The sequence below is a fragment of the Chiloscyllium plagiosum genome, unplaced genomic scaffold, assembly GCF_037043375.1.
Source record: "Chiloscyllium plagiosum isolate Xiang-an unplaced genomic scaffold, Cpla_swu_hap1 HiC_scaffold_14, whole genome shotgun sequence".
In the NCBI taxonomy this organism is placed as follows: Eukaryota; Metazoa; Chordata; class Chondrichthyes; order Orectolobiformes; family Hemiscylliidae; genus Chiloscyllium; species Chiloscyllium plagiosum.
The window spans coordinates 103,880,825-104,025,003 of record NW_028270152.1 but is presented as its reverse complement, the minus strand read 5'-3'; the positions used below and the strand labels follow the sequence as shown (position 1 = coordinate 104,025,003).

The window sequence follows — 144,179 nt, the reverse complement described above, 5'->3', positions numbered from 1 at the left end:
GGTTGTGAGAGAGCGGTTTGATGGGCGAGTTAGGAAGTGCGGGCAGAGGGGGCACAGAGTATAGAAGAACGGGGAAGTGACAGAGTATGTGTGAGAGAAAGATTGGAAGAGAGATTGGAGAGAGGGAACAATTGGAAGAGAGATTGCAGGTATGAGAGAGAGAAGGTGTGAGATAGAGAGAGGGTGGGTGGGAGAGAGTGATTGGGGCAGACAGAGTGGTATGACAGACAGAAAGAGAGTGGTGTGGTCAGAGAGAGTGGGCGGGAGAGGGGAGAGAGATAGTGTGTGTGTGGAGAGTCTGCGTGGGGCAAAGTGAGAGAATGAGTGAATAATTGCACCGGTGAGTGAGAGTGTGACTCATTCTGGATGGGCGAGAGCAAGCGAACGAGTGAGACGGGAAGGAAGGCATCGAGCAAGATGGGGTGGGAGCCAGCACGTGAACGAGTGAGACCGGGCTGGCGGGAGCAAGCAGAGCCTGGGTGAGAGAGAGAGCGAGCAAGCAAGTGAGATCAGGAAGAAGGACGTGACTTAGATGGGCGGTAGTTAGCAAGCAAAAGACTAAGACCAGGATGGAGTGAACGAGGCAGCCTGGGTGGGATGGAGGCAGTGAAAGAGCGAGACAAGGAGTGAAGGAGTGAGCCTTGGTTCAATAGAGTGAGCGAGGTCAGGCATAAGGGAGTGAGTGAGCCTGGGTGGGAGAGAGTGATCAAATCAGTGAGATCTGAAGGGAGGGACTGGGGGAGGCTGGGAGGGAGAGTGTACTGGATGGGTGACGTCAGGAAGGAGGGAATAAGTCACTGAACGAGCGTGACAGGGCGGTAGGTTTGGACCGACCCTGCATGGGACTGAGTAAGTGAATTAATGATATGTGGACAGAGGCATCGAGCAATCCTGGGTGGGAGAAAACAAGCAACCAAGTGGGACTGTGAGGAACGGGGTGAATGGCCTGACTGCGAAAGAGAGCGCGAACGAGTTATATCTGGAAGGAGGGAGCAAGCGAGCGAGCAAGTGTGCCCGTGGGAGGGAGAGAAAGAGCCTGGTTTGGAGAGCACGAGTGATGCGTGGGACCGAGAGGGAGGGAGAAAGTGAGCCTTGGTGGGAGAGAGTGAGTGAACAAGTTCGACCGCGACGGAGGGAGTATGGAATTCTGGTGGGAAATTGAGAGTGAAAGAGCAAGACATGAGAGGAGAGAGTAAGTGAATCTGGATGGAAGAGTGCGAGTGAATAAGCGAGACATGGAGGGAGGGAGGGTGCATGGAGCAAAAGGGCCTAGATGGGAGAGATCGATCAAACAATTGAGGCCTGAAAGTTAGGAGCAGGCTGGCCTTGGTGGGAGAGCTGGGTGGAGCATATGCGACCAGGAGGGAGGAACCATGCAAGCCTTGCTGGGAGAATGGGAGCGAACGACTGAGACTAGGCGGGAGGAACAACTGAGTCTGGGTGGGAGACAGCACGTCATGGAGGGGCACGGGGTGGGAGTGACCGTGCGAAAAAGAGAGACTGGGAGGCATGGAGCAAGTAAGCCTGAGTGGGGGACAGCAAGTGAATAAGTGAGACTGGGACGAAGGCTGTAAGTGAGGCTGGCTTGGGAGAGAATGTGCAAATCCTTGAGACAGGGAGGGAGGTAATGGGTGATCCTGGATGGGAGAGAGCTAGCGAACGAGGGAGACCGGAAAGTAAGGAGCAAGCAAGCCGAAGTGTAAAGAATAAGATCGAGAAGGAGGAAACGATCCTTGGTGAGAGAAAGCGAGTGAGACCAGGTGGGAGGGGGCGAGTGAGACTGGGTGTGACCGAGCGTACGAACTAACGAGATCTGGAAGGAGGAAGCAAGCTATCCTGGGTGGGATAGAGCAAGCGAATTAATCAGACAATGAGACAGGAAATCAGCAATCCTGGGTGAGAGAGAGGGAGTGAACGAGAGAGATGAGGAGGGACGAAGTGAGACTTTCTGGGGCAGGGCGAGCAAACGAGCGAGACTAGTGGAATGGAATGAGTGAGCATGCGTTGGAGGCAGCGAGTGAAAGAGTGAGACGAAGAGAGAGGAAGCAATCCTTGGTGGGAGAGAGCGAGCGAGATCAGGCGGGAGGGGATGAGTCAGTTTGGATGGTACCAAGCGTGCAAACGAGCGAGACCTGGAGGGAGGAAGCAAGGGAGTCTGTGTAGGAGAGTGTGAGCAGACGAGTTAGATCTGGAGGGAGGGAGCAATCGATCCGGTTCAGGAGTGAATGAGCAAATGAGTGAGACAGGAGGGAAGGGAATGGGAGAACGGTTGAGAGTGTGAGAGAGGCAGTGAGCGAGCAAATGAGCTTGGGAAGGAGGGCGTGATTAACCGGCAGAGGAGAGAGTGTGAAACTGGGCATGACACCACGAGCGAATGACTGAGATTGGCAGGGAGCAGTGAGTGAGCGAGGCTGAGTGGAAGACTTCGAGCGAACGTGTGAGACAGGGAGGAAGAGAGCAATTGAGCTAGTGTTGGAGAGACAAGCGAGCGAGAGAGACCTGGAGGGCTGGAGCGAGCAAGCCTGATTGGGAGAGAGTGTGCAAATGAGTGAGATCAGGAGGGAGGGGACGCGTGAAAAACTGAGACCGGCAGAGTGGCAGCGAGTGAGCCTTGTTGGGAGAGAACGAGTGAACGAAAGTGACCAGGAGGGAGCGAGTGCGCGAGCTTTCGTGAGAGACAGCAAGTGAACGAGTGATAATAGGAGGGAGGAAGCGACCAAAACAGGGTGGGAGCAGGCGAGAGACCGAGTGGCACTGTGATGGAACGAGTCCGGTTGGGAGGGAGCGAGTGAAAGAGAGAGACTGGGAGGGAGGATGCGAGCGAGCTTGTGTCGGAGAGTGCGAGCGAATGAGTGCGCATAGGAGGGAGGGTACGAGCCATCTGGATGAGAGATAGCGAGTGAACCAATGACACCAGGAGGGAGCGAGTGAATGAAACCATGTGGGAGTGAGGGAGAGAACGAGTGATATCGGGAAGTGAGGGAGTGAGTGAGTGTGGGTGGGAGAGAGCAAGAAAATGATTGAGACAGGATATGAGGCAGGGAGTGAGTCTGGGTGGGAGAGAACAACAAAATGATTGAGACCGGATGTGAGGTAGGGAGTGAGTCTGGGTGGGAGAGAGCATCAAAATTATTGAGACGAGATGTAAGGTCGGGAGTGAGCCTGGATAGGAGAATGCGAGTCAACAGTGACATCAGGAGAGAAGGAGCGAGCAAAACTTGGTGGGAGAGATCGAGCGAGTGAGAAAGACCTGGAGGGAGGGAGTAATTGAGCCAGATTGGGAAAGAGAGAAAAATTAAGTGAGACCAAGATGGATGGAACAATGAGCTTATATGGGACAGAGCAAGCGAACGAGTGTGAATGGGAGGGTTGAAGCGAGCGAGCCTGGGTTTGGAGAAAGCGAGAGGAACAGCAAAACGTGGAGGGAGGGGAGTGAGTGAGCCTGATTGGGGGACAGCTAGCGAACGAGCAAGAATGGGAGGCAAAGAGTGAGCAAGTCAAGGTGGGAGAGAGCGAGAGAACAAATGTGCCTGAGTGGGTAAAAATAGAAACCAAAAAAGGATCAGGAGGTGGAAATACTGAAACGTTTCAGTAAAGAGAGTGAGGAACTGAAGGTAGCTTGTCAGACACCTGTGGTGACGAGGAAAGCTGCAAAAGAACAAGCTGAGTAGTTACGGGAAACAGGAAAGCAGAAATAAGCTCCCCCTCTATACCCCGATGTGGAGGAGTTGCAGAGACCTCATCCCTAATCGAATGAAAAGGCATTAAAGCAGTGTCCAGTAATAAAGGGAACAGTAGAAATAGAGAGACAGTTAGAATGGGATGAAAGTGTGGAAGACAAAAATAAACTGAGGGAAAGAAGAGAAAGAGAGAAAAGTGACAGGCAGGAGCAAATAGGAGCTATACGACGAGAGCTAGAAAAGATGAAGCATGGGATTACTGTGCGGCGTGGGCTAAGGGAACAAAAGCCAATTGAAAAATACTCATGGCGATGTGAAAGAAGGGCTGAAAAGAAAAGCAATGAAAGTGAAGGACAGCAAGCAAAAGGATGATGAGAGACAAGAAAAGAAAAACGCCCCAGTACCAAAAGAATTGGGTTAATTAGAAATAGCATCTGATTCAGAGCCCTGGGATTGGAGCGGGGGGGGAGGGGGGGGGCGGGTAAAGAGAAGTACTGTCAATAAAGCGAAAAAGTGCCAACAGTGGAGGCGGCTACCACTCATTTTTAAAGAGGGGAGAAAGCCACAATACATTCCTTGGGGAACTCATAATCTGGAAGAGATGAAGAATGTGCTGCCCAGTTTACACGAGGGAGCGGGAAAGTGGATCAGGGATTTTGAAGATGAAAGCACAGCGCGATTCCTAGATATAGGATACTTGACGGCACTGCTAGCGAGTTTGGAAGGACTCCCGAAATTAAAAGAAATAATGGTCCATCCCGTTTGAAAAGTGCGGCAGACAATCCAATGATTGATGGAGTCGGGTTTGATCGAGTGAGACAGAATGTATGGCAGGCCTTAACAGACTGTTATCCTCCCAAAATGGACCCCCAGGGTCTGAGAGGGGATCCACTGGGAGAAAGTGAAAACCCGGCTGCCGACTTGGAGAAACAGTTAAGGAAGTGGAGACTGGAAACAGAACAAGGCATAGAGACACAGTTGCTGACCACAAGGTTCTGAAATTCCATCATTGAGGCAATGTCCTCTCAAGTCAGGTCAGGACCGGAGGAGATGGTGCGTCTGACATCATCAATGAACCACCAGACACTTACAGATCATGTAGATCATGCAGTTGAAAGGCTTCAAAAAGATAAAGAAAAACTAAACAGCAGGAGGAGGTGCAAAGGAAGCTGGCGCAAATGCAGCTCGAAGAGCTTAAAAAGAAAGAAAAAGAGAAGGCGAGAACGGTGTTTCCAGTAAAAACCGACGCAGTAATCGACACTGGCGTGAACCAAGTGTCGCCGCAAGGTGGGCTCCTATCCCATAGCCAGACAGGCCGCAGAAAGTCCCATTCCAGCAATGGAGGTATTTAGAGAAACTTTCCAGCAGGTTACATATTCGGGGCTGGGCAGATTTAAGCAACAGCTTAAACAGAACTGCAGTCCCCAAGGGTTAACATAGAACATAGAACATAGAACAATACACCACAGAACAGGCCCTTCGGCCCACGATGTTGTGCCAAACATTTGTCCTAGCTTCAGCACCCATCCATGTACCTATCCAATTGCCGCTTAAAGGTCACCACAGATTCTGACTCTACCACTCCCACAGGCAGCGCATTCCATGACCACACCGCTGTCTGGGTAAAGAACCCACCCCTGACATCTCCCCTATACCTTCCACCATTCACCTAAAAAAATTACTCTGTTGTACCCGGGGAAAAAGTTTCTGCCTGTCTACTCTATCTATTCCTCTGATCATCTTATAAACCTCTATCAAGTCACCCCTCATCCTTCGCCGCTCCAACGAGAAAAGGCCTAGCACTCTCAACCTATCCTCGTACGACCTATTCTCCATTCCAGGCAACGTCCTGGTAAATCTTCTCTGCATTCTCTCCGAAGCTTCCACATCTTTCCTAAAGTGAGGCGACCAGAACTGCACACAGTACTCCAAATGTGGCCTAACCAAAGTCCTGTACAGTTGCAACATCACTTCACGACTCTTGAATTCAATCCCTCTGCTAATGGACGCTAATACACCATAGGCCTTCTTACAAGCTCTATCCACCTGAGTGGCAACTTTCAAAGATCTATGAACATAGAACACAAGATCCCTCTGTTCCTCCACCTCACTAAGAACCCTACCGTTCACCCTGTATTCCGCATTCTTATTTGTCTTTCCAAAATGGACAACCTCACACTTGGCAGGGTTGAACTCCATCTGCCACTCCTCAGCCCAGCTCTGCATCATATCTAAGTCCCTTTGCAGCCGACAGCAGCCCTCATTATTCACAACTCCACCAATCTTCGTATCATCTGCAAAATTACTGACCCACCCTTCGACTCCCTCATCCAAGTCATTAATAAAAATTACAAACAGCAGAGGACCCAGAGCTGATCGCTGCGGAACTCCACTTATAACTGGGCTCCAGGCTGACTATTTACCATCTACCACCACTCTCTGACTTCGACCGGTTAGCCAGTTTACTATCCAATTGGCCAAATTTCCCTCTATCCCATGCCTCCTGACTTTCCGCATAAGCCTACCATGGGGAACCTTATCAAATGCCTGACTAAAATCCATGTATACTACAACCACTGATCTACCCTCATCCACATGCTTGGTCACCTCCTCAAAGAATTCAATAAGACTTGTCAGGCAAGAACTACCCTTCACAAATCCGTGCTGGCTGTCCCTAATCAAGCAGTGTCTTTCCAGATACTCATAATCCTATCCCTCAATCCCCTTTCCATTACTTTGCCTACCACCGAAGTAAGACTAACTGGCCTGTAATTCCCGGGGTTATCCAGCAACCAGGCCACTTTTTGTGGAATTGCCCTTATTGGACCGGGCCCTCTCTGCCCTACAGCAGGCCTAGACTGCGGGAATCCCCAGTGGTCAATTCACAGACATCTACCGGCCCAGCAGGAGCTGCTTACCCGTCGGGATGTGTTGGGGATGTCCTGAGAACCTGGTTAAGAAGGGGCCCGACTCTGTATAGCATGGGATGCTGTTCAAAAATCAGTAATACAAGTTAATATAGTAGGGCGGCAGTCACTGGTGATGGACACTGGAGCGACATACTCTTGTTAACAGTCGCGGTATGCCTCTCAACTTCCTGCATCATGGAAATTTGTTAAAACTGTAGGGTCTCAGGGAAATCACAGATAACACGAATTACAGCCCTAGTAAGATTAGAAATAGAATTTAGGGAGATAGATCTGCCGATATTAGTGTCTAAAGAAACGCCAATTAACTTGTTAGATAGGGATGCTTTAGTACAGTTAGACATAAGTTTGAACTGCACACAGCAGGGCTTGGTCATAGAAAAGGCCAATTCACAATTAGTGGTGCAAGAAGTTAAAGATGTTAATGTTTATTTGACAGGGGATGTAGCAAGTAATATTCAAGATATTTGGCGGACGTGGGACGCAGAAGTGTTTACGATGTTAACTTAAGCAAGATAGCCGAAGTGTGATCCGTACTGTAGAGTGATATTTGATGAGAATCAGTATGAGGTATTGGAGAGGCAGTGGCAACAGAAGTCACTGCTCCACAACACTTGAGAAGTGAAGCAATAGTATAAGGGGAGCAGGGAGTGATCCTGCAAATAGATAGAAATGCGTTCCAGGAAAAGTGGCATAGATTACCAGCTGCTGCACCACATGTAATGTTACTGGTAAATAAAGGAAATCATTCTAAAGACTTCTGACATATGGCGAGGCATGTAGAAACCTCACGAATGGCATTTCCTCACCAAAGGGTTTTGGGAATCTAGGGATTGGAGCTATATTAGAACCCTAGATGCAGCACCTTGACAGGGAATCGAGAAGGAAGTCAAGGTAACACCCCAGCGGAGCATGCCAGTGAGAGTGGAGGAAGGTGATCAATATGGTAATGAGCGACTGGATGCATTATCAACCACATTGTGGTCACAACATGTTACAGATGTGGGGAGTGTGAAATCAGCTAACCGAGTAGAAATAAGGTTGAAAGCAAGAGCTGGGACAGTAGAGATATTTCGGACGAATGAAGTTATCCTAAGGTTTGGTAAACCGTCGGAAGTTAGTTTAGACAATGAGTCTGCCTTCAGTCAGAAAGTAGTTAATTTAGTGCTGCAGTCTTTGAGAATCAACCACAGGTTTGGGTGTGTGTGTTATCCCTAGTCAAAGGGTATGGTGGAAAGGATTAATGGGGCAATGAAAACAAAATTAAACATGATCTGCACAAACAGCAAACTAAATTTGGCGCTAATGAGATATTTCATGCTGACTAATCGCATGACCAACGTAATACTGCATGAGATGCTCACAGGTGGACCTATGCGAGTGCCCAGGCGGAGAGGCCCATACGAAGGGCCTAACTTGAAGCGGTTAAGCTTCGAATTTAAGCAAGAAATGCAGCAGCTAACTGACACATGAGACTATCCACCTGGAGGTGACACAAAGGGAATCGGCACCTGTTAGCGAGAAAGGACCAAATAAACGTGGGGATTGGGTATACGTGCGAGTTTACAAAGGCGCTGGAATGAGCAGAGCAAAGGTAGAGACCTTTCGTAGAGACTGAGGCATCACCTACTGCCATCGAGGTTGAAGGAGTACACATATGATACAACCTTTATCTTGGACTGAAGCTCTCCCACAAGCACATACTGACTTTAACACTGAGGTAGTTGGAGCTGACGCCGAGGTACTTGGACACGGGCAGGGAAAACTGGAGGCTTGTACTACTCAGTAGGGTTCCGAACAAGGGACAGGTCAAGTTCTTGGGGATACTGATCATTATAGAAATGATTGTAATGGAGATGTGAAGCGCAGTTCTCCTGGCAGCGGGGATGAGGAAGACATGATAACCCCCACTCTGATGCCAGGCGTGCATACTCAGATTAGAGACCATTAATTTGGCAGACCAGGACTGGTAATGCCAGGATCACTTATGCTGGGACGCAAAGACGTATTAGCAGTGCAGACCTTGCTACCCTAACATGGTTATGCACCCGTGACAATCACTTGTATCTATGGGCAAACGATACGGCCATAATGATGGCTAGACAGGGTTGTTTCTTGTGTACAAAGGCAACCCCTTCACACTATATTGTCCCTATCTCTTATAACTCGAGCACCTGTACTCAATGGCGTTTGCAGCACTCTCGCCGAGCTCTAAACCTCGATGATTTATCAACTCAGAGGCAATCCTATTGCCCGTTTTGGTGTCTCCTACATCAGGCCTCTACGTTCTATCAGAAGGATGATGTGGGCAGGCAGCAACTACAACGATGGTGTGACCACCAGTAAGACGAATTACACGTTCCTTGTGGTTGCTATCAGGATACGGGAAGGGTTGAGTTTTGAATGCTTAAAGCGAAATGGGTATTTTCAGGGTATTTGCGGGAATCCGAATGAATTAGAGATGGACACCACATTTGGGCTGTTTTAAATTCTGAACCAGTCCCACTGGCAGATAGTTGGTGGCTGTTTGGTAAGAATTGAGGGTTGCACCCGACGCTGCCCGCTGACTGGAGTGGCAACTGTGTAATGCTCCTACACGAGGTCGTTATATCGGCACAGGCGCAGTTTGATGCTACGTCACAGTCAGCTTTGCGCCAAACTAAGCGACGGTATGTTCCTGATTCGACGATTCGACTGATAGCAAACGAAAGCCAAGAGGTATTTTTAATGAGTTTAAGGCTCGGAATGAGATTGCCCCGGGCTCGAAAGCTCTCATCCCCGTGATAGGGGTTAGCAAGAATACTGACTGGATTAACTACATTTATTACAAACAGCAGAGATTTATCAATTATACTGATGATGCAGTTGTGGTCTTGGGAGAACAATTTGGAAACTACTACCAAAATGATATGGCAAAACAGACAGGACTTAGATTGGATACTGGCAGAAAAAGGCGGAGTTTGTGTGATATGTGGGGAACATCGCTGCACCTTTATACCCAACAACATTCGCCCAGCGGGATCTTTTACTAAAGCAATGGGAAAAAAAAAGAATCTAAGACAGGAAGTAAAAGACCATGTGGGGTTTGGTCATCAGGTTTTTGAGTGGCTAAATAATATATTAGTCTTGGGGAGCATGGTTTGTCAGGATTGGTCTTATTGCAGCTGCGGCTTTGCTTGTTGTTGTCTTGATTCTTTGTTGTGCTTTACCTTTTATTAAGTCCTTTTTAGTTCGCGTCACCAGACGGCAACTTGTGGTCATTTCAGCTACTCCAGGAAGTGCTTACTTCTCTGATGGAACATCACCGCTCTATTATTGTGATCTAACCACCGCCACAGTGCAAGGAATATGTTCACGTGGGGATGTCGATGATATTTCAGAAGAATGCACGGGTCCTAGATTGTAAGGGATCTTGAGTCTTTCTCCTGTTCTGGTTATTGGAGGACATGTTTTGGCCCAAGGGACACCAAGAATGGAGGAAGAACCCTTTAAGTTTCAAACTTCGAAAATTATTTAGTACGTGTTGCGACGTATTTTTTTTTTTCATTGGAAACAAGAGAGGCTGAGCATATTATCTTCTTTCTCTGGGTGAGACCAGTAGGTCTCAAAGGGGGGAATATGGAAAATAATGAACACGAAAGCTTGGGAATTGTTAAAGCATGAAGACCACTGGTAATCGGTCTACTGTGGAAGGCAGGATGGGGTAACCATCGTGGAGCATTCTTACACCAATTAGCAGATGATTGTTAAGGCTGAAAGGTCACTATGGCGAGATGAGATATCACACGTCATAAAGCAGGTTTCTCTGTTAAGTATTATTTTGACAGGATTTGGGACAATAAATATTTGGGACACGACACCAAAATATCTACTTTATAGTTAGTAGAGTTAGCTTGAGACAGGAGACTATTGTAATAGATGGAATAGCTAAATATCTATCATGACAGGTTCGTCTGGAATTGAAGACCACTGGAGCACTGTTAACAATACATATCTAACCGTGACATTCGAATAACATTAAGTAGAATGTACAACAAAGAGATAATGGGAACTAAAATCACTGTTTTGTTGTGTAGCTAGAGTGAAGGACTTTGATTAATATAGTTGGACATTATTTTTCAGATCAGATTACTTTCAGTGTGGAAACAGGCCCTTTGGCCCAACATGTCCACACCGACCCGCCGAAGCACAACCCACCCAGACCCAATCCCCTACATTTACCCCTTCACCTAACACTACGGGCAATTTAGCACAGCCAATTCATCTAACCTGCACATTTTTGGACTGTGGGAGGAAACCGGAGCACCCGGAGAAAACCCAAGAATTCACTGGGAGAATGTGCAAACTCCACACAATCAGTCGCCTCAGCCGGGAATTAAACCCGGGTCTCTGGCGCTGTGAGGCAGCAGTGCCATCCTGCCGCCCACATGCTGACAAGCTAACAAAATCATGATAAAAAAAAATAAAGATCCACCCATCCTGAGCTTCGTGGGCAGTCGAGAATCAGCTTTCTCAGTGTCGAGGATTTTCGTTTGCAAATAAAAGACCTACTATTTGAAGAACTCTGCGTCTCCTGGTAGGTCTCTATATGTTTCTCCTCTACAGGAGCGAGCGAGCGTGCGAGGTAGAGACCCAGAAAAAGACTGAGACTGGGAGGTGCAGAGGAACAATGGATGGAGAGAGCAAGCGAACTCGTGAGACATGGCGGAGGGAGCGATTGAGCCTGACTGGGAGAGCGCGATCAAACAAATGAGACCTGGAGGGATTGCGGAATAGAGAGAGTTACACAGGCAGAGAGGGAGTGAGTGGGAGACAGCGAACAAATAGGGAGACTGGCACAGAAGGTACAAGCGAAACTGTGTGAGAGAGCGCGAGCAATCGACTGAGACCAAGATGGAGGGCGTGACCAAGACGGGCTGGTAAATTGTAAGCAGAAGAGTGAGACCGGGATAGAGGAAAGGAGGCAGCCTCGGTGGGAGTGAGTGAATGAAGGAGCGAGCCTTGTTAAGAGAGAGCGAGCAAGACCAAGCAGGATGGAGCGAGTGATCCTGGTGGGAGAGAGCGAGCGAACGTGTGAGACCTGGAGGCAGTTTGGCGAAATTATATCAGAAGAAATATTCATTGAAGCAAAACTGTATCCTTGCTGCTGGTGGTAAGGACTTGGCGCTTTCACCGCCACAGTCTGGCTTCGATTCCCGATAAGGAAATCAGGCTTTAGTGTTCCTAATAATGACAACAGCAGAAACAGAGCAGTTCTGATAGGAAACCTTTCAATATCTCCGAGCAGTTAATTTCTACAAGAACATTGGAATCAGTGTCCCCTTGTCTTATGGAAAAAAAAGTTGTCTTGGCAGTACCTGCTCAGTCGCAAAGTTCTCCCTTCATTCCCCTCTGATTCCGCTTCCCAAAGAGTTTGTAAAGTTACAGAAAGCTGGAGCTTGTATTTTGGGTTTTTTTTCGTTCCTGTTCCCAGGAGGGCAGTACTTCGGTCAGTGTGTTTGGGAAATGGAAAGGTGATTATGAGTAGCATATGGGACTAATTCAGCTTCCTCTCCTCTGAGAGCACTGGGAGATTCACTCTGATGTTCCCAGTGACATTTATTGATGTGAGACAGTGAAAGGATTGTCGTTCTTGCAGATGCGGAATGTTGGCCTCAACCCTGGTTTAGGGCAATGAGAAAGATTAATTGTGATGTACAAACAATCCAGATATGAACCCACAACGTGTGACTTTTCAATCGGATGTGTTCTTCATTGTGCTACTCCATTCGGAGCTGGGAAAAGTGAATCAGTTTTGTTTGGAACAAGAACATTAATGTCCTAATGACCCAAATGCAGTAATACAGTTTGACACTTGGTTTGTCATTATGTTTGCAAGAATTTTGTTGTAAGTTGTCTGTGCGCATCTGTGTTGGAATCTACCCCATACCCCCAACGCAGAGCCAAATCATCTCTATCTGTCTCGTTGTGTCTGAAGGAGAGTCGAGAATATTTCCCGCATCCTCCCTGTGACATGCAGACTGGAGTCAATCACCTCAGTTCAGAGCAGGATGGATAAACGAGAAAGATAGAACATGAGAAGAGCGAGTCTCAAAGAATGACGTGGAGAAGGCCAGCATGACGGACTCAAAGGGAATGATAACCAAGTGGAAAGAGGAAGGAGAGGATTGAAGCCAGCCAGAGAGCGCATACAGAAGAGAGACAGAAAGTGCGCGGCTTTTCAAACTCCTTTGTTGGCAATATTTTCTCATTGTGGTCCGATCACTTCCCTTTAGCCTGCACAACAGTGCTCCGTTGGCTGCGGGCTTGCGGTTGAATGAGAATGTGTCTCTCTGCAAGTCTGGAATCTTTGTGATCAAGCCGTGACAGGATTATGGTGTTAGGCAGCAGTGTACACTCGGAGTTTTCATCATGTTAGAGCTCACTGTCTGGGGATACTGACTGTTCAGTAGCTTTCAGGTATATATGTCGCTTTTCTGTCAAGTCTCTATTGAAACAATGCTGCAGGGATATAGTGTGCCCAAAAACAAACTACTCGATATGGGCTTTAAACACAGAACCGTATCCTTCTGGGCTGCTGTTTCATTTACGTTTCAATCGAACAGGAGATCCACCTCTTCCTCGCAAAGCAGCTGACTTTTGGTTGAAAAAATAAATGTTTAGAACCAACAACAATCCATTTCCTCTCACAGACAGAATGAACTTTATTCAACAGCAGGAGAGGAAACTGCAGACTCACGACCCATCTTCACATTAACAGTAAGGCTAAAGATATAAATCGTGTCAGTAAAATACCATGGTGGACAAACCTGAAAATCGCCCGATGTTTGAATCCCAGAAACAGGTCGTCAAACTGAATGAAAGCTTTCTGAAAACATTTGTCTTCCGAATACAATGAAGATCTCCTCTATGTCTGTGTTGCGTCTTGCCCGGCTTTCATCTCAAAATGTCTTCAGACTTCCCCGAGTTTCGTTCAAACACAAGAGACTGGAGACGCTGGGAATGCGAGCTCCTTCAAAAAAACCATCTCAGAAAACACAACACACCGTGCCGCATCTGAAGAGAAAATACATAAAGTTCAGGTTTCAGCTTTATGATATTTCATCAGAGCTGAAATTGCTGCTGACCTGCTGATCATTTCCAGAACGTTTTGTTTGTCTTCCCTCAGCTTCACAGTGGTGATGAGAAACATTCGCGGAGCAGTCTGCATGAGGAAATGTCAAGGTTGCAGTTCCAGAGGAAAGTGCAGGTCGCTCTTTGACAGTTACTGAGGGAATTGATGAAATGTCTGCAGAACAAAGAAAGTATATACTCCAGGATTGACATTGCCACCGTTTAGCGTTTTCTGTCGCCTTCGCTGTTATTGGGGACACAATTCCCAATCTCATCAGAAGAAAACTTCGAAGCACAAGATGGAGAAGCATTAGGAGGCTGTTCTGCCCATCGCCTCTGCTGATGGTAAATGAGAGTATATAACTGGGATGTTGCTCAAGTGTTCGGACTGGTTTGTGTGCTTGAGTCAGCCTCTCGTGACTGTGGCCTATGTGGTGAAAAAAGGTGAACAGAATAACCACGGCATATCTGTAGTAATCCAAAAGACAATTGTGGCAGAGACTGACTGGTTAAGAGATATAATGTAGGCATAGTGCGATTGGTTACGCTAATGTAATGGGGATAGGGCTGGCTCTTAGATAAACAGAACAAAAGCATTAGATTACTCTCGCTGTTCGGTAACTTCCAGGGAGAACTTCTCTGATGACCATAACTTCTGTTTGCAAATAAAGTATTTTCATCCTGACGAATTATCTGTGTTTCCTGATTATTCTGATTGGCACATTCAACCACGACGACATTGGCATCGTCGGCACGATCGGGAAGAAACCGACCCGAAAGTGGCAGCGACCTGAGGGCGAATCCCGATCGATCGGGGACACTCCTAAGCCCGACGTTATAAATGTGGCTATCCGCTAAAAAGGTCAGTGTTTCGCTGTTAATTCGAAAAACATCTGCTGAGTGATGGAGTCCGCGGGAACGCAGGGGTGTAGGAAAACTGGTGGTGTTTCTCTCAAATCCAACTGTCCAAAAATATTGATCATAAATTGAGATTTGACGAGAATCAAAGGATTGATCGAGATGACTGTGCATTGGGTTTAGTGGGAATGGAAAGTAGAAGTTTGCTGGAATTAAATTTCACGTGGTGTTAGAAATTCCCCATGTATATAGCCTCACAGGTGACAAGGGGCTGGACAGGCAAGGCAAAGGAAGTCACTGTGTATAACGCATCGCTGGTGGCGAGGGTTGAACGGACAGTGCAGGAAAAAAGTCCTCGCATGTTCTGAGGGTAAAGTCCGAGAAGAGTAAGGGTCCATATGGGAAGAGCGAACGAGGACAGGTTGCATCTTATTCATGAGGTAGAACCAAGGAAGTTTAGGACTGAAGATCGATAAAGGATGATTATAAGTTGTGCATTTAGCGAATACTAATAATAATAATTCGCACTGCATTACTGGACAGGTGAGACACTGGGGAGTGAAATGTGAGAATAGAGACAAGAGATTAGATTCAGTGAAATGCATGTCAGGATGACTAAATGAGGCATAGTTGTAATATTGTGTAAAATATTCCCAGTCTCAAAACATGACATTGTGATGATCTCCAAGAAATAGAAAAAAAACTAAGAACTGCAAACCAATTGGCCAATAGAAGCTATAAATATGTGTGCTGAAATGGGTGGATTAATTAAAAATCATAAATCAAAGGTGATTCTAAAAAGTAAAACCTGGAAAGGGAACAGGAGTTAGAAACAATAAAAAATTTCAGACGGGGTGCGAAAACTAAAACTGTTAAGAGCATAACAGGCGTCTTTTGGGAGCACGCAAGCTGCAAAAGAACAACAGAACGGCCTGTGGAAACTGAAGGTAAGGAAGACAAGTCTCCTTTGTATCCACAGTTGCAGAAGATAGACAAACCGCTTCTTTAATCTAACACAGAAAACACAAAGCAATGTCCTTTTATAAAGGGAACTGTGGAAATAGGAGGAGAGATTAAATGGGTTGATGACGAGGAAAGGAAAGCTGAACCGAAGATGAGAAAGGAGGAATTGAAGGGGTTAATCTCGGAAAGGCAGCACGAGAGAGAATTATTACAAGATGCAGTGGAAAACAACAAAACCAGAAACGGAGAATTTGTAGGAAGAACTGCTGTGGAGAAATTGTGGAGAATCACCAGGAGACAGAGAGTTCTTCAAGAAATTGCTATTTTGTTTGCATGTCAGGATGACTAAATGAGGCATAGTTGTAATATTGTGACATTCAGAAAGCAGATGCTCTAATGCCCACGAACCTCAGGGTCCGTGTTTCTTTTCATATCATTTTTTAATCCTGTTTCTCTTGGATTATCAGCATGTCCAACCAAGTTAATCGAAAATACCTAACTCCAGCTACACAATAAATCAGTGTTGCTAGTTCCCATTCACACTTTAGTTGTGACCAAATAGAATTTCCGATATTCCACTTAATGTTATTATAACGTTAAAATTGTTTATTTATTATCACCTCTGCTGCAGCAATCTTCCATTCTAGACTAAAATTCCATCATTAGATATTTAGCTCCTCCATGTATTGCAATAGTTTTCTGTCTCAAGCTGACTGCACTACTTACTAATTACTAACTTTACTAACTGTGTTATCTCATCTCGCCATGGTGTCCGTTCAGCCTCAACCTTACACTGCTAACTGATGGCAAAGCATTCCACTATTCTTATCACATCCTTCATTCCACAGACCCCTTGCAACAAATCGCCTTCTGATGCTTTCATGCTCTTTATTTTCCAATAATACCCCCTTTGAGACGTTCCGGTCTCGCCTAGAGAAGGAAGACAATAAACGCAGCATAATATAAACAACGCAGGTTCCAACACGCACTAAATAATTTTTGGAGTCTGATGCTTTATGTGTTCTTCTTCTGTTCTTGGTCCCTTGGGCCAAAAACCTTTTCTCCAGTAAAGAGACCACGAAAAAAGACACAAGAACCCTCACAGTCTAGGCCTCACGCGTTCTTCAGAAGTATTATCGATGTCCCCACGTGGAAATAATCCTTGCACCGTGGCAGTTGGCACATCATAATAGGAGAGCAGTGGGTATCCGTCAGAATAGGAACCAAATCTGGGAGTAGCTGAAATGATGACAAGTTGCCGTGTACTTCCGAGAACTGAAAAAAATAATAAATCTAAAGCACAATAAAAGACGAAGGCGACAGCAAGTAAAACCGAACCTACAATAAGACCAGTCTTGACAAACGATGCTCCCCAAGACCCTAATAGAGAACATTTTACACAGAAGATAGAAAATTACAGTGCAGTACAGGCCCTTCGGTCCTCGATGTTGCGCCAACCTGTCATATCAATCCGAAAACCATCTACCATACACTATTCCATGTATGTCCATATGCTTGTCCAATAATGACTTAACTGTACTTAAAGTTGGCGAATCTTCTACCGTTGCAGAAGATTCCATACCCTTACTACTCTCTGAGTGAAGAAAACTCTGACATCTGTCCTATATCTATTACCACTCAATTTAATGCTATGCCCACTCGTGCTCGCTGTCACCATTCTTGGAAGAAGGTTCTCCCTGTCCACCCTAACTAAACATCTGATTATCATATATGTCTCTATTAAGTCACCTCTCAACCTTCTTCTCTCGAACGAAAACAGCCTCAAGTCCCTCATCGTAAGAACTCGCTCTGGGCGGCACTGTGGCACAGTGGTTAGCACTGCTGCCTCACAGCGCTTGAGACCCGGGTTCAATTCCCGCCTCAGGCGACTGACTGTGTTGAGTTTGCACGTTCTTCCCGTGACTGCGTGGGTTTCCTCCGGGTGCGCAGGTTTCTGCCCACAGTCCAAAAGATGTGTTAGGTAAGGGGTAAGTGTGGGAGCATTGGTGGGTCGGTGTGGACTTGTTGGGCCGAAGGGCCCGTTTCCACGCTGTAATGTTATCCAAACTTTCCTCCATACCATGCTACATCCTAGTTAATCTCCTCTGCACCCTTTCCAAAGCTTCCACATCCTTCTCATAATGCAGTGATCAGAACTGTACGCAATAATCCATGTGCGGCCACACTCGCATTTCGTACAGCTGTAGCATAACCTGATTCTTCTGGAACTCGATCCCTCTATTAATAAAAGTTAAAACACTGCATGCCTTCTTAACAACCCTGTCAACCGAGGTGGCAAATTTCAAGGATCTGTGTATCTGGCCACCGAGATCTCTCTGCAATATACACTACCAAGAATCATACCATTACCCCAGTAATTTGTATTCTGGTTACTCCGTCCAAACTGACTCACCACACACTTGTCCTCGTTAAACTCCATTTGCCACCTCTCAGCCCAGCTCTGCAGCTTCTCTGTGTCTCTCTGTAGCCTACAATATCCTTCGTCACTATCCACAACTCCACCGACCTTAGTGTCGTCTGCAAATTTACTAACCCATCCTTCTGTGCCCTTATCCAGGTCCGTTTTGAAAATGACGTCCAGCAATGGACCCAACACCGACCCTTGCGGTACACCACTGGTAACGGGACTCCAGGATGTACACCACCCTCTGTCTTCTTTTAGCAAGCCAATTACTGATGCAAACTGCTATACCTCCCACAATCCCATTCCTCCGCATTTTGTACAATAGCCTACTGTGGGAAACCTTCAGCCTTGCTGAAATCCATATATTTCACAACAACCTGTTTACTCTCATCTACCAATGTGGTCACCTTCTCAAAGAAATCAATAAAGTGTGTGAGGCACGACTTATTCTCCACAAAACCGTGCTGACTATCCCTAATCAAATTATTCTTTTCTAGATGATTATAAATCCTATATCTTATAACCTTTTCCAATACTTTTCCAACAAGTAATTTAAGGCTCACTAGTCTACAATTACCAGGATTGTTTCTAGCCTACTCCTTGACCTCACTTGCCCATTAACACTGTTCATTCTGTTATGTTCTTAGATAACGTTCTTAACTCTCCATTTTAACATCAATTTCAAAATCATTCACAAACTTGCTAACTACGCCTCCTATATTTTCATCCAAATTACTTTTAAAATGATGCACAACCGTGGAAAACTGTTGGTCACAGGCCTGCCGTTTGAGCAGCAACACGTTATGAACCTATTTTGAATCCAGTTGTTGAATGGACCCTGATCCTGTGTGATGAAAGCTTATAAGACAATCTGAAATCCAGACTCTCGACAAAGGCCTTGTTAAATTCATGAATACAACGTCTACTGATTCGCCTTGATCTATCACCGTACTATCACCTCGAAACATCAACCAGTTCCTTGTGGTATCATTTTCCACGCACAATGCCATGATGACTATCGCTTATCAGTACATGCCTTTCCAATTGCATGATGATCCTGTCTCTCAGAATCTCATCAAACAACGTACCTACCCCAAAATATAAAATCTAACAGATTTAAAAAACAATCGCCTTTTCCAAACTATGTGCATCCCATTGTTAAAAAAAGGCCCACTCATTGTATAATACCATATCTTTCAGAATACATTCCTGCATGTTCCTGCTTTCTGGTCGGGCTAACGGGGTTTGGGTTCAGACTGGCAGTACAAAGTGCTTTGGAAGTCATTATGTCTCAAACTGGAAAAGCAAGACCAAATGCTTATTACAAAGGGAATGTAGTCTAAAAATAGGAAGATCTTGTTCTTGTTGCAAAGTATGAATCAGACCTCACCTCAAATATTATGAACTGTCTGAGTACCTAAAAAGAAAGATTGTCTTGCAGAGAAGGTTCACTCAGAACATGAGAATGGAAAACATGAAATCTAATCACACTGGATTGAGAAGTTTGAGCTGGAATCCATTGGATTTCAAATGAGTGAGAGACAAATTGAATGAAACATCCAAGACTCTGCAGCGATTTGACAGGATAGTTGCCGGAAGTTCGAAAAGAGTGCAGTTCAACACAGTAAAGAAACCTTCAGCCCAACTTGACTGTGCCATCCTGAAATTATTCGAAACTGATACCATCATATGTGACCCATATGCCTCCATTCTCTGCCTCCTCATATTTCTGTCTAAATGCCAGTTTAAAAATTTACACATACCCGCTCTTACCACCTACTGACAAGCTTCTGCCCTCTGTGCATGTAAAACTTGTCTCATTCATCTCATTTTAAATTTATCATTCTCACATTAAACAAAGGCTCCCTCGTATTTGACATTTCCACTTTAGAAAAAGAGAGTCTGACTATCTATACAACCTGCAACTCTCCTAATGGTATAATCTGAACTAGGTCCCCCCTCAGAATCCGACTTTCAAGCAAAGCTGTGTGCAAAATACCATTATAGTTAACATGTTGGTCAACGTCTTTTGCGTCTTTCCAAAACCTCCACATCCTTCCTGCAGTTTGCCAATGAGAACTGCACACAACATTCCAAACGTAGCGCTTCTGCAGTTTTATTCGGTGACAACATTAGATGCAAACGTCTGAACTCAATCCTGCGACTGATGAGGGTAAGTATGCCATACTTCTTCTTTTCAGTGCATCCTGGTCTGGTTTTAGTTTCAGGGAGCTATGGATTTGCACACAAGATCCCGCATATCAATTTTCCTAAGAGTCTGATCATTGCAGTGTACTTTTGTCTTGCATGTGACTTCTCAAAATGCATCGTCTCACAATTGCCCCGATGAAATGCAATTTTCCATTTCTCTGCCCAGCGTTCCGGCTACCTATATGCTGCTGCTTCCTTTAACCTCGTTCCTCATGATCCACAATGGTCCCAACAAACCTTCATTAGTACGTGCCCTTCTCAACGTCGTCTGAAAAATTACTAATCAGACCACTGAAATTTTCATCTTAATCACTGAATTGAATTACAAACATAAATCGCAGCGCTCGTCATTGCAAAACACCATTGTCCACAGACTTCCAAACAGAACAACACCACTTTGCATTTGTCTGTCTACTATGACCAAGTGAATTTCGTAGCCAAATTATCAACCATTATGTATTTCATGGCACCTGGGACAAAACAAGCATCGACAGATAACTTACGAAAGTCTATGTTCGAAATTCCTTCGCCTTACCCTGAATAATTGTCTTTGCCACTTGCTTTAGTTTTCATTATGTGAGGATCTGTAACCAGACGGCATCGAAACCTATCAAGGCCTCCCTCTTTCAAGACGGAGATTAAGAGGAATTTATTCACTCAGAGGGTACCGAATCTGTGGGATTCATTAATGCAGAGGGCTGTCAAGGTTGGGCCATGAACGATATGTACAGAAGAGATTGTCAGAGTTTAAATAATCAGGTAAACGAGGATTACCTGAAAAATGTTAGGAAAGTAGAATTTGGAATTATCGCAGCAGCCAAAAATCTTTAAATGGCAGAACATACGCGATGGGTAAATTGTCTCATTCACTCCGTCTCGTGGACTGTTTTGAACTCAAAAATTCTATAACATTCTGCTTCGATGACCACAAAGATGGATTACATTACAATTATTAGATAATTCGCATTACACATCATTTAATCTACAATCGCTCATTCTTTTGATGGCTCCTTGACATGCTGTTACAGAAAGCCATCTCGTACATAATCCAGAATTCCATCCATTACATAACTGATGCACATTAGGTATCCAGTCGGAATGTAGACTACTGTCACACACAGTTACGGCACTACCCTTGGAGAAAGTACATTCAATTGCCTAAATGTAACCATATTTATTGTGCCATCACTGCTTGGTGCCAATAAAGAAATTCCTGACGATGGTTAATGTCTGTGTTATTTCTCACTTCAACGGAAAATAACAACACAGCTTGATTCCCACCTTAATTGGCTGTCTGGTTAAAGCAGTTCCCGCATCCATTCTTCAAAACACAATTTGACCTTATTTAGGTTTTTTGCTGATACCACTGAAATCCAGACAACTGTTCAATATTCGCTTCCCAGCGATGGTCGTTGTGCAGTCACTTCTCCAGTATGACAATTCGACCATATGTGCTCACTTCAGTAAATTATGTCATTGCATCTGCCTTGCTGCAAATACAGGGAGTGTTTCAGTGTTAGTGAGGCTTTGCGGAATGAAGAGTGATTATCGATTTTGCGAGGTGTTCGGGCGTGGATGATGCGACGGATAGAAGGATGGTTAAAAGCTCTAGAGAATGTTCACAGGAGAAATAGTTCTGTTTCTTGGGGGATTTTACAGAGATAGAGGGGCCGATATTAGATTCTAGGGATATCGATGCATGTCGGGTTGTGGAGCGTTACAGGCGTTACATTGTTTCCATACCCTACTCATTCGGAGGAAAATAGCAAATGGTACGTTTAACAACAGCTGTGGTGTCTGGGCGCGATTATATGGATAGGAACTGTATAATGTTCTGGAGATGTTACAGGAATAGGATTGGTGGCGAAGTCTGGAGAATATTACAGGAATAAGGAGTTACGATGGATTGGGGAATGTTACACGCAAAAGGGACAATGATGTGTATTGGAGAATTTTACAAATTCGGGAGGGCAGAATGGACTGGAGTATGTTAGAGAGAAATATGATTTTATTATCTGGAAGATATTTCAGAGAGAGTGAGCGTTGTGCATGCTGGAAGATGTGACGTGATGGGGAGGCTTGTTGAGACTGAAGGAGGTCACAGTTATAGATAGGGTTGTTAGAGATGACAGTCGCTGATAAAAATCGGATGGGATTTAGGGAAAGTAGCTGTTAACAAACAAATGGAGGTTTCAAAATATTCTCGGCGATAGGGAGGTCAAAAGCAACTGAAGGAGTTCACACAGGCAGGGAGGCTGTTTGCATTTTAAAGAGGGTACAGAAGTCGGGAGTATTGTAGGGACTGGATTAAATTATACTGATAGGGATGATTTTAGAGACTGAACAATGGTAAGAAAAAAAGAGGGTTGTTATGTTGAGTGTCAGGTTTCAGCACGTAAGAGGATCTGGGAATGAAGGAGGTTTCACAGATAGCGATTTCTGTAAGGGCAACACAATAAAGGGGCTTGTATGTTTGGTCTACGGTAAATTCTCGAAGCTGAAATCACGGAAAACGATTCTGCGGATACAGTGGTCGCCATGTGGAAACAAGGAATCTGCACTCTGGTTCGTTTTTGCTTGCTAGTGTGTGCATTTGCCATATTTGCACAAATAGGGAGAGTGTTAGTTGTAGGTAGAATTTGCAGAGATGGAGAGGATGGTAGAGGTTGCAGAACACTACGGAATGAAGAGGCTTATATCAACTTGATGGGATACACAGGCAAAAACAATTCTGCGAATGGTAGCAGCTGGACATGATAGGCCGGGTCATAGAGTCTGATGATGTTTGAAGAATTGCGGAGGTTTGAAATCACTGCAGGGAGTCAGAAAAAGTGAGAGAGTTGTACGGTCTAGTAGAGGTTGCACAGATCGGCACAGTAGTAGGAATCTGATAACATGGGACATGAAATTAGTGTTGGTGGGACTGAAGCTGGGAAAAGAGACAGACAGAACTGTCGGGGAATCTAGAGATACGGAGGGTTGTGGTGTCTGGTGGAGGTTCCAAGGAGAGGGATGGTTGTAGGAGCTTAAAGATCGACCAGATATAAGGAGGTTCTGACAATGACAGGGAGTGTTGAGAGGCTGGATGCGGTCACGGTCACAGAAAATGTTTTAAGGCTCGATGTGATGACAGTGAGACGTCGGATTGTGAGACTGGATGACAAGGCAGTGACAGAGAGGGTTGAGAGGCTGGATGAGAAGAAAGTGATAGGGAGCTTTTTGAGTCTTGATGACCTGACAGCGAAAGAGTGTGTTGTGACGCTGGATGAGATGACAGTGACTGCGTGTATTGACAGGCTGAATGAGATGACAGTGACAAGGACGGTTGTGAGGCTGAATGAGATGTCAGTGACAGGGATGGTTGTGAGGATAGATGAGATGGCAGTGATAGAGAGGTTTGTGAGGCTGGTGAGATGACAGTGATAGAGAGGGTTGTGAGGCTGGTTAAGGTGACAGTGACAGGGAAGGTTGTGTGGATGACTCGAAAGTGACAAAGAACGTTGTGAGTCTGAATGAGATGGCAATGAGAGGAGGCTGTGTGAGGTTGAATTTGACGATTTTCACAGGAAGGTAGTGTGGATAAGATGAAAGTGACAGATGTGGTTGTGAGTCTGGATGAGCTGACAGTGAAAGGGAAGATTATGTTTTGAGATGATAGCGCTAATAAGGGCTTTGAGGCAGGATAAGTTGACAATGATAGACTGGGTTTTTAGACTGCATGAGGTGAGTGTCAGGGAGAGTAGTGGGGCTGGATGTGATTACATTGATGGGAATTTGTAAGGCTGGATATGGTGACAGTGACAGGGAGAGGCGTGATGCTGGATGTGGTGTCAGTGACAGAGAACGTTATCAGGCTGGTTGAGATAACTGTGACAGGGAGGTTTGTGAGACTATATGAGCTGACATCGATAGAAAGGGTTGGAACTGTGATCGTTAGTTTTGTGAGGCTGGATGAGGTAACAGTGAGAAGGTGGGATGTGAGTCTGGATGACGTGACAACGACAGGAAAGTTTGAAAGGCTGGATGAGCTGACAGTGACAAGGAGGACTATGAGGTTGGATGACGTTATAGTATTGGGCAGAATTGTGAGGCAGAATGAGGTGACTGTGCTATGAAGAGATGTGAGGCTGAATGAGATGTCAGTGACTGGGAAGGTTGTGAGATTGAATGAAGTTACAGTAATACGGTGGGTTGTGTGGCTGGCTGAGATGATAGTGATAGGGAGGGATAAGAGTCTGGCTGAGATGAAAATGACAGGCAGGTTGTGTGGATGAGGTGACAGTTACAGATACGGAAGTGTTGCTGGATCACATAACAGTGATAAGGAGGTTTGTGAGGATGGATGAGATGACAGTACATAGAGGGTTGTGCAGGTGAGATGACAGTGACTGGGAGTGTTGTTAGGTTGGATGAGATGACAGTGAGAGGGAGTTCATGTGGATGAGATGACAATGACAGATACAGTTGTGGGGCTGGATGGGATAACAGTGACAACGAGCGTGATGAGGCTGAATCAGGTGACAGTGATAGGGAATGTCATGAGTCTGGATCGTTTGACAGTCATTGGGAGGGTTGGGTGGTTGGTGTGACATTGAGAGCCGGTTTATGAGGTTGGCTGCGATAATAGTAACAGGATGGTTTGTGAGGCTCGATAAGATGATAGTGATAGTGAGGGGCATGAGGCAGGACGGGATGAGAGTGACAGGGAGGGGAGTCAGCCTGGATGACATGAAAGTGGCAGGGTGGACTGTGAGGCTGGATGAGATGACAGTGACAGGGCCTTAGTGTGGATGAGGTGACAGAGACAGATGCGTTTGTGAGGCTGGAAGAGATGAGAATGACAGGGAGGGTGTGTGGATGACCTGACAGTAACATATGCATTTGTGAGGTTGGATGACAGGAGAGTGATGGGGAGGGTCCTGAGTCTGGGTGAATTTACAGTGAGATGGAGGTTTGTGTTGATGAGGTTACATGGTCGGAAGGATTTTGAGGTTGCATAAGTTTACATTGTTAGGGATAGATGTGAGGCTGAAAGAGGTTTCTGGGAGAGTTGTGAGGCTAGATGTGGTGACAGTGACAGGGAGGCTTGTGAAGCTGGGTGAGATGACAGTCACAGGGAGGTTGTGAGGCTGCTTGTGGTATAGCGATAGCGAGTCTCGTGAGGCTCGATGAGGTCACAGTGACAGGGAGAGTTGTGAAGCTGAATGAGGTGGCAGTGACAGGGAGAGTCGTGCGGCTGGATGTGGTGAAAGTGACAGGGAGAGTTGCGAGGCTGGTTGAGATAACTGTGACAGGAGGTTTGTGAGGCTAGAAGTGCTGACATCGATAGAAATGTTTCTGACTGTGATTGGGAAATGTGTGAGACCTGATGGTCTAACCACTCCATAATGCCCATAAATTCAACTAATCCCGCCCGAATCGCCTGTGTTTGGTCAAAGTCCCTCAATCGTTTCTGATTCATGCACCTGTCCAAATATATTTAAACATTGTAACTCCCACATCTACCACTTCCACTGGAGATTCAGTCCATACACGATCCACCATCTGTGTAAAAGTAAAACAATGGTCCCAATATATTTTTCGAAACTTTCTCGTCTTACCTTATAATAAGTCTTCAGTTTCTACACACTCGCGAAATGAATCTACAGCCAACAACTTTGCCTTATGACAGGAGCACACTGTCTCTAGACTCTCCTGATCTCAATTTTGCAGACTTATGGAGACAATGGCAGATGATTGCACAGAAACAATCATTATCTGTAAAGAAGGAGTGTTGGGAAAGCTAACAGCCTAAAGGTAGACAGGTCTCCTGGCCCGGATGGAATGCATCCAAGGGTTGTAAAAGATGTAGCGAGGTAAATAGCAAATGCTTTTGTGATAATTCATTAAATTTTGCTGGACTGTGGGACAGTTCTAACAGATTCTCTCTCTGCAAATGTGATACCACTATTTTAGTCTCAGGATATCAGGAAGGCAATGTAAAGATTTCAGGTAGCTTTGGCAAATTGGGTCAAGGATAATCCAAATATAGTCTGAGAAAACACAAAAGTAGATAAATTCCAGAACATGCTATAATGTATCTGAATGCATTGTGGGATATCAGGGTAGAAATCGCAGGGCTCCTTGCAAAGATATTTGTGTAATTTATAACTATGGGTGAAGTGCCTGATGAGTGCGAAGTGGCATGTGTTTTATTTTTGTTTAAGAAGCGATCTAAATTAGAAGCTTGGGAATTATAGATCTGTGATTCGATGTTGAGCAAGTCTTTTGAGGTGATTCTGAAGGATAGGATTTGCATGCATTTGGAAAGGCATGGAATGATTGTGGATAGTCAGCATGGTTTTGTAAGAGGGTGTCTCACAGATTTGTTTGAGTTTTGTTTGATGGGGTAACCAAGAAGCTTGAGGAGGGCACAGTGGACTACATTGTTTATTTGCAACTTAGTAAAGCGTTTGACCAAATTCCGCATCGTAGACAAATGAGTAATCTTTAGGCACATGGGACTCAGGGTGAGCTTGTCAATTTGCATACAGCCAGCAATGGATGAGGGTTGTTTTTCAGACTGAAGGTCTATAAACAGAAGCTCAGGTAATTGTCCTTGGAGCTGAGAAGGTTGAGCAGTGTTATCGATTCTGTGTAAATTTGAATCCAATATATTTAATTTTCAGAGAGAGATAAATTATTCACATGTATAAATTTTGTATTAACCCCTCTCAGTTAATTAGCAAATAATGCAGTTGTGAAAATGTGAAGATTATGTTACTCTGTAAGTTGTGAGCATTTTGCCCAGTCTGAACAGCAGCTGGGTGCAGATTCAGCAGTTATTCTCAAAAAAGATTTGAATGTTAAATTTTTAAGGAAACATTTTAGGGGTTTGGAAAATGCAGGGGAGTTGGGACAGATTTGCAGCATCTCCAGAGGGAACGAGTAGAGCCCCAATGTACAGAATAGCCCCATCATCTTTGATCTGTGATACTGCCCCATTCACTGTGAACGATGAAGACCAGCCCAGGGCAGAGAGAGGGAGGGTCTGGACACTCAACTCACAATAGCACCCGACTGATTGACGGCTGCGGTCAAGATTAGAGTGGTGCTGGAAAAGCACAGCTAGTCGGGCAGCATGCGAGGAGTAGGAAAATTCAGGCAGGGGCCCTTTATCAGGAATGAGGCTAGGAGCCCCCGGGGTGGAGAGTTAAATGGGAGTGGAGTGGGGCTGGGGACAAGGTAGCTGAGAGTGGAAAAGATGGATGGAGGTGTGGATGAAGATGATAGTTCGGAAAGGAGAGTCGAGCAGATAGGTGGGATGGAAGATTGACATGTCGGGCAGGTCATGGAGATGGTGCTGAGCTGGCAGTTTGGAACACGTTGAAGGTGGGGGTTGTGGGGTAATGAGAAAATGGGGAAGTCTACATTGATGCCCTGGGGTTGAAGTGTTCCAAGATCATAAATGAGGCGTTCTTCCTCCAGGCGTCGGGAAGAAAGTGAGTGTCGGTGGAGGAGGCACAGGACCTGCATGTCCTTGGCAGAATTGGAGAGGGAGTTCAAATGTTCGGCATCTCGACGGTGGGTTGATCAGTGCGTGTGTCCCAGAGATGTTCTCTAAAGCGTTCTGCGGGCACATGGACCGTCTCCCCAGTGTGAAGGAGACCGCATTGGAAGCAATGGATACAATAAATGACATTTGTGGACGTGCAGGTGAAACTTTGATAGGTGAGGAAGAATCCTTTGGGGCTTTGGATGTTGGTGAGGAGGGAGATGTGGGCGCAGGTATTTCAATGACTGTGATAGCAGGAGAAGATGCCAGGAGGATAAGGTGCATTGTTGGGGGGCGTGGACCTGACCACGTAGTCATGGACAGAATAGTCTTTGCAGAAAACGGATAGGATTGGGGAGGGAAATGTAACTCCGGTGTTGTGGTCCATGTCTATGTGGCGGAAATGTCAACGGATGATATGGTTTATGCGGAATTTGGTAGGGGTGTGGATGTTGACGACCTGCAGATTCTATCCTTGTTGCAGTTGGAGGGCTTGGGTTTGAGGGCAGAGGTGCGTGACGTGGACGAGATGCGTTGGAGGGCATATTCAAACGTGGGAGTGAAAAGTAGTCAAACTATGCCTCAACTGAGAGCTACCCTCTGTCAGAACTGCAAAGGCCCCGTTCTGTACTGTACCCTAAGATGAATTCATAGTCTCATCAAACAGTATTTCTCAACCAACTCAAACATCAAACACTGTAAGTACAACAAACCTTTATATACCCAGCTCCAATACCAACGCTCCTTAAACAATTCCAGAGTGTTTCCTCATGCTGGGGAACTGCTCGGAAACCATTAACCACGAGGCTGATACAGCCACTATGCTCAGAGCGATCAGTAACGTCCCTTCCATCCCCAATTCGGTCGCGTACTCAGCCACTAATAATTTCACATGCACCACGCATGACATCAATTCCGCCCCTCACGGCATTGCTGATGTCATGCGTGCTGTGACTTGCCCCCTCCCATCGTCGCCAGTAACTCAGCTCCCACGAACGCCACTCACCTCTATACTGCTGACACACTCCCCGACAGATCCCACTGTCACCATCTCCGCCTCTCAAGAACGTTGAGGGGAACATCACCTCTTCTAATGACTCGACCCTTATTCCCCCAACCGCCACTCCAACCCCAGATACAGGCTCTTCGTACGCTAAGAATCCTAAACCAGGTCCTAGCTCCCACCCCTGCTCAGTTTTCACTATCTCTCAGACCTCCTCCTCACTGAAGACAAATGGACAGTCCCCAGAAAAGGTCTTATCTTCATCCCCTTCCATCCACATATCAACGAATTCAATACGTTCGTGTCATCGAACACTTCTCCCAGCTCTGCCTCCGAGCTTACTTTTTCAATTAAGACTCCCGCCCACCTTCCGAGGACCCCTTCACCCGCCTCCAACAGACTCCATCCACGTGGACACCATGCGCTGTATTATTACCCCCCTCGATCTCTACATTTCCAACTGTCTAACCTGTCTACTCCTTCCCCCACTCCAACCTCTCACCCTTACAACACACAGCCCTCCACTCCCTCGGCTCCAATTCCAACCTCGCTGGAAAAAGGGGATGAAGTGGTAGTATGGCGCACTGACCTCTACACCGCGGATGCAAGGCGCCAACTCGAAGACACATCGTCATATTGCTTCCTCGACCATGATCTCATCCCCATTACCTAACCATTAATTCCAAGACCATACATAACCTCGTATTTTGGAAAATCTCCACCGCCCCATTCTACCTCCGTTCCAAGATTCACAAGCCCATCTAATCCGACGGACTCATTGTCTCATCCTGCTCCTGCCCCACTGAAATCATCCCCACCTACCTCGATACTGTCGAATCTCCTTCGTCGCCGAACTCCCCACATATGCTCGAGACACAACCCATGCCCTTTACCTCGTTCTAGACTTCCGTTTCCCCAGGATCCAATGCCTCATCTTCACCATGGATACCCAATACCTCTACACCTCCATCCACCATGACTAGGTCCTCCAAGTCCACCGTTTCATCCTCTCCTGACGTCCCCACCAGTACCCTTCCACTGATAGTCTTATTCGTTTGGCAGCACTCGTCCTCACCCTTAACAAATCCTCTTCGAAAACTCCTCCTTCCTCCATATGAAAGGGGCAGCCATGGGCACCTGTATGGGCCCCATGTATGCCTGCCTTTTTGTTGGCTATGTAGAACGTTCCATTTTCCGTAGTTACACCGGCACCTCTTCCCACCTCTTCTTCCGCTATATTGATGAATGCAGTGGCGAGACCCCATGATCCCCCGAGGAGGTTGAGCAGTTGATCAACTTCACCAACAGATTTCAGCCAGATCTTATATTCAGCTGAATCATATCTGACACTGCCCTCCCCTTCCTGGGCCATTCCACCTCCATCAACGATGATCTACTCAACATCGACAATTTTTCAAACACATCAACTCCCACAGATACCTGGATTGCACCTACTCCCACCCGAGCTCCTGCAGAAATGCTATCTCGTATTCCAATTCCTCCAGCTCTGCCGTATCTGTTCCGAGGCGAACTAGTTCCAGCACAGAACACACCAAATATACTCTTTCTTTAAAGATTGTAGTTACCCCTCTCACGTCGTTGAAGATGCACTCCAATGCATCTAATCGATTTCACGCACCTCCGCCCTAAAAGCCCACCCCTCCAACAGCAACAAGGAAGAATCCGATGGTCCTCACCTTCCACCACACCAAAATCCGCGTAGAGGATCCCAGGTTATAGGAGAGATCTGGAACTCAAAGTATTGAATTCGGCATTGAGCCCAAAGAGCTGCATTATCCCAAAGTGGAAAATGAGGTGGTGAAAAATGAGGTACAACTTGTGTCAAAGTTTTGCGCTGGAAAAGCAGATCAGGTCAGGCAGCATCCGAGGTGCAGGAGAATTGCTATTTTGTGTATAGGCTCTTCTTCAGGAATATCGGATATGAGGAAGAGGGCTGAGAGTTAAATAGGAGGGGTGCGTGTATCTGTGGGGAAGGTAGCTAGGGAGGTGATTCGTAGATGCTGGTGTAGGGACAATGGTGATAGGTCGGACAGGTTGGTGGACCGAATACGTGGGAAGGAAATTGGACTGGGACGGCAGTTCAAGAGGGCGGTGCCGAGTATCAGATTTGGATCTGGGATAAGACTGGGGGTAGGGGTGGTGATAAGGAAAGTTGAGAAATTGACGTTGACGTCGTGTGGTCAGAATGTCCCAAGGCGGAAAATATGGTGATCTTCCTCCTGGCTCCGGGGGGCTTAGACGTGGCGGTGGAGGAGGCCCAGGACTAGCACGTCTTTGGCGAAGTGAGAGGGTGAGTTTAACTGATCAGCCACAGGGAGTGGAGTTTGTTTGGTTCATGTGCCCTCGAGATGATATCTGAAATATTCCAGGAGTTGGTGTCCCATCTCCCCAATGTAGAGAAGAACACATTCAGAGCAAATGACATAATATTTTTTGGTTTAGCAGATGTGATATGACCCTTTGGGACCTTGGATGGATATGTGGGTGGAAGTGTGGGCACATGTTTCACATCTCTTGCGGCAGAAAGAGAATGTGCTGTGAATGGAGTTTGGATTGGTGGAGGTTGTGGGCCGAACGATGGAGTCATGGAGGGAATGTTCTCTGCGGAATGCTCAAAGGGGTGGGCAGGAAAATATATTTTTGGTGATGGGGTCTGATTTTAGGTGGTTGAAATGGCGCTGGTCGATACATTACATCGAGAGGTTGACGTGGTGGAAGATGAGGAAGAGGGGGCTTAATTTGATTACTTACGGTATGAAACAGATCCTTCAGTCCAACAAGTCCGCACGGACACTCTGCAGAGTAACCCGCCCAGACGCATTCTTCTACATTTACCCCTGACTAACGCACCTACCACGATGGGCAATTTATCATGGCCAATTCATCTTACCTGCACATAATGAGACTGTGGGAGGAAACCGGAGCACCCGGAGGAAACCTAAACAGACACTGGGAGATTATGCAAACTGCACCCAGTCACCCCAGGTGGGAATTGAAGCCAGGTCCCGGGCGCTGTGAGGCAGCAGTGGTAACCATTGAGCGACTATGCCGCCCCTTGCATTAAAACTGTTGTGGTTGGACGGGTGGGTTTCAAGGGTGAAGTGCGGAAAATGGAGGAGATGCACTCGAGGGCATTGTTGACCACATGGGAGGGGAAATTGCGGTTCTTGAAACAGGAGACTCTTTGGTATGTTCAGGAGTGTTCTGTAAGCTTGCCTCGAGCTTCAATGTAACACTGCAGTAATCATGAGACAGAGATGCTGTCCAGTAAACAGACTCGTGGCAGGCAACGTGAAGCTCAGTCTGTTTTGCAGGCCTAACGTAGATCATCAGTTGCCATTTCCGCCACCTTCACTGAGATATTGGCAGATGTCGGTTCCTGTCGCCTCCATTAACAGTTATTCACCCTCCCAGCCAGATCGTTATGCACTCCCTTGTCCGTCTAAATATCCCGGTCTTTCTGTGCGTTCTGTCCCAATCTATTGTTTGCTCTTTATCTCCTGTCTCCTGCAGTTTAAAGATCTGCAGGTCAAGTGAATTGGCAATGGTAATTTGTGCATAGTGTTCAGGGATATGAAGGTGAGGTGAATTCGTCAGGGGAAATGCAGAGTAACGGGGAAGTGGGATATTAGTCGGAGAGTCAGTGTGGAGTTACTGAGCCAAAAGGCGTTTTTCCACGTTGTAGGGATACTATAGCGATTCTATTTTTCCCAGCTGCCATCATTTCTAAGGGAGGGTCACTGGATCTGAAATATCAACTCTGATTTCTTCCCAGATGTTCAGACCTGCTCAGCTTTCCCAGAAACTTCAGCTTGTTGTTCCTGATTGTCACCATCTGCACACCTTCCGGATTTACGTCAGACAGAGGGAGAATCCCGCCACTGACTTCACAATTAGACCCAGGTAATTGATGGCAGCTTTGGGTCATGAGGAGGAGGAGGTGTGGCTGCCAACCAAGCTGAAGCGGCGAGTCCTACAACCAATGGGAGTGCAAGGCGGGCGTGGATAGCGACACAACACCTGCGCAGTGTCTTGTGACTGGAGACCACAGTGAGTGCGGTGGCAGGAGACGGGTAAGGGGGTCTGACAGTGGAAAGCAGAGAAAATGGAGTCAATTTGGACTGGTAGATTTTAAATGCAACTGGAATAGTTCACTAGTCCGGTATTAGAAACTCTCAGTCCCATGGTTTCAGGAAATGGGAAAAGGCCGTAGGCCTCCTGTAGTGCGAGGCCCGGGTAATGTCTGCAATCTTTGTGGGGAGAAGTTACCACGAGGCACATGCGCATGTGCACTTCCAGGCTGGTGGCGGGCATTTTGAGGAGGAACATTTACGCAGCAAACTGAGATCAAGAGAAATATTTGTCTTTAGTAATCATCGTGCAGTGACTGCATCTTTTTTTGTGAACTCATTCTACATGATATTAATTGTGAACAGTTGAGGCCGGGATCTCAAGAATGTGTTTTTACAATCAGCAGAATCATCAAGATCCGAATATCATTGGCGTTTAACTGTGGAAGAGAAAGTTTGGTATGGTCGGTGTGTGGAAAATATCTCCAATACTTTTGAAAAGTGAAAAGAAGAAAGATGTTCAAATTATATTTTAGATCACCCTTTTAGTATGTCCTCAGTTGTGGGTCCTGCAGCTGAGGAAGGAGACACTGGTCTGAGAGGGAACACAGATTCGTACAAATTCCACCTCGTCTATTTGTCCGAACTGTCATATTTACTCGCAATCATCCTGTTCATCTTTTATGCAATGAACTCGTCATTCTAAATTACTTGCAAACTTCCTTTTAAACTTCCTTATTGCCTCGATTACAGCACATGTTCAGGAATTATGAAGTCCATATTGACTCTCGGGTTATAAACGGCTGAATTGAAAGACGAGATGCTGTTCCCTGAGCTCCCATTGAGATGCATTGGAAGAGTACAGGAGGCTGAGGTCAGTATCGGAGTTGGAATCCAAAGGGGATAAGCAGGAGGCTGGAAGAACACAACAAGCCAGGCAGCATCTGGAAGTTGGAGAAAGCAGTCCTGAATAAGGTTTCCAATGGAAATGTCGACTTCTCCACCTCCTGGTGCTGCCAGGCTTTCTGTGTTCTTCCAACATCCTGCCTGTCTACATCAGTGTAGGTGTGAGCAGAGAATTAAGTGATACTGTGTGTTGCTTGGGTCAATGAGAGTGCTGTGGATATTGGCTGAAAACACAAATTGAGTAGAGACAGGAGAAGGTGAAATTGAAACTCAATTTTATTTCGGGATTTTCAAAAAGTCAGACTGTCCCAATGGAAACCGCCAATTTATGACTGATACTTGTACATTATTTTTAACAGTTTTTGCAGAATAATATATCAGCTGAAGTAAAGATCGGGGCTTTTGATGAACATAGAAATTTTTCAAGTGAAGGAAGATAGCGGGCACATTTAAATTCTATTAATGCAATTAACTAGGTCGATTTAGAGAGAAGACATGACAGGAGACCTCTGATTTGTGGTGTGCTCCTTTTCCACAATGTGTCCCTGACAGCTATGTGTGCAGGAAGTGTGTCCATCTGAAGCTATTGGGGCACTGTTTTTTGCATCCGTAGGTGTGGATTCATAGTGAAGCATACGCAATACCGAGAATGTTATGGGCTGTATTTTTACGAGTTGGTCACAGTAGAGGTGAGGGTTACACAGGCAGAAAGTTCATGGCTGACCATCAGACCAAGTAAATAGCTCAGGAAGGATCATCCCCTTCTCAAACAGATATCTCACTTTGGATTCTGGTTGGAAGGGAAATGGGTGGGGTGGCCTCTCAGGCAAAATCAATAACAGCCAGATTCATGACATTACTGGTAGCTCTGCTGCCCAGAACGGGAGGACTTGGTGTGGCAAGTTAATAGTGACAGAGGATTCAGTAGTCAGGAGGACAGACAGGCCCTTCTGTGGCCTCGATGCTATGTTAACTCCTTGGTACCAGGGTCCGGGATATCATGGAGCAGCTTCAGGACATTCTGGAGCTGGTGAGTAAACAGCCAGTGGTTGTGGAACACGTCGGTATCAACGACATCGCTAAATAAAGGGACGGGGGGCCTGAAAGTTGAATATATGGAGATCAGAGATACATTATAACTTAGCTCTAAAATGTAATAATGTCAGGATAGATCAGTTGGATGTGTGGCTGGAAAAATTGTATACCACAGATGGGTTTAGATACAACAAACATTGGAACCGTTTGTGGGTTGGACGGGACCTGTGCAATACTGACTCGTTGCCCCTGGGCAGAGCTGGGGCAGTTAATCTTTTATCGGCTTTTGCCAGTTCCATTTGTGATGTGTTAAACTAGTCTGGTGGGGGGTGGGGACCAAAGAATAGGCTTAAACGAGTCAGATTCAGGTAAGGAAATGGGATATAGTCAGCGGTTGAGAAAGCCAAAAAAAAAAGATGGTTTAAACAAGGATTAAGTCTTTTTTGCATGCATCAGACCTGACATCCCAGGAATCAGAGTCAAGGAATATGGAGTTGGAAAACAACAGCAGGTCAGACAGCATCGGAAGAGTAGGGAAGGTGACGTTTCAGGTCTGGACACAATGTCAGTCCTGATGAACAGTCCTGACCTGAAATGCCTGACATGCTGCACCTTTCCAACTCCACATTTTGTCAATTCTGAATTTCAGCATCTGTCGCCCTGAACTATCTTCAGATCTCAGGACTCAGTGACCCTCTTTTACACACTCTCAATAACTAGGGTAACCTTACTTCGGAAAGGAAAACAAAAGTCCACAAAGTACACCCATTGTCTTCTCGCCAACACCCTTCGAGAAAGATATCCATGCTCCTGCATTTGAATCTTCTCGCTAGGGAGGCTACATATCATTTGCATTCTCCAATGCTTGCTGCTCCTGCCTGCTTCCTAAAAGAGGTAATCACAGACTAACACAGAATAATTAGGGGTTAGAGTGTTGGATATAAAATTGGTGCACAATATATCCCCATTTTATCCATGCTGGATATCAAACACCTGTAGTCCCATTTTCCGACACTTAGTGTGCAAGCTATATTATAGTGTGAACCTGGTAAAACACAGCTGATCAGGCATCACCGAGAAGGGGGATATTGAATGTTTAGGGCATAAGGTAGGGAGCTAGAAGCAAAATGGCAGCGAGGCAGGGATGGGGAAAGGTTGCCGAGAGTGTGAGATATCGATTCAGGTGGGGATGATCGAGATAGGACAGAGCAGAGGGTGGTGCCAATCTATGGGAAGGAAGATGGAGAGGTGTGACAGTTCAAGAGGGCAGTGCCAAGTTGGATGCTTGGATCTGCATCAGGAGGGGTGTGGATTTCATCAATTTCATCATCTTTCTTCTCCCGACGTCCCTCTTGAACTGTCTCACCTGACAATCGTCCTTCCCACCTTATAGCTTCCACCCAAAACGTCGATTCTCCTGCTCCTCGGATGCTACCTGACTTGCTGTGATTTTTGAGCGCCACACTTTTCGAATCTGATCTCCAGCTCGTGGAGGCCTCAGTGTCTCGTATATGATAGTGCCTTGTGTGATCATCTAAACGCTTGTTCAAATCTACAATGTTTCCTGCGTCTGTCACCATTTCAGAAGCTGCCATGACCAGCTGATTTCCACCATTTTGCTGAAGCAATCCGAGTGATCGAGTTGTACAACAAAGAAACAGACCCTTCAGTCCAACTCAGCCATGTCGACGAGATATCCTAAGCTGATCCAGTCCTATCTCTGAGCAGTTAGCTTTTATCACTCTGAACACTTTCTACTGATGTACTCAGTCAGACGCCTTTTAAATGCTGCAATTTTACCTGCATTCATCACTCCTCTGGAAGCTCATTCCAGACAGACATCAACCTCTGATTGAAAAAAAATGTCCCTCAGGTTACGTTTAAATCTATTCGCTCTCACCTTTAAACTAATGCCTTCTAGTTTTGAACTCGGCACACGGTGGGTGTGTGGGGAATAAAAGGCCCTAACCATTCACTCTATCTGAGCTCATCTGTAAGGTAATCCCTCAGACGCTGACACTCCAGGGAAAAATGCTCAGCATATTCAGCCTATCCCATTAACAAAAACTCTGCAAACTTAGCATTAACTTTGGAGATATTTTCTAAAGCCTTTCAAGTATGGCTACACATTCACAGAGATGTGCTGAATGGAAACAGACTCTTCGGTCCGATTTGGTCGTGCTGACCAGCTTATTCTGTACACACATCAACATCTGCATACGGAATGTTGTCCCTTTGGTCCTCTTTCAGTCTTTCCCCTCTCATGTTAAAATTGTGCCCTCTAGTTTCGAACTCCCCAACCCCGGGAAAAAGAAAACATTATCTTTACCCTCTCCATTGCTCCTCATGATTTTACAAACTACTACAAGTTCACCCCACAGGGAAAATTGCTCCAGGGAAAATTGCTCGGCCAATTCAGACTCAACCTGTGATTCAAATGCTCTAACACTGGTAACACTCTTATAAATCTTTTCTGATCACTTTCAAGTTTTCCAATATCTTTCATATCGCAGGGAGACTAGAACTGATGGCAGTGTGGGCGTGTCAAAACTGGTCGAACTAATATTCTGTACAACTGAAATATGATCTCCCACTTCCTACACTCAATGCACGGCCCAGTAACAGTTCTGTGCCAAACGCCACTTTCACTGAATTTCCCATCTGCAAACCCACTTTCAAGGGACGATGAAACGACATTTTATTGTCTATTTGCTCAGCAACACTTCCCAGGAGCTTAACATTATGAGGATGTGTCCTACCCTGGTAACGTCTTCCCTAAATCAGTGAGACTAGAATTGACCTCACCAATATCCTGTACAGCCACAACGTGACCACCCAACTCCGATATAGAACACAGCATACTAAAGGCCATTCGTCCCACGACGTTGTGCCGAGCATTTATCTTTATCTAAGATCAACCTAACCTCCACACACCTCAACTTACTGCCGTCCACGTGCTTGTCCAGCAGTCGCTTAAATTTCCCAAATGTCTCTGACTCTGCGACCACCGTGGTACACGCACCCACCGCACTTTGCATATACTCAGGGATAGAATCCCTACAGTGTCCAATCTGGCCGTTCGTCTCACGAGACCACACCAATAATCTGTACAGAATCCCACCCAATCTCTGTAACCCGACATTTCCCATAGCTAATCCAACTAAACTGCGAGTCTTTGGAATATGGGAGGAATTCAGAGCAACCAGAGGAAACCTGAGCAGACACGGGGGAAAGCGCAAACTCTACACAAACTGAGAACTAACCCACATTCCTTTCTTGTTTCCTGCACTGACCAAAAAAGGCAAACATGCCAAATGCCTCCTTCCGCACCTGATCTCTCTGAAACTCTACTTTTCAGGAACTATGCAGTTGTTTACTGAGCTCTTCGGAGGAATTGAAAGAGATAGGGATAAAACAGGAACAGGATTGAGTTGTAAATCGATAAAATGCCTCTGCTCATATCTGTCTCTCCTACATCTATCCCTTTCTGTCGTTTTTTGCAATCTGTGACTGATTCACTTCCCTGAAAGATATTTAAGTACCAGTTCAATTTTAAGTTGATAATCCAGTTTTTTTTTTTAAATCGCACCTCGCCAAGTGATCAGATGAATTTACCGATTCATCAGTTCCGGATGTGGGAAGGGATTTACCCACGCATCCATTGTGCAGATACACCAGCGAGGTCACACTGAGAAGAAGCCTTTACTCAGTCAACTCACCCGCTGATACAACAGCATGTTGGAAGTGATTCATTCTGTCATCGAAACAGTTCACACAGCAAGGAAATGACACATGGTGGATCCTGTTCACCTCCTCTCTTCTTGAAAAAAGATTGGCAGTTTGCAAACACACCAGCAAATTCATGATGTATCAAAGGTGAAGGATTTTACTTTTATTTGCACCAGGGAATGAACTTTGGGCATTGGGCTATTTGTATTGATGTTATGAAATGCTGCTTTATTAAAGATGCCGATATTGTAGAGTAAATGTTGCTACAGTTAGGTAGCTGTATGCTGTGAGTTGGAAATGATCATAATGTCGCTACATGTCAACACATTCACACTGTCTAAAGACTGAGAGTGAAGTCTGAGGATGCTGGGGAGTCAGAGTCGAAAACTGTTGCACTCGAAAAGCATAGGAGGTCAGGCAGTATCTGAAGAGGAGGAGAGTCGCATTGTTAGATATTTCTGGCATCAGTCCTTCTTCAGGAAAAAAAACTGTCCACCTGCATATTGTTAAAAATCACACACCACCAGATTATAATCCAACTGTTTATTTGGAAGTACAAGCTTTGACTGAAAACCTATGATTTGTGTGCTTTTTGAACACAATGGAATATACCTGCAAATGCAAATCTGCAAATGCGAATTGACCCCATAGACTTATATGTATGTGTTCCTGTGAGAGTGCATCTGTGTGTGCTTGAAGCATTGTGCGCGCGAGTGAGAAAGAGTATTTGCCCGCAAGAGGGTGTGAAAGTGGGTCTGTCTGTGTCTGAGAGAGAGCATGTGCATGAGAGAGAGACTGTGTGAGTATCATCATACGTCAGATTATACATGTGTATATTATTTGCAAATTGATTTTGCGGTTCTTCAGGTCTTCTTAAACAGTAATGAGTCCCTTAGTAACTATCAGAGTTAGATTTTGATGTTGTTGTTGTCTATATCCAAAACATATTTTCTGAACCTGTTTCTGATGTTTGTAAACACCACAGGTTCGGTGACTTATTTGGAAGAAAAATAATGCAAATGAGCTTTTCACTAAAACTGCATGCCATCAAGTTTGTCTCATTCTGAGTGCCTGAGAGATAAGGTAATCGTGTGTTCCCCTCATATGGCATCTGCGAGAAGCCATATCCAGTGTAAGGTATAGCCTTTATTGCTGGAAGTTGACTTACAAATGCTGTTGGGCCGTGTGTAAAGTAATTTGGCAAAGGAATGTGATTCTTGGCCAGTTAGGTTACAAGAAGAAAGTGAGGACTGCAGATGCTGGAGATCAGAGCTGAAAATGTGTTGCTGGAAAAGCGCATCAGGTCAGGCAGCATCCAAGGAGCAGGAGAATTGAAATGTCGGTTAGAGCCCTTCTTCAGGACTTGTTTTTTCTGTTGTAGGGTATTGAAGGCGTGGGTTTGCGGTTGAGCAATTCAAAGCGAACTTCATGTTCAGACCTGATAGTGACTTCATCTGTGATTATGTGAATAACATTGACCGTTTCATGTGGAAGGAAAGATGTGCATTTCGTCTGTGGATAAATATTTGGAATATCAGTGTGACTGGAAAAAGTACTGAGACACAAGTACTGAGTATGTGTTAGCGCGATGACTGTGGAAATACATTTCATTGCTTTTAAAAGTCTGAAACATATAACACATTTCCCAAGAGCAATTGAAACATAGATTTGTTTTGTTTGAGGACAAGTTTTCAATTGACCATTCAACCAGAAAGACACAAGGATAACCTCACCATGAAAACCTCACCATATCCTCCTTTGTTGTAAAGGAGTTACTTATCGATTATGGTTTGGAATTCATTGCTGTTGTCAAACTGGTTCCAGCGCTGTTGTGAAATGCTAGATTTGTGATGACTGCAATGTTCATTTCAATTGTCCATCATAACTGGAAATCCATTTTTCCGATCCTGTTTGCAATATCACAGTAGAGGAGATGTAGGACGAATTAGAATGAATGACGATTGATATATCTCCTGGTCCTCACCAAACGGATCCAAGAAAACTGGAAAAGGCTGGATAAAAATTTGCGGGGACTCTGATCTTAGCCACAGATGATGTCCACGAAGACTGGGGGGTAATTAATGCTGTGACACTATTTAAGAAGAACTGCAAAGAAAAAACTGGGAACTATAAACCAGTAAGCCGAACATCTGTATTGGTAAGTTGCATGATAAGATTCTGCGAGTTAATATGTACATGCATTTGGAAAGGCAAGGTTTGAACAGGAGTAGTCAGCATGGTTTTGTGCGTGGGAGATCATGGCTGGCAAATTTGTTGGAAATCGTTGATGAAATGACCAGGAAGGTTGACGAAAGCAGGGCAGTAGACGTGGTCTATATGGAGTTCAGTAACGCCTTTGATAAGATTTTACATTATAGGCTACTCTAGTAGGTTAAATTCCATGGAATCCCGGGGAAACAGGCAAATTGGATGCATAATTGGCTTGATTGTAAAAGCAGAGTGTATTGGGAAGGATGCTTGTCAGTTTGGAGGCCTGTGACTAGTGGAATGCAGCAGAGGTCGGTACTGGGCCGATCGCTATCGACCTCAATAATTTGGATGCAAATGTACAAGGCATGATAAGAAATTTTGTGATTACACTAAAATAGGAGGTTGCATGGCTAGTCAGGAATGTTGTCAGAGACGCTAGCAGGATCTTGATCAACCGGAGAAGTTGGCCAAAAAAATGGGAAAACAAGTCTAGTATAGATAATTGAAACTTTATTGCTGGAACAGCACAGCAGGTCAGGCAGCATCCAGGGAACAGGAGATTCAACGTTTCTGGCACAGGCCCTTCTTCAGGAATGTCATTCCTGAAGAAGGGCCTGTGCCCGAAACGTTGAATCTCCTGTTCCCTGGATGCTGCCTGACCTGCTGTGCTGTTCCAGCAATAAAGTTTCAACTTTGATCTCCAGCATCTGCAGACCTCACTTTCTCCTAGTATAGATAATTGTAAGTTCTTGCATTTTGGAAAGTCAAATCAAGGTATGAGTTTCATCGGGAAAGGTACATCCTTAAGGAGTGTAGTGGAACCTTGCAGGTCAGACGCACACATGTTGAAAAGTGGAGTCACAAATAGACATGGCAGTGAACAAAGGTTTAGGCACACTGGCATTCATCATCAATTATGACTTTGGGAAAATAGAAATTGGGATGTGATGTTGCAGATATACATGACGTGGGTGAGGCCGCACACAAAGTATTAGATATAAGTTTTGGTTGCCTTGCTATTGAATAACGTTATTAAACTTGAAAGATTGCAGAAGACATTTGCAAGGATGTTGTCATGACTTACGATCTGAGTATAGAGAGAGGTTGAACAAGTGAGAACGACTTTTCTTTAGAGCAGAGGAGGGTGAGGGGGTATCTTTTGATGAAGTGTCGTAGATCACGGGAGGCATGGATAATGAGAATGCACTATGTATTTTTTTCCCACTGGATCAAGGGACTAGAGGGTATCAGTTTAAGGTTAGATGAGAAAGAAGGAAAGCCAACCTGACGGACAAATGATTTACACACAGGGTGGCAGGCACATGGAATGAGCTGCCAGTGAATGAATTTGAGGCGGGAATATTAGCAAAATTTAAAGGGCATTTGGAAAAAACATGCATAGGAATGTTTCAGAAACATATGGGCTTTGTGCAGATTGGATGGACATGTTGGTCATTATGCACCAGTTCGCGCCTTTGGGGCTATCTCTGCTTTGGACTTTGACTCATAATGCATTTGCTTTTTCTCCTAATACATCTTTCTTACCCTGGGATATATTACATCATGGCCAGAAGACTTGTCTGCCTTTAGCTCCATTAGCTTAGCCAGCATTACCTCTTTCGTGATAATGGCTGTTTCCTGGTCCTCACCTCCCTTCGTCTCCTTCTCAGTTACTAGCATGTTATTCATATCTTTCACTGTGAAGACCGACTGCTGTAAATTCTTTTTCCTGAACACTGCTGGATAGGAAAAACGAGGCACAGAACTCTGTTTGGTCTTCTTTGAGTCTTTATTGATGAGACATGGCAGTTACCGGCATAGTGCACAACAAAAACCTCTAACGCGATATCAGGTAACTGCCCGCCTGAACTCCCACTCGGAAACATTGTGGTTTGTGGCTTTGAACGGAGGCTGTCCATCAGTATTACCTTCATGATAATTGTACTTAAGAAGTCGACTCCCGTTCAGCACTTTGCGGTAAACTCTCTTCCCATGGTTCACTACTCCTGATGCACGGCTCTTGCATAAAACGTCGACTTTCCTGCACTTCGGATGATGCCTGACTGCAGAGATTTTCCTTCAATGTATTGTTGACTCACTCAACGACCTGACAAGTGCTTCAATTTCAGTGGGGCTGTCAGTCAGGATTATCTCTATGGTGATGGTACCAGAACGACTTGTACAGTTAAGTGCTTCAAACATTAAAGATGTCATGTGCCCTTTCATGCAATCGGTTCCCCTCTCGTAATGGAAACTGCTCGTCTGGCCCTCTGATTATCTATAAATCGCTTCCACCCCCACCCCCCCGATCCCACCAGACTCCATTGTTATTCCTTTGATTAATTCAATCAAACTTGTTCTTTTATTGCCGTTTTCTTTACATTCACTGACATCTTCTCCAACACAAAATACCTGTTAAATACCTCGGCCATTTCCTCATATCGCGTGACTAAATTCCACTTCTCAAACTCTAAAGGACTAACATTTAGACACTTTCGCCACTCCTTTTCATTTTATATGTTAAAACAAACTTTTGCTGTCTTAAATTCCGAGCTTGTTTACTCCCGCAATCTGTCTTTCTTTCTGCCTTTCATTGTTGCTTTCTGTTCATCTTGAAAGATTTTCCCATTCTCTAAGTTTATCTCTGGTCTTTGCCATTTTGTTCGCATTCTATTTCAAGTTGATAGCCTCCTTTACTTTCTCAGACACCCATGGCAGATTAACCCTTTTCCTATAGTCCTGCCTTTTCAGTGATTAATAATTTTGCTGAGCACTTTGAAAAATTGCTTTGACATGCTGCCACTGTTCGTCATCTGTCGCACCGTGGGTATTTGCTTACAGTCTATATTAGTCAACTTCTCATCCTAATGTAGTTTCCTTTGTTTAAGCACAGGATCTGGAGACTGGATTTAATGTTCTCGCTTTCCATCTATGTTGTAAACTCAACCTTACTTGTACCAGCTCTTTTATCAAATTATGAGGTGAGACGATGTTTCTTAAGTGTTTTGGTTTCAATATCAGGGACGAGGGTTTTGTAATAAACTGTAGGCTCAATATTCCGAACACATAATTCTCGATGTTGTGAATGTACTCCACATTCTAAACGTACAAATCGTTGTCGCCCCTCAGTCTACGATGCAAAATCATTATTTCCTATACAGTTCCTCAATATCTAAGTTTCGAATGATAATCTAGCTGACTACAATGCGTTTTCCGAAAATCTCCGTCTTTGAACGTGGTGATTCTCAGATTCAGCTTTACATTTATTTAACGTAAGAAGATAAGCACTGAGAACAGGAGAGGCAATTCAGATCCTTCAGGCTGTTCCACCATTTAATATGATGAAGATTGCCACCTCTACTTCAACTGGTTTTTACCGCCTGCTCTCTCACCCTTCAACTCATTGCAAATTAATCATCTGTATCTGTTCATCAACTTTGCTCATAGAACATCGGACATAGAACTTTACAGCGTAGTACAGGCACTTCGGCCGTCGACGTTGCGACGAACTGTGAAAATAATCTGATGCCCATCTAACCTACACCATTCCATTATTATCTGCAGGCCAATTTAAATGCCCTTAAGGTCAGCGAGGCTACTACTCTTGTAGGCCGGCCGTTCCACGTCCCTACCACTCTCTGATTGATGAAATTACCTCTAACATCTGTACTAAATCTATTACCCGCTTGTCCCCTCATGTTAGCATTTACCATTTGAGGAAAATGTCTCTCCCTGTCCACCATATCTAACCCTCTGATTATCTTATACGTCTCAATTACAGCCTCAGTTCCCTCAACCTTTCCTCGTAAGACCTTCCTTCCATACCGGGCACCATCCCAGTAAATCTCCTTCGAACCCTTTTCAAAGCTTCCACATATTTCCTAAAATGCAGCGACCACAATACTCCAGGTGCGGCCTTACCAATGTCTTGTACAGATGAAGCTTGACGTCGTGGCTCGTAAACTCAATCCCCCTTCCAATCAAGGCCAACACACCACATGGCTTTTTAGAAACCCTGTTAACATGGGAGTCAACGTTCAGAGATTTATGCACCAGGACACCGAGATCTATATGTTCGTCTGTACTGTCAAGAAGTTGACCATTCACAAAGTACTTTGCATCCCTATTCCATCAGAAGTGATCCACATGTGGCGTGGATCACTTCTGAAGTGATCCACGTCACACGTTTCCAAATTAAACGCTATTTTCCATCTCTCAGCCAAGCTCTGCATCTTTTCTATGACTGAAAAATGTGTTGCTGGAAAAGCGCAGCAGGTCAGGCAGCATCGAAGGAGCAGGAGAATCGACGTTTCGGGCATAAGCCCTTCTTCAGGAAACGTCTGCTCGAAACGTCGATTCTCCTGCTCCTTGGATGCTGCCTGACCTTCTGCACTTTTCCAGCAACACATTTTTCAGCTCTGATCTCCAGCATCTGCAGCCCTCACTTTCTCCTAGCTGATCTTATCTATGACCTTCTATAACCCACAACATCCTTTGGCACTATCCGTAACGCTGCCTACTTTAGTGTCAGCCGAAAACATTACTAACCTATCCTTCTTAGCACACATCCATCTCATTCTTAAAAAAGTAACCAAAAGCAGTGGCACCAAAAGAGATCCTTACGATACACCACTGGTAACTGTGCTCCAGGATGAATATTTCCCATCAACCACTAACCTGTGTCTGCTTTCAGCTTCTCAACTTTCCATCTGAACCGATAAATCACCTTCAGTCCCTTAACTCCGTATTTTGTGCAGTAGCCTATAACGCAGAAGCTTATCAAACCCTTGGTGAAGTCCATATACATCACATCAACCACTTCACCTTCATCGACCTGTTTGTAGCCTTCTCGAAGAACTCTATAAGCTTAGTGAGGCACGACCTACCCTTTCCAAGATCGTATTGACTATCCCTAATCAAATTATTCCTTTCCAGATAATTAGAAACACGATCTTTTATAACCTTGTCCAAGACAGTACCCACAAACAAGTAATGCACACTGGCCAGTAATTAACAATGTTCTCCCTACTCCCTTCTTCAACAAGGAAACAACATTTGTTATCCTCTCGACGTTTGGCATTACTCCTGTCGACAATGATGACATAAAGACCAAAGCCAAAGGCTCTGCAACTCATCCCTGCCTCGTAGAGAATACGATGATAAATCCCGTCCGGCTCAGGGAATTATCTATAATCAGATCTGCCAAAATTGTTGAACTCCTCCCTGTCAACTTCAATCTCATCTCATCTTGTAACCTTTGTCTCTGTATTGTCACTAACATTGCCCTTTTCCAATGTGAATACCGACGAAAAATATTCATTAAGCACTTTCCCAATATCCTCAGATGCCAAACACAACTTCCCACGACAATCTTTGATTAGCCCTAATCTTACTCCCGTCATTCTTTTATTCCTAATATACCTATAGAAGGCCTTAAGATTTCCTTTGATCCCATCCACCAACAAATTCGCATGTCCACTCCTGGCACTTCTTAGCACTCTCATTGTCCTTGCATTGAATAGTGAATTGCACAGATGCACAACACATTAAGACAGGTACAGTCTTCCTCATGAGAATAAAAGAGAATCCCAAGCGTGCAGAAACAGGCTATTCATCCAAAGAGTGCACAACAACCCTCTGAAGGTCATCCCATGCAGACCCACCCATTGCCTGTGTCCTTGCATTTTCTATAGCTAATGGCCTGACCTGCACAAGCATGGACACTGTGGACATTGTTAGCATTGACAATCCACCTAATCTGCTCATTCTTGGACTGTGGGAGGAAACGGGAGCGCCACATGAATGCCACGCAGACACGGGGAGAATGTGTACACTCCACGCAGGCAGTCGTCCAAAGCCGGAATCAAAGCCGGGTCCCTGATGCTGTGAGGAAGCAGTGCTAACCACTGAGATAGCTCTGCTTAAAATATGCTAGCCGTTATTTATCTCCAATCTCAATTAAGCGGATGTCTTTGGAAAATACAATAACAGCCTGTGTCCTGTGTGTCTGAAGGGGTCCCCAACACCCAATATGCCCACACTTTTCAGTGGCTTCACTAAATATTACAACTCCCACAATTCCTTGGCCAGAAACCATACTTGTGCCGGCAATCTGGCACTGTGCATGTCCAGAATGGGGACGGAGTTTGGTGTTTGTGTGAGGCGGAGCTGGGGCGGATTACACTCCACACTCTAATTAGCTGTAGGGGAAAGTCATCCACTACTTCCATTGTTCTGTCCCGGAGGCAATGTGTCACCAACACCTCGTGAAATAAAGTTCCATCCCCAAATCATCATTATACTGTGATTTGAACAACGGAAAGCAAAGAAGGACCTGACTTTATTTCTTTTGTTTCATTCTGATGTTACATTGCTAACTTGGAGCAAATTAAGGGCAGAGAATTGAAAGCAGAACTGGTACAGAGTCTAACCAGGACGGTAGGTAGAGGGATGTTTCTGTATATTAGCAACTCCATGAGAATGGCGATGGTATACGTTGGGGAGCAGCACAGTTAGAATGGTGGGATAGAGTGAGTGGAGTGAAGCATTACGGGTTTGGGAAAAGCAGTGAAATAAGTTATTCCAGACAAACTGGAATTGTCTGTTCTGAATTTCTAATCTTTACTTGTTCATTGTTACAACATGCGAAATTTTGAAGATTTGCAGACTGATATCTCAAACTTATATGTAGATTGTGAATAAATTAACCAGGATTTGAAGAATCATAGATAGAGATTGGCTGGGTCAAAATGCGGAATCTCTTTCCCTCACAACATTCTAAGCATATATATGTCAAATTGACAGCAAATGGTTCAAAATGGCAGCTCGTCATCATCTTCTCAAAAACATCTAGAGATGAGGAACAAATACTAGCTGAGACAGTAATGCCAATGTCCTGTTAATTACTTGGTTTATTTTTAAAAATAAGTAGGTTTCTATCTCTACTTCCTCAAAGCTTATTAATGTCACAGCAGGATGATGAGTGACGCTGAGTGCATCCTCCAGGAGGCCGAAATATTTCATCACCCCTGCTCACACCAACTCAGTAGCACAGAAATATCACTGGAACATAAGGCGTGAGGCCAAATGAGGGGTAAGATGTAGTCCTTAGAGTTAAAGGCATCAAAGTGTGTTGGAACAAAGTGGGAGCAGGGTATTGAGCTCGGTGGTTAGCCAGAAGAACATTGAATGATGGTGGGTGTGGGGGAGCTGTAGATAAATGATGCGGCAGGAAAAGGTTGGTGAACTGGGGAATAAGTGAAAGCAGGCACAGCATATGATGTGTTTGATTGATGGGAGTAATCAATCCGGTTGGTGGCAGGGAGCGGGGCAATGAGGGATAGAGGCTGGGAAAGGATGGAGGGGATGTGGAGGGATGTCATTTCAAGTGAATGGTCTGTGGGGTGCCCAGACATTGTTCCTTCAATAGGAGTTGCGGTTTGTTTTGGAAATGGCAGTGAACAATGATAATCATGTCAAACACGGACTGATTGGAGGAATTGGAATGGGTGCCTAATGGGAGGTCCGGTCGGACCCAACGGTTCTGGCTGTGATGCTTACTTACCAAATCCTTAAGTATATGTTCAGGGTCCCGTTGCAGAGAAGATCACATCGGGAGCACCGGATGTATTAAGCTGTTTTGGAAGAGAGGCAGGTGAACCTCTGTCTAACTTGGAAGGTGCGTTAGATGGAGGTGTGGGGTGGTGGTATACTGGCAGACTTAGTTTTTCTTTTCTGGTTGCATGAGAAGGTACCTGGGGCTTCGGTACCAGCGTGGCATGAACTAAGGACTGTCAGAGTGAATTGTCCTTGCAGACATCAGAGGGTGTGAGGAGGGGAAGATGTTCTTTTTGGTGGGATCTATTTGGAGTTCGTGGAAGTGTTTGACAATGATGCATTGGATGCAAAGACTAATGAGATGGTAGGTGAAGACAAGTGGATCTCTATGCTTGTTGGGTTGGGAGGGAGTTTAGAGGTGTGAACTGGGGAATGGAGTTGCTGCAGCTGAGGGCGGTGTGGATAATGGAATGAGGAAAAGCATGTTAGTCTAAAGAGGTGGACATCAGGGCTGCTGGCAACTGTTAACTGTCAACATCAGAGCATGCGCAGAGGCAGAACAATTGCAAGAGTCCACCAGCTCAATAAAGAGTTTTTAAGTTTCATATCGAATATCAAAAATCAGAAGTTCACAAAACTCAGCTCTTCTCACCTCCAGTGGGATAATTTGTTTGCTGTTTGAATTTCGTTCCTTGGTTCCAGAAACATCCAGACCCCGCCCAACACGCTGCTACCACCGGCATCACTCACGTGGAGACTCCCTCTCGCTGCAGACTTCTCCAGACGAAAGCGACTTCTGGATTTGACAGCTCTTCCGGTTCCTGATTGACACCTGTTTGTTTCGGACGTTTCACTCAGATTTCAGCAGCATGGTGGCTTTGCTAACAAATTAACTAAAGAAGAATGCAAACGTTTAGTGGACAGAACAATGCCAGGAGGCATTTGAGAACTTAAAATCAGTATTAACCATTGCACAAGTTCAGGCTGCATCAATGTTTTTGAAAATACTCAAATTTACAATTGATGCTCGCGATCTAAGAGTTTGAGCTCTGCTGCTATCGGAAGATGATGATGGAATTGAACGCCCAGTCGCCTACTTTGCAAAGGAATCCAGCACTACCAGAGAAAGTACTCTAGCATTAGAGAATAAAGATATTGAGTTTGGTTCAGGCGTTACAACATTTTCTGTGTCGGATAGGGACAAAAAAACCTGCAGATGCTGGAATCGAAAGTAGACAAGCAGGAGGCTGGAATAACACAGCAGGGAGGCAGATTGAGAAGGTATAGAAGTCAAAGTTTCGGGTGTAACCTTTCTTCACGATTGAGGCAGTAGAGTGGAGATAATCAAAGGCAATGAGAGCACTGACAATGTCTTGGGTTTAGGTATGATATTTCATGGTGGGGTTCTGGGCAAAGGGGAAGTAAGGTGTGGACTCAGATAGTTGGCGTTCCACCTCTGCGCTACAGAGGTGCATTCCACAGACTACCACTGTCTCACATTTTCAGCGAGCATGATGGTGAGCCGAAGGATGTTACAGAGCGAGTGGAGTGCTTCACTTTCGGAAGGGGAGAGTTTGGATTGTGTGGTGGTTGGTGAAGTTTTGGCGGCCATTGTTACGTCGTCAGTTTGCAGTGACGAGCTATAAGGTGGGTACAATGCCGAATGAGGGGACAATGACGAGGAGGAAGGTTGAAGGTTGCAGAAGGTGTCCTTTGCGGGAGATTTGACGTTTTCTGCTCCAGAACAAGGCACGACGACAAAGGCAGCGGAAGGAAAGCTCCGCAATGTGGTAGATCCAGAATTCATTTAGTTGCGGGTGGAGGAGATAAAACGTGAGCCGGTTCCTTACGGTAGACCGTCTGGTCGCAGAGAGTTCGAGGTTGGATGCCCAGTAAATGTGTGGCAAGGATACGTGGTGGAATTTTGGGCGAGTCTCGTGGTGGGTGATGAACGCAGGGAGGAACGGTGATGGCATGTGGTGCGTGAGGATTGGATGTGGTGTGGTGGGGGAGTGGGTGTGGAAATAAATGGTGATTGGGAGTGAAGTGGGTTGGGGAGTGGGGTGGGGATCTGAGAAAGGGTGCAATGGGGTGAGGGGAAGCGGGTACGTGGATGGGTGCGATGAATTGTGGGGTGGATGTATGAGGAGAGAAAGTTGGTGTGTGGTTTGGATACAGATCGGAGTAGGTCCCATGACTGATGTTATGTTCAAGGAACATCACCTCTGCCCTCACAAATTCTGTTTTCTTTTAGGTTATTAGCCGTTTTGCTTCTTGTTATCGTTCAAAGAGCTCTGCCTACTGTACCATATGATATTTCCAAGACACGCTAAAGATCATTGCATCACCCAGATAAACTGCGCAATTTGTTTGTCGGGCCACAACTTTGTACGTGAGTCTTTAGAATGTAACTAGTTTGATCTTCATTCTTAAAGGCATCCCCTTGAATTGATATTGGCCGTTTGGTGTAACAAATACAGAAATTTATTTTGCATTCGAAAATATATGTACCTTCAATAATCAGGCAGAAAATATGATGGAAGTAGCTTGTCGAAACTTCTCCACACAGTCTTGGTCCTGGGTATAAGTCCAATTTTGTTAAGGCGATGACTTTCTGATCGTCCACAAAAATCCATGAGTGCCATCAGTTTTGCGAACTAGCATGATCGGTGAATTCCACTGATGCTGATCAGGTTCGATGAGACCTTCATTGTGCATCACATTCAAATCCTTCTAGACCTGCGTGGCTTTGAGGGGAATAAGTATATAGTGGTGTTGTTTTATCGCAACAGCGTTCCCCCTTTCCACATTATTCCCCCACAAATAGTCCTTTCCACCTTATTCCTGCATTTGTTTTCATACTGCTGGAACAAACCTCTCAGCTGGTTTATTTGCTCATGGTTCAGATAGTTCAATAAATTATCTCAGTCCTCAAGGAATTCCTCATTATTTAATCTATATCTCGGCATATTAAACTTCATGAGACCTTTATTAAAATAATTCGTATAATACTGACAGGATGGTCGAAAATTGGCATGAAGGGTCTGATGTTCCCCTTCTAAGGCTCCCTCCATTTCAGGATGATGCGCACTGTATCCCTTAGCTATTAATAACTTGTTTAACAGTCTAACAGAATCTCTCGGGGGAGCCCATACCGCCTGCAGAAAGCTGCAAACTTCTCTCCCCTGCCTTTTGCCTTAATGCTTCGTTATAGAATTGCTCCCAAAAGGGTGGTAGATACATCCATTATGTTTCGTAAGTACTGGTTCAACCTTTTAATTTTAGCAGAAGATGAACGCAATCAATCATAACCCATGTGAAAGGTTCTTCGAATGCGGGAACTGGCAACAAAGGTGCCTGATGCTTACCCACCCTTTGGGACGTACGACATGAACAGCAATATTTAACCACAACTTTGTTAAATATATATGCTTTTGTATTTTGGCTGAATCTTCCTCGCACCTCGGTGACCTGCAACTGTTAATTCATGAGATACTCATAACATCTGTCTGGATGTTACTTGTAACACAATCTAACTTATGTCTACCCTTTCCTCCTCTGCACATGATCCCAGTTTTCGTCTTATGGAGTTCAATGTAGGTAGGTAGTTAAGTGTGAGGCGATTCACTTTGGTAAGAGTAACAAAAAGATGGGGTACTGGGCTAATGGTCGGATACTTGCTAGTGTGGATGAGCAGAGGGATCTTGGTGTCCATGTACACAGATCTCTGAAAGTTGCCACCCAGGTAAATAGTGCGGTGAAGAAGGCATATGAAGTACTGGCTTTTATTGGTAGAGGAATTGAGTTCCGGAGCCCTGAGGTCATGTTGCAGTTGTATAAGACTCTGCTGCGGCCGCATCTGGAGTATTGTGTGCAGTTTTGGTCGCCATACTATAGGAAGGATGTGGAGGCACTGGAACGGGTGCAGAGGAGTTTACCAGGATGTTGCCTGGTATGGTAGGAAGATCGTATGAGGAAAGGCTGAGGCACTTGGGACTGTTTTCATTGGAGAAAAGAAGGTTTAGGGGTTACTTGTTAGAGGTGTACAAGATGATTAGGGGTTTAGATAGGGTTGACCATGAGAACCTTTTTCCACGTATGGAGTCAGCTATTACGAGGGGGCATAGCTTTAAATTAAGGGGTGGTAGGTATAGGACAGATGTTCGGGGTAGATTATTTACTCAGCGAGTCGTGAGTTCATGGAATGCCCTGCCAGTAGCAGTGGTGGACTCTCCCTCTTTATGGGCATTTAAGCGGGCATTGGATAGGCATATGGAGGATAGTGGGCTAGTGTAGGTTAGGTGGGCTCGGATCGGCGCAACATCGAGGGCCAAAGGGCCTGTACTGCGCTGTATGTTTCTATGTTATATGTTCTATGTTCTATTCCTTCTTTAAGATACAGCCCTCAGAAATGCATTCTGGTTCCTTTTCTGAGTTTGCATCAACATGGAGACCTATCATCGTCTTCTATTTATTTTGCAATTCCCTTTGCCGTTCAGGACCAAAAACGTGTGTTTGACCCTCGGCCTGTTCAGGTTTATCGTGCAACATTATGTGAAACATGACTCCCGTTAACTGAATCTCAATTCCTTCGTCTTTCTCTTTTTTAGATTATTGCTGTGACTTAAAATAGTGGGATCTGGTTGCTGCACATTACGGAAAACTTCCATGGACTTGTTCGGTAAACTTCTCAGTTTCTTGATCTTTCTTTGCCTTCTCCACAATAAGGGGAGTCATTCCCGCATTGGATCCTGATATATCATTCACAGGAGTAATTATAACTTCTTTCTCTTCCCCTAATGTTTTTTCTTCATGAAGATACTTTGCACACAGAGGCCAATTCTTTATAGATATCGGGCTCTACCTCAGTACCCATCCCCCGCCTAGCCTGTCCAGTCGCCTGCATCTCCATCTAATTTCTTGTGGATTCCTTTATTACTTTCAACAGCGCCACTGGCTTAGTTGTAAACCCTCATCTTTTCCCACAGTGCCTTTCTTCAATGACCAGCACTGTGACTTTACGTGTCCGACCTTTTGTCAGTGAATCTCCCTTTTTCCTGAGCCCCTCTTAAATCACCCGACTCCAACTCCATTACAGTGAGAACACCTAAGGCCTTTCACCTCCTTTCCACACTCTTGGGCTTCTTTTTGAACGTGTGGTAAACTATTATCTGTGTGCTCTGCTCTTTTTTTAGTCGTGCAGGATCTCCCCTTCTCCCAATTTTAATCGCTCACAGGATGAAATTCTTGTTGGAGCTAATCTGGGCCTTCGGCACCAATGCATATTCATCTGCCCTCTCTGCTGCGCTTCTCATTTCATACCATTTCTGTTCGTCTATATGAATTCTTTACATCTCTGGAAGTGAATTTTTAAACAACACCCAGCAGAATAAAATCTCTTAAAGCGTCAAAAGTCTCATCTATTTTTAAGACCATCTTACAAAATCACAACGTTTAAATCTTTCGAACACAACATAAATCTGATTTGGTTCCTTAATGATGTTTCTGAATAGCTGTCTATCCGCTTCTGGTACCATTTCATAAGCGCTCAAAATAGTCTGTTTGACATTTGCATAAACTCTTCACTCTTCGTTTGATAGCGCTGAAACCGCCTCACTAGCTCTGCCTACCAGCTTATTCTGAACTCGCATTACCCACAAGTTATCTGACCACTCCATCTGCCAAGTTAATTTGTCCAATTAAATAAAGAAGGCTTCAACATTTGTTCATCATATTGCTGCAATTTTAAAAACATATTTGTATACATCACTGCCATCGCTCTTCATCTCTATCCTGTTAAATTGATTTCCCAAATTCGCCACTTTTGCATTTCAAGTTCACTCTCCCTTTCTTTTTCTCTTTCTCTAATTTCTACTCTCTCTTTGCTCAGCTAAAAGCCTTCTCTCCCTTCCTGTTTGCTCTCTCTCTTTCTCTCTCTAACTCTCTTCTTTCTCTCATGGTTTTCCTTATGTTCTAACTTCATTTACCTCAATTGCAACTGAATTTTTCGAGCTCTACCCGATTTGTCTGTTTCTCTGATATACCGAAGTCCTGACAAACTACATCACAATTTCAGCTTTCCTTTCGTCCTTGATTAAAACCAATTCGAGCCCGTTTGCTAATTATAAAAATATATTCTTTGTCTCTCTTTCTTAGCTTTCTTGGCAAATTTGAGAAGTATCTTGAAACCTTAAAACATTTTTAGCAATATTGGGAGCAATTTCCTTCACTTTTGTTTAAACCAACCACAAGTATTCAAAACTAAAAAAATTTTCTCAACGACACTTTGTTGAAAGGACACTAATCGGCAAATGTTTAAAGCTGCTTGGACATTTCATCCCAAAATCTGTTCAAATCTGTCCAAATCTCAAAATGAATATTTCTAACCTGCCCCAGTCAAATAGCGGTGAATCCTGCTGTTCATTAAACCAAACAGTCAGACAAGCTCAGCTCGCCTCGTAATCTGTTATAAAATGAGTGACAAAGAACCTTCAAATCACACTATTCAAAGAAAATGACTTCAATTTGTTTTAACTCTAAAAGTATTAATCAATTATTCATAACTCTTAGTATCCCTTTCTCTTAACTTCTTACTATGTACCTTCAACTTCATAACAATACGGTGTTCCCATAAGACATTTATTAAAATTTCGTCAGCTTAATGTCAGAAGTACACAGCAACTGTGGCCTGCAGTGTCTTTCGTCTTCCAGCCGAACGCACCCTGGGTCACCATCTTTCTTCTTACAGGTAATATGTTTCATATGAAAAGGTACCTTTGATAGAAACTGTGTCCGAATTTATTGGATTTGTGTTGATGGCAGAGGCTTTTTCCGTAATTTTTAAAATGCCTGCATTTTAAATTTCCCAACGTCGGATTGTCTCATTGGTTAGATTTTGGCAAAATAATAAATTCAAACTCGATTGTGTTTTAGTATCCTGGAGCACAATTTAAATTGATCGTAAAATTCATAATGCAATCAAAACAGCAACCAACTCAAGTATTCGCTTCACAGTGAAATGTCAGATATTTCAATTTTACAGTACACTCTGGGACTGGCATCTCATCGTATCTCACAGGTGCTTGTAAGCCCTCCGTTCAGAACAGTATTCACTCCCTCTTCAAGTTACTTCACACACTTTCAACTTCAAAATACTTGTTACTTATAAAGTGTATACAGGGGTCTCCATTTCATTTAAATATCATTTTGCAGACAGACTGACGGCATGTCGTTCGTGATTTGAACTGACTGGCGTCTCCTATCTGGGCTTTAGACAGGATTGGATGGCTCAAGCCTGGAATTTGGACGGATGTAAACAGACGTAGAAATTATTACCATAAATCTTTAAATATATCTGTGAAGTGGAAAATCCGATGAATTTCAGTTACTTGTGATTGGTTAAATTGAAAATGAGGGAAATGGTTCTGAACATTGCTAAATAGGTTGTGAGATTTGAAGATGCTTCACAAGTTTGCCACAAGAGTTTCGAACGACAGAGGAAGGGTCCGAATAATTTCAGAATTATCAAACAGTTTACAATTGAATTTTACTCAGGATAATAAGAAAACTGAAATTTTACAGAGTTGGACAAGCACTTCTGCTTCTCAGAAAAACATGCAAGTGCGGTGGAGTTAAAAATAAGCGAAATTGCAAATGAGACAACTGGAGTTGGAAGATAAAGGTGGAGAGATAAGAATGTTTTGTCTTGTAAAAGGCAAAACTGGAGGAAAGAGAGGGATAAAAATAGAGAGCTTGAACATCCTGAGTTGCAGATTGAATACAAAACTCAACTTAAACGAATAGAGTTGAAGGCAACAGAAATGTTCAGTGAGGAGGAAAGTGATAATAATTAAATCTATGATAGCCAAAGTTCGGGTAGGGAGAGATACAAATATTTCATTACATTAGCGAACTTCGATTAAAAAGATGTCAAAGGCTTTTTTTCCACTTCTTTTGAGAAATTCGCGAGGCAGATGGACAGACCAGAGACTGTGTGGGTCATGTTAATTCAGACTAAGTTGTCGGCAGTACCATTGAGTGGCTTGCTGCGCTGTCAGATGAAATGTCAAGAGATGAAGAAGATGTTAAGCAGGTTATGTTGAGCCCCTACAAGTCGTTACCAGAAGCATATGGACAACGGTTCAGAAATGGGAAGAAGGAACTAAGTTTGAATCATGTCGAGATTGAAATTATTAAATGTCGCAACTTCGGTAAATAGTTGAGGGCATTAAAGATAGAAAAGACATACGAGTCTATTAGAGAGATTATTTTGCTTGTGGGATTAAATATTCACTTCCAGAAATGCCAAGAACTCATATAAAGGAATGGAAAATTAAAACAGTGAGAACAGCTGCAGATATGCATGGTGAATATGCATTAGTGAGTAAAACATAATTCGCTTCAAACAGGAAATTCAGTCCGTGGGTATAGAAATTTTGAAAGGCGGAGATCCTTCTGAGAAAAGCAACGATTGGATCACACTGGGAATAGTTTACCACAGGTGAAAGAAAGAAACCTAAGAGGGTAAAAAGGAATTGAAAGACCTCGGTGTTTTTCACTGCAATAATGTGGGACAAACAAAGTCACAGTGTTCGTCGTTGAAGAAAGGCACTGAGAAAAAGTATTTTGAAGAAGAAGTTAAACCAAAGAGATTAAAGGTAATGAAGGAAATCTCAAAGCAAGTCAAATAACTGCAGGGGAGTCTACAGCCGAGGCATGGGTTAGGTATTGAGTTCTTGCCTGATCTTTATAAAGACTTCACTGCTCTCAGTAAAGTTTACTCAGGAAGAACGGGGAAGATGGTAAATAAATTAAAATAGTGAGAGACGCAGGATTTAATTAATCTCTTATAGTAAGGAATGGATGTATTAAAACTCTTTTTAGTGATACCAGAGAGAGAGTCGTTGTCTGTGGGATAGATTGAAAGAGACTTAACGTTCCCACTTTGCAAGATCAGGTTGTAATTTCTACACAGGATGAGGAAAAGACCGTGACAATAATTGAAAGAGAGGCAATCCCGGGAATACAGTTGGTTCTTGTGGAAAACAAAAACTCTCAGAAACTCCGTGTAGTGGAGAAGCCAAAGGAAAATCAGGGGAATGACGAACGTGAAGAAAGGTAAAGTGGAATGTTTCCGGACAGTGTGGTCAGAAGAACCCACAGCCATATGTTGAGGCAATAAGGAAAACTAACGTGAGACCCAAAACCTAAACATAGAACAGTACAGCACAGTAGGGGCCTTATGGGCTTCGATTTTGCGCCGACCTGAGAAACTAATCTGAAGCCAATCGAACCTCCACCAGTCAAGGAGTAGAAGTTGAGATTCACTTAGCTGACAACTTATTTAACGAAATGATAAGGAAAGAGCCTGAACAAGGAGAGGGCAATGCAGTGGTGTTTAGTTCTGAACGATTACATGAGTTATAAGGAAAAGATGAGCCATTGCAAGATTTGCATAATAAATCCAATTTGGAAAAGAAATCTGAATTTGTTCCCAAGTGTTATAATGTCACAGATAGAATCCTAACTTAAAAGTGGAGACAACGGCAGTTTAGGGCAGAAGAGAAAGGAGTTGAAGTACATCAGATTGCCATGCCGGTAACATACAGATGTAAAGATTTATAGGAGCACAGGAATGAATATTAGGAAGTCATCTCGGAGTGAGTAGATATAGGCTAAGATAAATAAAACACTTCTATTGGTCTGTATTGCACAAAGATGCAGTTGAATTTATACAGACATGTCATATATGTCAGATCGAAACACCACATACACTAAAATAGCCATCGCCTTTAAAAATGAAACCGGACTGATACTCCTGGCTGACGCCTACATCCGAAGGTCCACAGATTGATGCTGCTGCCCGATGTCTATAATCTGGATACTCGTGGACTGGTGCTGCTGCCTTCGACCTCATATCGGGAACACCGCACACTTGTACTACTGCCTGAGGCCTACAAATGTGCACTACGTAGACTGAACTACTGACTGAAGTCTGCAATCCAGAACCTAGCAGACTGTTGCTGCAGTCTGACACTTATTATCTGGAACCCCACGGACTGTTCCTACTATAAAGTTTCTGTGAAGATCTACCATCTGTGTTTGGAATTGTTGGTCGGTTCACTAATCGGATTGGTTATTTTGCAAATGTTTCATCTCCCAATTGAACCTTCATTGCTGTGTTGCCTCTGGATGAAACATTGTTGTAGTGATCTGCCCTGAATTGATACAGTTCTGTCTGCTTTGGCAGTGGTTGTATTTCCAGTTTTGTACTGTTGTGGTCTGCAGATGGGGTTGAGGTTAATGATTTTGTTTATGGAAGGGAAACAAAGCATTTAAAATCCTTTTCTCCGGAGTCTGCAGCCTGAAATTTAATTTCAGGGAGGGCAGACAGGACCAAGACCAGGGGCTGCTGGGAATGTAATCAAACCGTTATAAATGCTGATACATTCGTTCAGCGGCTGAACCTGCCTTCCTCCTCGAATCAAAAAAAGGACTCTGGTATAATGCAGGGAATTTGGTAATTTAAGGTAAGTTGGCGAAAGAAAATCCTTTTTCGTTACTTTACTCTCAATTTAAACAAAGTTTAAGATGAGAAATAGCAGGAAATATCAGAGACGCATTATGCTCCTCTTGCTCAATGTGGAAGCTCAGGGACACAGCTGGGCTCATTTGTACATCTTGTTGGCCTTCATGACGGCTCTGGAACTGCGGATGAACTCACTATGAAGCATACACGATGATGTAGGGGTAAAGAATAGCACGTTTAGTGAATTGTTCACACCATAGACGAGGATTACTGAGGGAGACAGGGAACAGATGACCAAAAAGTAGAGAGAGAACAGGACGTCAGTACAGGTGTCTTCTGCGGCCATCTCCCTTTTAAACAGGTATACCGTTTGTACACTGTAGGGGGGAATGCTTTACCAGGGGAAGGTAGCATCAGCCAAATTAATAGCATCGTGGCAGTCTGCTATACGGAAGGGAGGGAGAAAAGAATGAAAAGACTATAGTCAGAGGGATTCCAATTATCAGGGGGTTTGATAGGCTTTTCTGTCGTCAAATTCGAGACTTCTGAATAACATGTTGACTCCCAGGTGCGAGCGTCAGGGATGTTTTGAATCGACTGCAGAAATTTCTCAAGGGTGAGAGTGAAATTCGAGTTGACTTGGTACATGTTGGCACCAACGATATCGGTAAAAACGGGAATGAGGTCCTTCACTCAGAATTTAGGGATTTAGGAGCCAAGATGAGAAGTCGGACCTCAGAGGTAGTAATCTCAGCTTGGCAAACCAGTGCTCCGTGTGAGTCAGTGCAGGAATATTCGCATATTTAGGATGAGTTCGTGGTTTGAGAGATGGGACAGGAGGCAGGGTTTCAGACGTATTGGACAATGTGAACAGTTCTGTGGGATGTGGGGCTATTACAAATTGGACAGTCGACAGCTCGGCCGGACTGAAACTAATGCCATTGGGGCGTTTTTGCTAATGTTGTTGGGAAGGGTTTAAATTAATATGGCAGCGGGCTGGGGACTGAATGAGAAGGTTAGTGAACAATAAGATGGTAGTAATTAAAGCTTGTAAGGCACTGGAAAATGAAGTCAGAGTGACTTAAGGGAAGAGTACGCAGGAAGCGATCAAAGAATGCAGAGTGACTGGTGGTCGGAGGTGCATTTGTTTTGATGCAAAAAGTACAGAAGATGAGACAGATGAACTCAGGGTTGAGATTAATGCTTGGGAGTAAGATATTTTTGCTATTACTAATACATTTTTGAGGAAAGGGCATGATTGGCAACTAAATATCCGAGGATATCGATGCTTCAGGCAGGATTGAGATGGAGACAAATGGGATGGAGGAGTCTCACTCCTGGTCAAAGAAGATATCAAAGCTGTGCTGAAGGAGGGCATTATGGAGGACTCGAGCATAAGACAATATGGGCAGAGCTGACAAATTTGAAGGGTGCCGTTCCAGTCTTGGTGCTGTACTACAGGTCTCCCCACAGCGAGCATGAGATGGAGGTACAAACATGTAATCGGATTATGGAAAGGTGTAGGAGCATCAGGGCGGTGATGAAAAGAGATTTTCAATTTCCAAACATTGAATGGGATTCACTTAGTGTTCGAGGATTAGACGGTGCAGAATTTGGAAGGATCATTCAGCAAGGGTTTTCTCGGGTAGTATGGAACTGGTCCAAATCGTGAAGGGGCCATGCTGTACCTGGTGTTAGGAAACGGAACCAGCCAGATGGTTGACGTTTCAATGGGGAACTATTTTGGGAAGAGTGATCACAATTCCATATGTTTTTGGATACTCATGGACAAAGGAGAGATTGTTCCGAAATGAAGTGTGCTAAATTGGGGGAATGCCAACTACAATAACATTCTGCAGCAACTGGGAAATGTAGATTGGGAGAAGCTATTTGCAGGGAAGTACACATTCGATATGTGGGAGGCTTTTAAAGCGAGGTTGATTAGAGTTCAGGAGAGGTATGTTCCTGCGAAAATGAGAAATAGCAATGGCAAGGTTAGGGAACCACTGATGACAGGCGAAATTGTGAGACTCGCCAGAGGAAAAAGGATGAGTGCATAAGTCCTAAGCGACTGAAGTCGGAAGAAGCTTTGGATGAATATTGTGAATGTAGGACCAATCTAAAATAAGGAATTAAGAGGACTAAAAGGAGTCATGAGATCTCCTAAGCGAACAGCGTTAAGGAAAACCCGAAAGCATTTTATTTATAGAAAAGGACCGAGTGGGTGATGAAGGAAAACGTTGGTCCTTTCAAGGACAAAGGAGAAAAGATACGCGTGAAGTCAGGGAAAATGGGTGAGATTCTTAATTAGTACTTTCCATTGGTATTCACCGAGGAGAGGAACATGGTGGATGTTGAGGTTAAGGATAGATCTTCGATTTCTCTTCGGCATAAGAAAGGACGACGTATTGTGTTTTCTGAAAGGCACTAATGTGAACTAATGAACAGGACGGAATGGGTCTATCCCAGGTTACTAAGCGAAGTGCGAGATTAAATATTTGGGGCTATGACAGATATCTTTGCTGCTTCATTGAAAACGAGGGAGGACTCAAAAGACAGGAAAACTATTGATGTTGCCCCTTGTTTAAGAGAGTTAGCACGGATTATCAAGTTAAGAACAGAACTGTGAGCATGAAGTCAGGTTTAGGGCAGCGTCTGTAGAAAATATTAAGGGATATGATATATATATTATATATATGTGTGTGTGCATACACACACACACATACATGCATACTTAGACACATTTGGAAGAAAAACGCTTATGAGTGATAGGCACCATGGTTTTGTGCGGTGAATGTCATGCCTAACAAGTCCAATAGAATTCTTTGCAGGGGTTGCAAAGTTGATTGGTGAGGGAAGGGATGTAGATGTCATATGCATGGACTTTAGTCGGGCATTTGACAAGGTTCCCCATGGTAGCCTGACGAAGGAGGTGAAGTCACATTGCGTCCAGTGTATTCAAACTGGATGGATAGAGATCTGTTTGTGCAACAGGAGAAACAGAGTAGCAGCAGCTTCTCAAAAGGTAGACCTGTATATAGTGGTGTCTCACATGGATCCGTGCTGGGACATCTGTTGTTTTGTAGGAAAGTGGCAATTGCCTGATTAGCAAATTTGCAGATGACACTAAGATTGGTGGAGTAGCAGACAGTGAAAGGGAATGTTAGAGAATACAGAAGAATATAGATAAATTGGAGTGTTGGGTAGAGAAAGGGCAGATGCAGTTCAATGCAGGTCAGTAGAGAGGTCAAGAAGGATACCGCGTGCTTTCATTCATCGGACGGGGAATTGAGTACAAGATTTGGCAGGTCATGTTACCATTTCATAAGACTTTGCCTCGACCACATTTGGAATACTGCGTCTAGTTCTAGTCGCCACATTACCACAAGGACGTGGGTGCTTTGGAGAGGGTGCAGAGAATGTTCACTAGGGTGTTGCGTGGAAGGGACGGTGCCAGCTATGAGGGGAGGTTGAGTAGATTAGGATTAATTTCAATGGAAAGAAGGCGGTTGAGGGAGGACCTTATTGAGTCCAACAAAATCATGGCAGGTGTAGTAAGGGTGGATAGCAAGAAACGTTTTCTCCCAGTGTCAAGGACTCAAAAACAGGGGTCACAATTTCAAAGTAAGGGTGAAAGGTTTAAGGGAGTAATGCGTGGCAAGTTCTTCATGCAGAGAGTGGGGTGTTCCTGGAACGCGTTTCCAGCGGAGGTGATAAGGGTGGGAACTATAGCGTTATTTAACACTTGTCAAGACAGATATGTGAATGAACAGGGAGCAAACGAATACAGATCCTTGAACGTAGATGGCGGATTTAGATAGCGGATATGGATCGCTGCAGTCTTGCAGTGCCAAATGACCTATTCCTGCGCTGTGACGTTTTGTGTTCTTTGTATCAGTGGAGAAAACCAGGCCGCACGGAGTTCCAACAATTGCCTCTGTTTAGCCTGTCCTAGTATTGTAACATTGCCCCAGTTGAACTAGTATCCTTCATTGTCAGCGGATCATGTCTTGTTGCCACAAGGTGATGCTTATGTATTCTGGTGGGAAGTTTCCTGTCTGTTTTTACCAATGTCAATTTGTTTTCGCTGTTGCTGCACGGAACTTTGTATAACACATGTTGTGGGTGTGGTGTTTTTCGTCTTAGACACTAGTTGGCAAAGTTTCGCTGTTGGTTTCTGGGCTATCATTATTCCCAGTGGACGTAAAAGTCTTGATGTCACTTCTCATACATTTCTAATGTAGGTTTCCGGTGCACAGTGACTTCATGTTCTTGGATGAAGCTCTTTGGGTGTCCCTTATTAGTAAAGACTTCAGGTAGGGTTTCCCATCCATCATCATCCTCTAACCAAAACAAAGTGTCTATGCGCTGGTTTCAGTAAGATTGTTAGTTTTATTTTCAATATTCGCTATGGGAATTTAGAACAGTGAGAATGGAAGTTCGGCCATCTGAATGCTCCTCCTGTGGTATGTGCGTCGTAAGAGTCACAACTCGTGTCCCAACGATCTTCCTCTGCAGGAATTTCACCCAACTCCAGCACCTTGAAAACGGCATTAAGGAATTGGAGCTGGAACTGGATGAACTTCGGAACATTAGGGAGGCTGACGTGTAATTGAGAGCAGTTACCAGAGGTTTGACAATTCAGGTACCGGTAAATGGGAGATGGGTTACAGCCAGACAACAGAAAGGATGTGGCATCCAGTGCGGGGAAACCCGGTGACCATTCACCTCAATACCAAATTTGCCGTTTGGGATATTGTTTGGGGGGCGTAATTACCATGGGAAGGCCATGGGGCACAGGCCTCTGGCAATGTGTCGGTCCTGTCGATCAGAAGGGAAGGAGTAGAGGAGCAGAGCATTAGAAATTGGGGACTCCATAGTTAGCCGGAAAGATAGAAGGTTCTATGGGAATGAGATAGACTCATGTTTGATGTGTTGCCTTACACATGCCAGGGTTTGTTACGTATGGGAATGTCTTTTAGGGATCATTAAGGGAGGAGGTTGCAGCCCAAATCGTTGACCACATAGATTGCAACGACTTAGGTAGGTAAAGGTATGCGATGTAAGGCAAAAATTCAAGGAGCTCGTGCGAAACCTTAGTGATACAAAAAAAAGAGTTATTTTTCTGGTTTATTACCCATGCAGCATGCTCGCGAAGAGAGGAGCAGGGAAAGAGGAAGGTTGAAAACATGGCTACAGGGATGGTGCAGAAGGGATGGAATTGGACATCTGATTAATGAGGGCTCATTTTGAGGGAGGTGGGACCTCGTCAAATGGGGTGGTATACACCTGAACCAGAGGAGAGCCAATATCTTTTGGGGGAATTTGCTTATGCTTTTTGGGAGGGTCTAAACTAATTCACCATCGATATGTGAACCTAAATTGTCGCTCCAGTGTCCACAATGTTGAGAGTCGTGAGTACATAAATGAGTTTTCAAGGGTGCAAGAGTGCATTTGCATGTAGGAATTTGGTTTTAAGTGTGTTCACTTCAACACCAGGTGTTTCCAGAATCAGGTGTGTGAACTTGCAGCATGGGTTTGTACCTGGGACATCGAAGTTGTGGTCATTTTAAAAACGCACGTAGAGCCGGACAGGAAACATTGTTGCAGCTTCCAGCATTTAGGTGTTTTAGTAAGAAAAGGAAAGTTGTGAAAAGATGGAGGTGTGTGGCATTGTTCGTCAAGGACAGTATTACGTTGGCAGAAAGGACGTTTGAGGACTCATCCACTGACTTAGTATGGGCTGATGTTCGAAACAGGAAAGTAAAGGTCAATCTGGAAGACATTTTTCGTTGGTCTCCGAACATTTCCAAAGATGTACAAAGAAGGATAGCAAAGATGATTCTGGATAGAAGTAAAGGTAACAGGCTGGTTGTGGTGTGGGACCGTTACTTTCCAAATATTGACTAGAATCTCGATAGTTCGAGTACTTCAGGTGCGTCATTTGCTTTGCCCAATGTGTTCATACGTGTTTCTGAAACAGTATGTGGAAAGCCAACAAAGGGCGAGACCACATTACGTTCGGTACTGGACCATGAACCTGGCCAAATGTTATATTTGGGTTCATGTGAGCACGTAGGCGATAGTGACCACTATACAGTTATGTTTACTTTCGCGATAGAAAGGGATAGGTATGTAGCAAAGGAAAGCAGTTCGAGCTGTAGGAAAGAAACTATGCTGCGATTAGGCAAGTTTGAAGGAAAATAGTCATCCTTCAATTCAATTACATGTGATGTACGGCAAGGGTCTGTTTTGGGGCTACTGCGGATTGCCATTTTGGTTATGACCTAGATGAGGGCATACAGGATGTGTTAGTAAATTTGCGGATGACACTAAGGTCGGTGGAGTTGTTGACATTGCCTTAGGAGTGCTAGGCTAAGAGGTGGCAAATGGCGTTTAAGCAGAAAAATGTAATGTGGTTCACCATGGAAATAGATTCTTAGCAGTGTCGATGTCCATGTATATAGATCCTTGAAAGTTGGCACCAGGTTGAAGTGTTCTGAAGCACGCATGTGGTGTGTTAGCTTTTATTGTTTGAGGAATTCAGTGTGAGAGTCATGAGGTCATGTTGCAACTGTACAAAACTCTGGTGCTGCCGTACTTGGAGTATAGTGTACAGTTCTGGTCACGGCGTTGTAGGAACTAAGCGGAAGCATTGGAAAGTGTACAGAGGAGATTGAAAAGGTATGTCTGGAATGGACGGAAGGCTTATGAGGAAAGGCTGAAGGACTCGAGGCTGTTTGAGTTAGAGAGAAGAAGGTTAAGAAGTTAAGTAATAGAGACATAAAAGATTATCAGAGGATTGGATCGCATGGGCAGTGAGAGCTTTTTTGCTTGGGTGGTAATGGCTAGCAGGAGGGGACACAGTTTTAAATTGAGGGGTGTTTTTTATGTATGAAAGATGTCAAATTTGCTTTCTTTACTCAGAGAGTCTGAAGGGCGAGGAAGACTCTGCCTGCAGCAATCGTAGACCCGCCACAATTAAAGGCATTTAAATGTCATTGTTTACACATATGGAAGAATATGGGATATTGTAGGTTAGATGGGTTTCATCATTGGTTTCATAGCTCAGGGCAACATCGGGGTCGAAGGTCCTGTACTACGCTATAATGTTCTATTGTCATGTTCCATATTCTATGTGGTTGTTCGTCTTCTGTTTCGTGGAGCTCTGGCGTGTTGCAGTGTCTTATTGCTCGTTTACATGTTGCATTATCACAGTTTTGTTTGTGGTCTTTGGGGTGGTTACTGTTGTAATTGAGGGTCCTGTCTGTATGTGTGTCCTTTCTTGATACTCTAGTTATGAATTAATTAGTGTACTTGGCCTGCAAAGCCCTCTGCGTCAATGAGTTCCATAGGTTTTCCACCCTCCGGCTGAAGAAAATCACTCACATTTCATTTCTAATAGATTGTCCGTTCCCTCTGAGTCTTTGCTTGCATCAAGTTTCTCCTAATAGTGAAAGCATCTTACCTACAGCGGCGGGTTAAAGGCCTCTCAGTATTACGTATATTTCAAACAGACCTTCCCCGTATCCTTCCAAAATCCATAAAGTACAAACGGGTTTTGAATCGTTCCTCAATTCCAAGGCATTTACTATTCTTATAAATACCCTCTGGCGATCCTTCAAGACCAGTACATCTTTTCTCAGGCAAGGGGACCAAATTGTTTCACGATATTCCATCTGCAGTCTCACTATGGTCTTTATGCAGCCTCAGCAGTACATCGCTGCTCTGGTATTTTCGCCCTCTTGGTGCGAAATTTGGATTTATCTTCCGAACTTCCAGTTGATAACGATAAGAGAATCTTAATTAGAATACTCGCACTTCGCACTACCAAAGCCTTTCCCATTTTGAAAACCATCTGCATCTCCATCCTTCTCATCAAAGTTGCTATCTCACACTTTCTTCCATTGCATTCAATTTGCATCTTCTTTGGGTAACATGTCTTCAAATTTCAAGACTTTCTGCAGCCTCCCTGCTTCCTCATCACGAAATGTCTGTCCACCTATCATTCTGTCAATTGCCAACTCAGAAAAAATGTCATCAGTTCATTTATCCATATTGTTAATATTTTACGTGAACAGTTGTGGTCCCAACACTGAATCCTGTGGAACTCCACTAATCACCATCTGCCTTCCTTGAAAAAGTCTTCTTTGTCCCTCCTCGCTGCCTTCTGCCGGTAAGCCAATGCTCTTTCCATGCTGGTTCCTAGCCCCAGATTCCGAAAGCTCTTATCTTATTTCAGAGCCTCCTGTGTGGTAGCTGGTCAAATGATACGTTAGTATTGGTAACGAGATAATTTTGAAAAATAACTGAATGTTTGAAAATCTGGCAGACATAACGCGAAATCATACAGAGTGGAAGCTGATACACTGGAGAACAATTAGGTTGATAACATCAGGATGATGATCGAGAAATACACCGATTCAGTAAGGTAGCAAAAATTATAAAATAATGAGAGTGCATTCATATCAAAACCCAAAAGACTGGCGACAATTTAAAATTAGATTCACGAAACAAAGAACAGGTCTCTCTCTTTGTGTTTTTTTCAAAAGCAAAACAGATAGGCATGTGTGAATAGCATGTGACTAAGCTGATTCACGGGACTGTCTCTTCATATAAAGGGGTTGGCTTGTCAGAAACTTGTAAACGTATTAGGCCTACATTCTTGATAGTTCAGGTGAATGGATACCTGGAAATACATGGTAAACTGTCGCCTTCACTGAACATTCCATCTGTGGAGCAGTTCTTGCAGATTCGTAAATGTCATTTCACTATTTGGCATGAAAGGGAGAGGAAAATAAAAGCTGAAGGACAGACCAATTAACACAAACGCAGAGAAAACTGTGAGGGTAGACAATCGGAGATGTGCTTGCAAAACAGTTGGAAAAGTCTGTTGAAAATGGATAACATTTTACAGAATTGGCGAGACTACATGGAAAGGGAATGCTTTCTGTTTGTGGGTTCCAGAAACAAGTTTTTAATATTATAGAAGATGAGAAAGGATTTTTATCATTGAGAAGAAAAAAAACCGAGACATTAAATGTATTAAATAACGAAATAGCTTTTTGGAGGTACTTGCATTGATCAAAGGGAATCGAAAGAAAGCAAGATACGATGTTGCCATAAAGCATCACCAATGACCATATTGAATAGTGGAGCTAGCTCAAAATCATTATGGGCTGGATTTTTCCACCTCGTCTCGATGATTCTGTATTCAATTCGAAGGGGGTCACTGATTCATTTCTTGTGCCACTACTCCATCAGTCACTCCAATTTTAAACATATCCAGGTTGGTGACATTGGAAAAATTACAGGTCTCAGACAAATCTGGTTAAGCGCAAACAAATATGTCATGCTGATTTATTTATTCATAACTGCAAGACTATTACTTAGCCAAGACTTCATAACCAAAGATACAGGAACTGCTCTCCAGAAGGAATGTTGAATGAAGGCGACAATTCACCAATTTAAATGATAGTCCAGGTATCCATTCACCTGAACTATCAAGAATGTAGGCCAAATGCGTTTCGCAGTTTATGACAAGCCAACCCCTTAATATTAGTAGACAGTGCCACAATTCATTTTGTCACATGCTGTTCCCATATGCCTATCGTTTTGTTTTTGAACAGCAAAATCTCTTTATTGTTAACTTGGAAATAGTTCGACGAGTGAGAGTTACAGTCATGTCAAAGACGAGGTAACAGATTGCACCAGGTGGTGTTATGATGAAGGTTTGCTCACACAAGATGCAGGCGCTGCATGGTCATCAATGAGCAGTTGTATTTGGCTGAAATACTTGTGCTCCAGCTGGTGGGCTTGATTTTAAAGCGTACTCCACAGAAATGCGTCAAGAGTGATAAAGATTACTTTGGGATTCTCTGATTATCCATGTTGCTGGAAAGAAAGAGTGGGCTAAGAGGCAGGAAAATAATTCTCCCTCTCTGAGTTCCAACATCTAAGAATTATCCCACAACACCATACTAAGTCATATGAACTGCCTCGGAAATTTCCCAGAACAATATATACTCCCTTTATGGAAGTGCTACTCATTCTTACGTGGGTCAAGAAGTTTTGATGTGATTCATGTTTTATAACATTTGTATGAAAATGCTATTTTCTCTGGGTTTGGGCCACTGAACAAGAAGAACTAACCATTCTGACTATCCAATCTCCTCAAGGTCAGTATGGTTCAATCAGATCACTTCTCACTTTCAGGCCAAACGAACTATACTGCGATAATATAAGCGCTTTATTCCAGGAATGAGTGCAGATAAAGTACACGGTGCAGATTCTAAAGCCATTATGTCTTTATGTTTCACTCAAGGAGATGAAATTGCACAGTCTCACAAGTGCCCTCCACAATGCAGTAGAACATGACTGTGTTTATAGCACTTCGGAAACTACAACACGACAGTACCTTCGGCCCTCGATGTTGTGCAGATAATTTATCCTATCTAAGGTCTAGTTAACTTACACACCTTTCATTGTAGGATTGTCCATGTGCCTAGCCAAAATTCGCTTATGTGTCCCAAAATATCTGATTCTAGCACCACAACTGACAGTGCATTCCATACAATAACCATTCTCTGTGTAAATAACCCTCTGACACGTCCCGTAAACCTTCCACCAAACAACTTAAAATTAGATCCCCTCATGATAGCCATTTCCACCATGGGAAAAAGTCTCCATCTGTCCACTCGATCTATGCCGCTCATCATCTTTTACACGTCTAGCAAGTCACCACTCACCTTTCTCCACTCCAATAAGAAAACACCCTCGCTCCCTCAACTTTTCTTCATAAGACATGCCCTCCAGTCCAGGCAGCTTCCTAGTAAATCTACTCTTCACTTTCTCTAAAGCTTCCACATCCTTCCGATAATGAGGCAAACAGAACTCAACACAATATTCCAAACTTGATGTAACCAGGACTCTGTACACCTGCAGCATGAAAGCACAACCCTAAAACTCAATTCCCCTGTTAATTAAAGCCAATACACCATATACCGTCTTAAAAACTCAGGTGGTAACTTAGAGGGAACTATGGACGTGCATTCCAAGATCTCTGTTATCCTCCACACTGCCAAGAATCCTGCCTTTAACTCTGTAATAATAAATCAAATTCGCACTTGCAAAATGAAGTACTTCACACTTTTCCACATTGCATTCCATCTGCCGCTTCTCAGCCCAGCTCTACATCCTTTCACTGTCCCGATTGGAAAATGTTATAAGAACAACCATGTTCTCTTATTACACTCTTTTCTGTTTTTTTTTCCTAATCAATATCCTGTTCAGATTCCCATTCACATTTAATCAATGACATTCTGTTTCCTAAACAAATACAATTAAATGACAATCGATCACATTTAGTTCTGATTCACCGATAATCATTAAGTTATCCAACTCAAAAACAGGTCCTGCAGCTCCCTACGTCAAAGGACTGACTGGAATTCAAAAGATACACTCTTCTATTTCCGGTCCAGTTTGCTTTACTTTCTTTAAAACTACCGATGCTTTCTGAGCAACAACATATTTTTCCAGATGCTGTTCCCCGAAAATTCCCAAAATAATTTGATGATGATCCATAATGATCAAGGTTAGCTAGATTATGGACGTTCGCTCTGCTACGTCCCCCAATATTTCCTTCAGTGACCGCAGTGCATTCCACTCAAACTGCGTGAATAACATGTTTTACTGTAATAGAACAGGTGTTAGTTTGAGGGGGGTTAACTGGAGCTGTTTACTCAATGACTTTAATTAATCTCAATTTCTAACAGTGTCACTGGAGAGTTTCTCTCTTGTATTAATAAGCGACTCAGTTTAATGTGTTATTCCATAATGATAGGAGACCATCACCTTCGGTACTCACCAGGATCAACAGAGAGCGGGAGAGGAGAGATTGTAATCAGAGAACAATAGTCTTGAACGAAATAACAATGGGCCGGAGTTTATCCTTGGGTCTTTACTGGCTTTCACAAGAGTGGGCCTGGTTAGATTTGCGGATTCGAGCTGTACTTTGGGTGATTCAAGCTGGTTACTATCCCACCCTCGCTGTCGTTGGTGTTCCTGGTAAGATTATCTGAGCATTAACCTTATGAACTATGTTGCATAGGAATAGCATTCTAATTAGTTAAATTATGAAAGGTTTGAAGCAACTTCTGTAGTTTCCATCAATAAACTCTAAGTTTTTGTCAGGTAGGTAAAAACAATGCCTGCAGATGCTGGAAACCAGATTCTGGATTCGTGGTGCTGGAAGACCACAGTAATACAGGATTCCTTATGAAGGGCTTTTGACCGAAACTTCGATTTTACTGCTCCTCGGATGCTGCCTGAACTGCTGTGCTCTTCCAGCACCACTAATCCAGAAACTATGTTTTTGTCAACCAACTTTAAAACCTATATCTAAGAATGAAACAAACTGATATACAATCGCCAGGCGTGAACTTGCCTTGAGTCTATTTTTGTCTCCACACTACGAGCACTGCACTCTATCAACTATACAATACCCCTCGTCTTCACCTCAGTCTGACTGTCGATACTGAATATGTACGCTTCTTAAATTCAGATTTCGGTATTCCAATTCTCTTCCACCTACAATTCTTAATTGCAAATAATTCAATCAGAAATATTTCTTGCTCTAAGGTCGACACATGTTGATATCCTGGGGAGACATGAGACTGCCACAGTGTTGATGCAGTTGAAACCCACACCTCCAGGCTCATACCGTGGGGACACGAGTGGAATTCCATCCCATCCCCTTTCAGCTGCTGTAATTTACAACAAATACCTGCTCATCAATACCAATATTTTAGTGATTTTACTTTCCTCATCCTGCTACATTTATGTTCGTTTGGTGCAGGATATTTCTTTCCTTGCTGAGTCTGTTCTTTACGCGACTTCACATCAATACAAATAACAGTGGCTCTGTACTGTCCTCGAGAAAGGCCGAGCAAACCACGCAATTCAGGGAAAATCAGGATAGATCACAAAATCTGGTTTTACCTGTATTACATATGTTACAAAAGATTTCTTCAAAAAAGATGAATCCCTTTCCTCTGTAATCACAATTTTTTTCCTGAAAATCCTTTTTCATTTACATATGTGCCTAATTCGTTTCTTAAAGTGTATTCCATTTTCTATGTTTCTCCAACTGACTGTGGCGTTTACCTGCACAAAACCATTTGTAGTGATTGTGACCGTCAGAAAATGGTATGAATTCCACTATCAACTATTTTATTGGAGAGATGAAGTGTCCAGTCTTGCAGGTTGCTGAGATTAATTGGACATCTGAAAGAGCTATGTTAGAATGGTGAAGAATCGGAATGCACCAAAGACAGGAAAGAGGAGTGTTCTGATCAACACCGAGTAGGAAATCTGTGTATTTGTGGAATGTGATGTGGTGACTTGTTGGAAAGTTGGTGCAGGTATTGTTAAATTTTCCTCTCAGTTGTGCTGGAGATTCAGTGAGGATCTGCAAAGTCACTGACAAAGTGAGGGAAGACCGCTGGTACGGAGAAGCTCTGTGAGGAGGAAGGAAGATGAGGTTGGGGTAGGTCAGGGAGCTGAGGCAGTTTGTACTTGTCTGACAAATCTTGAATTTTCGAGGAAGACTTTCCCAACAAATTCGTAAACCAAGAACACAGAGTGAGGCAAGCCTGGTTCAATGATGAGGCGGTGTCAACATTTTCTGCCTCACGTTTAACAAACATTGGATGTCACATCAGGATGAGAACTATGCTCACATTGGCCAGGTAGGTCATAGTTTTGTTCAATTTCTACGACCAAGAACATTCCAAGCAGGTTTGGGTGACATTTCCGTTAAATGTCATGATGCTGTCAATCGCTGTGCTCATTAGATAGTAGAGGTCACCACTTCTGGGCGAGGGACGCATATTGTTTCTGTCTTCATGGGCGGGTGACAGGAAGTCTTGCAGAAATGCCATTGAACTGAATAAATTACATCGAGTTGCAGATATCCATGGGATTTTGGTGTCTTTGTCTTGGCCAGAATTTGTTGTCCATTCCAAGTAGACTGGAGGAGATGCTAGTCGGTTGCTTTGTTGATCTACTACAGTCTGGTTGGTGTAGGTGGAACCTGAATACCGTTCAGCGGGAGATTATGAATTTTGATTCTGCAAACCTGAAGGACGGCGATATCTATTTCAAATCAGGTTGACAAGTGGTTTGGAGGGGAACTTGTATGTGACTGTGTTCCCAAGTGTCTGCTGCCCTTGGACTTATTTGTAGATTGAGAAGGTGCTATCGAAAGGACTTCAGTGCCGTTCTGCAGTGAACATTACAAATTCTATAACAAGTATTTATGGGGAATTGCATGAAGGTAATATTGATGAAAATGAGGTCGTCCAGATAGCAGTTGTACAGGAAAATGCATAGCGACTGGGAACTGAAGTGGTCCATTCGGCCTTTCCAGTTCTGACATTCGACAAAATCATGACTAACCAATTCTGATTTGTGATCAGCTTCTCCTTCACCCTCAAATACGGTTTACAGCCTTTTTAACAGGAATATATACACATTCCCCTTTATTGCTTATGAATACTTCACCTCGACCATCTTTCGTGTGGTTCACTCACCTGACCCATGGTAACGATGGGTCAGGTGAGTGAACCACAATGCGGGCAAATGAATAAATAAGGGTTAATGCAAAATAGCCCATTAGCCGAAATAATTATTAAAAAGTTTCATTTATCAAAATTACGAGAGATGACAGAGTATAAGTTACAGATGGATCAGGGCGTCCTCATGTATGGAATGCAGAATAATTGAGTCAAGAGTAATGGGGAAAGTTCATAGGACTGAATGGTAGCGCCTGCAACACAGTATGTTCTAACTATTATCGAGCTAAGAAACTGTGAGTTGACTCGTAATAGTAATAAATGATAATGCTCATTCATTTACCACAACTAATATTATTCTAATAAAATAAACTCCAAACTAACAGATTACACTATAAACCGGATCAACTACCTTGTGCTTGGTCTTAACTCTGGATGCTCCAATACCACCACATGAGATCTTGGCCTTGATCCATGTGATTATGATCGTCTAGTCTTCGTCCCGTGCTCCTAGGCATGCCTTACCTTCACGGTGGTTGACCGAGAGTTGCTGCTCCTGAAGGTGGGGTTACAGTGATTCTTGTTTGTAAACTTGTTTGCGCCTATTTGGGAGGGTTGTCGCTATCCTCCAATCCATAGATCAGAGCTCGGTGACCTTGATTAAATGGACCCAAACAGGAGTTGACATGTCGATGGCAGGGTGGTCCTTGAGCACCCATTCCTGGAAGTTTTAGTTGCACAGAGGGGAACCCTCTGCAAATAAGCGTGTGATGTGCAGCTGTGCCTGGTAAGCAACTCCATATTGTGATTGATCAGGGCATGGCATTCAGGTCAATTTCATCAATTGGAATTCAAATGAATATTGTGTGACCTGCAGCGGTTTCGTCAGTTACATGCTGTCAGTCTGTTGCTGCAGGTTCTGTTGGTTGCACAGCTTGTTTATTAAAACGATCACTTAAGGCAACGCTCGGCTCAGTTTCCCAGCATGCCTCACCTTTTGCCGATTTTTGTAAATCCACCAATTGAGTGCCGTCTGCCCACAGAATTTAGAAGTTCGGGGTAATTTTTCAGTGATGCCAAGCACTTGGTGTCGGTTACTTCAGTTGGTTAGAGGCGTTTTTAAAAGCAGAATAATGGCAATAGCATGGGTAATCCTCGCCGTGGGTGTGTGAGTTTACAGTTTAAATGATGGAAGTATCTCCGCAGGGAATATTTGATCGTGGGCAGAGAAGCTTTTAGAAACTTTTTTTTTCCGATGACGACCTGAAACTAGTGAGGTGTCACAGGGATCAGTTCTGGCGACGCAATTAATTCCAGCACAATGACTTGAGTAATAAAAGTGAATGCACGAACTCCATATTTGTAAGTGATACAGACCGAAGGGGAAGGTAAATGGTGAAGATGATGCAAGCAGTTTATCATGGGATGAAATAGCTGAAGGGATTATGCAAAAAATTGGCGTCTGTCATATAAAAATTAAATGTTTGTGATGACGCACTGTTTTCAATAAAAACGGAGCAGCTGATTATGATTTATTTGAGAATGATTTGAGAAAGCCATAGCACACAAGAACTTCAGTTTCTGTATTGACCAATAGAAAACTTCTCGCAGGTTACAGGAATACAAATTTACCAATGGCAACTATTTCAAACATGGTGATGTCTAAACACCCACAACTTTCCTTGCAGAACGCGCCTGCAATAATATGAACGGTTTTCCAACCCTTTTCTTCGGATATGACAGATGCATTGGAAGCGGGTGAGAGAAGGTTCACAAAACAAATCCCGACAATTACTCTCTGTAATAATTAATTGGAGGAGGAGGTAAAACACAATCTATCGACAGTTGATGATGACATAAAATAGTTTAGAGTGCATGGAATGAAATTAATAACAAAAATGTTCAAAAAGCGAAATAGGTAGATGGTGTTCATTGTAGCAAAATAATGAGTTCGGGATAAAAACACCAAAAAAAGCCTATATTTTTCACATGCAGAGAGATTCTCAATAAAAGAGCAGAACAGAAAATCTGGGTTTTGCTGTGCATGGAAGTTAAAATGTTAACATACAGGTGCATCAAGAATCTAGATCAATTTAGTCGGCTGATCATTGCGTTAAAGAAGTTGACTGACAGTTAGAGTCATAGACGATGTTCTCTGTGACCACAATCGATAGTCCCGAAGATCGTGTTCGGGCTATCTTACCTAGTTTCTAGAGGAAATTTGTGTGGGAGCGAAAAGATCCAGCGGTCGTGGCGCACATCGGTACAAATAACACAGATAAAATGAGGGCAGAGGCCTTGACAAGGTGGGGCGGGGGGAGGGGGGGCGAAAAGCTCGAAGATAAACTAAGAAATACAAAACCAAGAAGGTATTGTTCTCTGGCTTACTACATAAGCCACGCGCTAATTGCCACAGGCTCACGAAAATTAAGTAAATAAATTCTTGAATCAAAGATTGGTGAGGGCTAAATGGATATGAATTCTTGGGACATTGGCACCAGTGCTGGGGAAGAAGGGAATGTTGCGATGGGATGATCTTCACTTGAACCATGCTGTGACCAGTGTTCTGGCAAATCACATAACTCGGGCTTTGGACAGGGTTTCAAAATAAAAAGTGGTGATATGGTTCATTTCTGGGGGAAATTAGAAATCCCGAATTAAAGGCAGACGTAAGCGTGCCGGACTCCGAAGAGGTTATTTAAATCTCCAGCACAGACAGAGATTGCATGGAAAGGGTGAGCAAACAAACTTCGAGAATAGTGAATAAAGAAATGACAATGAAAAGTGAAGTCCGGTTCATGCAGGACTGAAGTTGTCGTACCTGAATGCACGCAGTTTTAGCAGTATGATAAATGAGCTTGTGGCGCAGATCGAAATTGGCAGGTAAGACGTGGTCGGTATCAGAGAGACGTGGCAGCAAGGGGATTACAAATGGAAGCTGAAAATTCAAGGATAAACGTCTTTTCGAAAAAAATAGGCAAGTGGACAGTGGGGTGGGGTTGCCTTATGAGTGAGAAATGAAATGAAATTAATGTTCAGAAACGAAATCGTGTCAGACGTTGTAGAATATATGTGTGTAGAATTGAGGGACCACAAAGGTTAAAAAGAGCACAGTTGGAGTCATGTACATTCCGTGTTCCACCGTCAGGGGGTGGGGTGCACGGCACATCTGTATACAGAAAAGATATGTGGGAAATGCAAACGTGCAGTGATCATGGGGTATTTCAATTTGCATGTGGATTTGAAAAATCAGCTTGGTATTTAATTGAAAAAAAGTAATTTGTAAAATGCCTAAGAGACGGATTTTCGAGCAGCTTGTCGTGCAATTTTAATCTGCAACTTGAGAGGGAGACGATAGAATCAGAGGTAACGGTATGACAGCTGAATAAAGGCGACAACAGATGCATGAGGAACGAGCTGTTTAGAATTAACGGGGAGAAGAGCCCAGCAGAAAAGACAGTGGGCAAGCAATGATAGGTTCGATCGCATGGGATGCAAGGGAAGCCAGCAATTGGTTCACAATTGGCTTGATGGTAGGGAGGAGAGGGTAATAGCGGAAGGATGCACTCAGATTGGAGACTTGTGACTAGTGGAGTGCATCAAGGGTCAGTGCGAAGCCCATTGCTTTTTTTATTTATCGATCCCAATGACTTGGATGTGAATTTGCAAGCATGACCAGAAAGATCGCAGATGAGGAAGCTTGTCATAAATTTCCGCAGGAGCTTAATGAGCCAGGAAAGTAGACCGAGAAAGAGCAAATCAAGTTTAATATAGTGTGACATCTTTTATTTCGGAAAAACAGACCAGAGTAAGGGTTTTATGGTTGATGGTCAGGCATAAAGTGGTGTCGTGTAACAGAGAGATCTTGGAATTCAGGTTCAAAGTTCTCCCAAAGTGGAGTCACATGGAAACAGATCAGTGAGGAACTTATTTGGCACACTGGCCTTCATTAGTCAGGGCATTGAGTATAGAAGATGGGACATTATCAGACAGTTATACACGTGATAATGCCACACGTAGAATATTGTGTTCGGTTTTAGTCACCTTATGATAGTAAAGACGTTCGTAACGTTTAAGAGTGCAGAATAGGTTGCCAAGAATTTTGCAAGGATTCAACGGTCTGAGTTACAGGGAGAGATTGGACAAGCTGTGACTTTTTTTTCTTAAAGTATCGGAGACTGAGGGGGCATCATATGGAGTGCATAAAATCGTGAGAGGTATGGATGGGGTCATTGTATTCAGTCGTTTTCCGAGGGCCATGGAAACGAGAATTAGAGAGCATCAGTTTAAGATTAGAAGGGAAACAATGAAAAGGGAACATGAGGGGTAAAGTTCTTTTTGACAAGTGAGTTTACCTATATGAATAACCTTTCAGCAGAAGTGATTAAGGAGTTCATTAACAACTTTAAAAAAGCATTTGGACAAATACATGTAGAAGAAAGCATGAGAAGGCTACGGGCCAAGTGCTGAGAAATGCAAAACAATCGTGGAGGTTCACTTTGGTCGCTATGTTAGCCCAAAGGGCTCCATGTTAGAGGATTGTACATATCTATGGCAGGGGTTTCTGAAAGGAATTCAGGAGACACAGCAGACATTCTTTCCAAGGAAAATGAAAAGTGGAAAAGAAGGATGAGACAACCATGGCCGACGAGGGAAGTCAGGGATAGCAGGAAAGCAAAGGAGAAAGCAGATAATGCGATGACGGGCAGTGGGAAACCAGAGGTTTGGGAAGTTTGCAAAGACCAACAAAGGGCAACAAAAGAGGAAGTAAGAAGGGAGAAGATTAAATATGAGGGTAAGCTAACCAGTCGACTAGGGGCAGCACGGTGGCTCAGTGGAGTGCATGGTTGACTCAGTGTCAGGGACCCAGGTTCAATTTCCACTTTGGGCAACTGAATATGTAGGGTTTGCACATCCCCACCCCCCCCCCGCCCCCCCCCCAACCCCGCGTCTTTGTTAGTTTCATCCGGGTATTCTGGTTTCCTCCCACGTTCCAAAGATGTGCAGGTTAGGAGAATTGACCATGAAAAATTGCCCATAATGTTAAGTGCATTAGTCGGGGCAAATGTAGGTGAATGGGTCCGTGTGAGTTACTCTTTGGAGAGTCGGTGTGGACTTGTTGGGCCAAATCGTCTCTGTCCACACTGTAGATAAGCTAATCTAAGAGTGTGTTTCGATTCACAAACGGAAATAGTGGGCATTTGTCGTTCCGCTGGACAATTGCACTGGAGGGACAGCAGTGGGGGACATGGGCATGGCTGAGGAAGTGTACAATTATTTTTTTCTTCAGTTCTTCTGCTGGACGACATGAGCGATATCCTGAAAATTCAAGAGAGTGAGAGGCAGAACTGGCTATGGTGGCCATCAACAAGGAGAAGCTATGACAAGCACTGAATGGCCTGAAATTGCATAAATCTTCTGCACCATAGGATTACACGCCAGAGTTCTAAGGTAGTGAAGAGGTAGTGGATTCATTAATGGTTCTCTTTCAAGAATCATTAGATGAAGGGAGTAAGGTAAAAGCTAAACGTGGGGAAATTATAGACCAATTAGCCATACCTCGGTTGTGGGTCAGATCCTACAATACAATGTGCGAGATGAGATTTCCGAATACTTGGAAGTGTATGGTAAAGTATGGCATAGTCAACATGGTTTCATCAACGGGAGGTCATGCCAGATAGATCTGCTGGAAGTATTTGAGAAAGGAACGATCAGATTAGACCAAGAAAACACAATGATTATTATCTCCCTGGACTTCAATAGAGGCTTTGACAATGTGCCGACAGGAGGCCACTAAATAAGATAAGGTCCATGGTATCAGAGGCAAAGTGCTCGCTTTGTTGTCTGGCAGAAATCAGAGAATGAGGATAAAGAGTTCTCTCTCAGAATGGCAGCCTGTGGCAAGTTGTGTTCGGCATGGCTGTGTTAGGACAACAACTTTTCACTTTACAAATTAATGACCTGGAAAAGGAATTGAGAATATTCTTGCGAAGTTTTAAAATGACACAGAGATAGATAGAAGAACACGTGGCATTGAGAAGGTGGGGAAAGCTGAAGAAGGATTTGGACAGATTAGGAGAGTGGGCAAAGAAAGGACAGGTGGAGTACAACATGGCAAAGTCAGAAGTCATTCATTTTGGTAAGAAGAAAAGAGGCATGGACTATTTTTCAAATGGGTAGAACGTTCAGAAGTCTGAAGTGCAAAGAGAAAACTCTCATCCAGAAATCCCTCAAGGAAAACTTGAAGGTGAAGTCAGAATTTCGGAAGGAAAATGCAAAAATGGCGTTTATGTCGAAATGACTTGAATATAAAATCAAGGACGTACTTCCGAGGCTCTACAAGTCTCTCGCCAGACAACATTTGGAACATTCTGCGCCGCTTTTGGCGTCATATCTCAGAAATCATATCTTGGCCTTGGAGCATGTTCAGACGAGGTTCACAAGAATTATCTTCAGTGAAAATTTTAACATATGAGGAACATTTGAGGACTGCTCGTCTGTATTCGTTGGAGTTTTAAGAACGATGGGGGGAATCTGATTGCAACATACAGAATACTGAATGGCCTGCACAGAATAGATGTTAGGTCGATGTTTCCATTTGTAGTAGAGACTGGCACCAAGGGCACCGTTTTCGAGTCGAGGGAAAACCTTTTATATTGGAGATAAGAAGAATCCTCGTCAACCAGCGAGTGATGAATCTATGGAATTCACAGCAACAGAAGGCTGTGGTGCCCATTTCATTGATCGTATTTAAGAGTTAGATAGATAGGTTTTTGAGTATCAAGGGGATCAGGTGTAACGGGCAGAAACAGGGAGAATTGGGTTTGGAAACTTATCAGATTTGATTGAATTGAGGAGCAGATGCGACAGGATGAATGACCTGATTTTTGCTCCGCGATCTTATAGTCTTATGGTCTTACCAACAAGGTAGTTCTTTAGGAGCTACCGGTATTGGACTGGTGTGGACAAAGTTAAAAATCATATAACACCCAGTTATTGTCCAACAAGCTTATTTCGAGTTCTCCTCCATCAGGCAGTCACAAGCCACAGAATTATAGGACACATAATTTATAGTAAAATACCCTTACTGTAAATGTCGTACTCTATGATCCTGCCCCACTAGAAACCTGATGAAGGAGCAGTGCTCCAAAAGCTGGTGCTTCCAAAAACACCTGTGGAATATAAGTTGGTGGTGTGAGAATTTTAATTTTATAGTTTGTGGTAGAAAGGAATGAAGGATCATATTGTTAAAATCCGTGAGATTCAAAGGGTGCATGACTGAGGAATGTTGAGTAGATGTTTCCAAACTGAGGGAAGTCTGGAACGAGGGGCGACTTATTTACTGATCTAGGGATACTCGTTTCAAAATGGGATGCAGAGGAATATCTTCTCTCAGAAGACAGCGAGCCTGTAATCTCTTGAACCAAGAGACTTCTGGAGTCTCAATCACTGAAAATATTTTCAAAAGCAAGTCGATTGACGTTTTGTCCTACTTGAGTTGAGCAATACAAGGACTGGCATGAAATTCGATTTGATGATTGGAGTATGTCAGGTGTGAATGAAGGGTTGAAACTCTGGATTACATAATCTTGTTCCTATTCCTTATGGTCCTCTGTACTGATATTGAATAATCAGTGTTTTGCTCTTCGAAGTTGTGTTGTGAAATGCTGTATTCAGGCGGACCAGATGACCAGTTGATTCAAGTCTGGGCGAAGTTTTGGGCTGCATTCACAGTCAATCTAGTTAGAACATGAAACGTAGAATAGTACAGTACAGGAATGGGTCATTCGTCCCACAATGTTTTGCCGACCATGACGCAAAATTAAAATACGCCCTTCTGCCTGCCGTTGTTACATAACTCTCCACTCTTTTCATATTCATATGCCTTTCAAGACGTTTCTTACACGTCCCTTTCACCTCTGTCATCACTACCACCACCCCTAGCAGTGCGTTTCAGCCTCCTGCCAATCTCTTTTGATCTTCCCCACAATCATAAATGCATGCCCAATAGTTTTTGATATTTCATCACTGTGAGAGAAATTCTGACTGCCAACTTTCTTTAGGTATCTCATAATTTGCAAGAATTATATGAAGTCCTTCCTCAGCCTCTGTACTCCAGAGAAAGCAGCTCGAGTTTTTATACTCTCCTCAAAAATCATAACATTGAATCCAAACAGTGTCTTGGTTAACCTCTTCGTCACCCGATCCAAAACCTTTTCATGCTTCCTGTCATGTAGCGGCCATATTTGAACGCAATGTTCTTCGTGTAGCCGACGCAACGCTCATATGAAGCTGCAAGATAACATTCCGAGCCTTGTACTCAATTCCCCGATCAAAGAAAGCAGGCATGTCATATGCCTTCTTTACTACCCTCTATAATTGTTTGATCACTTAAAGGGAGTTGTGTACTTGAGTTGTGTACTCTTCAGGGTTTTATCACTAACCGTGGACTTTTTCTCAACATTTGACATCCCAAAGTGCAGTACCTCACATTTACCCAATTAAAACTCAATATGCCATTTCCCCGCCCATACCTCCAACTGATATATATCCCACTATATCATTCAAACTTATTCTAAAGTATTCTCCTTTGAGCAAACCAATTATGAATCCACGCACCCACTAGCCGTAAATTCCATGCATTTTAACATTCTGGAAGAGCCTTAAATAGAGAGTTGCAGTGGTCGGGAAGGTACTGCCAGGGGTGATGTTGGTGATGGTAGATCCGATCAGTATGGTTAGGAAACATTTCGATATGCACATGAAATCGAAGGAACGGAGGGTTATCGGGCAACGGCAGGCAGAAGAGATTAATTTTATTCGGCGTCATGTTCAATATAACTTTTCAAAAGCCTTATTGAAATCCGTGCCGACAACATCCACTATTCTACCCCCATCAATCATCTCCGTCACCTCTTCAAAAAAATGAAACTAGTTAGTAAACATGATGTGCCCAATAGAACGCCAGGCTAACAGTCCTCAGTTAGGCACTGTGTTTCGAAATAATCGTAACTCCTATTCCTTAGAATTCTCTCCAAAAACTTCCCAAGCACTGATGTGAGATTCATCAGCCGAGAGTTTCCGATATTATGCCTGTTTCCCTTCTTGAAAAAAAAAGACAAAAGAAAAAAAAGATGGTGGCACAGTGGTTAGCACTGCTGCCTCACAGCGCCAGAGACCTGGGTTCAATTCCCGCCTCAGTCAACTGACTGTGTGGGGTTTGCACATTCTCCCCGTGTCTGCGTGGGTTTCCTCCGGGTTCCTCCCACAGTCCAAAAATGTGCAGGTTAGGTGAATTGGCCACGCTAAATTGCCGTAGTGTTAGGTGTAGGGGAATAGGCCTGGGTGGGTGCGCTTCGGCGGGTCGGTGTGGACTTGTTGGGCCGAAAGGCCTGTTTCCACACTCTAAGTAATCTAATCTAAAAAAATAGCTGTGCATCAATCTTTCGGAACTGTGTTTTTCATTGGATGGAGTATTGAATAAAAAAGTTATCTTCGAGAAGAAAGTGAGGACTGCAGATGCTGGAGATCAGAGCTGAAAATGTGTTGTTGGAAAAGCGCAGCAGATCAGGCAGCATCAAAGGAACAGGAGAATCGACGTTTCGGGCATAAGCCCGAAGAAGGGCTGATGCCCGAAACGTCGATTCTCCTGTTCCTTGGATGCTGCCTGACCTGCTGCGTTTTTCCAGCAACACATTTTCAGCTACAAAAGTTATCTGGTCATATTACCATTGGATAAGTCTTTGGCCGGCCACATTTGGAACATTACATTCAGTTCTGGTCGCCGCAATACCAAAACGATGTGGATGCTTTGGAGAGGTTGCAGAGGTCATTCACTAGATTGTTTCCTGGTGTGGAAGGCACTCGCTGTGAAAAGATGTCGAGTAGATTAGGATTACTTTAATTAGAAAGACAGAGGTTGGCGGGAACCTGATTGAGGTCTCCAAAACCATGAGACGTATGGACAAGGTGGATCACAAGAAACAGTTGTTCCCATAGTGGGGGAATCAATTACTTGTGGTAACGAGTTCAAAGTGAGAGGGAAAAAAAAGGACGATATGCGTGGAAAGTTCTGTGCGTAGAGGTTGGTGGGTGCCTGCAATCTGTTGCCAGCAGAGCTGCTAGCGACGGGTGCGGTAGCGCCATTTAATATGATAAAGGCAGATCCGTGAATGGGTGGGGAGAAAGGGGTCACAGACGATTATGAAATATGCGACAGGTTCAGATAGAGAATCTGGGTCAGCACAGGATGGGAGGACCGAAGTGCTTGCTCCTGTGGTGAAAATTTCTTTGTTCTTTGTGCTTTGATGCATGCCCTGTATTTCTGGACTTCTCTTTCGACCCCAGATACTACACTGAGTACGTGATGAGGTCAGACCAGGTTCGGTGGGTCCGGTGGTGTGTTCTCCTGTGGGAAGAGAATTGTCTGCCTCTGTGCTGAACCATCCACCAGGACCTCTGTGTCTCTATCGACAAATCATTGCGTGATTGTCTCATATATGCCTTGCTCAGGGTAAACTGTGCAGGCAGCGCTCAACTGAGAATGTTCAATCCTTGGCCTTTGAAGGTTGGCATCAGTTCCAGGGATCACAGAAAATTCAGAGACATCTCAGGGATGGTGAGTACCTCCAGCCATGACGGGCGGGAGAATCGGGCTGGCACATAATGAGTGGGACACCATGGTGTGAGGAGGGTAGCTAATGTGCTGAGTTCTCTCAGATAGCTCCAGGAAACTAGCTCGGCCTCGTGGAGATAAATCCTCTGTCACACACAGTGAAAATGGCACTGGGGCACATTATTCTGAAATCTAGCCCAATGAGCCGACTATTCTGATTACTACATTTCCAGTTAGAAAGCTGCAGAACAAATGCCCATTCAAGACTCTCCAGCATCTAACCACACGCCAACACCTCATTCACACGTCCTTCCGAGAATCACTGGCGGATGTTGCAGGATACTATCGAAGTGTCTTTATTTCCTCATTCTAACACCCGTGAACATGTCCTGCCACTGACATTGTCTGTCAATCTCTCGTTGTCTGTCTATTTCCCACAGCCCTCCCATATGTTGGCATTTCAACGAGTTTCCTGCCATCTCTCTCTGGCAGTGATTTTCACACCCACAACACCCCTTGTCATGGCACAACGGATATATCGAGATCTACATGGATGGGAGCTGCACACCCTGTCACTTCCACTATCGGCTGTAAGTTTCCCCACGCTGACCTGTGATGGAACACACTGTTACCCAACAACGCACTGGTGGTGGAATTCACTGCTCTACATGCTGAGAGGATAACTGATCCTTGTTATTAGATTAAGTGACTGGCGTTCATTGCACAGCTGTATTCGTTGGAGAGATAGCTCATCTGTGTTTTTAGATCTGTACACTGGTGAGGTCAGCACAGCTCCCAGTGCTGGACAGATTATCTGAAAAAGGTTTATAGATCAATGTGTTTGACATCTACACAGATCCAAATACTCGACAGATAACTAGTCCAAGTTTATAGGTTAATGCACGAAAATCCTTACTTGCTCTGGCCTACTTCTGATTCCCGACGCAGACTCTTAACTTCGTGGGCGGCACGGTGGCACAGTGGCTAGCACTGCTGCCTCACAGCGCCAGAGACCCGGGTTCAATTCCCGCCTCAGGCGACTGACTGTGTGGAGTTTGCACGTTCTCCCCGTGTCTGCGTGGGTTTCCTCCGGGTGCGCCGGTTTCCTCCCACAGTCCAAAGATGTGCAGTGTCAGGTGAATTGGCCATACTAAATTGCCCGTAGTGTTAGGTAAGGGGTAAATTTAGGGGTATGGGTGGGTTGCGCTTCGGCGGGTCGGTGTGGACTTGTTGGGCCGAAGGGCCTGTTTCCACACTGTAATCTAATCTAAATCTAAAATCTAAAAACTGCCTCTCAGAGATGAACAATGAACGCTGGTCCAGCCAGTGATGCCCACTTCGTGTGAGTGAATTCAAAAAGACGTGTCTGCGCAGGTTCTGTGTGGTGGATTGATAATGTGATATTGATGGAATGGTTGATTGATTTAGTGTCATGTGAAACCAAACTGCAGTGAAAATGTTTACTTATGAGCAGTGCAGACTGGTCATACCAAGCAAGTATAGAGAGATCAGAAGTACTTAGACTGAGGTACAGTGGTTAACATGTACAGGTAGTGGAATAGGCAAGAACAATGTTAGGAAGATCAGCAACATTTGAGGTGAGAATTGCATTCATTTGTCTAATAACAGCCTGGGAGAAATTGTTCTTAAACCACTTCGTTAATGTGCTCAGGATTCTGTGTCTTTTTCCTGATGGGGTGTGCACAACCCTGACCATCACGGAAGCCAACCTGCCATCCATGAACACCATTAGCACTCCTTATTTCCATGTGAAGTCCGACAACATGATCAAGTACCACGCCCAAACTAGCTTCTGTACTTTCTTATGGTCCTGTGCTCAGCAGTTGCCATACCAGAGGCTTTATGTTCCGGATAGTCTGCACCCACAGACCCTTCCTGCACTCGCAGCCCATCTGTGATTGTGCTGGAATTTTTTAAATGAATGTCATCTACAAATTCGCTGACACCAGCACCACAGTGTACTTCCAATAGTGCATAAGTTGTTGAGAGTCTTATGGTCCCGCCGATTTTGCTGAGGCGCCTGAGGAAGAAGAGACGTTGTTGAGCCTTCTTGACCGTTGCATCTACGTGGGAGTTCCAGGACACATTGTCGGTTATCATCATTCTGAGGAACTTAACGCTATTCACCCTTTCAACCTCAGTTCCATTGATTTGTATGAGGCCGTGTCCTGCTCGTTTCTTTCGGCAGTCAAAGATTAGTTCTTTAGTTTTGCTGACGTTGAGAGCGAGGATTTTCTCATTGCATCACGTCAACAAGCTCGCGACCTTTTCTTCTGCATTCTGCTTCGTCTTTTTCATTTATCCTTCCTACTATGGTGTTGCTGTCAGCAAACTTGTCGATAGCATTCCATTGGAAATTGTCAACACAATCACGGTTGTACAGGACGTGCAGGCGGGGGCTGAGGGTCCATCCTGCAGGAGCCGCAGTGTTGAGCGTTATCATGAAGGAGGTGCAGTTACAGATTCTCACTGACTGCGGTCTGTGAGTCGGGAACTGAGGATCCATTTGCAGTGAGCGGAGACGAGGCCAAGGTCACGCAGTTTTGAGACCAGTGTGGAGGGGATAATGGTCTTGATCTAACTAACCATATCAGCTGATTAGGCAATATATTTGTTCTGTATGCACATCCCTGTGATTGGGCCTCCATGTTTCACTCTATTAATGTTGCAGTATGACCATGCACAGTACATCACACTGGTGAATTCTCACTCTCTTGGCAGCAGCCGTTGCTTCTTCATTCAGAAGCAGTTAGCCCTTCCCATCCTCTTCGAGTCTCCACGTGGAAAGAAAGGGTGGCCTCTCGTAAAAAGACCATCCACTTGATAAACCTCTCAAAGCACTCGCCCCCTCAGGACTCCCCACTGCCAATCAACCACATCAAAATGTCCCGTGTGTACTCAGTGCAATGGGGCCACTAGGGACCTCAGGGAGCAGACCATCAGGGAGATGGAGCAACACTTCCCATGTCTGAATGGGTCAGGGTGAACCCTCCAGTACACACTGTATCACGAAGTCCAGTAATCTCTCCGCATTCATATAATATACATCCTTTTCATTCTTATGGAAGATTTACATGTTCAGAGCTACTCGCTTATATTCCATCTGTTAAACAATTATCCATGCTTATCCATTCACAGACTTTTTACCTCCACTGGATTAATTAGTTCCCTGTCTACCTTCGTGTCATGAAAATTTAATTCGAACTCGTTTGCTCCATGTAACTGTACCATTGATATAGATTGCAAATAATAAACGACCCAGCACTGTTCACTGAGTTACTGCAGTCATGACGTTCTGTAAAACTGAAAAACACTACGTTTTGCCAGTGGACAGTATCTTCAATATGAGACCGAGACGTTCCCTCCACCAGGACTGTGTGCTGGGTGCTTCTACAGATACTAGTAAGGACATATCCATCTGTGCAAGTGGCTTGTGAGAATGGTTTCCTCTTGCTGATTCGCCCATTACCACCCACAGTCTGGCTACTGTATATCTGCGCCGTGTCCCTGCTCAATCAGTGGTGGCCCCGTGGAGTCACTCTCGGTGATGGACATTGAACTCCCACACACAGATTACGTCATGTGCTATTGTCAACTTAGTGTTTTCTTTGATTTATTTTAAGATCAAGGGGAACTGAATTATCACAGAAGGCATTAGAGGTTCATCATCAACTGTCACCTGTTACCATGAGATTTCCCGACTTCTGGAATCAATGTTGGATAATTCCACAGTAATATCTTCCCTGTCTGCATCCCGCGATGCCCCCACCACTGATGGGTCTTTCCTGCCGGTCGGACAGCATCTTCCCAGGAATAGTGATGGGCTTCAACTAACATTACCCATCGGGTCTGATTCTGTGATACGAGTGTGTCAGACTGTTTTCTCACTAATAAAAATAAGGAATAAACGGAAACATGAAGCAGGGAACAACGGCATGATAACGGCTTAAAATGAAAGGCACTCTATCGGAATGGGTGTCTTATTTTTAAAGAAGTATGTGAAATTTCAACGCATACGTTGACGGAAATGAATATGGTTTAAAGGCATTAGAGAGGCAGAGCTGCCTGGTATCTGATATGGGGCACAGAATATCCAGAACACTTTACACGTAGGAGTGCTATACAAAAGTGTAAAAAGGAGGTAAAGGAGATCTCTGAATAAGGACGATATGATATTCAAGCACGATCGTACATGTAACGCTCGTGGTATTGGCTTAATCTTATCGGTTTTGTCTGCAAAGAGTGAGTTTACTCGAGTTTGGGAGGAGATTCGAACCTTGAAGCTGAGTAGATCTCACCAATCGTAATGGGCAGAAGACCTTTGTGACATGCATTTTTATGACTCTCTCACAGTTTAAAACTGACATTTCCCGGAACGTTCTATCCATGACATGATTTGTGAACGGACGAACGTCAGGATATTGAAGAAAAGAGAAGATCCCGAGGGAATAGATCCCGTTCCAGGGAGAAGGTGACACTGTTCTGAAGTCCCGTCAGGCAGTTAAAGGGGTGAATGTGTTTTCCCCGAGTTTTCATTTCTTCAAGACAGAGGTTCGCCCACAAGTTAAACTAAAAGACATAAATTTCCCAACTCCGTTTGTCTCAAAGGAACAGAGAGAGAATCTTTTAGGACAGCAACGTTTTCACCCACCAAATTAGGAACTGGAAAGAAGTGGCCTTTGTCTGCTCTTGGGTGATCGAGTGTGTGGGAATGCCCTCGAAACGTTCTTATGGATGTATTGTTGTTTGCTTGGGTAGACAGGATTTCTTATGGATTACCTCACATTTCTGTGAATGATTCAGAAGTTATCATTTGTTCTTTCAGCTCTCATTATTTCAAAAACATATCTGAATACAGTGACTCATTTGAAAATCGCTCTCTATTCTCATTCAAACGGATAATTCTGTTTCCGGGCTGATGTATAATGTGTTTGTTTTCCTTCCTCACAGTTAACGTAGTGACGATCTACGTCCTGCTTTGTAAAGATTGTGGATTGTCTCCATGTATCAGACGTTATCTGGGGGCCATGTCAGTGGCAGACCTACTGGTCATTATCATCGACCTGATATTGAGACACATTCCCATCGTTTATTATAAACAGTTTTATTTCTTGAAGTCGATCCCCGTGTGTAATATCCACGCCGTCCTGCTTTATGCAGCCACTGACTGTTCTGTCTGGTTCACCGTCACTTTCACCTTTGATCGGTTTGTGGCCATTTGTTGTCAGAAGCTAAAACGTAAATATTGCAACGAGAAAACGGCGGCTATGGTTCTGGGAACAGTGACTTTGCTGAGCTGCTTAAAAAACATTTTCTGGTATTTTATGCTCACAGCTTGGTATTGCTTATCAAACTTCCCCTGGTTTTGTAAAGAAAGGAGCGATTCTCGTGGCTCTCCTGTCTGGTTCACAATCGAGTTCCTCCATCATATTCTAACTCCGGCTCTTCCATTTCTCCTGATTGTGCTGCTCAATGCCTTCACCGTCAGACATATTTTAGTGACCAGCAGAGCCCACAGAAGGGTCCGGGCTCACACTAATGGGGACGGTATAGGTGACACAGGAATGCAAAATCGAAAAAAGTCCATGATTTTGCTGTTTGTGATCTCGGCTAATTTCATCCTGTTATGGTCAATGTTAATGTTATATTCTATATGGAAACGGATGTGGTTTATTGGGGATGACTCAATATATCTGGATTATTTTGTGCTGGAATTAGGCTTCATGCTGCAGCTCCTCAGTTGCTGCTCAAACACCGCGATTTATGCCGTGACCCAGACTGCATTCAGACAGCAGCTGAAGAATGTGCTGCAATATCCCTTCACCCAAATTCCTCAATCAATCAAATTCATTCATTAATCACTTCACCCAGGATTATCTCTTTTCTGTTCAATTGTATGAGCAATTTATAGGCCAGTAAAACTAACATGGGTGGTGGGGAAAATTCTCGGATACTTTATGAAGGACTTTATAGTGGAGCATTTAGAAAGCAAAGTCAGAATCAGACAGAGACAGCTTGGATTTTGACAGGGAAATTATGCTTTACAAATCTGTTGGAATTCTATGAAGATGTACACAGCACAGTTGACAAGTCGGAGTATCTGGTATATTTGGACTTCGGAAGTGTTTGACAAAGCCCCGCAGAAGAGATTATTGTGCAAGATTAAAGCGCATGGGATTGGGCTGGACGTATGGAGTTGGATAGAAAACTGTTAGTTTCAGGCTCTGGTGAAACCCAAGACGCAACACGCATGATACCTCACGCCCACTGTCCTCCTCTTTCCAAAGAAAGAAAGACTGTGTGTAAAGGTTCGGCAAGGTCACTTTTTTTTCATTTTCTTTCATTTCAACAATGTCTGTTGGAAATTCAGAGCAGAGAGTATGGAAGCCAGTGCAGTTGCATTCGCCTGTTGCAGGATGTCGAATGTAAAGATTATACTGCTTTACCTGTTGACTACACCCGCAACAGGTGTACCAAAATTCACCTCCTTACAGGCAACGTGGGGGAACGAGTGGAGACAGGATTTATGATTACTTCAAAAACCACCGTTTAATTAGAGATAAATGTTGTTGAATACTTTCAGGATGTGACAAAACACATTGATGAAGATAGATCAGTGGTTGTGGTGTGCATGGATTTTGGCATGACATTTGATACGTTTCCCAATGGTAGGCTCACTCAAAAAGTAAGGCAACACAGGAATGAGGAAATCCTCTCTGTCTAGATACAGAATTGGCTGGCCCAAAGACGACAAAGGGTGGTAATTGATGGAAAGTATCCAGACAGGAGCTCGATGACCATTGCAGTTCAAAAGGTTTCAGTTCTGGGACGTCTGATCTTTTCTAAGCGTATTGGGTTAGGAACTGGAAGGGTGGGTTAGTAATTTTGCCGATGACACAAGGGTGGGTGCATTTCTGGATAGTGTGGAGGGCTTTGGATGTTGCAATGCGACGTTTACTGGATGCAAAACCGGGCTGATATGTGGTAGATGGAGTTCAACCTGTATAATTGTGAAGAATTTCGCTTTCAAATCAGAACATAGAGTTAACAGCAGGATGCATGGTAGTGTGGAGGATCAGAGTGATCTTGGCATCCATGTCCATACATCCCTCAAAGTTGCCACCCAAGTTGATAGGTTTGTTCAGAAGTTGGATGGTGCGGTGCATTCATTAGTTGTGGTACTGATTTTAAGAGCCGCAATGTAATGTACTACAGCACGGTGGCGAACCCTTCTGCCAATTATCCCGAACACACAGAAAACCCCAGTTCACCTCGTAACCTGTTGAAGTATGAGTGACAGAGAACGACCAATATTCCACTATTTAAATAAAAAAGTAACAATATTATTCTTTAACTCCAAAAGACAACATTAAACAACTATTTACAACTCTAAGCCACCTTTCAGTGAAAGGTTTGTTTACTATCTTCTACTATATAACAATATACTGATTGAACAACGCCATTCTTAAATTTACAGCAAAATCAATTTTCAAAACCAGACCACACCTGTCCTCTGCGAAGAGAGACCTCTCTGCCGATAAGTGTCCCTGGGGCGTCTTCAGTCTCCAGCTGTAAATATGTTTCATATGAACAAGGTAACTTTAACATAGAGAGTTTGCACGGGGTTTGTCTGACCATGGCAGGTGGTGCTCTTACGCTGGCTAACTGGCTAAACCTCCGGCGTAATTATACCACAAGTCATCGGGTTTTCTCACATGGTTCAATGTCTTCAAAACACTAAAATCCAAATTCGATTGATTTTCAGTATCTTGGGGTGTAATTTGAACTGATTGGTTAAATTCGAACTGCTGCAAAAACATCACAACCAAGCTCAGGTACTGTTTCAAAGCCAAACATTACACACATTTAATTTTCCAATACATGCTGAGATTGCTGGCAATCATGTGACAGGTGCCTTCATTCACCCTCTCTTAAAGGTACAGTGAACGTCTTCAGCTTCGTATCACCTCTGTCTTCGGAAAATAATGGATCATCATCATGTAAAGATAGCTTCTTTTGTTCTAATTCTTAATTCTATTTCGATGAAATATATAGGACGTTAATATCTGTTCACATTAACTTCTGCATACACGTATACATAACATTTAGAATCTGTTCCATCTTATCTATCCTTTATCTGTTGAATCCGTGATACCGCAAATTCTATCACATTCTTACGATCTGCAATATGTCCAATTTGTAAATTAAAAGTCTGTAACATACACCTCCAAATAAATAGGCTCATATTCTTGTCTTTAAAGAATTCCAAATACATAAGAAGATTGGGATCTATATGCACAACCATCTCCGAAACTTTGTTCATGACATAACCATTAAAATGTTGGAAGGCCAGTACCAACTGAATAGTTATTTTTCGAATGTGCCGTATTTTCTCTGCTGCGTATTAAAGCGTCTTTGAAAAGTACGAACTGACAGTTCAATTTCATCAGCATCTTCCTCTTCCAGTACATTTCGAATTCCTATGTTGCCACTATCGATTGCAATTTTGATGTGTTTCGAATCGTTTTGTGTATCTAAAATTGGTGCAATGGTTCGTACTGCTTTTAATTCTCAAATATCTCCTAGCATCGTTCTGTCCAAAAAGAAACGGTGTTCTTCTTCACCAAATCTCTTAATGGTGCCACTATGCTGCTGAAGTTTGGAACAAACTTCCAATAGAATCTTCTTCCTCCCAAAAGTAGGAGCACCTCTCGTAGATGGCCTTCGTCTTCGTTTTCCTTGAATTCAACGTTCCATGGCCAAAGATATTTCCCAAGAACGTCACCTGTGTGTTTGCGAATTCTGTTTTCCATAATTTTGGTACAGGTTTTGCTTCCCTTAATCGCTCAAACAGCACTACCAACTGTATCTGGTGATCTTTCCAGGACTCACTAACTATCACTATAATGTCCAAATGGACGGCACAGTTTGTTAACTGAGCCACAACTCTCTTCATGAGTCTTTGGAATGTGGGCCGGTGGGGTGGGGGAGACAAGTTCTTCATTCGAATGGGTACCACGTTGAATTGATGTAGCCCGTTAGGTGTAAACAATGCAGAAATTCCTTTTGCTTTCTCTGGTAAAGTTGCCGAACAATAACCACCCAATAAATCCAACTTTGAATTGTCACTGGCTTTTTCAACGTTCTCTGAACAGTCCTCCAATCTCGGTATTGTGAATGAGTTCAATTACAGCATTAATATTCCAACAGTTCACGCAAAATCATTGAGGTCCGTCAGGTTTGGGAACGAACACGATCGTCAAAATCCACTCACTCAATCTCGGTTCGATGATATCATTGTTGAGCATTGCCTTCATTTCTTCTAGACCAATCCAGCTTTAAAAGGATTGAGTCTGTAGTGGTATGGTTTTATCGAAACAGTAATCTCATGCCCAAGGGAATTAGTCTTCCCCATCCTCTTCCTGCATATGTCCTAATACTGCTGCAACAATCCTTTCAAAAAGTTAACGTTCTAAATTAGAGAAAGGCCAATTTTGAAGGCATTAGGCAAGAACTTTCAAAAGTTGATTTGCGAGGGAATTTTACAGGTAAAGGGAAGGCTGGAAAATGGAAAGCCTTTACAAGGAAAGCCCACTGGCAGGCACATGTTGGGGAGAGAAGCACCAATGTGCTCTTCCTCTCCCTGTGAACCAGAGGCTTGTGCAGGGGTTGCGGTAGTGGTGGGAGTGAGACGGTGGGAAAATGTGGAATGGTGAGCAAAAGGGGGATTGTGGCAAACACTGCAACTAAAATTCCGTTAAGTAAATCGTCCAAATTACTCCCTGTGAGGCAGACAGAGACAGATGCAGAGCCTCTGCGAAACAGAGAAGCTCTTCCAGTAATGGAGAACAGTGTCTGTGTCCTTCTCGATACCGCAGGGTGGGTGCTGCTGTGCTGCTGTCTGAATCAGCATGGAATGATACTGCAGGGATTCCTGTAACACAGACATAGAACAGCTGATCTGTATAAACTTCCTCACGTTGTTACTAGCTTAGATAATACATTTTACCACTCACATCATCCCAGAATGACAGGGAACAGTTCAAAGTATATGAGGCCATAATCTTGACGCCTCTCAGGGGGAAAAGGGACAACTTGGCCCGTGTTTAATAACAAAATTTGAGAGATTAAATAATTCACTGCTAACAGCAAGCGGCGGAGGCCGTTTGTCTTGCTTCTTAAAACATGTGAGTAAATTTTATAGAGCGGCAGATAGTTCTCCCGGTGTCAGCGAAATGATAAACAGCAGAGTACATTTCAAAGAGTGTGAACTGACGTCTGGGATTTTGTGCCACTGTTACACTCTGCTCACATGATCTGAACACAAATAAAGAATTTCTCAGTGACAAGATTTGCTGTGTGTAATTCTGGGAAGAATTGAATCCGATGGAATGGGAAGTCCCATGGCAGCTGAGATGTAGCATCGTCTGAGAGGGCATTGTTTTCCATACTCGAGAAGAGTGCACAGTGCTAATTCCAGAAGGTAGCATTCCGACCCTGTCTATTCTGGATAGATATAAATGACCTTTTGTCAATAGCAGGCAATTTCAAACTCCTAAATGAGTCAAAAAAGCATAAATGAGCGAAACAACACCGAAACCCCGGAAATTGGTATTTGTCGAAATTGGTATTTGTCAAAAACATCTATTCTGCTCATAATCGTTCGTTGCCATCTTACTGAAACGAAGGAGAGAACAACCAGTAGCCTATGTTAATAAAAACTGCTCTAGTTAAGACTTGATCTCATACTTGGCACTTCACACGCCTCTGTATGTCTCTTTCAATATTGCTGCCGAGTGATACGGTGGCTCAGTAGTGAGTACTGCTGCCTATCAGTGCCAAAGACCCCGGTTTCATTCCAGCTTAAGTAAACTGTTGGTAAGGGCAGTATTCAGGGACAAATGTAGAATAATTGGGTAGGGGAATGGTTCTGGGAGCATTAACCTTCGGATGGTCTTTGTGGATTTGTTGCAGAAAATTACTTGTTTCCACACTGTCCGCATTCCATGATCCCTTATTGTATTACTTCAGCACACGTTAAGAGAGAGACGAAAAGTGATAAAAAAATCAGTCACTTCCCCGTCAAGGATTAGCACCAAACGATTCAGTAGTGACTAAAAGAGCCCCCACCTTACTTAAACTGGAAGTGAAATTTTACAGCATGACAGCGAGCTTTCATGTCCTGTTTTGGACACAGCATCCTTTCTCAAGAGGGAATTTGCCGAGATATGAAGACATGATTAAAAAAAACAGGGAGGGCATTTACTGGAGTATAAAGACGTTAGGAAGGTCAGGGCAGTGTTTACCTGAATACAAAAACATTGTAAAGCAAGCCAATGGGGTTTGCTGGGAGATAAAGCCTTTAGAAAATATAAGGCGGTGTTTAATGAAATTGTGGAACAAACGAATAGATCACATGGATTGAAAACAGTAAATATTGAGCTGTGTCCTCATGGAGGTTTAGCAGATGTTGCGTATTTGGTGAGAGCGAATAGGTGGGAAATTCCATCAATTAAATGCGTCGATAACTCGAGTTTAGAGCTTCAGAACCAGCTGTCAATGATAAAGGAAAGTTTGGAGCACGGATTTTGTTTTCATTCTGCCAGTTACTGAATTCGGCAATGATTTTCTTTCAGAGAAAAAGTCGTTTCAGTAGCTGATTCCAGAATATTTGAAAAACCGTGTGCAGACACCCAAGGAGTGAATTCAATACGACAGGGAGTCTTCGCTGCCGGGATGGGGAGGCGTAAGGGGTGAACTCTCTAATTGCATAACACTCACAACTGAAAAAGACGATGCATAGAAAGATCTGATGGTTTTGAAAGGTGTAGTAGCTTGTTCCACATGAGTTATGATAAATTGTAAAAGATCTGAGTTGGTTGTTTTTGTTCTGTGTTGAAGGGAAACCGTTTAGTTCAGTCTGCTGCCTACCTTGATTATGATACCAAGTCATAACAACAGTGTGGGATTTATTCTCGCACGGTCTTACATTACCATAAGCAAGCCAATCTCCCCACTCACCTGATCCAAAAGAAGTCAGTGACACTAAAATCATGTTAAAGGGAAATTATACCACAATGAGTAGAAATTTATCTGTCGATGTGGCACACTATTTTTATTGTCACCTGTTGCCTTGAACACTTCGCTGCTGTCATAACTGATCTCCCCGAAGAAATCAAGTGAAAAGACTCCAAAATTACTCCTGCTTAAAACCTCTGTCTTCACAGCAGTACTTTAAAGAAACTTTATCATTTCGATGCCAGTTTTTCCAAGAACTTTCAAACAGTCCAAAAGGTAAGTCCAACTCATTTCGCATTGGTTTAATGACCTGTGCGAGTTTGCAGCAAAAGCAATACTATGAAAGGAGCTAAACAGCCTTTCCTACAATTTAACACAGCTCAGCATCACTGATATGAGAAAAGTCATCGAGCTCAAGAGTCACCTCTGTTTCTCTAACCACAGATGGATACTAATCTCAGGAGTATTTGTAGCTGTTCCTTCATAATTGAGGTGTTTCCCAAGGGCAGAACACTCCACAAAATCAGAAACTGGTCATCTCGAATAAATGTTGCTTTACTCAATATTATTTTGATTCTTTTTTATATGTGTATAGTCTGTCTGGGGAATCAGAACAATGGGGATGCATTGTAGGGACTTGAATGTTCCTTCTGACAAATGAGGGAGGTAAGTATCACTGTTAGTGTCTATGTTGTCTGCATCTGTAGGAAGTGCGCACAACTCCAGCTCCTCGGAAAAAGCGTTTGGGAACTGAGCTGCATTCGTATCATTCGCGAGAATAAGGGCATTATTGACAATAGTTACAAGGGGACAGTAACACCTCAGGTACAGGGAACTGGTAGATGGGTGCGAGACGGGGAAGGTAAGGGGGACTGAGTGGCAGTACAGGGATCAACTGCTACAGTTCCCTTTATTAACATGTATACCGTTTTAAGGATACTGTTGGGGAAATGATTTAACAGGGGTACGCCACGGTGTGCAGGTGCATTGCACAGAATTTGTCGCTGTTACTTAGAAGGGAAGGGGAAAGAGAAGTAGTAGAACATTAGTCATTGGGCACTCCATAGCTGGTGGGACAGATAGAAAATTCTGTGGGAATGAGACTAACGTGTGCTGGTGTGTTGCCTCCCAGGTGCCAGCGTTCATGATGTCTTGGATCATTTTCGGGATAGGGCAGCAGCCCCAAATTGTGGTCCACATACGTATCTCTGACATAGGTAATAAAAAACGGATGGGGTTGTAAGGTAAAAATTCTGGGATCTCCGGTGGAAATTAGAGATTGAATACAAAGAGTTGTTATTTCTGATTTCATGCCCATGCTATGCGCTAGTGAAGTGAGGATTGGGGAGAGAGGAATTGAGCAGGTTGCTACAGGGATCTTGCAGGAGGGAGGAATTCTGATACCTGCATAATTTGAGCTCATTCTGGGGTAGATGGGACCTCTGCACACAGGATGGTCTTCGTCCGAACCCTAGCACTACCTATATTCCAAGGGAGGGGGGCGTGGTGTGGAATTTGCTAATGCCCTTCGGGAGTGTTTAAATGAATTCAGCAGTGGAGAGGGAACATGAATTGTAGCGTCAGTTTCCAGGAGGTTGTGATTAGTGCGGTCATAAGTTAGGTTTCATGGTCCCAAGAGTGCACCAACAAGCAGCAAGGTGGTTTGAAGTGTTTCTACATCAACGCCAGGAGCATCCAGAATACGGTGAATGAACTTGTTGCATGGTTTGGTTGGTACCTCAGATTTCGATGTTGTGGTCATTTCGGACATTTTGGATTGAGCAGGCGAATGAATGGTTGTTGCAGGTTCCGGGATTTCGAACTTCCAGTAAGAGCAAGGAAGATGGAAGAGTAGAAGAGATATGGCATTGTTAGTCAAGCACAGACTTACGGTGGCAGAAAAAGCGTTTGCTGAGGATTCGTCTACTCAGCCAATATGGTCTGAGATCAGAATCAGGAAGGGAGAGGTCACTCGATTGTGCGTTTTCTTAGGGATACCGAAAAGATCCAAAGCTGTGGAGGAAAGGATTGCAAAGATGAATCTGGAGAGGAGAAAAAGTAACAGTGCAGTTGTTATGGGGAATTTCAACTTTCCTAATATTTGCTGGAAACGCTGTATTTCGAGTACCTCAGATGGGTCAGTTTTTGCCCAATGTGCGCAGGTGGGTTTCGTGACACAGTATGTACATAGGCCAAAAAAGGCGAGGTCAAATTGGTTTTGGTACTTTGTAATGAACCCGGTCAGGTGTTCGATTTGGAGGTAAGTGAGCACTTTGATGATCGTGAACACAATTCGTTTATATTTAGTTTAGTGATGGATAAGGATAGGTATGTACTGCAGGGCAAGAGTTGCAGTTGTTGGAAAGGCAATTATGATGCGATCAGGCAAGTTATAGGATGCAGAGTTTGGGGAAAGAAACTGCAGGGGCTGGGCACAATTCAACTTTGGAGCTTGTTCAAGGAACAGGTACTGTTTGTCCTTGATAATTATGTATGCCACAGGCAGGGAGGTAGTGGTCGAGAAAGCGAGCTCTGGTTTGCCAAAGAAGTTGGGTCTGTAGTCGAGACGAAGAACGAGTCTTATGTAAGGATGAGACCTGAAGGCTCACTAAGGGTGCGTGAGTGTTAAAGGTTAAGCAGAGAAGTCCTAAAGCGATAGTCAAGGAGAGCCAGGAGGTGACGTGAGAAGTCTTTGGCAAGTAGAATCAATGAAAAACCTAAAGCTTTCGATTGACATGTCATGAATAAAAGAGTGAAGAAGGTAAGATTAGGGCCAGTAATGGACAGAAGTCGGAAATTGTGCGTGGAGTGCGAGGATAGAGGAGGCGCTGAAGGAACATGTTCCTTCAGTATTACACATGATAAAGACAATGTTGTCGATAAGAATATTGAGATACAACCGATTAGAGTAGATGGAATTGAAGTTCATTTGAAGGAAGTGTTAGTGAAAGTTGCCACTCATATTGATAGCTTTGTTTGAAAGGAGCATGGTGTGTTAGGTTTTATTGGTTGAGGGATTGAGGTTCGAAGGCAAGAGGTCAAGTTGCAGTGCGAGAAGCCTTTTGGTTTGGCCGCACTTGGAGTATTGCATACAGTTCTGGTCTCCATATTTGTGGAACGATGTGGAAGCATTGGAAAGATGCAGAGGAGATTTACTAGGATTTTGCCGAGTATAGTGCGAGTGTCTTTACGAGGAAATGCTGAGGGATTTGAGACTGTTCTTGCTCAGAGTACATCATTGAGAGGTGACTTAATAGAGACATAAAAGGTTACCAGAAATTTCGGAAATGTGGAGATTGAAGGCCTTTTTTCGCTTCGGATGGAGATATCTAGCAGAAGGGAGCATAGGGTCACATTCAGTGGTGATAGACACAGGTCGGATATCAGAGGTAGGTTCTTTACTCAGAGAGTGACAAGGATGTGGAACGCCTTGCCTTCAACAGTCGTAAACGCAGCAACGTTTAGGGCATTTAACTCTTTTGATAATCCCATGAATTGCACTGGAATAATGTAGCTAAGATGGACCTCAGATTTGTATCACAAGTCAACACAACATCGAGTGCCAAAGGGCCTGTGTTGCGCTGCAATATTTTATGATCCTCAGCCTGATGTTCCAATAATCTCTGGTCACTGTCAGTAAAAACTGATCCGGGTGAAGATGCAACTCAAAATCTCAGCACTTCCCACATTTCTATACTGTCATATAGGTGTCACCCACTTTCCGATTGAAGACATTCATGACACGGGCCAGCAGCTTGTCATGGGTCCTGACTTTACCACTCGTCCCTTCAGTCCAATTACAAAACTTTCCTGTGATTCTAAAATGAAATCTAACGCAGAGGAGTTTATCCTAACAATGAACCATCGATTATAGAAAACCGGTCTCAAAAGGGACATTGAAATGTGTTGTGAAATAAATACGTTTTTGAAAGTAAGTCCTGTGTTGATTACAGACAATATTACACCGCCGCTGTCATGGGCCTTTTCATTCCATCGGCTTCAATTCGCTACAGAATTCGATTCACTGGCACTTCATCAACTTCGTTTGGAAAGCTCATCCAGACAACATGACCCACACGATACCCACCGTCAACAATCTTCACCATTACTACATACAAGTGCTCAGTGCAATGTTTTTATGAATATTGAAGATATAGAATGCTTAGTAAGGAAAATTGATTTTGAATTTAAATTGCAAAGTACCAAGAATCCAGAGTAAGATTCAGAATGGCAGAAATTCATGTTCATTACAGTGGCTGGAACTCCATACTAGCAAATGGGAAATTTCTCCCTATTCCCCAATATCCACGCGGTCATTTGTTCCATGTGTTCAATTGGGAATATGTGTGAATGAGCATGCAGTCTCTCAGAGCGCCTGTGAGAATCCTTCTCTGTCTGATCTGAAGCTGTAACAGCAACTGTCTATTCCTGATGAAGGTCCTTTGCCCGAAACGTGGATTTTACTGCTCCTCGTATGCTGCCTGAACTGCTGTGCTTTTCCAGCGCCACTCCAAATTAGACTCTGGTTTCCAGCATCTGCAGTCATTGTTTTGACCCAGTTGGAAGACCGGTGAGGTAATAGTGAGGAACTTAATATTCCGTGATGTACATTCACACTGTCCTCATTATGTTATTGTTTAAAACCCTCTGCCAGAAAAGCCCAGACAGAGAGGAAAACGAGGAGGCCATTCACCCAAAAGCCCTGTCATTCGATAACATCATGGTTGATCAAACAGTTCAATGTCTTTTTCCAATCAATCCACATTATCCTGTGACCGACTGGGTAGCAGACATATATCGAGAACTCCCTAAAACAGAAATCGAATTTATGCATCTGTGGGAGGGCAATGTTGTGTTCTGAGATAGTTGGGTTTCTGTTTGAATTTTGCAAGTAAGCCATTGATGCCAGTCTGATGACATTTCAAACCATGACCTAAAACCCGACTCTTTTGGGAATGGAACCTACTACCTTTGAAAGGCAAGATTAACAACGATGCAGAAATCCTAACCACATTCCCTTGCGCCACAGAGCAACGCCAACTACCCCTTTACAGCACACAAAGTCGCCCTTGACACATTGTGTTCTGGACTCCCGGCCAATATTTGTTATCGCCCGTCTTTCCAATACCTGGTAGTTTCTACGCATGCACTGACTTTTCAAGTGTTCGACTAAATACCACTGAAATATTCCGTTGACTGAGCTTTACCACCTTCAGTCAGTGAATTCCATATAAACAGTAAAATCTAGTGAAAGCATTCTTCCTAAATCTCCTTTAAAGGTCCTCTCTCTTGCTTTTAATCTGTTCCCCTGGTCATTAATCCTTCCCATAACATGTTTAATCCTGTCACAAATGTCTACCCTCTCCACAATATGTGCAGATTACTCGGTTGCTCTATCAGCCTTCTCTGCGCTCAGATAAACAGCGCCAGCCTAGCTCATTTATCTTCTCATACGGAATAGTTCAGCCCAGGCTTTACACACAGTCTCCTCTGAGCACCCTCTCCTGAAAGCAGACAGTTCCTGCAGAACGGAACAAAGTTGTTTGAAGAAAAGCAGAAGGTTGTGTACATCTGTGCAGAGAAAGGCGAGATAACGTTTCCAGTCCAGCCATCCATCTTCATAAGTGATGGGATGTGTGGGTGGATCACGAAGGTGGAAGAAGGCGTCAGGTTCTCAAATGAATGAATTCAATTTTGGCACCTGAAGACTGAATGGTCTTTCGGAAGAGAATCAGGTGCTGCTCTTCCAGTTGGTGCTGCACCTTGCGGGAGCACTGCAACAGCCTGGAGACTGAAATGATGGTATGGGAACACAATGGGTTATTTCAGTGTCTTGAAACTGGAAGCTTCAGTTCATTGTTTTCCAGAAAGAACATAGGTGTTCCCAAATTTCTTTCCCCCTCTGTTTTCGTCTCCCCAGATTAAAGAGAACACATTGTGAGCAGGAAATAAAGCCCAGGTGGAGGGAAGTGCCGATAAATCACTGGAAAATCAGTCTGGAACCTTGGACACTGATGTACAATATTGTAAACTGGCAGGTATTATGTCTTATGTGATTTCACGGAATTCTGCTGTGTAGGGAAGTGCTGCAATACAAGGAATTTTGGACGAGGGTGTCCAGAGAGAGAGTTTCTTGCATTGTGCGAACAAAACGTGGTATTCACTGAGCTTGGATATTGGATATTGGAAATTGGGGTAGAATGAATATCTTCCTCAGATTCCTGCTTCCAATACATATTTCAATTTGAAACAAATCGACGAAATGTTTTTCATTCCAACATGGGCATAAGTTGCAGCTTGAACAATCACGGACACTGACACTCTGTCTCGGGGAGCTCCAGTCCTTCCCCATGCCGATTCAGACAGCACTGTCCTTCCTGTGACATGTTCTATCAATGATGTAAGGACAGGTACTAATAACCCGAACTTGGGAACGAAGTATACAATTTCCAAATCCTAAACATATCTCGTTTGTTCATTCAGCTACCGGTAGAATGTTGTGTGCAGTTCTGCAATTCACATTTTGGAGGGATTTCAAAGAAAACGAAACAAAAGACAAAAGTTCATAGAGTCAAGATGATAGAATCTATGTAGTGCAGACAAAGACCGTTTGGCCCATAGAATCTGCACGGCGCCGCCGAAGAGCAACACAATCCCATACCGTTTATTTCCAAAACCGCATTGAGTATTCACCAACAAAAATAGAAATTACTAGGACAGCTCTGTGGTCTGACAGCATCAGTGGAGAGAAAGTAATGTCAAAGCTTCAGTAGAAAGCTGCCCGGAGGAAGGTTGACTCAATCCAAAACATTAACTCTGAATTCTCTTGTGCGGTAATTCGTAATATTGTCTCTAATTTGCAGCACTTACATTTCTTTTGGGGTTTATTTAGCATCAACCTAACATGCATGTCTTCAGAGAGAGAGTGACGAATCTGGAGTAGATGGAAGGAACCCACGTGGGAGAACGTGCAACTCCACGCAGTTAGTCTCACAAGGCTGAATTCGAATCCTGTTTCCTGGCGCTCCGATGCAACAGCGTTAACAACAGAGTTGCCCCAAAAGGCAAACGCTTTTCCCAATGGGGAATTAAACCTCTGACTCTCCCGGTATCGGGCAGAGGTACGAACCAGGATTTTTGTACAGCATGATTTCCCTCAGCCTCTCTAATGACAATGAACAATAACAACTGCTTAAGTATCCTAATTTTTGTTTACATCACTTACCCGATAGTCTTGTATAATTTGGCATCACAAATTCACATCTGAAGAGTTCATAAAGTTAGGAGGACTTCTGACCCTTGATGTTAGTTCCAGATTCCAAACACACCATACGTGAAAACTTTAGTCAAATCTTTCTGCCTCTAAACTTAAATCTATGCTCCCCGTTGATTGATCTCTTCATCAAAGAGAAACGTTTCTTTCAGTCTACCTCATGATTTTGTACATCTTAATCTTGTATCCTTTCATTCCCCTCTGCGCGAAGATAAACAATCCCAGCCTGCCCAAACTCTGTTCATGACTGAAGCTCTTCAATTATACAATATCCTGATAAATCTCTATGCTATCACGTTCGGGCTATGTTGTGAATTGCAGAACTGCTCACAATACTCCAGCTAAGGCCTAACGAGCAAATGACATAAATGACGCAGAATGCCACAGAAAAGTTTCAAATAAAATTGATTTTGCTCAATTCTGCCTTATGTCCTTTTTGTACAATCATAGAATTCCTACAGTGTGGACATAGACCGTTTGGCCGAGCATGTCCACACCGATCCTCCGAAGAGTAAACCCCACCCCATCCCGACGCAATCTCCTTCATTATTATCCTATACTTACACCTAATTAATGCACATAATGCACACAATACATAAAAACGGGAGATAATTTGCATGGCCTATTCACCCAACCTGTTAAAAATCATACAACACCAAGTTATAGTCCAACAGGTTTCATTGGAAGCGCTAGAATTGGGAGCGTCGCTCCTACAACCACCTGATGAAGGAGCGGCTTTCCGAAAGCTAGTGTGCTTCCAATTAAACCTGTTGGACTATCACCTGGTGTTCTGTGATTTTTAACTTTGTCCACCCCAGTCCAACACCTGCATCTCCGAATCATCACCTAACCTGCGCATCTTTGAATTTTCCTGAACCTAATGCCCCAAGAATCTCTGCTCCAGCCACTGAAAGTCGTTACACGAGCTATGATCTCAGAACCGTGGCTTCGAAAAGGATCGGCTGGTTTGAATGGTGAAATTGAGGAACGTTCACCTAGCAACAGTGCCCGCAGCAAAATACACTGAACGGTGTCAATGTCAAAGTGAGAGATTGTTTGTGCAGTGCCGAACATAATTGGGAAGAATTATGTAAAAGAAAGTTAAAGATTGTGGGAGCAAGAAAAATAATTACGACAATGGTGGGGTTTTCGAATCATGATATTTGACGTGCAGAAATATGAGACTGCAGGGTTTGAAGGAACAAAATCATCACCTTGGATTATATTTCCATTTGAAAATAATTAATTTCTTACTGCGTTTGGTTAGAATGTGTTGCATTGAGTAAAATGGGAAAATATTACCTGCTGTGACTCGGATTATAAGTGTGTTGCTGCGGACACAAGCCAAAATACTGACCACTGAATACTGAAAACGATCATGGTGTCACGCAAACCAACACGCTTTCAAAACTTTAATTATTACAGTTGCAGGTGATATGTCAAAAACAGCGTCACGAACATATGACAAACACTTGACAAAGCTGGACTGAGATATGGGGCTTAATCTTAAACATTGGTGTCCCCACATGCTGTGGAGTTTCCATCATTTAGTATATGAAAGACTGAGGTTGATAAATTGTTCCAAAACTCCAAAGGCTCAGACGATAGTGCAGGAGACTTTTTTAATTGCATGTATGAATAGAAATGTATTTTAATATCATTTATTTCGTCAGTTCCCCGAATAACCCATACCCACTGCTGCAGACGCTCATATAATCTCAGTTTCCAGGCCACTCAGAGAAACTGAGTGGCAGAGCGGCGAAGATCCAAACGGAAAGAGAGATGGAAATGAGTGCGTGGAACGACTCTGACGCTCCAGTGACGCAATCGGTGAGCACGCGGTCCAAGTGTGAATGTAGAGAGGGGCGTGAAATGCCGAGGCTAGGAGCTCCAAAATCTCCTGGAGCAGCTTCTACTGACATGGAGCAGGGAGTATTGCGACATTAGGCTGGGAGTTCTTACCGTTCCTGGAGCAGGTTCAGTGTACATGGAGCATGGAGAAATGGGTCATCAGGCTGGGGCAAAGGCTACTCAGCTATTTTAAGGTGAAGCAGGACACACGTTAGTGGAATGAGAGGGTTTATTCCAAGGAAATGTCCTAATTATAAAGAAAACTTGTGCAAAATCACAACTTATGGTTTGAGATCTCAGCAGAGAGAAACAAAGGCAATCTTTTTGATCGCCGACCTTTCCATATGGCTGAATGTAGAAAAGGATAAATTGCATAAAATGCTTCTGAATTCGTTTCATATTTTTTACTTTCGTGATTTGAATTCCTTATTTGCATGTACGAGACTTTTTCCTCACGAAAAATTCCACAGTATTGGTCTACACCAAATATTTGCAATGCTTGAATGTCTCAATTATCGTTATAAACTCATATCCACGTTCAATCTATTGTCCAAATACAAGTGTTGTCGTCTGCGAAGATTTACTACAGTTAATATATCGATGGATTATGTCGTAATAAAGTTGTTTAATAGAATAGTTTTTCGTCAGGGAGTTGGTGCGGCCATCTTAGCAATAAAGTGATCACTACAACTCCACAAATAGATAAAAAGGACTGACTTCTTCATGGGAAACATCTTGCGCGTCAAATAGTTTATCCTTTTTCCGAGTTAGTTTTCTAAATATCTCTGAAAAATACGTTTCTGAACACTTCAGAGACATGGAAGGGAAACAAATAAATAGAGACCATTTTCAAATTCTCGAATCTTGAAAAATACTTTTCGACGGCAAATCAAAGGTGAATGAAAAGGGAACTGTCCGACTGAGAAGAGGCAGTCAAGGCATCTTCCCCTTCTTTCAGAGGCAGGGATATAGACTCTGATGTTCTGGGGCACGAATGTATCCGAGACATTAAAATGATTCCTGTCAGAGCTGTTCTGATCCTTGTTGTTGTCACCATCAGGAGCAACAAATCCTTATACTTGACTGAGGATCAAATCCCGGCCGCGACGTTGCAAGCAGCTTATCTTAACCATTAAATCAGCAGTGCTGCCTCGCGATTGTTGGACTGTTTCTTAATGCCGCAAATTTTATGTTTTTTTTTTAATCAGGAGATAACTTTGATCAAATCATCGAGTTGTTCCAGCTAGAAAGATGACTACTGTCCACGTTTCAAGCACTTGACCTGCAGCCATGTCTGCTCCGACATTTCAAGTGTTCATCTCAACGCTGTTATCCTGTCATGTTTTACTTTCAAACCGCACAACAAATCTCGACTAAAGTTTGAAATGGAAATCCTGTGTTAACGCCCCCTCGTTGATTAAAACCTTATTTTCACTAACAGAGGGAAACACACAGTCAAAATCGGCCAAGAGTGACAGAAGCCTCAGGAGAGAACACACGGGAAGTAGTATTTCGCCCAACTGTCTTACTTTGTCCCTTTCCAAATTTCAAAACCAGAGTCTGGTTACAATAAAAAGCGGAAACATTAGGTCTTTCTTCCGTCTGTGTTCTTCCACCATCTATTTATTGAGCTACGGAGGTAGTACAGCGTGCTCCGAGAGAAGGGTTCTCATGCATTAGAAACTGAAATGTAATAGATATTTGGATAATCTGGGTAGTAAAAACCAATGGTAACAATACCAAGACAGAACAGAGGGGATCACATGCAGAAGGAGGAATAATGCAGTGCTGAATCAGACAGTGTCCAGGGAGATAGAAATAGAGATCTTCCCTGGTAGTGTATTCATTCGGATTCAGTGATCTCACAGCCACGGCCTACACATCATGAACATTTATACTAATCAATATGAAATACTACCTTACCTTTAGAAGTAGAAATACGTCGTTGACACAGACACAGAAATTGTGAAATTGAAAAAGTTATTCTGATCCTTTGTAGATTCGATTGCTGAGTAGAACCAGCACCATGTGAGCTCTTGGATTATCATTAAAATTCAATGTTAAAGCCAAGTGGTGTTTTCACAAAAGTACAAAAGGAGAGGCGGAGCCGGACGATGAAGGTCTGAATGAGGCGACTGTTCTTCCTTCACTCAAAACACCCTTTCATCGCGCCAGTCCGAAGAACTAGTACAGAAGCAAGATACTGAAAAGCTAATATAAAAACAGAAAATGCTGATCATGCTGGAGCGGCACGGTGGCTCTGTAGTAAGCACTGTTGTCTCAGAGCGCTAAGGGCACACCTTCGATTCCTTCCTCGGGCGACTGTCCCTGTGGAGTTTGCACATTCTCCCCATGGGTTTCTTCTAGGTTCTCTGGTTTTCTCCCAAATTCCAAAAGATGTGCTGGTCAGGTGAACTGAGAAGCCTGAATTGCCCGTAGCGTTAGGTACATGAGTCGAGGATAAACCTCGGGATGGGGAATGGGTCTTTGTGGGCTCGTGTTTGCAGGATCGGGTTGGGCTTAAGGACCTTTTTCCATACTGTAGGGAATCTTACCTACTGAGTATGTATGGCAGCTTCTGAAAGCGTTAAGGCTAATGAATTCAAAGTTCTTCGCAAGACGTCCAGGTAATAATGGGTTTTCTGTCCGTGCCGTGGAGATACCAGCATGGTTGCTTTCACAGGCCTTTGCGACTTGCGAGAGAAACAGAGCTGACATGTAGCCATAGGCCATTGCCAGGAGAACAAACGGTGTTGAGTTCAGAAGTGGTGGCAGTGAGAACAGCGTTGTGACGGTTTCACAGGCTTTTCCTAGGAGAATAGATTGAGAATGGGGTCACAGACTGTTGCCTGAGGAACAAAGCTGGATTAGGATAATAGGCTACGGCTCAGAGAATGGTTGAGACCTTAGGTCATTATTACGAATACAGAGTGTAAATAGGATCAGAGGCCGTTGCTCAGGAAACAAACTGAGCATCAGAAAATGGGTCGTTTCTGGGAGAACAGATGGGGAATGGGCTCACAGATTCTTGCTGGAGGAACAGCGTGACGATTGGTTCAGAGGCTGTTTCTCAGGCAAGAGAATGTGGAGTGATTCACAGGCTATTGCCAGGAGAAGAGAGTGGGAATGGGTTCACAGATCGTGACTAGGGGAACAGAGCGTGTATGGGATCAAGGACTACTGATCGGAAAACAGAGTGAGGATGGGTTTACAGTCAGTTACTATGACACATAGAGTGGCATGGCTGTTTCAATGGTTGCGAAGGCAATAGAGTGGTGTTGGACTCACAAGCAGTTGCTAGGAAAACAAAGAGGCAGGTTTGCTCAGGATATCGCTCTCAGAACAGAGTGGGGATGGAGTCACAGGCTGTTGCTAGAGAACAGATTGTGGGTGGTGCCAAGTTTTTCTCGAGGAACAGAGTGGGGAAGGGGTGAACAGATGTTACTCGAAGATTACCGCTGGAATTTGTACACAGGCCATTGCTCGTTTAATAGGATGGTAATTGGTTCACTCGCTGTTGCAGAGAAATAAAGCGGGCATGCGTAAATATCCATTGCTGAGGAAATTGAGTGGGCCTGGAGGCACAGGCTTTTGCGAAGGGAACAGAACCGGTGTGGGTTCACATTACATTGCGAGGTGATGAGTGTACAGTGTGTTGGGTGTTCGTTTTCAGGTAGTTGCAAGGAGAAGAGTGAGATTATGTGCAGAGACCGTTCCTTCGAGAACAAACTGAGGATGAATTAACAGGTTTCAATAAATTAGATTCCTGACAGTGTGGAAACATGCCCTTCGGCCCAACAAGTCCACACAAATCCTCCGAAGAGCAATGTTTCCCTCTGACTAAAGCACCTCTAACTATAGTCAATTTAGCATGGCCAATCCACTCGAAACCACAAATCTTTGGTTTGGGCGAGGAATTCAGAACAAACCCATGCAGACAATGCGCAAACCACACAGACAGTCGCCAGAGGCTCGAATTGAACCGAACTCCCTGATGCTGTGAGGCAGCAGAGCTAACCACTGCTCCATATTTTTTATGTGAAAGTGCAAAGCATTTGCATCAGAGAGCGAGTGACACAGAGGAAAATGATTACTTATAACCATCAGGTAGCCAGGACAACAAGGTAATAAACAGTGGGATATCAATAATCCGGCGGAGATCATTTTGCATGTAGACAGATCAAAAGGATAGCTCGTCTAATAACTGTGCTTTATAGAAAGACATAAGCAGTGGTGACAAACTTCAAAATCTTAGCGTGGAATTAGAATAACTGTAAGAAAGAGTGAAGAGGGAACCGTTTGTAAACCCCCTAACAAGCTTTTTTGTTGTTAGGTCATTAATCGGGAAAGAGAAACAAAACAAAACAATTCAGCAGGTCTGACACTATGTGTGTTGTGAACTTCAAAAGCCAAATACTCTGTGGGAATCACGTGCCCAACAGAGCTCTTGCAGACAAACCTGCCTTATGTTTATTTGCGAGTGATATTCAGAAGAACATATGGTACAATTGACTATGAAAACTATTGCAGAATCCCTAAAGTGTGGAAGCAGGTTACTTGATCCAGCAAGTCCACACTGACATTCAAAGAGTAATCCGCCCCGTTCTTTTCACATACCTAATTACTCGACATTTACCCCTGATAATGCCCATAATAGACCGGCAGTGGCCAGGAAGATGGAAAGGGCCTTGGACTGTAGTGCATTGGGGGAATTGGAATTCAACATACCTCACGAAAGTTATTGGATTCCATGACTATGAGACAAAACACATTCATGAAGGTAGAGCAGGAGATTTGTTGTAGATGGATTTCAAAAGGGCTTTTGGTGTATTTTGCCATGGTAGGTGCATTCAGAAAGTAAGGAGTAATGCGATGCAAGGAAAGTTTGCTATCTGCTGGTAGAATTGCCTGGTCCATAGAAGACAGAGGGTGACAGTGGAACCTAATACTAGCGGTGTTCTGCAAGTATCTATTATGGGATCTGCGGACTGTGATTTTTATAAAAGATTTGGATGAGGAAGTGGAATATTGCGTTAGTTTGTTTGCCAATGACAAGAAGCTCGGAGGCATTGTGGATAGTGTTGGTGGAGATTGCAATGCGACATTGATAGGATGCAGTACTGGACTGATAAGTGGAAGATGGAGTTCAACCGGGAATTGTTAAAAGTGATACATTATAAAATTAGATTAGATTACATTATGGAAACAGGCCTTTGTGCCCAACAAGTCCACACCAACCCGCAGAAGCGTAACCCACCCATACCCTTACCTAACACTATGGGCAATTTAGCATAGCCAATTCACCTGACCTGCACATCTTTGGACTGTGGGAGGAAACCGGAGCACCCGGAGAAATCCCACGCAGACACGGGGAGAGCGTGCAAACTCCACACAGTCAGACGGCTGAAGCGGGAATTGAACCTGTGAGGCAGCAGTGCTAACCACTGTGCCACCGTGTCGCCCACAATATTGAATTCGAATACAGAATGTAGCTTTCACGGCTGGTTTCTTTGCAGTACAGAGGAACAGAGGGATATTTGGGTCCACGTCCACAGCTCACTCAATGTTGTCAACCAAGATGATTGAGATTTTCAGAGGGCGTATGATGTGTTGACTTTCATTAGCGGGGAATTGAGTATAAGACCTGCGAGATTATGCTGCTGGTCTTCAAAGTCCTGGTGAGATTTTAAATGAATAATCGTGTTCAGTTCTGCTTGCATCATTATAGGAAGAATGTGGAAGCTGTGGAGAGGGTGCACAGGAGATTGGCGAGTATGAGAACTGGTCTGGAAGGCAAATCTTCCGAAGAAAGTGTTTGGGAGCGAAGGCTTTCCTCATTGGAGCGTAGATGGATGAGTAGTGACTTCATAGATGTATACAAGATGATGAGAGACCTAGATAGAGTCGATAGTCAGACACTTTTTCCGAGGGCAAAAAATGGCTATTACGATTGGGCATAATTTTAAAGTAATTGGAGGAACACTGAGAGGGTGGCAGAGAAAGGTTGTTTAGAGTGAGATTATTGGTTGCGTGGAATGCAACGGCAGTGGTGACAGTCGAGACATATACATTCTGGATATTTCAGCCATTCTTGTTGAGGCACATGGAAGATAATAAAATGAAAAGTATGTAGGTTAGTTTGATCTTACATTAGGATAAAAGGTCGGCACAACATTAAGGACCGAGGGGCTTGTACTTTGCTGTACTATTCCATATTCCATGTATCCTGACCGCTACCGCCCGCATTCCAACGACTGCAAGACATAGCGCAGGCCGTAGATGCACAGTAAGAGCCCACAAGGTGTTTACTTCCCGCTCCATGATTTTTTCAATCTTCACTTTATACCCGACAAGAGGCTGTGGATTTAGTTGGCACTTTTGTTTAAATAATATCACCTCCTCTCTTTAAGGATTCATTTTTTGCAGCTGTCACATTCCAGAAGGAAGTAATTTGAATTGGGCCGTGTTAGGATATTTCACACAGCCGTTCTCTTACACAAACCCTCGAACAACACCTGTGTCCACTTCAGAGCCCAGCTACCAAGACATATTTTATTCCTCGATCGCTCTCTCATTCCAAAACGCAATCTCTCTTATTGTCTTCATCTTTTGTGTCTTGTTGCCCCTTTGACCAACAAACAATAATATTCTGCTGTCACATATTTCCACCCCCTCCCAGGTCAAACATCTACGATTCACATTGCTGTGTGTCAGAGGTTTTATTGTTTCAAAATCCAATAAAAGAAAGCTGGAGAGGGTTTAAAAGAGGGAGCAGAGAAAGAGAAAGCGAGAGAGAGAAAGATCCCCTCCAGACATTAACCGAATTGAAATAGGCAACCTGTGTTTCACTTATCCAATCATCATATTCAATTATCCTGCCCGATATACATCTCACGAATCATCCTTCATTAACAGAAATTTTTTTGAGAGATTTTCTTATAAAGGTTAAAATGTCCTCCTCGGGGAGTCCTGTGTGTGAGACAGTCACTGGAGATTGATGTATTTGTGTCAAATCCCAAGCCTGCTTTGACAGGTGTCAAAACTCTTTAAAATGAATGGGACACAATCGCGAAGGAGTGTGTTAAGATAAGGCACCGAAACCCAGGATCCCACAGAGGAGATTAAACTTTGGGATACATAACACACAACTCACATGGGCCCCCACCTGGTGCAGTCTGTTGACAAGGCCTTAAGCCTCAGGACATTTCTCCCCCGGGAAGATTGTTCTTGTCCACGGCTTTCCTCGTTCATGTCATTTTGGATGTTTACGTTGCATCTTGCCCAACAAAGTTTGCTCTGGATAAAGGAGAGAAAAGATTTGTTGAAAAGGGACCGAGAGCATGTTGAAGGAAAGTTACACAGCAAGATCCCGGGTAAAATTCTCCCACCTTCCCCATCAGCACTGTTTTGCATGAAATCACAGCAACATTGACATATAAACAAAACATTAGAGAGCAATTAATCAGAGGCTTGAAATATCTTAAATCTCTTAGCATGGACAGAGGGAGAACAGAGTTTGAAATTAAGTTGACAGTTTCTTCTTCGGCTTATTCTCAGTGAAGTGTTGTTGACTCCATCTCTGCAATCTCAGACACTTTGTCATGTCGATCAGTCTATTCCCTGTGGAGATCTCTATGCTATTGTGATGATATTTCCCAGGACAAGAGATTTTTTGGATCGTTCTTGCCATTGAGGTGTTAATTCCCAAGGGACGGATTTGAACGGGGTTGGACAAGGGTACAAATCACACAACAGCAGGTAATAGTTCGACAGAATTGTTTGGAGGCACGAGCTTTCAGATTGCCGCTCGTTCATCAGCTAACCTTGATCAGAATGTTAAGACACCAATGTTTAACAAAAAATTAGTGTCATGCAACTGGAATTATATATTGAACAAACCTAGTTTGCTGATAATCTTCCAACGTTTCGAATAGGTTGCAGGTTACCAGGACCTGATCACTCTCTGGAACATGGTTGAATCGCGTCGCGCCTACCCTCCGACAGGAGTAGCGGCTGTCGTCAGGGAGCCGTTGCTTAGGAATCCGCATCTCCGTACTCGCGGGTTCGAGGGGCTGTTGGAGGGGAGGGCCATGGCGGTGAGGGTGACCAGGATTGGGGCCGGTCTGGGTGCCAGGGCCCTGGGATGGACGCTGCAGCAGGACATAGCGAGCAGGCAGTTGTAGACGTCCGGTACGTGGCCACCACCATCTGAGGCCTTAAACGGCGGTGCTCAGACCCGACGGAGTGCACCAGTTGGAGGAGGCTCAGGTGTGCGGTGGGATCCCGTCCGCGCTCACCCCAGCCTGGATGGAATTTCACATTGGCGCCAATGTCCGGTATTTTCTGGTGGGAGCCTGTGCCCCACAACCTGAGCTGCCTCCGGAATTTTCATTTTATCTCTTTTAAGGATGTAAAAAGGTGGGCCCTGTATCGACTGCTGCTGCACACCGTCCACCTCTTCTCCCTCATCCACCATAGGAACACGGCTTGGCGTGCCCATTTGCCACCGGGCGGTGGGGATCCCCCGTGGAGGGCTCTCTACGCGGGAGTCCACCCTCTTTCTCTCGGGGATCTGGGGTGGAGGGTGCTGCACGCAGCGATTCCCTGCAACCGCAGATTGCGGTGGTTCACAGACTCCCAGCCCAACTGCTTGTTCTGTGGTGCTGTGGAGTCCGGGGACCACGTGTATATTGGGTGTGGGCGTTTGCACTCCCTCTTTGATTTTCTAAAAAACCTCCTGAACTGCTTTTGGTTGCACTTCAGCCCCACGCTCCTGATCTTCGGGCAGCCGATACTGAGGAGGGAGTCCAGGTCTGAAGACCTCCTCTTGGGTCTGCTCCTGGGCCTGGCTAAACTGGCCATAAACAGGTCCAGGCAGCGGGCCGTGCAGGGCGTCGTTAGGGCCGACTGCCTGCCCCTCTTCAGCGGTTACGATAGAGGCCGGGTGTCCTTGGAGAAGGAGCACGCGGTGTCCACCAATACCCTGGAGTTGTTCAGGATGAGGTGGGCGCCGCAGAGAGTGGAGTGCATTATTTCCACCTCCAACTCTATTTTGATTTAATCCCTGCCCGCCCCTTCACTGTTTGATCACACAGCATTGTCCTTTTGTGAAGGGCAGTGTTTGTCACTGGCCATTCGGGTGTTTTCCTATCTACCTGGTTGTGGAATTGAATAAAGATTCGTGCACCTTGTGTCTCTCACTGCACACTGTTCGGACAGTACATTAAAGTGAACGGTTCGGGTCTGTGGGTCACCTAAACGAGAGTCAGAATGGTTCTATTTCCAAAGTAAGAATTTATAATATCTTATATGGATTGACTGCCTGCATTAATTGTCACTCGTTTCAATGCTTTTCAGCAAAATGTGACGAGTCTGCAAATATTAGATTAGATTACAGTGTGGAAACAGGCCCTTCGACCCAACAAGTCCACACCGACCCGCCGAAGCGAAACATGCCCATACGCCTACATTTACCCCTTATCTAACACTACGGGCAATTTAGTATGGCCAATTCACCTGACCCTGCATATCTTTGGACTGTGGGAGGAAACCGGAGCACCCGGAGGAAACCCACGCAGACACGGGGAGAACGTGCAAACTCCACACAGTCAGTCGCCTGAGGCGGGAATTGAACCCGGGTCTCTGGCGCTGTGAGGCAGCAGTGCTAACCACTGTGCCACCGTGCCACCCACAAGTTCTGCACATGAACATTCAACCAACAGACTAAAATGTATGCGTGAGTGCATGTGAGAGAGGGATTGAGTGTGAGCCTGTGAGTGTGTGAGTGTGAGTTACGTGAGAGAGTGTGTGTTGCATGTGTGCATGCTTGGCAGAGTATTTGCGTGAGCATCACACTGTGTTAACTCGACCAGGAGAATATGCGTGGTGTGAGTATAACGGTTGTGTTGTGTGTCTGAAAGGGACTGTGTGTATGAGAGAGGTTCTGCATGAACGTGTGAGGGCAGGTGATTGTGTGCTGTGTGCCTATGCGTCTGTGTGAGACAAAGTATATAGTGTCATTGTCTCAGGAAGAAACCGTGATAGAAAGAAAGAACGAACGAATGAAAGTCAGAACGCGGGAGCGAATGAAGGAGAAAGAAAGAATGAAAGAAAGAAAGAAAGAAAGAAAGAAAGAAAGAAAGAAAGAAAGAAAGAAAGAAAGAAAGAAAGAAAGAAAGAAAGAAAGAAAGAAAGAAAGAAAGAAAGAAAGAAAGAAAGAAAGAAAGAAATGAAGGAAATAAGTAAAGAAAGGAAGGAAGGAAGAGATGAAAGAAGAAAGTAAGAAGGAAGGAAAGAAAGAAAGTGAGAAAGAAATAAAGAAAGAAAGAAAGAAAGAAAGAAAATAAGAAAGAAAGAAAGAAAGAAAGAAAGAAAGAAAGAAAGAAAGAAAGAAAGAAAGAAAGAAAGAAAGAAAGAAAGAAAGAAAGAAAGAAAGAAAGAAAGGAAATAAGTAAAGAAAGGAAGGAAGGAAGAGATGAAAGAAGAAAGTAAGAAGAAAGGAAAGAAAGAAAGTGAGAAAGAAAAAAGAAAGAAACAATGAATGAAAGAAAGAAAGAGAAGAATGAAGGCAGTACAGAAGGAAGAAAGAAAAGAAGAAAGAAATGAGGAAGGGAGGAAGAAAAAAGAAATAAAGAAATAAATGGAGAAATAAGGAGTTAGAAAGGAAGAAAGAGCGAGCGAAAGAGCGAAATAAGTAATGAAAGAACATATAACCATCAGGTAGACAGGCTAACACGGTCATCAACGATGGTTATCAATAATCTAGCGGATATCATCTTGTGGATAGACAGACACAAAAGGAAAGCTAGTGTCGTAGATATGCTTTATAGAAAGACAAAGAAGTTAGTAGTGACAAACTTCACAATCATAAAAGGACCCCACGTGAAACGATGATATCAAGGATTTTAAAGTTACTGTGAAGTTTGATTATGACCATTCCAAACACAAACAACAATCCAAAATTGGAACAAAGCCAAATGCACTGGTATGAGGAGAGATCTGACGATAATTATATAAACTGACTGAAATGTCCACTGCAAATGAACAGTGAAAAATATGTCAAGTAATCATTTAAAGTGATCAATGAAAGGACAATGCATTGAAAACTATTGTAAAATCTCCAGTGCCCGAATGACAGTTCTCCTACGAATTTCACTGCTGTCTATTCCCTGAAGACTTTCGATCACTGCTGCATGGTGTAATCTACCAGCCTAGCTTTATGCCTCTGCCAAATGTCATATTAAGACAGTGTCACGGCAAGTTAAAATACGCTGTGGAACTTCTGGAAGGCAGGAGACTGCATGCTCAGGCTGCAAGGCTTGATGTTGACTGGGGACATCTCCCTGGGCAGGATCTGCACAGTAGCAATGATATATTGCTAATTGCTGATCTGAGCCCCTGGAGAAGAGAGGGAGGGGTTTAGCTGAGTATGGAATCATTAAAGTCAGGTGGAGTCCTAGACGCCGGAACGTGACAAGCTGGTTGAAAAACGGAGGAGGGCAAAAGATGGAAAATGTTAGAGTGATTCGCCTAACGTAGGACCTAGCTGAGATCTTTGGAACCCATTGAAAAGGATGAGATATCTGTACACTTGGATGTGTCACGATAAAATTAACGAAGTATGCATGGTGGAATCAAGGGAAAGTAATGTGTGCAAATTGAATACGGTTCTTTGAAAAATTAACAAGCATTTTAGACCAAGGAGAATCAATGTCTATTATCTACCTGAACGTTAACAAAGCCTTTGAAAGGTGTTGCACAGGAGGCTACTGAGGGAGATAAGGGCCTATGGTGTTACAGGCAAAGTACTAGCATGGTAGAATCTGAGATATCGGGCACAAAGCAGAGAATAGCGATAGAAGTGTCCTTATCAGGACGGCAGCAAGTGACAAATTATGTTCTGGAAGGCTCAGTTTTGGAAAGACAACTTTTACTTTATATGTTAACGATCGGAAAGAAGGAACTGAGAACATTCAGGCTAAGATTGCAGAGGATACAAATATAGGTGGGGGACAGTTAGCCTTGAGGAGGCGGGGAGGCCGCAAAGGATGTTGGGCAGTTTAGGAGAGTGGGCAAAGAAGTGGTGGACAACGTTAGAAAGTGAAATCATGCACTTTGGTGGGAAGAATAGAGGCATGAAATATGATCTAAATAGGGACAATGCTCCGAATTGTGAAGTGTAACCAAAATATGGGCGTTCCAGATCAGAATTGGCTCAAGTCAAACTTACAGGTTGAGTCAGTTGTAAGGAAGCTAAATGCAACTTTACCATTTATTTTAAAAGGACTTGAATATAAAAGAATGGAAGCTGATTCCGAATGATTAGCTTTTGCCTGAAACATTGATTCACCTGCTTTTTGAATGCAACCTGGCCCACTGTGCTTTTCCAGAACCACACCCTCGACTCTGATCTCTGCCATCTGCCGTCCTCACTTTCTCCAATTAAAAGGAAGAATATTCGTCAGAGGTTCTGTCAGGAAATTTTCTGACCACATTTGGATTAATGTGCGCAGTTTTCAGAGCCATATCTCAGAACGGAGTACTGGCCATGGAACATGTTCAGAGGATGTTCACAAGAATAGTGCGTGGAATAAAAATCTTTACACATGAGTAACACTTGAGGTCTCTGGGTGTATACTTCTTTGAACTTGGAAACATGCGTTTGGGGTGGCCTGATTGAAATATATCAAATACCGAATGCCCTGTCCAGAACAGATGTTTGGAAAATGAGTCCAAAAGTCGGAGAGACAACAACGCGAGGGCAAAGCATTTGAGTAAAGGGTAGACGTTTGGAAAGGAAGTGAGGAGAAATATCTTCAGTCAGAGAGTAGTGAATCTATGGAGTTCATTGCTACAGAAGGCTGTGGAAGCTATGTCAGTGGGTGCATGTAAGACTAAGATATATAGTTTCTTGAATATCAATGGGACCAATTTTCAGGGGGAGAACGCAGGAGAATGGAGTTGAGAAACCTATCAGTATTAAATAAATGGATATTCAGACTCGATGGGTCGAAAGGCCAAATTTCGGCTCCTATATGTTACCGTCTTAAATGCCACCACCTACTGAAAAAGTGCCTGCCTCCCCCTAAAGAATTGGCTCTCTTATTCTGTACGATTAATATCCGTGGTGGTTTAATGTGGCTGTTTTGTAATTGATTACCAGCACATTCACCCCGTGACAGTCGAAACAGGACTTCTAACCTCCTACCTTAAAGAGAACTATACTTGCATTGGGAACAATTCAAATTGGCTCAGAAGGATGAAAGGGTTCGTATATGAGGAAAAATTAGGTTTTCATTTATTGTCGATTCGGTAAATGAATGTTCATCTCATAAAATCATTGTTAAAAATTTGATGGAACTTGACAGGTAAGCCGCTGAGAGAATGTTTTCTGTTGAGAGGGAATCTCAAACAAGGAAAGTCTGTTTCCGAATTGAGTCTAGGTTTACGACAGAGATGAGAAACATTTATCTTAAAGGATTGTATGTGTTCAGCAAGATTGCAGTGCAGGCTGGGATATTGGAGAGAATGAAGGCTCAGGACAAGATTTTTTATTAAAAAGAATAGCTGATGATTTTAGTCGTAAAGGTATCAGATGATGGAGCATGGTCGATAGCCCGAGTGATCCAAATCGGCTCCTATTACTGTGGTGTAAAATTCCAAGCAGTGGAATGTGGTGAAACGGTTAAAAATTATGTCCCAATACATGTGTGAATCTAACCGGAATGGAGGTGTTGCTTAGTCCCGTGTGAATCTTCTTATCTGTATGTAACCAGAATGGAATGTGTTTTTTAGCCTTGCTCTGCTGTTCACATGAATGTTTATATCTGGAAGGGAGTATATCAGCTGGAAAAGTCTCCAGTTCGGTGAGTCTGCTCCGGGGTTACGTTTAACCGCCGAGCGTGGGTTGTTGGCAACCGCTCTACGAGAACTGACGGCTCCCAGTTTTGGTAATATGTAGAGTGAATATAAGCCAGACCCGTTGTTTGGACCTGGTTGTGGCGACGATGCGGGGAATAAAATGCCCATATTCTAGCAGACTCGCCTCTTGGTCGTTTGTTCTGTGTCAGACTACTCTCCTACGAACCTGACCTTGAGAATTTTTTAAAACATTTGGCGTAGTCGAGCAGGGTCAATCGCAATTGAGGAGAGATTTTGATACAGAACAATGTTTTGGAAAACGACTAAGAAACCAGAAGAACAAACTGTGGAGGTCCCGACCGTCCCGGGATGGCATGGATGTGGGCATGTACGTGGCAGTTTGTTTGAGAGAGGATCCCAGTCCTGCCGAAGAACCCCTTGCCTGGGGTACAGCGGAGGATGTGGGCATGTCCAAAAAGCTGAAGCGGAGTTAACAGAATTGAATGGGATTGAACTGAACTGAACTGAGTGGAACTGAAGTGAATCAAATTGAACGGAACAAAATGGAACTGAGCTAAATTGAATTGAAATGGACGGAACTGAATTGAACACAATTGAATTGAACTGAACAGACCTGAACTGAGCTGAATTGAATTACACTGAATTGACTGAACTGAAATTAACTGAAACGAATTGAACTGAATTAAGCATAATGTAACACATGTATTGGGCCAAGCAGTGGAATGTGGTGTAAAATTATGTCCCAATACATGTGTGAATCATAATGTAACACATGTATTGGGCCAAGCAGTGGAATGTGGTGTAAAATTCCAAGCAGTGGAATGTGGTGAAACGGTTAAAAATTATGTCCCAATACATGTGTGAATCTAACCGGAATGGAGGTGTTGCTTAGTCCCGTGTGAATCTTCTTATCTGTATGTAACCAGAATGGAATGTGTTTTTTAGCCTTGCTCTGCTGTTCACATGAATGTTTATATCTGGAAGGGAGTATATCAGCTGGAAAAGTCTCCAGTTCGGTGAGTCTGCTCCGGGGTTACGTTTAACCGCCGAGCGTGGGTTGTTGGCAACCGCTCTACGAGAACTGACGGCTCCCAGTTTTGGTAATATGTAGAGTGAGTATAAGCCAGACCCGTTGTTTGGACCTGGTTGTGGCGACGATGCGGGGAATAAAATGCCCATATTCTAGCAGACTCGCCTCTTGGTCGTTTGTTCTGTGTCAGACTACTCTCCTACGAACCTGACCTTGAGAATTTTTTAAAACAATTACTTATGTCCTGACTCGTCCATCGTTACATCAAACACGCACTGACTTCCAGTATTGTCTGAAAATTTCTTATTCATGTCCCTATATTTCATTTGTATCAAGAATATGATTCAGCAATGAAGAAACCAGGAATAAGCACAGTGTCACCTCCGTCGAGGTTTGCTTCACCTGAATCAATAATCCTGTCACAGGCAAAGAAACACCCTTTGACTACCATTCATGGGTTCTTGACATCGAATGAATTTTAGATGCAAATTGAAATGTCAGCGTGGATTTTAATAACTTGACTTTTATGTCCACATGCACTGTCGGACTATGTAGGCAATTGTATGTTTTCTATTTGAGAGTAAGATCGTAAAAGAAGGACCATAATTCTAAATAGTTCCTCATAAATACAAGAGGGAAACAAAGAGAAATATCATTCATTTTTATGCTAGTGTGTGGAGCTCACCACAACAAGAAATATTTCAAATATTAATCTGAGTTAATTTCAAAAGCAACTAACACAATTACAATTGTTGAAAAGCAAATGGAAAGAGATGGTTAAAGGCGGAATTGATGATAACTGAAAGAGGGAGATAAGCTGAAGACGAGGTGGGACGGACGGTAACAATCAAAAGGGTTGAGCGCAGATACTCACAGAGAACAAGTGATGTGTAGAAAACGGGATGGCATATAGGAACGCAAAAGAGAACGAGTCAAATCAGTTATCCACCTCATTATACGGCAAACTGTTCATTTTGTTAAGAAGCAGCAGCAGGAACAGCGGTACATCGATCAGCTGGCTGATGGGAAGGTATATTTTGTTGGCAAAATCTTACGTTGTGCTTCAGGACCATCCATGTTTGTTTCAGTATCAGCAAGAGCCGGAGCATCGATCAGGGAGCTGACGTTGATGTGAGTCACTATTTTAAAAAAAAACTTACCTCGTTATTAGGCAGAATGCACGCGGAGCAGGAGCGGACCCAGGACAGCAGAGTAAGTGTCGTAATCTTTTGGGTGTTTGCTTCACCTGAATCACTACTTAGGTTGTGTCTTCCTCCCATTCTCATGTTGTAACAAAAAGAAAAGCTTCTTGCGCCTAATTGGTAAGCTTTTAAAAAAAATCTTTATTTTTCTACAGTCCTTTTGGAGTTTACAATATGGGAATTGCGGTTGGACGTTTGAATGTTCCTCTTGCAGAATATGGGAAGTAAAGGTCAACACGAGTTTCGTTGTTGACTTCGTCTGCAGGAGAGGGACTAACTCTAGATAGTCGTAAACAGAGCGACAATTCTCAGGCTGTAGTGAGGTCTTCCAGCACGATCAGAGGGTCACGACGGAGGCTATGCAGCACTGTCACATGACCAGAAATGTGGTAATGAATTTTTCTCGGAGAATCAATTCTCAGGCAATGCTTCATTCTAACAGGTTTAGTTTGAGGGAATGACACATAATTACAACGTCAGTCATCAGCGATACCAACCGTATGACAGAGTCCAATTGAAGGAGTGTCTCATTGTTGGACGTCAATACTAAACCAGTGCCTCATTATTCCGAGGTTCTGCAGCTTTGTGAGGAGAAGTACTGAGAAAGTGCTGCACTTTCCAAATTTCAGTCCTGAGGGAGATATTCATTTCAGATCTTCAATTCTGAGGCAGTGTTTATTAGCCAGAGGGACATTATTGATGCAGTGTCACATGGCAACGGATCAAATTCAATGATCCGCCACACAGTCATGGTTTGTTTCTGAGTAAGTGCTCTTTGTGACTGTGTCAGCACTGAGGGAGGATATTACTATAAAAGTTTCAGCACAAAGAGGGAGCCTCATGATCGTTGGGGCAAGGGCAATTATAATGCGAGTAGGTAAAATTAAGATGCATAAAATGGGGTAGCAAAACGCAGGGAATGCAGACAATGGAAATGTGGAGCTGGTTTAAGGAACAAATATTGCGGGTCCTTCATCGGTATGTCCCTGGCAGGCAGGGGGGAAATGATAAGACAAGGGAACAGTGGTTTACGACAGAAATTGCATCTCTCGTGAAACAGAAGAAGGAGGCTTATGAGTTGAGAAATAAGATGGTTCAGGTAGGCAATGGAGAGTTACAGATCAGCTGGTAAGGATTTAAAGAGAAAGTTAAGAAGAGCAAAGAAAGAACACGAGCATTCTTCAGCAAAAAGAATAAATGAGAAACCTAAAGCTTTCTATAGGTATGTGAGCATTAAAAGGATGACTAGGATAAGAATATGGCCAGTCAAAGACAGAAGTGAGATATTGAGTGCGGAAAGTGTGGAGATCTGTGAGGTATTAAACGAACATTTCTCATCAGTTTTCACTCAGGCAAAGGAGAATATTGCAAAGGAGAAGAATGAGATACGAGATACTAGACTAGAAAGGATCGCTGCAAGTTATGAAGAGGCTATATCGATTCCAGAAGGAGTGAAAGTAGGCCAATCCCCTGGGCCGGGCCGGATTTTTCGACGATCCTCTGGGAAGCTAGGGAGGAGACAGCAGAGCATTTGGCTTTGATTTTTTGAGTTGTCATTGTCGACAGGTTTATTACCAGAGAACTGGAGGATTGCAAATGTTGTGCCCTTGTTGAAGAAGAGCAGTAGAGAGGACCCAGGTAATTATAGAACAGTGAGCCTTATTTCTGTTGTAGGAAAGGTTTTGGAAATTATTATAAATGGTAAGAAGTATAATAATCTTGAAAGCAACAATTTGATTTCAGATAGTCAACATGGTTTCATCAAGGGCAGGTAGTGTCTCACAAATCTCATTGAGTTTTTTTGATAATGTGACCAAGCACGTCGATGTGATTAGAGCAATTGAGGTGGTATACATGGACTTCAGTAAAGCCTCTGATAAATGGTAGGTTTTTGGAGAAAATGCAGAGGTATGGGTATAGGGTGATTTAGCAATTTGGATTAGAAACTGGCTTTCTGAAAGAAGGCAGCGAGTGATGATTGATGCGAAATATTCAACCTGGAGTCCAGTTAATATTGACATGTCACAAGGATCTGTTTCACGACCATTGCTGTTTGCCATTTATATAAATGACTTCGATGCAGGCATAGGTGGGTGGATTTGCAAATTTTGCAGATAACACAACTGGTGGAGTCGTGGACAGTTTGAAAGAATGTTACAGTTTGCAGGTGGATTTGGATAAACTGCAGAATTGTGGTGAGAGTTGGCAAATTGAGTTAAATGCAGCTAAATGTGACATAATGTACTTTGGGAAGAATAACAGGAAGGTAGAGTATTGGGTCAATGGAAAGATTATTGCTAGTGTGGATGTGAAGAGTGATATTGGAGTCCATGTACATGGATCCTTGAAAGTTGCCACCCAGATTGATAGTGCTGTTAAGAAGGCATACTGTGTTAGGTTTCATTGGTGGACGGATTGAGTTCCTGAGCCGCAATATCATGCTGCAAATATACAAAACGCTAGTGTGGCCGCACTTCAAATATTGTGGACAGTTCTGGTCGCCGTATGTCGGGAAGGATGTGAACGCAATGAAAAAGGTCCAGAGGAGATTTACCAGGATGTTACCTGGTTTGGTGAGAAGGTCTAATGAGGACAGACTGAGAGATTTGGGTCTGTTCACATTGGAAAGAAGAAGACTCAGAGAGAATTTGATAGAGACATACAAGACGATCAGAGAATTAGATGGGGGAGACATGAAAGTCTGTTCTCTAGGATGATGTCGTCAGCTTGGACGAGGGTACATGACTACAAATTGAGATGTGACAGATTTAAGACAGATGTCAGACGCTGGTTATTTATTGAGAGAGTGGTAAGGACGCGGAATGCCCTGCCTCCCAGTATAGTTAACTCAGCCACATTATGGAGATTTAAACAATCGTTGGACAGCACGTGGATGCTGATGGGATTGTGTCGGGGACGAGCTGAGAATAGTTCAAAAGTCGGAGCAACATTGAGGGCCGAAGGGCCTGTTCAGGGCTGCATTCTTCTTTGTCCTTCCCCACAGTAAGCATTCATACAATGCACAGCTTTCAAATCTCCCTTATCGCGAGCGGCACCAAATAGAGACTGGTTTATTGGTGTCCCTGTACTTAACGCAGATATATTTATAAAACCAGTTATATCTGACTTCAACAAAGCAACATGCTGCATTTGAGCTCGGTAGAACTCAAAACTACAATTGTCCGATTCGAATTCAGATGCATTATCCATTACACCATTGGGCCGATACACCGCCGACCTCCTCTGAACTTTTCCATATGTAATGGAGACATTTGGATCTGGGTAAACAAGATTGACAAGGTGAAGAACCAGCAAAGGTAATCAGCGTCACTGTTTTACTTCAATACGTCCCACTTTGTGAAGCAGTGCCTTTCACTGGCAAAGAAAACACATTTGTCTTCAGGTGCTTCCTTCAGTGTTGTCTGCATCTCTGCTGGAAGTTCTCATCGTTGTATTCATAGTCACTACGCGATTCCATGATCCACTCAGATGAAAAGTACTTTCGTAATTTCAGTCATGAGCTCTTCCCTTCAAGACCCTGATCAATTTCAGCGAGAAAACTCTGGTCATTTCTAGCCCGGATCTAGAATAAGACGAGTTAAATGACACCCCTTCTGGTGCCACCAACTCACCGGAGGCCAGCGCGTCAAAACGATGCTCTGTCACCATCAGCTTGTTCTGTGCCTCCCTGCAGTACATCTGCTGAACAACATCAGATTATCACAGCTCCACTTTCTTCACATTGAAACACAGGGCGATATATGAACTGTTTGGAAACTTGGGGAGAGCAACTTTGCTGCTGAAGTTTTTTATGGAATCAACGACAGACACATGAGTGTGTACCAGTCAGGTCGCAAGGTTTACGGTCAGCATCTTTGGAGGTCCCTGATTAGGAGTCCGAGATTGCATTGTCCAGACCTGGATATAATTCCCACTCAGGTAATGAAGATTATTTCTCATTTTGTGAATTATTCGAATGAAAACTAATTTCTGCATACACCCGGATCCTGCCATAATTGGTCCAGTGATTATTTCCATTCGTGTAGAAGGACAATGGCAGCAGGTACACGGGAAATTAACACTGCAAAACCTCCTCAAATCATAGCACCTTTCTGAGTTGGACGTATCTCGCTGATCCTTCAGTGTCTCTGAGTGAACATCTTGGAACACCCCTCCGTTTCGGTATCATGGCTGTATGTCTGTGCTGGGGAGTTGAAAGGTTCAGGAAATTAACTCATTCCGTCCATCCCTATATTCTTTCGGAATATACACTGAATCATGTCGCATTGAGTGACGACTTGTATTCTAGGAATCCGTTTTGAAAGTTGAAGGTTCCGATCAGACATTTGCAATTGTTTGGAAATAAGTTGAGAAGTGGAGCAGGACAGTGAAATAAAGTGATCGACAATGATGATTGAGAGGCATGAGGCAGGAATTGAGCTTGGAACTTGTGGTGCAATACTCAGTGTCGGTAGCAATGGGTCTGCTTTTACTGCCCAATGTCTGCATTTACTTACACACTACACCGAGTCAATTCACCATAATTAACTTGTTCCTCTTGTTGTGAGGTCCCCTCTGTGTGTATGAATGTGGTTCATGGGCCGCGAGAGGATGAACACACCCGCTTTCTCCCGTCAGTTTGAACAGGTGAAAGTATCAGTTTGAAATTATTGCAAGAGGAAATTATCTTTTTCAGTGCTTTTTTAGTGGAGAATATTAAGCTGTAAATTGTCTATATGTGGAAATTGGAGGATTGATTGCAATTCTCTGTGAGCAACATTGATCCAAAAACATATTTCCAAGTACTGTGATATAGTGATTAAGTAACTTCACATATGCAGATGTAAACGCCACCGTGGTGTGGCACCTTGGCTTCGTCGGTGAAAGCGCCTGCCTAATATATAGGTTTATCCTAGCTTCAACTCCTAGCGGTGCCTGCTTGTTGCATTCGTATTTGGGATTGGTGATTCAACTCTTTGAAAATGTCGTGTCAAGCAACTCAGCGTGTTTTTGGACTTTCATCCTGTTATCATTTGATGATCCAGGTTAAGTTCCAACAGTGAATGCTGTTCTTTCTTTTAAATTCCGAACTATTAATTAAATCTATGGTTTCTTACCATCATTCCACAAGCACTTCTGCTTCTCCTCCGCTTTTATTCCCCTCCTTCATTCCCGGTTGTGTAGGAATAACGAGATGAGGCAGGAGACGCTGCAGATTTGCTGGGGAATTTTGTGGTAATGGCAGAGACACCACCAGCTGAAAACTCTCATTCTCTGATGTCACCGTTCATTCATTAAAACCAAGAATATATGCATCGCTGTGCTTCTTTAGTTGAAGAGTAATTGCGTTTTTATCTTCTGGATGAGGAATTCTATTTGAATTCGAAGCAGTCATAATTGGTTGAGTAAGAAATATCGCCTTACCTGAGTTTGAAGTGACAGACACATTATCCGGAGAATATGACCCCAGTTCTACACACTCCAGTCAGTGGGCAAAAAACCTCTCAGCAGCTGCACACTCAAACTATCTGAGTGCATAAATAGGTAATGAGCTGTATGGACAGAGAGGGTGTCGGAGAATATGAAAGCGGAAGAGGGTGAGGTGGATACACAGAGACGAAGAGAGACAAATGGAGACACTATCCAAGTTAGTCACTGAAGGGGCCAATTCTCCATTTGACATTTCTGCAAACTGACAGAAAGGAAACGAATATAGACAATCGTTTAAGCACAGCCTTTCAACAGCTGAGAGCAACGGAAGCAGCATTAGAGCAAATAAAGTCCTTTTCAATTTGTAAAGGTGACGGTTGTAAACCATTGAGGTATTTTGATAAATATCCTAATTCGACAGATAAGACTGATAATTTTCCCAGCATGATAATATAGAAATGTATAACTAACGTGTTTCTCTCGATCTGAAAATATAACTCGGTTTCTCTCCACAGATGTTGCCAGGCCTGCTGAGTTTCTCCAACAATTTATGTTTTTGTTTCAGACTTACATTATCGAAGAAAACTGAAAATCAATATTGTGTTGATGTTTATTTTTGGATAACCTCCCCAAAAATAAAACTAGCTAGTCCTCTAAGACTCAAATATACACTTGCATGCAAACATGCAAAACCACTTTCAAATTCATGCGTGCCAGACCCAAAACCGAACGTCTCCGTATTCTATTCGAGTCTCGACTAAGCATGGGAAATCACGTTTTCACGATCTGATAAATGCACAATTCTCAAATTGTCTGGCTGCAACAAGAGCCATGTAAACAGCCTGTCGTTGGCAGTTTGGGTGTGGGAGAGCACTATTGCGTCACAGATATATTTCCAAGTACACATCCACTCTGTCGTTACGACCACGTTGTTACATCTCATGAACGGTACCTGACTGTGCCGCACCTCAGCGGAAAGTGATGACTTTAGATGCTGGAGATCAAAGTCAATAAGTCTAGCACTTGGAAAGCACAGCCTGTCAGGCAACATCTGAGGAGCAGGGGAGTCGACATTTCGAAACTAACTGATGAAGAAGTTATGCTCGATACATCCAATTTTCTCATCCCCGGATGCTGCTTGTCCAGCACTACAATTTTTGACTCGATCCCACCCAGCTCATCTGCTTCGGAAAATTCATGATGAACTTGCCACCACTCAGGTTGATTCTTCTGTCACATGTTTGATAGCTTGAAGCATTCTATTCCTCATAAAACTCAGATCATCCAGGTTACTAAATAAAAATAAACCCGGGATGCTAGAAACCTGAAACACAAGCAATAAATGCTGGAGAAACTCTGCATTCTCTCTGTTTAACTGAATAGTTTAACATTAGACTGGGAACAGGAAAAGAGAAAGCCGTAATTTAATAACTGCTATATTTTAATTCACCAAAAAAAGCATGATGAAGTGCAGTGTTTCGATCAGGCTCTCACCCTCACAAGTGCTGATAGGAATGGGGAAATAAATGTTGGCCCAGCCATTGCTGAACAAGTGAAAGAAAAAAACTTTCCGAATCAGCTGCTATCCGTGCAGACCACGTCAATGTGATTCATAAAGCAGGAAAGCCAGATTCCTTTGCATTACAGAGTCCTGCAACATCCCATTTAAATTAAAGGATCAGAAATGAATGTTCCTGACAAACATCTCATTCTCCAATTGATAATGCATTGGTCAATATTTTACTTACAACCTTCCTAATCTCGGCATCCCTCAATTTTAACACACTTAACGTTCCATTCAGGTTTTAAGTTCCAAACTATTTTCACCAAGAACATACTCATTTTTTTAAAAATTGAAGATGAGGCTGAAATGATGCCTGTTGGAAATCCAAGCACCTCTCGTTGCTCCTTATTTGGCGGGTCTGTGTGAAACACGTTAAACTTGAGCCCTCTTGTTTTGCACTCCATTATCCTGAGTAAAAAGAAGACCTAGGCCAGTCAATTATCCATCCCACATCATGATTTTATAAACGCCTAGACGAAATACACACCAGCCTGGAACATTGCTAGGAAAAGCCCCTGCTCAAACATTCTCTCCTTACAACTCAAGCCCTCTCGACACTGTAACATCCTTGTAAATCTTCTCTGCACACTTTTAAGTTTTACAACATCTTTCCTGTTGAAGGTGATCGGAATTGTCAGCACTATTCTAAATCTGGGCTCACTAATGTTCTGTATAGCCACAACATGACATGTTAACTCCATGAATCGATGTTCTGACTAATGAAGGCAAGCGTGCCAAATGCTTTCTTCACGACCTTTTCTACATGTGACACAAATTTTCCTGCTCTCATAATCTTTGTCTTGACTTATAAAGTCGTGCTTGTCTTCTTCACTACTATATTCTGCTGCCTTCATGAATCTGTGGACCCACATGCAAGGTCACCATGTTCCTTTGGGTTTCCCAGTGCCTCCTGTTCTTTGAGTCCTTCCATGACGTGTTACTTACAAAATGCATCTCCTGATTTTTTTTTGTTATTTTCAGGTCCCACTATCTGCCCATTTGACGAATCTACTTCCAGAATCTTGGAACCGAAGACTTTCTTCCTCGCTATTAAGCACTTTGCCAATCTTCATATCCTCCTCAAATTGTCTTCTCATTTCCCCCACATTATTTTTATATTTTTCATGTACATTGACAAACATTAAGGGACACAACATTGATCCTTGTCGTACACCACGAAATCCCAGCTCCACGTTACTGAAACATCATCATCCTTTGTCTCCAACCGCCCAACGACGTTTGGATCCAACTTGCCACGTGACACTGAATTCCTTTTATTTTAACCCTGTTACCAGTCTCCGGTGTGGGATCTTTCAAAGGCTTTCTAAAATACCAATAGACTAAAACAGCTTCACTACAATCGTTTACACATCTGATCACTTGCTATAAAATATTTAATCTGACCTGTCAGGCATGACCCTTTCTGACAAAGCCATCCTGGCTCTCGCTGATCAAACCTTGTCTGGAGAATTTGCAATTAATTCTCTCGTTAAGAGGTTCCTCCAAAAGTTTCCCTACCAGTGATGTTCGACTCATGGCTCTTTAGCTCGCTGAACTACCTGTACCAGTCCTATTGAAAACTGGAAATACATTAGTAGTCCTGCAGTCCTCCAACTACTCCCGGATAGTCAAAAAGGAATGCAAAACGTTGGTCAGAATACGTGTAATTTTCCTCTTGTTTCACAAAGCAACGTGAGACACAACCCCATCTCGAGCTGGGGATTTACTCACTTATAGCCTGTCAAAACCTCCAATACCGGCTCAGTCGCGATGTGAAACGGCTCAAGAACATCGCAGTCCCTGGTCCCGCATTCTGTACCTATATATGACCACACAATGACTATTCTCCACGGAATATGTAACGTGATTCACTCACTTAGCTCGTTTACTGACACAACTGTGCTATCACACTGGAAGGAAATCATTCAGGTATTGTAAGTGGAAAACGCTGTTTCAGCATTTGCGCCTATAAATCTTTTAGCTTTGATAACCAAAGGCAAATTGTCGCAGTGAGAAAGAGTTTTAGATTTCTCCATCTGAAAAAAAAACACAGTCACTTAATTCCACCTCCTGCGGAAACTCCAGTCTGTTCAGATTTGACGTGATTTTTTTCTCTCTCTCTCTGTTGTTCATCGCATCCAAGATAGAATTGTGGTAGAAATCCAATGCACGTGAATGCTGTATAATTAGCCTAAGAAGTTGATGCCTATGGCTCACATTGTAATAGGATCAATCCACAAAATAGCTTTTCAACAGTAACAGAGTACTGTCTTTGGTGCAGTGGACCATTGTGCTTGGACAATCTCAGGCTTCCAAAAGGGCACTCTCACACTGTCTTTCTTCCTCGATCATTCACAGAATCAGATTCCAAACAGAGTAAAAGCAAAACGTGATGGAACAACTTAGCAGGTGTGGCAGTATCTGGAATACAAATAAGATGAAGCATTTCAGGTCCAGTGACAATGTGGTTGGGGTAAGAAGGAAACGATAGGTTTGTAGAACTCAAAGAGAAAGAAGAATAATTGGACACACTGACGGATAACGGTCTGGCGAGGAGAGTGAGTAGCTTTTAATGGAGACTGTTAGTGACTAAACATCGATAGTGGGTAATGGCTGCCTGTGCGATAACAAGGATTGCCGTGTGGGGTAGGAGGCAAGGAGATGGAGGAGATCGGACCCTAAAAATATTAAAATTGGTGAAGTCTAGAGGTCTGCAGGATCGCCAAATGGAAAATGAGATGTTGTTCTTCAAGCATGTACTGAGCTTCGCTGGAACACTGCAGTAAGCCTGAGACAGAGGTGTTGTCCAGGCAATGGGCTGGTCTGTTAATGGGGCGGGGAAGTGGTAGTTCATCGTCTTTTTTGATAACGAAACTTCGATGTTCTGCAAAGCAGTCACGCAGTCCCCAATTCATTTCCCAAGATGGTGGAGACCACATAGGGAGTAGTGAATGCAGTAGACGAGGCTGTGCGAAGTGCAGGAAAAATGTTGCTTCACCTGGAAGGTGTGTTTGGTCCCTTGGATACTGAGGAGGGAGGACGTAGAAGGACAAGGAAGCAGAACCAAGATGCAAAAAGGAAGGATTATTCAAGAGATATTATGAGAGATGTTGGTAATCCTGAGGGTATGAAAGCTATCACGAAGACAGTTTACCAAAATGACCGTAGCAATTGGTACAAGGTTGAAGAGTTAAAGGCCCAATTCATCACGAATGAATATGCTTTAGTAGCCATTACGGAGACATGGTTACAAGATGGTCATGACTGGGAATTACATATCCAGGGCTTTCAGACGATTCAGAAGGACAGTCAGAAGAGTCTGATATTCAAGGACGACTTCAAGGCGGTACTGTGAGATGGTATGGGTTCGACAGAGAATGAGTTTGAATCCATTTTGTTGGAAATTATAAATTCTAAGAAGAAACGTTCACTGGTAGGCGTAGTCTGTTGGCCACCAAATAAACGATTACATTGGGGAGGTCAATAAACAGAGAACTAAGTAATGCCTTTGAAAATGGGCCGGCTATTATCATTGGGGATTTTAATCGGCATGTAGCTTGGTTGAACTAGCTCAGCCAAGTTGCCTTGAGGAGGACTTTATTGGATTTAATCGTGATGGTTTTCTTGAACAGAATGTCAAAGAAACGACGAGGGCTCAAGCTGTTGTCGATATGGCCCTCAGTAGTGAGACTGGAACAATTAATGACCTCATCGTTAAGGATACTCTTGGAAGGAGTGATCACAGTAGGATTGAATTTAAAAAGCAGATGGAGAGTGTGAAGGTACAATCCAATGTCAGATTCCTGTGCATGTACAAGGGGCTCCACAATAGAACGGGGATGGCTTGGCTAAAATAGACTGAAACAAAAACTTTATGGTCGTACACCTGATGAGCACATTTTTCAAAGTACTCAGCAAAGTAATATTCCAGTGAAAAGGATGACTTTAAGAAAAGGGGTAATCTGCCACGTGTGTCTCATGAAATAAGCGACACTATCAAATTGAAACAGAAGTCATGCAAAATGGTCAAAATCTCCATGAAACTGGAAGATTTGGAAAGCTTTCAATGTCAAAGGAAAGCCACAAAAAGTTCTGTGAAGAACCATAAGAAAGAACATGAGAAAAAAATTCTAGCACAGAATATAAAGACGTTTTAACAGAAGATTCTACAAAACAAATTATAAACCGAAATGTTGGTTAAAGTAAACGTTGGTGCTTTTGCCATTTAGTTATGGGATGTGATGAAATTGCTGAGGAATTGAACAGGTATTTTGTATCGTTCTTCACAGTGGAAGACACTCATACATGCCAGTAATTGACAAATAAACGGAGGTCGGTGAGGGCCTGGAAACAATCTTTATTAGGGAAAAGCAATTGTTGGGAAACGTAATGCAGCTAAGGATAGAAAGTCTCGTGGCCCTGTTGGAAGGTATTCCAACGTGCAAAAGAGTTCGCGGTGGAAATAACTGGTGCACTGGCAGTATTTTTTTCAAATTCGCTGGAACTCTGGGGCAATTCAAGCAGATTAGAATGCAGTAAATGTGGCGTCACTGTTTAAAAAATAGGAAGTTGGACAAGACAGGGGGTTTTAGACCAGTTAGATTGAACAGACACAGCATGGATTCATGAAGGGCAGGTTATGCTTGAAAAATCTTTTGGTATTCGTCGAAGACATGTCAAGTATGGTGAACAATGGGGACTCAGAGGATGTTGTGTACCTAGACTTCCAAAAAGCCTTCGACAAGGTGTTGCATAAGAGGCTGATGCGTAAGGTAAGGATGCATGGTGTTAGTGGTCGAGTACAAGCATGTATAGAGGATTGGTTAACTAACAGGAAGCAAAATGTGGCGATAAATGAGTACTATTCCGGCTGGAAATCAGTGAGTAGTGGTGTGCGTCAGTGATGGGTTTTGGGACTGCAATTATTTACAATTTATATTGATGATTTGGAGTTGGGGACAACGTGTAGCACGTCCAAATTTACACATGGCACGAAGATGAATGGCAGAGGACGGTGCGCAGAGGAGTGTGAAACGTTTTAGAGGAATATAGATACATTGACTGAGTCGGCAAAAGTCTGGCAGAAGAAATGATAGACGTTAGAGAAAAAAGGGTTATTAGTTGTCTATTGAAATGTTGAAGCGTGCTGCCATGCAGAGGAACTTGGTTGTGGTTGTACATGAATCTCAAAGGGATAGTCTGCAGGTATCACGTGTAATTAGGTAGGCAATTGGAATATTGTCTTTCCTTACGAAAGGGGTTGAGTTAATAAGAAGAGAGCTTATGTTGCAGCTGTACAGGGTGCGGGTGGCGACATAATTAGAGTACTGTGAGCAGGTTTCGTCTCCTTATTTGAGAAGGTTTGGACTGGCATTGGAAGGGGCGCATAAGAGGTTCACTGGGATAACGCTGGAGTGGAGGGGGTCGGGTTATGAGAGCGACTGAGTAAATTGGGATTGTGTTCATTGGAATTCAGAAGAATAAGGAGAGATCTTATAGAAATATATACAATTTTGAAGGGAATAGATAAGGTAAAAGTGGAAAGGATGTTTCCACTAACGGGTGAAAATTGGACAAGAGGGCAGAGCCTCAAGATTAGAGGGAGCAGATTCAGCGCTGAATTGAGAAGGAACTATTTTAACCAAATAATTGTTACTCTTTGGAATCCTTGATTCCTGATGTAGGGCTTTTGCCCAAAACGACAAATTTTCCTGGTCATCGGATGATGTCTGACCAACTGCGCGTTTTGCAGCACAGTGCTCTTAACTCTAATCACCAACATCTGCGGTCCTCACTTTCAAAGTTGGAATTGTTCCCAGCGAAATAGTTAACAGCAATTCAGTAAACGTTTTTACGGATAAGAACTTACTTTTGAACAATAAAGGAAGTAAGGGATAGGGTGAACGGACGGGTAAACGGATCTGAGCGCACGAAATGATCAGCCATGAACATATTGAATGGTGGAGCAGGCTCGAATGTCTGTCGGTCTTACTCCTGCTCATAATGCTAATATTGTACGTAAGCATGTTTGACATCTTCAGCAATTGCAGGAGCAGATTCCACGGTGCTATGTGGGGTGGTGTTGAGAGTGAAGACAGAATGCACCAGTATGTCCAGGAGGGAAAGTTCTGTGCGGAAGGCAGAGAAGGGAAGTGAGAGGAATATATTTGTGGTGATGGCATTTCGCTGGAGCTGGTGGAATTAAATCAATGATCACTTGAAGCACCACAGCGCAAAAAGTTACAGAGAATGTATTGGAAAGTGGGATGAGAGTATATCGGCGTTTGATGCCCGACATTGGCTCGAAGTGCCAAGAGACCTCTCCCATTTCTGTATAAGTCCCAGTCTCTAAGAGAAATCAATTGCACCAGCCTTTTGTGCAATCAATATCAGGTCAGAGTCTGGGATTACTACAGCAAATAATATTATTCTTTATTCCTTGAAGACTGTCTAACGGATAGCCTGCCATTATATAGCACCAGTGAATAGTCACGAACAGTCTCCATTAACTGATTTTCACTCTACTAGCAGATCCTTATCCATTCCATTGTCAAAGTGTTCTTCTCCTTCTTTGGATTCTTTCTCCACCTCTCGTTTATTCCTTTACAAGACGGAAGTAAGAAACATGATGGAATACTCCGTATTTGCCTGAATAAGTGCAGTATTGAGAAAGCACGGAGCAGGAGAAGCACGGCAGATAAGGCAGCATCCAAATAGCAAGAGACATTTCCGTCAGGACCTCCTTCAGGGCTCCTCAGTGCAGTTCCAAAAATAATGCAAATTTCAACACCACCCAGAACAGTGCGACCAAATTGATCAGCACAGCATGACTGACACAACATCGACAAGGATCGAATTCCTCCACCACCAAACACTCAGACATGCAGGTTGTTCTATCCACAAGATACAATGCAGAAACTCACCAAGCCTCCTTAAACAGTATCTTTCACATTCACAACCACTTCCATCTCAAAGGAAAAGGGCAGCAGGTACGTCAGAAAACCTGACAAACCAGGTTCCACCCTGACCTGGAAATATTTTGCAATTCCTTCCCTGTCACTGTGTCAAAAGTCTGGATTTCCATCCCTTATAATGTTGGTCTTCTGATCGCCCATGGACAACAAAGGTTCCAGAAGGCAGCACATCATCACCTTGCCCAGTTAAATTAGGAATGAGCAATAAATGCTAATCCCGTCTAGATTATCCACATCTGAAATATGAATGACAATTAAATGCTTTGGTGTTTTTTTAAAAAAAGTTCTCTCTTCCTAAGCTATTTCTGTTTTAATTTCAGAAGTATTAAAGCTGAAGATTTGCATTGGGAAACTGAAACGAAGCTTCACATCAGTATCTGATTGAGTTGTTCAGTTCAATGTAGCGTGAACTCATCGGACTTTGAAAACGAAAGAAGAAACCAACATTGAGGGTCGCATGAAACCATTCACGTGCATTGTCTGCGAGGTGGGGGGGGGGGGGGGGAGGGTCATCAGCCAATCATCTGGACTGTCAAGACATAAATGGAGGGACGCTGGAGGGAACCTTTGGAAATGTGGCAACTGTGGAAAGTATTGAATTATTCGAATGCCGTGAAAATTAATCCGGCAACACTGAGGAAAAGCAACTGTGGGAACCGATTTGCTCAGTTAGCTGACTGCTGCAACACCAATGCATTCACACTGAGCATAGACTGTTTAATTTTCCAGAGTGTGGGCAATGCTTTAAAATAAGTCCTTCGGAACTGACGTACCACCAATGTGTTCACACTGATGAAAAATCATTTAAATATTCTAACAGTGGGAATGGGGTCAGGGCGTTATCTGATCTCAGGTTTCATCTGCGAAATCACTGGAGAGAGAACGTTCACCTGCACTACATGTGGGAAAGAATTCACTCGATCATGCAGTCAGCTGAATCACCAGCAGTTTCATACAGAGGAGAGACCATTCGTCTGTTGTGTAAGCTAAGAAATTAATTGATTTCAGCAACCTACTGCAATATAACCGAGTTCACACTGGAGAAAGGCCCTACCCTCGCTCTGAATGCGGAGAAGGATTCACTCCATTAACACACTTGCTGAGACACCAGCGAATTCACATTGGCGAGAGGCCATTTACATGTTCCATTTTTGGGAAAGGATGCATTTAAGTCATCCATGCTGCTAGTACATCAACGGGTTACAAGTGAAAAGAAACCGTTTAAATGTCTGGAGTATGCGTAGTGTTTTATAAGTTTCCATGAACTGAAGTCCCATCAACGTCTTCACACTGATGAGAAACCATTCACGTGCTCTCACTGTGTGTCTGACTTCCCACTGTGCATCGACACAGTTTAGCTGCTGCATCTTCTCGAGCAGTAACTAGACTTCTCAAGGACTTCCGTCGCTGTGAAACACAATCAGTAATCTGAATGTGTGAAAACAAATTTATAAATTCATACCAAGGGTGAACAATGAAGAAAAGGTACAAGAGCAGAGTGTAAATGCAAATCCACCAGTCTCCTCTCATCGGAGAGGAATTGGGGAAAACTGTATATTTCATGTGATTGATGCTTGTAAATTAGAATATAGTTCAATTAAAGAGGCTATTCACATCCAATGAAGAAAACGCCGGTTGACAGAATGAACATAGATCAATTCTGGATGCAATAAAAGCAGGATACAATCACGTTTTACTCAACTGGAATGCGTGTGCCACTATCGACTTTCCAGACCACAGGAGCTGCTCCCTTCATTAGAAAGGGAAGTGACTGGTGGTGATTTAATCAGTGGGCTACAAGATCTCAGGCAAGTGAAGAGGGTGAGAAGGACAGTTGCTCATGGCATTCTTAACCCGGTATTGGGAACGGGACCCATGCTGTTAGCATCACACTACTTTTCAAACCAACAACCCAGCCAACTGAGCTAATCCAATACTTCCTCACAGCGGTGTAACATGTGCAGATGAATTATTGAATCCCTTGCTACACACAGTGTAAATGAAAGGCCTCTCCTCACAATGCGTTTTCTGGTGTTTCATTAAAGCAGTGTCACTCCTGAAGCTCTTCTCACAGTCAGAGCATTTACATTTTCTCTCACTGGTGTGAACAAGCCCATATATGCAGAGATTGGAGATCCAAGTGAATCCCCTTCCACACAAGAAGAAAGTAAGTGTTTATCACTCATGTGAATATGCTGGAGCTCACTGAGTACAGATGACCAAGTGAATCGCTTCCGACACTCAGTGGACGCGTATCGTCTCCATCCAGTGTGGTCAAGCGTGTGTGTTTGAAGCTTTCCTGATTTAATAAATCCCGTCTCAAGCACAGACCAGACAGATGTTCACTCTCCAGTTTCAATGCGACTGGGTCACATTGGAGTGGACTGTGAAGGTTATCCCTGCCCGAACGGAACAGAGAAGCTTCTCTCCCAGTGATGAAGACGCTTGTGTGACATTAGGCTGAACCCCGAAGTGAATACATTTCCACTCATAGAACAGCTGAAAGAATTGTCGCCCATGTGAATAACTTGTTGTTGAATTCAAATTTCTGAATTTAAGACCTGTGCAAATCATAAAGATTTTTTTCCCCACAATCAGCTGTAAGGTCTCTTGTGAATGTAAATCCACAGATGCTACACGCGGCTGGACGACAGAGTCAATCCCTTTCCACAAATGGAGCAAGTCAACAGTCTCTCCTCAGAAAATCTGTGTCGATGAGCTTTCAGCTGCTCTGAGCAGTTTGTAATCCTTCCCACAATGCGGTCATTTCCATGTTGCTGATCTCCTTACATATCTCCAAGTTGAATGATCTGTTGAATCCCTGTCCTTAACCACAACATAGGTATGGCTTCTCTGCAGATGTTTTAAAGAATGTTAATTGGATATTGTGAAATATTTTCTGCAGTCAGTGCACTGGAATACTCAAACTGTACTGTGTGCGAGTGCGTGTGTGTTTGTGTGTGTGTGTGTGTGTGTGTGTGTGTGTGTGTGTGTGTTAGCGATTTACACTCACATTGTCGTTTAAAATCTTTTCTAGCAAATATATCAGATAAATATGTAGTCTTCATGCCCTCCTGAATGTCGTGACTCTGTTGGATCTTGGATCTTTATATCAAGCTGAATTTGACTCACTCTTCTTCAATTCTTTCAATCTTTTACTCTGCGAAATATTATCTCTGTCCATACAAGGTAAAATCTAAGAACAAACAAACCCAATTACGGAAAGTAATATTTCCACTATTGCGCACCCCTTCCAAAACAAATGATCCGATCACATTGATAGATGCAAAAAGCAGTAGCAAACACGAATCAGGTTGTTGTTTCCAACGTCAATGAGACATTGTGCATCCTGAGGTGTCATCATGTTGTTGGATATACGTCGCCAATTGCTGGGCTGCTCAAGCTCCCTTTCCAGAAGGATGTTACACAGGAGATGATACTCTTTGCTGCTACTGTACATCGAAGGTGATGGTGATGGTGAAGTGTTTAACAATCATAAATGATGCTTTGTCCCAGACGTTGACAAGCTTCTTGAGTTATTGAAGTAGCATTCAACCAGGCAAGCGAACAGTATTCCATAGCACAACTAAGTTATCTGTGGTAAATAATGGGCAGTCAGCAAGTGAGTTGAGCACTGCAAGATGTTTAGCCTCTGCCCTGATCTTGTATCAACTGCATGTGTATGTTAAGTCCTGTTCTCTTTCTATTCAAGAGCACACCCCAGAATGCTGCTTGTGGTGGATTCAAGAATAAATTTGGTGTTCAATATCAAAACGGGATACTCAGATTGTACCTTATTGAAGATGGTCATTTTCAGGCATAAATGTGATATGGCTGTTACTTGCCACTTGTGCAGATTGTGTATGCTCTCCAGGTGTTGTTACATATTAATATATGATATTTGTGATTTTCTTCAATCGCAGGTTGAGATTCCAGCTGTAAAGTTGTTCTCAATGAGAAAAAGTCTAACATCTCAGCTTCCAAACGTACAACCTGAACATATGCATTTGCGTGACTTCAGTATCTGAGCAGTTGATAATGATACTGAATGCTGTCCAATCGTCAACCAACATTCCCCCCCCTGAAGGGAAAGTCATTGACAAAGCAGGTGAAGATGTTTCGGCGAAGGCCCCGCCACAAACGAACTCCAAAGGGAAAATGTAGAGTGCAGATTTTGGACATCAGAGTCCAGAGTGTGTTGCTGGAAAGGCGTGGAATGTCAGCCAGCATCGGAGGAGCAGGAAAATCGACGTTTCGGCCATGAGCCCTTATTCCTGTTGAAGGTCTGCTGCCTGAAACGTCGATTCTCCTGCTCCTTGAATGCTGCATGACCTGCTCTGCTTTTCCAGCACCGCACTCTCGACCCATTTTAACTCCACTCTGGTAAGGAAGGTGTGGATTTTCAAGCACCACCAGCTTCACAATTGTATCATGACACATGTGAACAGGTTGATTAAAAATGTCACCTGCAGTAAAATCCAGAGATTCAAGTACACTGTTGTATTTGTGACAAATACCACTTGTGTGTTAAGCTGCTCAAAACGCTATCACCCAGGACAGTGCACAACCAAGGAAATGGATTCTTAAGAAAAGGCACACAGGCCTGCAATTGTTAACTCTGTTTCTCTGTCCATCTGTCCTGCGAGAACCGCTGACCTCCTCGATCCCTTTCTGTCTTTGTCTCAGATTTTCAGCATCTGCATGAATTACCCTCAGGTTCCTCCCTGTACGAGACGTCACCGTTCCGCCCGCGCATGCGTCCAGAATCTTAGCCAAACTGGCGGCTGTTCAACCCTGAACTGCAAAACAATTCCCCACTCGTTATTTTGCAAGGTGCACGCTTTTCGCTGGAAGCGTTTTTTAAACGCTTTTGGCCTGAATGCCTCTTCAGCCTTACCGTCTGGAAAAGTGCATCTTTTTCATTTACCACGGAGATAAAGCCAGCATGTGAATGGACCGCCTTCCTCTGTAGCGAGTACAGTCTCACGGCGTGGAAGGCTGGGTACTTACCCAGCCATTGAATCCAATTGTTGCAGAATGCTGAAATATATTCATTATTAATTTTCATTTTCCTGCATTTCAATCTTCTGCTTCCAACTGCCCTTTAGAAAACAAAATTGGCGGCTAAATAGACAACTCAAATTGCATATATCTATCACATCTCTTAAATCGTCTCGACAACATAACCTTGGCATTAAAATACTTAATTCCTCAAACATTTTATAAATTCCCATTCTGAACTGACGGTGATGGATTTTAGAAAGCACTTTAACATGTGCATGGTTGAGAATCAAACGAAGAGATATATTTGTTTCTCCTGAATGTCTCTCAACATATTTATTTCATCATCTCATTTCACCGAGAAGTGGAAGATATGAAAACTGAAGTGTTTCTCTGATTCCATTTGTATGCTATCTTTTAAGCTACAAGGTCCATCAGGAGAGCTTGCATTGAAGTGCGATGGCATTCTTTCGGAGGTGAATATCATTGAGCATTACATACACATTATCGCCCACACTCAAACACGCACCCTCTCACAGAGTTATATCCCTTTACACTCACAATCATACACAAATGCCCATTTTTATTTCAGAATCGTCTGACCAATGTGGCACAGATAGCCTCACACAAGGATGCTCACACCTTTAATACATGATGTGAGCAACAAATCCACACCGACCCTCCGAAGAGTAATCCACCCAAACCCATTTCGCTCTGACTAATGCACCTAACAATATGGCAATTTAGCAAGGCCAATTCACTTGACATGCATATCTTTGGATTGTGGGAGGAAACCGGAGGAACCGGAAGGAACCCACGCAGACACGTGACGAATGCGCAAACACCACACAGACAGCCACCCGAGGCCAGAATCGAACCTGGAGTCCTGGTGCTCTGAGGCAGCAGTGCTAATCGCATCATGACACCAATTGTTACAGTTCACTTGAGAATGTGACTTTTTAAAAATTTTTGCAATTTATTGATGGAAGAACTGAAATTAACATGGTCATTCTAACAGATGAGAGGCTTTTAAAAAATCCAGGTTCTTTTTTAAAAATATAATTCCAGTTACATCACACTGCAAAATATTGCTGTAAATTCTGATTTTTGCAATCTTTTAACTCACAACTACCTGATGAAGGAGCAGCGCTCCGAAAGCAATTGCTTCCAATTAAACGTGTTGGAATGTCATCTATTGTTGTGTGATTTTTAACTTCCTTAATTTTCACCCAGTCTAACAACGGCATCGCCAAATCATTGTTTTCAATACGTAGAGGCTGGTAATCAAGTTCGGTCTCTTTGCCTCTCTCTCTCTTTGTTTCTGTCTGTCTCTCTCTCTCAAGCACGCACGTACACACGGAGACACACGCACACTTTCTCTCTCCCTCGCACAGACACACACACTCCCCTCTCTCATACGATCACACATACACGCCCATACTCGCACCCACAGCGAACTCTCTCACTCCCATAAAACCACTTTACACTCACACTCACACATATACACATACACGCACTCTTTCACAGACACTGATGCTCCCCAACACACACAGCCACATTTTCACGCACGGACATCTTAATTTGTTAGTTGGATTTGTACTTGAAGAATTATGTTGTACTTTGCTCAAAAACAGCATGGATCCACGTAGGATTCTGTGAATCCCTTTTGAACATTACATTCAGTGTGTACATTGGGACACAGGTAGCCTCACACAAGGCACCTCAAACCTTCCACGCATTATCTGCGCTGGCATGGCACATCTTGTTAAAGTTCACTTGAGAATGTAACTTTAAAACATTTTGTGCGATTTTACATATGAAAGAACTGAAAGCAACATTGGCATTTTAAACGATAAGAGAGTTAACAAATAATCCAGGTATTTTTTTAATATATCATTTCAGTTAAATCACTCTTAAACTTTGTTATAAATACTACATCTTCAGATCTTATAGTCCACAGCAACCTGACGAAGGAGCAGTGCTCCGAAATGTAGCACTTCCAATTCAACCTGTTGGACATTAATCTGGTGTCGAGTGATGTTTAAAAATTGACACTGATATCGTATGCTCAGGTCAACATGGCAAAGACGCAAAATTCGGACGGGTGTCCCCAGAATTTTGCATCTGACATGTTTCAGCGGAGAGGTAAAGCTCTGTTTATTTCTTTTTTCTCTTTTATGAAGTTTCAATATTTAAGGAATATTTGAGAAAATGGCTTGACAGTGGAGTAACATCGGTGAATTTTCATTTCTGGTCCATGTTCAGCGAGATTGAGCTCAGTGTGAAGTTGTTTGAATAATCGGGAGAGATATTTCCTGAATAAGATTACAACGAATGGTAACACAAGAATTTCCTGAAAGGAGGCGGATTGCAGAGTTGCGAGCTGTCACTGACACTTAACACGTCGATATGGAGTAATCTTCATGGCCTCTGAGTTTCTGTCAGGCTATCGATTGGACGAGTACATTATATTTTCCTTTCTGATGTTCACACTAAATTGCTCCAGTAAATGTTAACTGACTATGTATGGGTGCTAGCTTTTTATTCGCAGCATCTGGTTAAAATGTTTAAGCAGCAACCCACGCATAAAACGATGAGCTGAAATGAAAAATTGAATCTTGCAAGTGGATTTCGCTCTGATGTCTGACTTTGTTCGGCGCGTGGTAACTTCAAATTAATAAATCCACTGAGGTTACCAGAAGGACAGATTATGTGAGTCTATCAGTCGTAGAGTCATAGCTTTTCAATAGCATGAAATACATCTTTGCCTCAACACGACCATGCCGACCAGATATTCTAAAGTGATCTCCTTCCATTTGCCAGGATTTAGCCATATCTCTGTAAGCATTTCCTATTCATCAAAGTCGTCCAGATGACTTTCAAATGTTGGAAATGTCCCCTCCTCCAAAACATCCCCGGGCAATTTATTCTGTATATGCATCGCAATTTGGATGAAAATGTTACTTCATTTCCGTCTTAGTTTTTCTTCTCTCACACTAACCTTATGCACTCAGTGTTTGTACTCTCCAACAGTGGGAAGAAGACCTGAGTAACTCGCCTTTACCATGATCCTCATGACTTTATAAATCTCTATAAGGTCACCCGTCATCCTTCAGAGAGCTTGTCGCCATCAAATTCAACATTCCAGGCAATCTTTTCTCAACTTTAATTTTTAACATTTTCCTTTCGATAGGAAAGATATCAGTTTGCGATACATTACTTGAAAGTGGCCTCACGAATGTCTTGCATAACTGCAACCTCCCAATCTTCTACTCAATACCCTGATAAATAAATGCAGGGATGCAAATCACCTTCTGTAACATCCTGTCGACCAACGACTGCACTTTCAACAAACTATGAATCTACACCCCAAGGTCTATTTCCAGAGTAACGCGTGATAGGTTCTTCCTTTAGGTTTATAGAAAAAACGGTGGACTGATGATGCTGAAGGTCAGAGTCGAAGTGTGATGCTGGAAACGCACATCAGGTCAGCCAGCATCCGAGGAGGAGGGGAATGGACGTTTCGGTCACAGTCCTTCATGACAAAGTGTGCATGTTTGGGTGATTTGACTTTCCAAATGTATTACTATGCATGTAATTAATGTAAGCTCTATTTTTCCACTCCAACACCCAGTAGATGATCTGATTCAAGGTACAGTCATATTCACAGATAATCTTCTTCACTGTAAACAACACCACGTAATTTGGTGTCATCTGCAAAAACACGAAGCACAACTTGGAAGAGTTGATCAGATCGGTAGGACAATCGCAGATGGTTTTGAAACTTGTTAAGGAAATAAAGATGGAGTAGAATTTAATGAAAGGCAGGACGCTGGGAAGCTTGGACGAATATTGTGATCTTCGGGTAATCATTCACAGTTTTCTGAAGTCAGCAGAAGACGTGATTTTGATAGTTAATGAGGCATAGATCACATTTACCTTCATCATTTGTGTCATTGTATAAGAGAAAGGAGG

At 43.4% G+C, this 144,179-nt stretch overlaps 1 protein-coding gene across 1 annotated transcript; it reads left to right on the top strand.

The window, feature by feature from the left end:
* Positions 1-23,237: 23,237 nt before the first annotated feature.
* Positions 23,238-89,838, top strand: LOC148148105 (uncharacterized). The gene is made up of 5 exons (XM_087994011.1): positions 23,238-23,585; positions 57,218-57,360; positions 63,016-63,087; positions 86,309-86,430; positions 88,931-89,838. Exons 1-5 carry the CDS (start codon positions 23,238-23,240, stop codon positions 89,836-89,838), a joined length of 1,593 nt encoding a protein of 530 aa, XP_087850137.1.
* The last annotated feature ends 54,341 nt before the right edge of the window (positions 89,839-144,179 follow it).

Bases quoted from the DNA above. Each gene is read 5' to 3' on its own strand.
- LOC148148105 (XM_087994011.1), top strand. From the start codon at position 23,238: ATGACAGGGAGTGTTGAGAGGCTGGATGCGGTCACGGTCACAGAAAAT. The intron at 57,361-63,015 runs GTAAAGTGGAAT...TTTCTAATGTAG, and splicing joins AATGACGAACGTGAAGAAAG to GTTTCCGGTGCACAGTGACT. The intron at 63,088-86,308 runs GTAGGGTTTCCC...TGTTGCTGTCAG, and splicing joins CTTATTAGTAAAGACTTCAG to CAAACTTGTCGATAGCATTC.